At 55.0% G+C, this 140,369-nt stretch overlaps 1 protein-coding gene across 10 annotated transcripts; it reads left to right on the forward strand.

Moving 5' to 3' along the window:
- Nucleotides 1-1,445: 1,445 nt before the first annotated feature.
- On the forward strand, nucleotides 1,446-117,264 carry ZFPM1 (zinc finger protein, FOG family member 1). 10 transcript variants are annotated; one of them, XM_037877737.2, is made up of 11 exons: nucleotides 1,447-1,762; nucleotides 6,068-6,172; nucleotides 47,765-47,896; nucleotides 52,931-53,026; nucleotides 96,604-96,737; nucleotides 107,571-107,673; nucleotides 109,270-109,479; nucleotides 110,351-110,575; nucleotides 111,455-111,550; nucleotides 112,037-112,186; nucleotides 113,149-117,264. In XM_037877737.2, the coding sequence occupies exons 3-11, from the start codon at nucleotides 47,779-47,781 to the stop codon at nucleotides 115,602-115,604; spliced, it is 3,588 nt and encodes a 1,195-aa protein (XP_037733665.1). In that variant the 5' UTR covers nucleotides 1,447-1,762; nucleotides 6,068-6,172; nucleotides 47,765-47,778; the 3' UTR covers nucleotides 115,605-117,264. The 10 variants fall into 10 exon arrangements, with proteins under 10 accessions (XP_037733663.1, XP_037733665.1, XP_037733660.1 ...); XM_037877732.2 differs by lacking the exon at nucleotides 6,068-6,172 and adding an exon at nucleotides 7,562-7,678; XM_037877734.2 differs by lacking the exon at nucleotides 6,068-6,172 and adding an exon at nucleotides 7,595-7,678.
- Nucleotides 117,265-140,369: the final 23,105 nt, after the last annotated feature.

Here is a 140,369-nt window from a genome sequence, read left to right on the forward strand (position 1 = left end):
GCATTGGTTGGATGCTCTGTCCAGTTCCTCACTCCAGGAGCCAAAGGGGTAAAAGGCCAAAGAGCAAAGGATGACTCCATTAGCTACAACGAGGTGACTTCCTCCCTTTCTACTCCTCAATGGATGGCTCTGAAGTGCTCTTGACTGGCCATTTCTCTAGGCCTGTGGGTCTAAACCCCATCTGAATTTATAGCAACCTGTGCTAGGAAAACAAGGGACAAAGCTACATCCTGGGAGGGGTAGAGGAGATAGATGATGTATGTATGTTGTAACCAGAGAGGTAGCAAAAGAGAAAGTATTGAGTGGTGCATAGGCCATAATGATGAAATCAAGGGATTAGGTCCAAGAAGCGTTGCCGGCTTCCCATATCAGAACCACAGGTTCTCTGATACTCCCCTTTTGACTTCCCTTTTCCTCTGTTGGAATGCTGGACTAAGCAAAACGGGTGCAGTTCTCCATCACTATAACCTGTTAGCAGCCCACGCCTGAGTGCAGCACCCTTTAGTCTTGTTTTGGTTCTCACTTTACAGTATAAGCAGAAAAGGTGGGGTCCAGTGGACCGGGATCCAAGAACTGCTGCGTTCTTATCCCAGCGTTGACCCTGACTTTCTCTATGGGCTTGGGCAAACCACTTCACTTTTCTATGCCTCAGTTTCCCCGCTGGTGAAAAACGATACGGACCTACCTCATGGCAGGGTTATTAGGTTTGTCGTGAAGTGCTCTAGAGGTGAAAAGCTAAGCAAATAATTATTTTATGCAGCCCACCGGAGTGCTAGGTGCATCAGAGAGGACAAAGATAGACATAGGTGTAAATAGCTTCTGGGTTCTGGGCCTATCTCCCGTTGATGTAAATGGAATCTGGGCCACAGGACTTACTGCAAAGAATTGACAATCCAAATATTAGATGAGGGACGAGGATGAGCCCGGGAGAGGGGACAGGGAGAGAGGAGAGGGGTTATAACAAGATGGGGGGATTTATTTATTCTTTTGTGTACAGAAATAAAGAAACTCACTCAGCTGGTGCCAATTACTTCAGCCATCCCAGACTACCTCACCCTGGCTGTTAAACTCCCCTGTCATTGATGAGGGGGGAACACCCCGAAACTCCCCTCCCCAGCCCCCCAACATTCCCCTGCCGGGGGCTCCCGCGGCTTCCTAGCCTAGGAACCCAACCCGCTTTCTCGCAGGGCTCAGACTTGCCCTGCTCCGCCACCCCTCCGCCCGTTTCTCCCGGCTCCGCTCCGCTGGAGCATCCCCTCAGCTCCGGCCCCAGGACGCCCCCTTTGCCTCGCCCCAGAGCCCGCCCCCGCCGCGCCGCGCCGTGTCCGCCTCATCCGGTGGGCGCGGCCAGCGGGAGGGCGGCGGCCTATGGGCGGCCGCCGTTCCGAGCGGCCGGGGAAAGCCCCGCCCCGAATGGAACGTTCAGCGGGTTTGATACATTTCAGGTTCCATTGAGAAAAATCCGAGTCGGACCCTAGTGGCCGCCGGCGGGAGCCCGGGTCCCCCCCCTCCCCCGCCCTCCCAGCCCGCGGGACGGTGCCGCGCCACAAGCTGGGAGCCCGGGGCCCGTCTCCCCGCGCCGGGGCTCCGAACCCTCCCTCCCCAGCCCTGGGAGCGCCTGGCGGGCATGAGAGCCGGGTGCCTGCCGCCCTCCCGAGTTGCCATCGACCTGCCGCCGCCCGAGCAGCCGGAGCAGGGACCGGGCGCGCTGACTGCCGAGCAATGTCCAGGAGGAAACAGAGCAACCCCAGGCAGATCAAACGTGAGTGCCAAACTTTGCGCCCTCCCCTCCGCAGGGAGAGGGAGCCTGAGTCCCAGCGCCCTGCCCCCGCCCGCCCGCCCGGCTTGTGCCCCTGGGTCGCCCCTTCCCCTCCCGCCCAGTCACCAGCTGTTAGTGTCCCTGGGTCGCCCCTCCCCCCAGTCACCAGCTGTCAATACACCCGGATCCTTCCCAATCCCTGGGAAAGGGAATCCTAGTCCAGAGTCGGGCCCCCCCCCCGCCGCCACTCCTAGCACCAGCTGTTACTGCCCGTGGATCTCTCTTCCCACCGCTGGTCTGTTTCCCAGCTACAGTCAGTCCAGACTCTCTCCCTCCTACCCGGACAGTGCCCCTGATCCGCTTCCCTGGGCAAAGGGAGCCTGTCCTCCTCCTGCCCCGTGCAGAGCGGGTGGGGGCTGTGTTTGGGGTCGTTAAACCACGAGATTTCCAAGCCTCTGACAGGCGGAGCGCCTACAGCCCGGACAGTCAGGAGGCGAATTTAGGAGAGGCAGCTCCGGGGTGGCTGGTCCCTAGTGCGTCTCGCAGGCAGCTGCTCGGGTCTTGTGTTTGTCACTTTCCTCCCCTCCCCTGGTGCATTTTCTGGGCGTCCTGCGTTCTCCACATCACCTCTTGCCTCCCCTCCGTGGGTTCTGTTGGGGTGCTGCGGGGCTGGCTGCTTGCACAGGGACCTGTAATCTAATATCCACACAGGGCAGAGCTGGTGTGTGTGTGTGTGTGTGTGTGCGCGCGCGCGCGTGTGCTGGCACTGCACGGTCCAATTAGGCTGCTCAGGATTTCTGCATGTGGCTGCAGAAGTTTGTGTCCGGCTTGCCTATTTATTTTCTTTCAGTGCTCCCCCCCCCCCCCCTTCTCCTTCCCCTCTCTCTCCTTCCACAGAGATGTTTCAGCCTGATACAGCCTCCTCCGATCAGAGCTGAGATAAAGCTTTAACATATTCCATTCAGCAAGTCCCATCCTGATAAGATCGCTCTGTCGGGACGGTCTGAAATTGTGATCTTATCTATGTTTGACTCCCATCCATGGCATTAAAAAAGCCTCATCCAGGGGGACTTTTGAAAAACGTGATGCAAAGTGTTTGGAGATCTTTCAGTGGGATCATCTTATCGCAGATCTGCTCACTCTGCTGTGCATATTGCTTTTTAAAAACTCCTTTGCAGACCTTGTAACCAAAATGTGCCCTGGTTATTCCCCCCCCCCCCCCCCGTCCCTTTTATTGTGGGGAGCTCCTGTCCATCCCACCTCACTCTGCAAGCACACTAAGATTTGGGAGAACTGATAAAGTGTTGTGATAAAAGCCCGGTAGAGACTGCCATTGGATTACTTTGTTTTTCTGGCTCTGTCCAAGTTTCCCCTGGCTGATGCTAATGCCTCTGGATTATCATTCTTTCCGTGATCCCAATTGATCAACCAAGGAAAATCTGATTTCAGGTCTGGCAAAGATGAAAGAGATTATTGTTGCGTATTCTTGGGAAGTTCTGTAGACTGCTGGAACTCTTCCAGTGACTGGTTTAGCAACGTTTTTCTTTTCTCCTGATCTCAACTGGTGATAAAGCAGAGATGTTGGGGATAAAATTGGCCACCATGCGATAATAGTGCTTTATCTTGCTTTTGAAATAATTGCAATACTGCGTTGCATCTACCTGTTTGCCTGCCTGGGGTGATTCTGCTGATAAAGCTGAACCAGACCTTTACAGCTTGGGAAGTTAAAAATAGTTACTTTCAACTTCTGTCTGCCTTTTACAAAAAAGTTTCATCCAACTTCTGCTGCTTTCTTTTTGCAGTGTCATGGCAAACATTGCTGGTCAAGAAATATCACCTTCTTGGTGGCACTGAGCAAATGGCTGGGCTCCTATGTAACCGTCCCATCTTAATTAGCTGAAGTGACTATAGAAGCTGGTGGCAGCATCTCTGCATTGAACACTCAGCTGCTGAAATAACAATGCTGATCTTTTTCTTGATAAGTATTTCAGTGTGTGGGATCCGCACTCGTTTGTGACAGGAAGTGAGTGCCCTTCAGGTCTGCCAAGGCTCCACTGAGGAGGGTACATATTAATAGCACGCAAATTTGTCCTCCAGCATAGATCTGTTGCCAGACTTTATTTTAAACTTTCCATCCAGTTTGTCTGCATGAGTTGTTAGGTCTCGGTGAACCACTGTTGTGCATTTGTTCTCAGCTCCTTCCTTGTCACCTCTGCAAGACGTACTCTGCTTAATGAAGGAGTAAAAGGTGATCTTGAGATGGATTGTGATGTTTGCCAGGATGGGCAGCATTCTGAATGCATTAGCTGTACTGAAGGCTGCTCTATCTCCTTCCTCTTCTGCTTTCTTCAGAGATATGAAGAAATGATAAAGTGGGAGGCTGATCTCAGGCTGATGGTGATGGCCAAAACTGATTAAAAGCTGAAAGCTTGGAACCCTTCCTGTATGTGTCAACATGAAAACAGTCATTAGAGATATATAGTGCTGTGAGAGCGGCTTTCTGCTGTCTGTACTGCACTCTCCTGAGAAGGGAAAAGTGGGCATGAATCAGGGGTCTGGTAACTATACTCCTATAATGTACAAACGGGACCTGTTTCCATAAAGTCTATACTTACATCGTCTCAGCTGAAGCATTAAAACCTCCCCAGATTCTTATCTGCTTATTTTATTTTTCTTCTGTGCTTCTCTGTTCTGCTTTTTTCAGCTTGATGTGAAATGCAGATAGCTCAGAAGGGAGATCTCGGGGAGCGCATGTGATTGCCAAAAGTGATAAGACAAAGATCAGATGCTGGACTATATTTAACCAACTGTTGTTTTTTTTTTAATGCTGAATGCTTTTTAATTTAACAAGCTCCTTAAATCCTAAAATGCAAACAACTGGGCCCTGGGCCTGCCAGTCCAGAGTTGACAGGAAGGGCCAAAATACTACAACCCCTTGGCTTGCAGCAGAACGTTTTGGGAAGGGCGAGCTAGTGGCATGCACCCTGTGAAGCATCAGTTAGAATTGCTCTACAAGGGGCATTAGAGAAAGGTGCTAGCAATGTCTGCTTTCGTTATTCCCCATGGTAGTTTTGGCCTGGCTTATGCTTAGCCTTTTTTAATGCCTTAACTCCACATGTCATCTGATTGTAACTAGGCACTGATGGTCGTTCAGATAGTGGATGACAATGCCCGGTGCATTATATATTTAATTTGATAGAGAATCCTTCTGTTGAGTGCTGCTTGAGTTGCTGGCCCTCTGTGCCTGTCACTGCTCGATTTTGGGGTGGGTGGCAACAGATCAGGTAATTAATCTGATTCCATTAGTGATGAAGGCTGTATTTGTCTCCCTCCCCCGCCATCAGTATTTATCAAAGGCTATGAAAATACAGCAAGCTCAGATGCAGCTGCCTGCTCGCTCTTTTCTGTGTGTCTTTTGTTCTGCTGTTAGATAGATGTGAATGGCTGATAAGAAGCAGGGAGCTGATCTCAAGCCTAGATAGCCTGTTACATTTATTAACTTCAAACATGGGAGTGTGGGCACATGTATAAAATGAGTGAACCTTTTGGCAGCTGCATGTTCATGTAGTTACAGTTCTGGCTTTTGAGATGAGGGAAATTGATAAACAAGGAGATTGATCTCATGTTGCTGATGTGGCTGTGTGTGTCTTTTTATTATATATAATTTTTTACATTAACTTGAAGTGAAAATTCTCACAGTCGTTGCATGGGCCTGCCTGTTTTTTCCCTTTCTGGGTTTGCTCTCAGCTACGGTAGATCTGAATTCCTGATAAGTTCTGGGGCCTGATCTCCATACTGATAAAGATTGCCAAGTGAGATAAGGGCTTCTTATCTCTACCAACCAGACTGGAGCAGGATTCGCTACAATAACAAACACTGAAAAGAGAAGGCGAAAGGGCTCCAACAATTTGTTCCATTGCAAATATGATTAAGGCAGGCCTTTTAATTATCTGATTGGAGTGGGGGAGGGAGGGCGGCCTGCATTTACACTTATTTTTTTCCACACAAGCACTCCATAAAATAAGTTTAATTTAGAAGATTTCTCTTTGGTGTCTTTTATAAGTTACAGATGTTGCATGAGTTTGAAGAAGGCTGACTTACTTTTTCTTTTTGATCACTATCTCCTAGGCTGCTACGTGTAGCTAAAATGTTAAAAGGGAAAAAAATAGAGCACAATCATATATATTTTTGTGGATATTCTTTAATTGCTAATAGATGGTGCCAGATAGCAAGTGTGCTCTACATTGTTTAGACTGAGCCTGTTCTGGGCTGAGTGTTTTGTGTGTGTGTTTCATTTGTTTGGCCTAGATATCTTTATAATTCATGAGCCTGATTCTGCAGACCCTTACGCAAGTAAGGAACGATGCAAGTAGCTCTACTGACTTCAGTGGGATACGAATAAGAGCTCGACCGGTGAGTAAAGCTTGTGGAATTGGGCCCCGATCAGAACTCTATTAGTGGTGGAAAGTGGTGTGATCTGGTGGGGTTTTTTTATTTGATGGGGCAGCATTGGTGTACGGAGAATAAGGGCCTTCTTTACTCAGAAGGGTCCCTGTGGCCTCAGACAAGTTACCCTGCTGAAGTGGGTATGATTACTGGAACAGGAGTGGGCTCTTACACACAATAGCCTTGACAGTAGTCCTTCACTTGCATGGGGAAAGATTTCTCATAGACTATTAAGGATTACTCCTGTGAGCAAGGTTTTATAGGATTGGGCCTTCCCCAATAAACACATTCACATGTATTATAGCTAGTTCTGGAAAATGGAAGCGAACTGCTTGTAATGGTCACAGTAGCCAGACTGGAGTCTAATTTTAGTTCCACTGCTTTAACCCCATGGCTTTTGATCCTCCCGCCCGCCTCTCTTACTCTGTCTGTTTGTTTTCTGACTGAGCTAGTGTGTTCAGTAATATGCAAGTGGCTAATGCCCCCAGTTCTTGTGCTTCTCTGACGCTTTGACACTTCTAAGCCATTCTGGTAGCCCCAATTAGCAAGGCATTGTGTGACTAATGCAGGGGACACCTGGGTTCTTTCCCCCACTCTGCCCCGGTTCGCTGTATGATCTTGGGTAAATTGCTTTTCCTCTGTGCCTCGTTTTCCCCTGTTTACAAATGGGGCAAATCAAACCCAATCGCCCTGGCGGCTTTTGTGAGGCTTACTGAATGCTTGCAAAGCATTCTGGGACCCTCTGCTGGGTATTATGTAAGTAGCATTACTTTGTTTACAGTGTGTAACTGAGTGTAAAGGCTAAAAATGGCCACTGGCGTAAATGAAAACTGTCCTCCGTGAATTCTTTGATTACTCTTAGGTAATGGAAGCCCCCCTCCCATCTTGTTTTCTTTGTCTCCCCATCAAATAACTCTGGGCCAGGACTTCAGTTGGTGTGAATCAGCATCACACCGCTGAAGTCAATGACGCTGAGCTGATCTATACCAGCTGAGGCGTGTGCAGGAGGTGCTAGGGCCCTTGTCTGTGAAACAGCAATACTCTGCCCTCTCCTGTAACTCCTCTTCTCCAGGGACCTTGAGGCTTTGTTTGTGCCACTTGCTTCATGGCTGCCGGGGGAGGTGAGTAGGCCGTGGTGTGATGTGTGACCTGGAACACCGCAAGTCAGAGGCACCATTGCTAACAGAACCCAGGCGCCTTGCCGTTGCCACGAGACCTCCATGCCATGCTGTGCCTGTAATCCCTGCCTTCCCTTGAGATTGCGCACCCGTCCCTGCCAGTCTGTCCAAAATGCAGCCATGAAAACGTTCTCCTAAGCCTGGCAGTCCCGCAATCGCTGCCTCCCTTTCTCTGCAGCGTCGAAGTTCACTCTTCGCCCTCCTCCCTCAGACCCATCTGAACCCCTCTGTTGTTCCATCGCTCTGAGCTGCCTCTGCTTCCCGGTGATGCCAGCCCCATGGACTGCTCCCACAGGTGGGTCTCCCCCTTCTTTCATGCCGGCCCCGCCCCCCGTGTGTCAATCCCTTTTGTGCCCCTGCAGGAAGTGACCCAATAGCCGGTGGGGAGGGATTTTCCAGAGGCGCTCAGCGCTGGCCTCGCTCGGCTCCTCGTGTGGGTAAAACCCCGGCTGGCTGCAGTGGGAGCGGCATGAGGCGATGCGCGCTCCTGGAAAATCCCACCCCTGCTGGCTTCGAGTAAAGACAACGCACATGACAGAACCTCTTGTCTTGCCTGCGCCTGAACGGGGAACTCCATAGCTCCCATTGCTGTTCCTCTTGCCCGCCAGTCGTCCCCCTGTGCCTGCAACTTGGGCTGTTCGTGTACAGAGCAGAGGCTGCCTCTGTAATGCGGCCTGTAGCACCCTCCATCTAATCGCTCTTCTCTCCACATGCAACTTGGTGCCTCTCAGTGCAGATCGTCCCTTCACCGTCTCCCCCCCGGGCCTTGTTGCCGCCTGGGGAAGAGGGTGGTAAAAAGAGGTTTAAAGGGGAGGAAGGCCTGGACCGGATCGCCATGTCCTTGACTACACAACTAACCTGCCATTTCTGTGGCAGCAAGACGGTCCCAGTGCCGTTGATGGCACCTGTCAGACCCCTGAACGCTACGACCCATCTGCCCCGGAAAAGAATCGTCCTTGTGAAAACCATCGGTGGCTATTTCCTGCCGATGAATCTGTTACACCTCATTCTTTTCTCACCCTGTCTCCAGGCGGTACCCTCTGCCTGCATGCCCCCTCCATCCTAGAGTACCAAGTGCCAGCACATGCTCTTCTCTCAAATTCCCCCCCCTCGTGTCTTCCGCAGGAACTCGCCACCCTTGGTAACCTGCCGTTGCCCATTTGTGATAATAAAAGGCATGAGGGAGGGTGGCCATGTGGTTAAGCTAGTGGACTGGGACTTGAGGGGTCTGGATTCAAATTCCCTGTTCTGCCACAGATTCCTTGTGTGATGTTGAGCAAATCTTTAGTCTCCCTGCACATCCCTTCTCCATCTATAATAGGGGGGATGCTAATCCAGCCTTCGATTGCAAACTCTCCAGAGCAAGGACTGTGTATGTGCGTATGTATACCCATAGTGTCCAGCATCAGCGGGCTTTGATTTCTCTTTGAACCCTTTAGGTGCTGTAAAACAAACCCACCAATGACAGGGAGCATTTCCCGCCACGTTTCTTGGAGTGTTTTATGTTCATCTGCCCAGATTATCTACTCCTCTAGCCAGGTGGTATCTTTCCATCTCCGACAGCTCGTGTGCTGCAGATCACACTGATCCATCAGAACATGTCCCCCTAGTCTCCTTGCTGGGTTGCTCCACCTCCACGTTTTATGAATGGATTTTTTTCTAGGGCTCTCAAGCGATTACAAAAATTTTAAATAATAATAGAATACCATTTGTTTAAATATTTTTTTTGTTTTCCACATTTTCAAATATATGGATTTCAGTTACAACATGGAATACAAGGTGTACAGTGCTCACTCTATATTTATTTTTATTACAAATATTTGCACTGTAAAAAACAAAAGAAATTGTATTTTTCAATTCACCTAATACAAGTACTGTAGTGCAATCTTTTTATCATGAAAGTTGAACTTACAAATGTAGAATTTTGTACAAAAAATGACGGCATTCAAAAATAAAACAATGTAAAACTTTAGAGCCTGCAAGTCCACTCAGTCCTACTTCTTGTTCAGCCAATCGCTCAGACAAACAAATTTGTTTACATTTGCAGGAAATAATGCTGCCCGCTTCTTGTTCACAAGGTCACCTGAAAGTGAGAACAGGTGTTATCATGGCACTGTTGTAGCTGATGTCGCAAGATATTTACATGCCAGTTGCATTAAAGATTCATATGGCCCTTCAACCACCATTCCAGGGTACATGCGTCCATGCTGATGACGGGTTCTGCTTGATAACAATCCAAAGCAGAGATGACTGACGCATGTTCATTTTTATTATCTGAGTCAAATGCCACCAGCAGAAGGTTGATTTTCTTTTTTGGTGGTTTGGGTTCTGGAGTTTCTGCATCGGAGTGTTGCTCTTTTAAGGCTTCTGAAAGCATGCTCCATACCTCGTCCCTCTCAGATTTTGGAAGGCGTTTCAGATTCTTAAACCTTGGGTTGGCTGCTGTAGCTATCTTTAGAAATCTCATATTGGTACCACCTTTGTGTTTTGTCAAATCTGCAGCGAAAGTGTTCTTAAAATGAACAACGTGCTGGGTCATCATCCGAGACTGCTATAACATGAAATACATGGCAGAATGTGGGTAAAACAGACCAGGGGACATATAATTCTCCCCCAAGGAGTTCAGTCACAAATTTAGTTAACACATTAATTTTTAACTAGCGTCATCAGCATGGAAGCATGTCCTCTGGAATGGTGGCCAAAGCATGAAGGTGCATACGAATATTTAGCATATCTGGCACGTAAATAAATACCTTGTAATGCTGGCTACAAAAGTCCCATGCAAATGCCTGTTCTCACTTTCTGGTGACATAAATAAGAAGAGGGCAGCATTTTCTCCTGTAAATCGGCTGAACGTGAAGTAGGACTGAGTGGACTTGTGGGCTCTAAAGTTTTATTGTTTTGTTTTTGAGTGCAGTTATGTAACCCAAAATGTACATTTGTAAGTTACACTTTCATGATAAAGAGATGACACTAGAATATTTGTATGAGGTGAATCGAAAAATACTTCTTCTTTTATCATTTTTACAGTGCAAATATTTATCATCAAAAATAATATAAACTGAGCACTGTACACTTTTTATTCTGTGTTGTAACTGAAATCCGTATATTTGAAAATGTAGAAAAACATCCAAAAATATTTAATAAATTTCAATTGGTATTCTATTGTTTAACTGTGCGATTGAAACTGCCATTAATCGTGGTTAATTTTCATGTGTTAATCAAGTGATTAACTGCGATTAATCGACAGCCCTAATTTTTTCCCATTGGCACCAATGCAAGTTCGCAGCCTGTGTTGGGCCTTTTGGTTTTACGCACTGCCCCGCTCATGGTGCTCGGCACGGCCTGTCCGGGATGTCTCTGTCTGAAGAGGAAATATTCTCCTCCGCTTGAACAAATTAATAAAATTGGCAATGGCTTAGTTCGGCCTAAGAAGCCACTAGAGTAACTCGGGAGCATTGCAGACCAGGTGTTGGACTCTCCTCCTCTCTTAACTTCACCGTTATATCAGTGATGTGCCTCTATTATGCCCATCCGGTCTTTACTTAGTTACACTGAAACGGGAAGAAAGTGACTGCAATTGGGCACAGCCCATTTCTTCATGCAGGGTTTTGGCCGTGCGGTGCCGGTGGCAGAACCTGTTTTATGGAATGCCAAAGCACGTGTCCTTTTTTGTTCCGTGGCAGGAGCTCTGCAGGGACGATACAGGAGAGGTGGCATTTCATATAATTTGGCGAGTTAGAGCAGCAGATCTGGCATTTGGCGGCTTCCAGGGCCCATTGGGAGGACGTCTGAACTCCCCTGATGATCACCAGAGGGGTTCTCAAACTATACTCTAACTCCGCCCTACTGCACTGTGCAGCCTTCCACCTCCAGGCCGGCGGAAGGAGGCCTCTCATTCTCTCACCTGCCCCCTATATCTTTCACGTCCCATAAAGAATTTCTCACTTACTTGTCTTGCATCTAAAGCAGGGGGCCTAAGTGGTGCGACACTGTTAGCAGCTTGCTGGGAGACCGAGAGCTGCGGTGGACTTGCACCTACAAACACACCCGGTGGGGCTTTCCCTCTTAAACCAAATGCCCACAGTCGTAATAGTTGCTTGTCGTTTTCTCCCTTGAGAGATCAAGAGAAATCCCTTGTCATTGAGCTCACCAGCCATTGGCAAGGAGCAATAGTCGGCTTGTGCTCTGGGCGGTTAGACCCCTTAGTCGTGGCAGACGGCCCTCGGGATGAACTAGAGGGCCGCTGCGGGCCAAAATTAAAGGTTCTGTTGCCCCAGATCCAAAGCCCATTGGCATTGCTGGATGAGGCCTTGGTGATATTTCCCCCCAGGACGTTGCAGTCCTGATTATGCAGAGAAGGTAACTTGATGATACAGGCTATCCTTGCTCTCTGCAAAGAGGGCATGAATGGATTAATTCTCCTAACACCCCTGTGAGGTCAGGAATTATAATCCCCATTTGGCACATAGGGACTTGCCCCGTTCCATGAAGGCAGTTACTTGCAGAGCTGGGAACAGACCAGAGCTCCCCAGCCTGATGCCTGAGTGCACAGAAGCTAGGCTTGACAAAAATCGAAGCACTAAAATAAGCAAGGGACGAGGGAAATCTGATCCAATTCAGACTGCGTCCGTGCAGGTGGCAGGCAGCCTCTGTTTCGCAGAGCCCCAGCAGCTTGTGTATGTGATCCCTGATTGCAAACAAGAACACCATTTAATCACAACTTTGTTTTCTGATTAAATGAACCTTCTGGAGTGGGAGGGGCTCGCAGATAGTCTGGAAGGATAAAACTTCCAGAACCTCAAAAATGGGACTAAATTGGCTAACAAACCTCACTGGAAGAATCAGACTGCTCCTTTTTCTACGTGTTGAATGAGGCACTGTTGGGTCAATTTTGGCTTAAAACGTAAGCTTTTTTTAAGCTACAAAATGAAATATAAACATTATCTACCTGTTGAAAATTTAGGCCCCTTTTAGGCATCATGAATTGGGTACACGAAGTGACTCGTCGCTTCTGAAAACCTTCGTCCTTGGGAAGCTTTGTTTAAAGCTTTTCTACCATGTATGAGAGCCAAATATTACAGCCTGGGGGCTAGTGCCTCAGACTTTGAAACTGAAATTGACTCAAAACTGATGAGTCTGTCTGAATTGTCTATGAGAGGAGAACTGAAAAAGGAAGCAAACAGCATAGATAATGAAAAACAGCAATTTAATGGGGAAACAACATTAGTAGGGAAACTTTGTTGGTTCTCTTCACTTGCCTGATTTAAAACCAAATCAAACTGTTGTCCTTCCCCTGCCCCCACCCCCGCTGCCGCCTTTAAAAAAAAAAAGAAAACTGTAAAATTTATTGTTTCTTGGAGCTGTTTTCCAAGGGCTTTCCTCTGTGTTGAGGTGTTTTTAGTTAACCAGGCTGCGTGGGAGACCTTGACTCCGAAACCAGTGTTGCCAACTCTCATGATATTTGGTGTGTCATCTTGAAGCCCCAGCTCCTGGAATCCTGTGATCATACAAGCCTCGTAGCTTTCGCTTACAAGTTTCTCACCCTTGTGGTGGTGGAGGAAAACTTGAAAATGTGCCCTGGGTGTAACCTGAAGACTCCAAAACCAAGAGGCAATTAAAAAAGACCCCCACGTTTATCATTGTTTTAAAAACAAATGTACTGTACTTATGGTTTTTGAACACTGGAGACTGACAAGAGAGACCTCCTGATTTATATTTCTCTTGAGTTCAAGTGTTTCCGTGGTAATGAAGTTCCGCCTTTGGCTCACTGCAGCAGTAAAGACTCCTCGTTGTTCCTGTAGCAACATGTTTTTTTGGACGGGATGAAATGCTGAAAGGAATGTAACTGTTGACCTTGGGCTGGAATAGGGTTAAGGAGTGTATATGTGAGTCACTTCAGATAACAGCCTTCCCCTGCTTTTTTTTCCTCCAAAATAATTCGTTATCTCCTCGCTCTCACATCAACATATTTCTGTGGCATCTCCCATTCGCCAGTGCATAAAGGAAATGTTTCTCTCATTTGTTAATCTGATACGTTATTTTTTTAATCTTGCATGGCCAGTCCATCGATTGTTTTTTTTTTTTTTAATTAAAAAGAAATGGGTCATCATTCCCCCCCCCCCCCCCCCCCAAGTGAGAATTGCTTTGAGTTATGAATCAAAATTCCTGTAACAAACTGGCTAACGGGTACACGTAGCACTGCCTGTGACTGGCTGGAATGAGAGCTGGGTCATATACCCCGTACTGCGAATAGAGGTTTTCCTTCACCTTGTGTGGCATGGGAATGTGTTACTGGAGCAAAAAATTCAGAGCTCTGTCCCCACAGCGGTGACGTTGTTGAGGGTAGCAACAGCCACCAAGATTTATTTATTTATTTATTTATTATTATTAATTGATTATAACCATGGATTTGCTGAGACCGCAAGTTGCGGGGAACCTGGCTACAGAGAAACCCTGTCAGCAGGCAGCTTCCTGGATCATCTTGACGCCTTGTGGCATGTGCGCTACCTTTTAGTGGGGAGGTGGGCGGTTAATTCTAAATAAGGGCAGCTTTTCTGCACTGTTTTGGATCTTCAGATCTCTCTTCAGCCAGCTTCTTGCGGTGCACGTTCGGTTCTGATGGCTGGCCAGTGGGCCTGTGTGCCATGGATTTGGTCTTGGTTCAGTTCCCAGTGAGCAAGTTCCTCTCGTAATTCTGCCAACCGCAGCTGAAGCTGCTAACAAGGGGCCCAGTTCAACATCAAGTGGGGGATGTAGGATTGGATGAGTCTCGGGGGCTGAACTCCCCCCTCATCCCAGAGGAGGTCAAAGTTGAGACATGCCGTTGGGGCCTGGAGGAAGGAAGCTCCTGCCCATGCTGTACTTGTCTAATGGGTAAACAGAGCAGGATTGTAAATCTGGCATCTTTCACCGACACAGAGACCTTAAATTTTCACTCGGGAGGAGAGGTGTTGATGGGGGCCAGTGCAAGCATCCGGGTGGAGTGGTGGCCTGGCACGCACACGCAGTGTTGTCACTCGTGGGTGCTGTTTTGGTGAGTGTACAATCACAAATGGCATGCAGGGATTCCCAGCGAAATCTCCAGCTCATGGCTTGGATGTTTCCCATGCAGGGTGCAATTTTGAGTCACCATTTGAGCCAAGAAGGCCTCTGGTGATGTGTGCACCTGGAATGAATTCACACTTCTCTCTCTTTCTTTCTGTCCCACCCCTTTACAAATGTTTGTGGAAGTCAGTTTTCATAGGAACCTCTGAGGAAGTCAGGCCCGCCAGTGCTTACACCTGTCCTGTCCTTCTCTTACCCTAGTCTCACTTCTCTCTGTCCCAGGTTCCCAACCTGACTGCTTCCCTCCCTGCCAAGGGCCAGTGAGAACAGCCACGCATTTGGTGACCTCTCCCATCCTTCCGTCCCTTATTCTTTTCTCTTTCAGCGGCAGTTCCCTTCTACTCTTCAGGCTGTAACTCTGCTCTGCTTTATGGCAGCCCTGCTCCATCCTGTTAGGTGCCGTGCAAACACGCAGCACCAAAGTGGTCCCTGCCCCGCGGTCTAACGCTGGTCAACAGATCTTGGGCTCTGATGTCAGCCAGGGCTCAGGAGGGCTGTCAAATTGTAGCCCCGTTAGAAAGAAGCTTCCCGTTGCTCTCCTGCCTGTGTGACGCTGCCACATGCCGAGGGCCTGCCACTTGGTTAGGCACCTCTGCTCAAGCTGGCTTGCATGAGTTATTAGCTGTCTGACCAGGGTGGACTTCAGATGGAGTCTTTCAGATCTCTCCTTCCAGAAACCAAACCCACACAATCGTGTCTTGCTCACCCGGGCTTGGCTTCCTTGCCCAGTTTACATGGTCTGGTCTGCCTGTAGCCTTTCAACCTGCTCCTCTTTAATTCTGCTTTTGAATTGATTCATCTGCCTTTTTCTTCCCTCCCTCCAGCTCCCCCCTCCCCCCCCCCCCCCAGCTCCCTCCCCCGCTTTTAAAATGTGGAGTTCAGCCGCTTACTCACTTTTCTGTCTCCCAGCTGAGGCCTCTCATGCAGGTTTCAGCTCCTATGATAATGCGGAAAGTTGAACTGGCCCCATTACTGCGTTGAGATGGTTGAATTGATAACAGCTTGATAATGGTGGAGATAGCCCACACTCAGTAGCCAATAGCTCTCCCTCTTCTCCCATTAACATTCCCCACCACGGATCGGCTGGGAGCTGCCTATCTGCTCTCCATTTCCACTCCTCCACTAGATAAGAATGGAAATACTGACTTCATAGCTCACTGATTAAAGTGTCTGGATTTCTTGATAATACACAGATAAATTATGTTTTTCAAAAAGAAGGTAGGGAAGGGAGTGCGAGGGGAGGGGAGGGAAAACCGTTCAGTCCATTTTTATTTTTTCTCTTTCTCACTGTGCCCCATGGTTTCTGCTGTGGAAAGCTCCAGCCCTTCCGGAATAGGGGTTTTTCCTGCTAGAATGCATCCCGCCCATCAAAGATTTGCATTTGTGTTTAGATTCCGATGCCATTTGAACACTGGTGCTGTGAAGGGAGGGGAAAGCGGATACTAGTTGGCACCTTTTATTGAGGGGAAAGACGAGCTCTAGATGCCAGTTTCGCGTGGGTGAGATGGGAAGCCAGGGGCTGATCGTTCTCAAACTGTACAAGGGAACCATTCATACCCCAGGCTCTGTTTGCCACGCAGCCCAGGCAGGACGCTCTGTGTATATTAAATTGTAACTTGAATATGCCTTAGCTATGGCACCTGGGGTCAGGAGCCACTTAAAACCAAGCAACGCACTAAATGCTGGTGGACAGCACAAATAATTCCCTCTGCCCTGACACCACAACTCCCGTTCAGAAGCCTCCCAAGTAGTGACCCATGCTAGGACGAACGTGGGCGCAGGAGGAGGTGCCTACGGTCAAGATCCGAACCTCAGCGTTAACCCCATTGTCAGCTGTAATGTTTTGGGCCGTTGCTGCTGTATATTTTTTATACTGTAAGGGCATTGTCAGTCGGTCAGTAACCTGACCCTGGTGGCCTGCTTGTGTAAGCAACGCTGCGTGAATAGTGACTATGCAATGTGCGTGTAATATAGATCTTCCGCAGCCCCTGCTGGGTGTGCATGACTCTGGTGAATCTAGGCCATTTCCAGCAGGGATTTGTCAAGCCAGAGCTTTGAAGATTTCAAAGCTTTCTGATTCTCTCCTCCGCCCCAATTTCAATGTAGTCTCTGACCCATCAAGATTCCCCATCAGGGGGGTTTGCCTTTGTAAAGAGATTTTCTTTTTCGTGCACATGGTGTGGGGTGGGGGGAGCGGAAAGAGGAGCTGTCAAGCAGGGAGAATCTCATGAGAAGAATAAGTTGATTTGCCAGCTAAATCCCTGCCCCTTTACCCAGTGGCAATCAAACCTACTTCTGTAGCCATCAAGCTTTCATCCTGGGATCTGGTGGCAGAAAGCGCTTCCCCCAACTTGCTGCTAAGCTGTGCCATCCCCTTCTCCTTCCAAGGGTGGAAGGGAACTTCCCCGCAGGGAACGAGCATAGGATTCACAGGGAGTCCTTGTCTATGGCTGGCTCTGGGGCTTCCCAGTAGGATCTTCCTCTGTGCCATGTTTAAGATGTGCCCAGCAGTGCTACTGGACAGGAAGTGGAAAGCACAGGATCCAAGTGAAATATCCGAACTGGAATTTGTCTAGAATGCTGGAGCTACCACTACGGGGTGGCAGAGGGTTAGGAATTGTCATGGCCAGTGATAACTGGTTGGAAAGCCTGTGTTTTAGGTGTCATCCGAAATCAGACCCACCAGTAGATGCAGAAGGGGACTGCACGTGCAGAGGCGTTGGTGGCCCAGGGACAGGACACCTGAGTGGAAGCTGTTGTTTCACTATGACCTTGGGAAAATCCCTTAACCCCTCGGTGTCTATCTGAATAGGGATAAGCCTTACAGACCTCTTGCAAAGCACGTTGCAGTCAGCAGATGAAGCATTACGTGAGTATAAAAAACACCCACGTGGACTCAGGAGATAGAGTGACCCATTCTGAAACTCCATCAGTACTTCCTGCTGTACCTTGGGCTTTCCTTCAGGGTTTCCCATGTAGGTCTGCATCAAGCCAACCCTGCCTAGTTTCTAAGGTCTGTTGGAATCACAGCTCATGGTTCTGTGGCTGCAGGTCATAACACTGATGCAAAGGTGCTTGGTGGAGAACTGAACTGGAATGGGCAAATTTAGGTTTAAAAACCCCATTCCTGTACTGATAGCTTTTTAACTTGCTGCCTATTCCCAAGTCACAGCATTGTCTAGTGGTTAGAGCTGAGAGACAGGTCAGGAGGTCTTGATCCTAGCACTGCTTTTGACGCTGACGCCCTGTGTGATCTTGGGCAGCGTGCTACTCCGCCTCAGTTTCCTGATTTGTAAATGCGGCTAACAATTAATACCGGCCTCCTGGAAGGGTTGAGGCTTAGTCTGTTAGTGGCTGTCCAAGGCTCTGAGACTTTCACATGAAAGTAGGTTTACAGATGCCAAGTATTAATATGATATCAATGCCTCTCTTACCCCCTTTGTTATGAAGTGACTGGCTGTCCTGTTGTTTACTTGTCGTAGAGTAGTGCTAGAGACCCTGGCTGAGATCAGGGCCCTGAGAGATGCCTAGTGAGAGACCATCCCTGCCTCAAAGGGCTTAGGCCATGTCTACGCTACAAAACTGAGTCGGCCTAACTTACATCAGCACACAGCCGCTGCAGTGGTTACATTGCTTGAGCGCGTCTACACTTTGCTCGTTGTGTCGGCGGTGTGTGTCCTCACCAGGAGCGCTTGTATCAATTGTACTCTTAGCGTGGGGCATTGTGGGAAGGCTCCTCAAAGCCAGTAACAGCTGACGTAAGCAATGCCGCATCTCTACTGATGCTACATTGACCGTGACTCTACGCCACTCGTGGAGGGGGCGTTATTAAGTCGGTGTAGCGGGACAGTGACGTTGGTGCGAGTGACGTTTAAGTGTAGGCTCTTTTTTTCATAGATAGGTTGACGTAAGCTACCTTGTGTTGACTGAACTATGTAGTATTGACCAGGCCGTAGTCTGAACAGGCCAAGTGTAGGAGACGAAACAGGTAGAGCGAGATGAAGGGATTTGCCCAGGATCACATGGCAGATCTGTGGCAGAGGTGGGATTAGAACGCATTTGTCCTGAGTCGCACTCCAGTCCAAGCACTGGACCCCGCTGCCCCTCCTTTCAAGTGCTCTGTGTCCCACTGAAGGAAAGCTTTTCCTTTCCAGCCTTGAGGACGATGCAGTCTGATCCCAACAAAAGCCGCTGCAGGAAAAATACTCTGTTTCCCCCGAGGGAGTATTATCTCAGCAAGTGTATTCGGAGCTTGACTGATTTGTTAATGCCATCAGGGTTTGTATTGTTTGCATCACACCACCCTACAGTGGCATCTGCCACAGCAGTGTATATGTTCTGAACAGGGCCCGACCAAATTCACGGTCCATTTTGGTCAATTTCATGGTCATAGGATTTTTAAAATTGTAAATTTCCCGGTTTCAGATATTGAAATCTGAAGTTTCATGATATTGAAACCATGGGGGTCCTGACCGATGTGGGGGAGGGGGGATTGCAAGGCTATTGTATGGGGGGGCTGGGGTATTGCCACCCTTACTTTTGCACGGCTGCTGGCCGCAGCGCTGGGTGGCCGGAGAGCAGCGGCTGCTGGACGGGGGCCCAGCTCTGAAGGCAGAGCCGCCACCACCAGCAGCGCAGACGTGAGGCTGGCATGGTCTGGGGTGGGTTGTCACTTTCGGGGCAAGGGGACAGGGCCAGCCTTACAGGTGAGCAATCACCCAGGATGCCGCGATCACCCCGTATACACCCAGCCAGCCCAACGCTCCTTTAGCCCCCAAGTGTTGGGCTTGGAGCCGGAGAGGGCAGGGCTGGGAGAACCCCAGCCAAGGGCTCCTATTGTTCACCGAGCTCCGTGCTCCCGTCTCCAGCAACCTCTGCCAGCTGCGGCAGCGCAGCCGTAAAGGTGGCAATACCAGACCGTGCCAGCCTCACGTCTGTGCTGCGGCTGGCGGCCGCGCTGCTTTCAGAGCTGGGCTCTTGGCCAGCAGCCACTGCTCTCCGGCCGCCCAGCTCCGAAGGCAGCGCGGCCGCCAGCCGCAGCGCAGAAGTAAGTGTGGCAGTCCTAATTACTCGTTCCTGCCTATTTGGCATTTTCTTAGAAAAATTTGTTGGATAATGACCAGAATTAAAATGGAAGCTCTTAAAAAAATGTATACGCAGAGCTTAATTTATCATGAACTTTCCTTATCTTGCAACCGAATTTATTTCCAAGTGTCTTTGCTGTGTCCATGACAGCATAGTCATTTTCCACCCACAATATCCAGATTTCACGGGGAGACCAGATTTCACGATCCGTGATGCTTTTTTCAAGACTGAATTTGGTAGGGCCCTAGTTATCCACTTCCCAGCAGGGAGCACTGCTTACAGATATATGGATGTGGCAGGTCAACCCCAGATTTACCTCCCCTTTCTGCTCACGCCTGTCTGTAAAAAATCTCTGATCAAACCTGTTCCATCTTCACTTTCACACTGAAGTCCCAATAGCTTGCCGCTGGGGAGCCACCCTTCGCTAACTGCTCTATGCAGCCTGCCTGAAGCTGGCAACCCTGCGATGCCTAACCAAGAAATCTGTTTCCAGCTTTCACACAGAGGTCACGAACAACAGTGTGCTTGGAACGCCGAGTGCCAAGAGCAGATGCCCGTGGTAACCCAGGTGAAGGTCTGGACTCTGTTTTGAGCCAAAGGTGGGGCTGGATATCTATCAATTGTAACCTTTCATTTTCCTCGCTAACGTTCCCTCCGCACCTCTGAGCGGTGATCCTGGTTTTTAGTTTGTACCGCCACTGTTGACTGCATTCACTGCACTGTCAGGAGCCAAGCTCACCATCTCTCTTAGGTACTTGCCTGGCACCAATCCCTGTAGGGTCTGAGCGGCTTACCATCTTTACTGCATTTATCCTCACTGCACCCCTATGAGGCTGGGCAGTGCTGTGATCCCCATTGTACGTATGTGGGAACTGACCCCACAGAGAGACTAAGTGACTTACCCATGGTCCCAGGAGAAGTCTGTAGCAGAGCAGGGAATTGAAACCTGGCCTCCCAAGTCCTAGGCTTGTGGATTATCCTTTCTTCACACTGCCAAAATGTCCTAGAGCGGCTTCTTCCTTTGGCCTGTAGCTGAGTCTGGGGCAAGTTAAGGCAGCAAGTGGGGCACAGAGTCTGCGAACAGCTGCTTTTATGCAGAGCTGAGAGGTAGGTGAGTGAGCTTGAAGGGACTCTGGGTTCTGCACAACATAGTCTGCTAAATTCTGTGGTGCATAAAAACGCATGGCTTGGGTCTGGATCCTCTTTTATCTGACTCATATTCCACTCTGCTTCCCCTGAAGTTTCTGGGGATCCCACCCTGCCTGCACTTACTACAGATTGTAATGGTAGTTACCTGGACTTCCTGGTGGCTTGTTCCTTGAATTTTGTGGTAGCTACTGCAAGTAGTTCCGTTGACTTCACGATAGCAAGCACTGTTTCAGTCTGCCGGGCCGGAGCTGCTCATCACTTACAATGCCACATTTTTAGAGTAGTGATGAGACATGCTGTCATCACTGGCCAACCGATAATAAAAATAAAGACCCAAACTTTCTTGAACTTGGTTGCCGAAAGTTAGGCTCTTAAACCCATAATTGGGCACCTAGAATTGGGTCTCCCCCCGATCCCCCAGTGCAGAATGTACAAATCCTCAAAAAGCCAATAGGGCACATGCTCAGTACCGTTTGAAAATCAAGTCACTCTTAGGTTCTTAAATCTATATTTAGGCCACCTGCTTTTTGGTGTGAATGTGGAGAGGGAGCCTCTGGCTTCCAGACTTTCAGCTTCTTGCACTGGGAAGGTATCGACTGAAAATCTAAGTTTGCTTCATCTAAATATAAAACTAAAGAGCAAACAGTATAAAGTTCATTTTTAATGTGCTGCCCCATTCCGGTTGGGCTGTTTTCTTTTTTTCTTCTTTTTTTTTTTAAAGGAACTGTGATAAAAAGCAGCGATAAAGCCAGGACTGTTTTGTGTAGGAGTTGGTATCTGCGTTATCTATCTCCCTCTTTCACTCTCTGAGCAGATCTGTTGTTTTTTACTCTTATCTCGCTCCACCAAAATGCCAAGACCCAAAAAAAAAAAAAAAAAAAAGGCGGGCACACAAACTCCAGTGCCTCGATAGTTCATGGACCTGGTGATATAATGTTACAATTTTAATTTAAGGGTAGGTTTTATTTTCATTTTGCAAACGAAGTGAAAATGCAACAAGGCAGAGGTGCTGTACTCCCCAGAGCTCACCTCTCTTGCCATTCTCCCCTTCTTTCGTCACATCATAATCTGGGGTGATCTGAGCGGCTAGAGAGAGAGGCCTTGTTGTGTGCTTCGCTCTCTTTGCCCGGGGGTTGAAGCAGTGATTGCTGCCTCTGGCTGCACTAATTGGCTTCGGTGGAAGGTGAAAGCTGCTGCCACTTAAACTTGCAAGATCATTCCGTGCTTGTACCTAGGACTCTGCCCGTGCACAAAACTCCTGCAGCAAGCGTGGTACCTTGTGCTGCGCTCCGTAGCTCATGAGCAAAGCAAGACTGGGCCAGAACTCCCGGGTGCTGTAGGAAGTGGTGGCAGTGACTCACGAGGGGGCACCTTCCCTTTGGGTCAGCCCTGTCCCGGTGTGGGCTTACAGGGCAGGCTGTATTGCTGGAGGTGTGATCCTTAGGGTGAGCGTTAAAGGAGGGGCCATGACGTTCAGCTACCCTGTGGCGCTTTCTGTGAGGTGAGATAAGGTGTGTTTACGTCAGCATCCCACCTGTTCAACAGCTGCCACGTGCCCACCCAGAGGTGGCCGCATTTCAGCAATTATTTTTGCTGTTCGTAGCTCTGTCACAGCACCTTTAAGGCTCCCCTGACATTTGTAAAATGCTCTGAGGTCCTTTGGCCTAGCAGGGCCTAGTGTTTTACTGTTATGTTAACGCCTGTGACACTTTCGCTGGAAATAAGACCTTTTGAAAGAGCCTAGGAATTTCCCCCTGAGCGTTTCTGCGACGTTGTAAGCAAGAAGACAGCATTATGTAAATGAACTTGTCAGCTGCATGCTGATTGGCTGAGTTACCTGTGACATCACAACACCACCTCCACAGAGAACTGTTTCCTCTGTTTCTCTCCCTTTCTTGCTTTGCTCCCAGCATGTGCCACCGGCAGCCTCCGGGCTGAGCTGGAGGGAAAGAAGAGGGGGGCTCCTGCTTCCCTGCTCAGGATCGGTTTCCTGATCAGTGTGACTGGTTGCTTTAAATTCTTTACAAAATGAAGTTGCTGGGGAATCCTGGGTGTCCCAAACTTTGACTTGGCCCAGTTGACTTCTGCTGCTGCATCTGTTCCCAGGCTCTTTCTGGAAGTGACTGACTGATCTGGGGCCTGTTTCTTAGCTTCCCACTCCGAGTCCAGGGTGGGAGAGGCACCCAGACTCCCGCGGGGGGGAGGTGAGGGGGTGTGTGTGTCTGGCTTTGGAGTGGAAACCAGACAAGATGTTTGGTTTCCTATAAGTGTGTTTGATTCCTGGGTGGTTATTTTATTTGTATTCCAGTAGTGCCTAGACGTCCCCATCTGAGCTGAAGGCCTCATTGTGCTGGGTGCGGTACAGTCACAACCCTGAAACGCTGGTCACGACCCTGGAGTCCCAGCTGGCAACGCCGTTGTAATTGTGTGTGTGTCGTTCTTGGCGTGCTCTGTGCCAAGGCGTCGTCAGAATGCAACAGCTGTCCCGACTTATCTAAAACCTGTTTATAACCCGACTGAACGGAAACAGGTGCTGGCTACTATGTGGACACACACGTGTCTAGTTAGTGCCTGTGTATTTACCAAAGCAACTAAACTGAATAAGCCAGTCCTAAAGCCAAGTGGCTAGACACAAACCTACACTAGATCAGGTTAAACTGGTGCCAGGTTGCTTGTCCACCAGGCCTTGTGGTAAAGTGTTGCCCTTCCCCAGAGACTTGTGGTGGGGGAGAAGGCGATGGAGAAATGGGTTCCTGTGCCCCCCAGTGGCTGAGGGGGTGGGAATCATTTTGCACTCCCACTACTTCATGCCGGGGCCATGTGTGTTGCTCCAGCTGTGCCTTCCAAGCGAGGCTGTTGCCCACCGTGGTATCTAGATGAATACGTAACGCTGTATTTGGATACCTGCAGTCTATGGCAGGATCCTGCCTTGCTTTGCTTGGAAATCATTCTGGCTGTCGAATATTCGACTAGAACCCAGCCCCTCTTTGGCCCGAGGTTTCGGGTATCCTGGGAGACTCTGCGAAGCTGGGACCCATTGGGCATCGCTTGGCCATTCTGACTAGAAAGACTCAAGTAGCTCCTCCAGATATTGGAAGGCCTTGAGCTTTAGATTTCTGTAACACAGACCTGACAAACAGCTCTGTGTAAGCTTAAAAGCTTCTCTTTCTCACCAACTGAAGTTGGTCCAGTAAAAGGTATCACCTCGCCCACCTTGCCCCTCTAATATCCTGGGTCCAACGCAGCTACCATGACACTGCAACTATCTTTGGAGTAGTAATTTGTCCTAGATTAGCCAGACGGTCCTCCAATTTGACCTAAGACCTCAATATCCCCTGGTGTTGATGATCTCCTTGTGGGTAACAGGCTGGCACAAGGATCTAATGTCTTTATGGACTGGCTATTTCTCTCCAGTGATGAGGTGCCCTAAGGAAACTCTGGGCAGAACTCTTCTTTCTAGGCCTGATTTGATTTTTTTTTCTTTATTTAGAATCTTAGTGATATATTCCCCAAGGGCCGGTGTAGCTGGGTCCTCCCCTCCCACCCCACCCTAGCCTGCCCCTTTCCTTCTGTCTGAGCAAGACCCTACTGCCTTTGAAGGGAAAGTGGCAGGCACAGTTAGTAGTGCACCTGGGATGCGCCTCACTCATCAGCATCCAGTGTCTGGTCCCCCAAAGTTTGACCAGGAGGACGCATGACCTGCGTCCAGGTAAAGGACTCTCGAACCGACTAACCGGTTACCTAGGTGGCTCTCCTTGCTTCCCAGGCAGGGCCGGTGTCCGTCTCACATGCAGGAGCATTGGGAATATACAGGTGGTGGATCCTGACGACTCCTCCGTGAGCGGCGCAGGCCACGGGCAGTCGTTGGGCAGGCGCTCCTTGGCCATGACCTTTCTCCTGGACGTCTTTGCTCCAGCCTGGTGCGGCTTTGCAAAAGCGTTTTTGGAACAGGGCTCCCCTGGTGGGGACTTGCCAAAGCTTGGGTATGTGTCTTGGGCTGAAGGGGCTATTAGTTGGGCCTCAGCCTAGTAGCAATGGTGGGGAATGTGTAGGGGCGTCCAGAGTCTGAGACAGCGAGAGGCGAGCGGAAGTAGCTTCCCCTTTTGAAAAGCAACAGCTCAAATTCCAGAATAAGCTCAACCAAGTGGCCCTCACTCTGATTCTGAGGGAGGGTGTGTGTCAGCAGATCGCTGTCAGCACTCATCCTGGCTCTCCAGGTAGGAGCTTCAGGGTTTTCGAATGAGATCTCCAGCCCCTTGCAGCATGGCATCTCCTGACTGCTTAATCCTGCAGTGATGTCACCTTGTGGTAACTGACATCATCCCCTGTTGCTGCAGGAAGAGCTGTGATGTTAGCAAGTTTGGGTTATGGGGGGTCCCTTTGAGCCTGGCAACTGGCAGATTTAGAGCGTGTGTGTGCACGTGTGCAATAAATCTCTTCTGATCTTCTGGAATTTCTCCCCTTGTGTGAAAGTCCCTTTTCAAAATAACTTCCTTCCCCACTCCATGACCAGTCTGTATCTGGCTGTGTAATCATAAAGAAACACCTCTCTGCTTCACTGAGCCATAGCAAGGACAGTCCTGCGTAGTGGCTCCCTCTGCTGCAGTGGGACCCCAGACAGAGGAGGGGGGGAGGGAGAACCAAGGCATGTTCCAAGCAAGCTTTGCAAGCAGATCGCTAGCTGCAGCAGGGACGGAGGAGCTGCAGAGGAGAACTTGCAGAGATGACAAGGCTGGTGGAAGATGAAAGGAGAGTGTCTGAGGTCCTGCGGCTACTGCTGTATTGAGCATCCTTCCCCCTCACCCCCACCTTGAAAGTTGTGATCATCTTTTAAAAGTGACTCCCTCAGCCTCTCTGCCCCTCCTTCAGCCAGCTGAAGTCCCAGGTCCTGGTGACCCCTGCAGCTCTTTGCAGGGTAGCGAGGCTGGCAACCAGCTGGAAGAAATGATTGAACAGATCCTGTCACTCCAGTAGGGACAGAACTTTCCCCTCCCTTCCCGGCAGAAGTCTGTAAGTTCTGTGTGTCTCCTCGAGCCAAACCTGCAGGCAGGAAGCAGAGAGACTTGCTGAGCATCCCTGGAACTAAAACCCAGTGATCAGAACCTAAAGCCCAGTCAGCTTCTTTAATGAGCAGTCAGCTGCTTTTGCGGGGAATTCTTCCCAGCTGCTGTAATGGCAGGGAAGTGTTTACAATCTCTCTGGTGCCGCTTACATCATGTGTCGGGGGAAACGCCTGCATCTGGTCTGAGCTGCCACCTGAGGAAACCACAGAAGCCGTCTTCCAAGGAACAGACCCTTTCCTCTCCGCTGGAGACTCTGCGGGCAGGAGCCACGGTGCCTGCCCCACACGGTGCGAGCAGGCAGCCTTGGGGTTGGGCGGGGGGAGAAACTCCCACTGAAGGTATGGGAGCTTTTCTGAGCTCGGGCGATGGAGGGGCCCAATCATCTGGCCTTGTTCCTGCCTTCCATCCCCCCTCTCCATGTAAATCAAGAGTAACTCCATCAAAGTCCGGGGACATGGAATGTGAATCCAGAGCAGAATCTGCTTCTGTCTCCATTTCCCTCTCTCTGCTCCCCTGCCATGTGGGAGTGAAACTCCCTGTCCTCCCTCCTGTGCCAAGACGCCTGGCTTGGAGGCTGCTCTTAGTGGGAGAGGAGGCTCTGTGCCATCTCCAGCACACCTGAGGCTAGGCTGCATTGGGTCCATGCCTGCTCTGTTTAAAGAAAACCCTGGGAGATGGGCGGCTGCTGGACGCTGGGCAGGGCTGGTCTCTGCCAGTCCAGTGCTTGCTTTTTCCCACCGAGGATGGGGAAGGAGGGGATGGACCTACTATGGGCTCCGGTCGCCTGGGTGTAGTAGCACCGGAGGAGAGGCAGCTGCTTGCCCAGATGGATTTTTCTTGCCCACAAGTGAACAAAAGTGGCTTCTTTACACTCCCGCAGCAGCTGTGGCCTCAGACAAACCTGCCCTGGCTGGAGGGGAGAGAACATGGAGAGGCTGGATCCATGGGGACAGGGAAGGGGATAAAGACCTGTCCGGATCCCTTCCAACTTCCACCCTTACCCCCCACTCCGTTCTGGGTCCACCCTGCAGGCACCCCCAGCAACACTCCACTAACTGAGCGAACCCCTGCCCCAGGGGAATCCTGTGCCAAACGCAGTTGCTGTGCCCTGGCAGGGAAGTCCTGTAGTGTTCCTCAAACCTGCCCATCGCAGATCTCTCCCTCTGGTCCTCCCTGCCCTGCCAGAAGCTGGGGGAGCCGTTCCTAAGGGCTGCATCTGGTGAGCAAATATTTGCCGACTTATTCTAGCTTGGAAGAAAAAAGTAAAATCTCTCTGGCAGTAGAAACGTAGGAATCCCGATACGCAGGCAGCCAATGCTCCATCTTGTCTGTTATCCCTTCTCAGCCAGGATGCAATAACACTGGCTTCAGACGGAAGCGTAAATCCCCTGCAATGGACAATTGTGCACTGACTTTCCCAGAGGGGAAATTTCTTCCCAGCCTCTGGCAGTGAGTAGCTGACTCATGTCCTGAAGCATGAGGGTGTATATCCCTGAAGCTCTTTTTCTCCTAGTTAATGCGTGGTGGTAATATTCTGATGTTACTGGCTAGGGGGGAAGCTGCTTCCCTGCTGGGGCTGTATAGAGCCGTGGGACAGCAATCCTGCACCTTGTGTCCAAGCATCTCAAAGCGGTTTACACTCACTGAGAAAACCGCCCACCTTGCAGGGTTGAGGACTGAATGAGCCTCCTCTCTGATAGAAAAGCGGAGGCACGGGGTATGTTAAATGACTCGCTCGTGTGGGACACCGAGGTGGGAGTAAGACCCAGGTGTCCTGGCTCCTTTACCTTTTGCTCCAAGCCTCAAAATCACGTGACTTCCCGTTAAGCCACAAATAGGACTAAGTTGGCAGATTCCCAACTCCACAGGCACCCATCTCCCCTGCTGGTCCCAGAATCCTCCTCTGCCTTTGTCAGCGACACTCAGCAGCTGGTGTGTCAGAGATGCCAGCAAAGTAACTTTTCAAGAGTCCAAAGGTCTAAGGCTCCAGGTCTTACTGGATGCTGCCTGAGCCATTTGTTGCTTTGTTTTCCCCCTTGGATCTCCAGCTGTCTAGACTCCCTCTCCGTCATGGCGTGCTTGATGGAGGGAGTTAATAGCGTTCTAATGATGGAGTGGTCTAGAGTGCCACGGGAACCCTTCCTGAGACCTATACTCTCCAGGCCTCATTCTCTGCTCCATGTTGGTGTGTGCAATTGCATGAACGTTTACTGGAGTGATTTGCTCCCCTCCCCCCAGGCTGCAGAAGCAGCCGCTGATGGTCAATGGGCAGGCACAGCTGCTGCACCCATTTCCTTGCAGAGGCTTGGATCTGAATCTGCTCAGGTATCTATAAAACGGTGGACTTTGGGGGGCAGGAAGGGAACGGATCCTTCCAATTGCTCTGCTCTACATAGCTCCCAGCGAGCCAGTGGGTGGGGCGGCTCTGAGATCCTGATAGGAAGGCAGCGGGAGTGGGACTTTGCTAATGGATAAAGGAGTCGGTTCAGGGGGAACAGAGGTGGGCCTTGAGTTGCGTGGGGCTTGGCACAGAGACTGCCTCCTCCCTTCTCTCTACTGCCAGCCACGCTGGGTGTTCGAAAGTTCCATCTTTGGAGATGACCTGGAGCATCTGACTTCCCTGGGCATGTGAAACCATTTGAAGCATGACTCCCGACTCCCTGCTGTTGACGGACGACTGTGCCAGCATGCCAGCCCAGCACGCATACCCCAACATCCTCTTTACCCACCGCTGCTAACAGAGGCCCTGGGAGCTCTTACTCATTGCAGATCCCTTTTTGCAATAGGACCGATATCCTGGTCCATCCCACTCGGGATAACTACTGTGTGTTCTGCGTAAAACGTGTCAGTTGGAGGTGGTGGCTATTCACTTCCTGTCCTAAACGAGTGGCGGCGTGCACTGCTAAACTCAAAGCTGGCTGAAGAGACTCTGCAAAATATACATCCCCATGCCGGGCATAGCTTGTTTGTCCCGGGATTCTTCAGAGTGCAGAGAGCTGTAAGAACTGAAATCTCCTCCTTGGATTTAAAAGGGAAAACTTACCACTGGGTTAGACTTGTGCTATTCGTCTCCCGTTCGGCAGAGCCTCTGAGCGCGTGCTTACGTTCATCCTTCTTCAGCAAAGCACTTAACCATGTGCTTGACTTGAAGTACACGGTTCTGGCCCGTTACTTCAGCAGAACGTAAGTGCGTGCTGAATTTTGAGCACGTGCTTCTGTGCTTTGCTGGGTAGGGATGGGCTGTTGCAACAGGCCCTTAATGAGCCCATGCTTTTGGGGTGACTAAAAACCAGGAAGGGGTGAAAGCAGCTGTCTTTACATTAATATAGAATCGAGAGAGTGGGGTTTTATTTCTAGCCACGGCTGATTGCTTCCCCTTTGCCTCGGTTTCCCCATCTGAAAAGTGGCATGTTACTGTCCGAGCCTCTGGATGGAAGGTGCCCTGGAAGCCCAAACTCAAGCCAAAGCCCCTTTGTCTGGCCCAGTGTGGGTGTAATTTTAAACACTTTTCCCTTCCATTTACAGTTCCTCTCCCCCTCCCTCCTTCCTTCCTCCTCCTCTATCAGATGAAAAGCCAGGATTGCATTAAAAGTCGCATCCCCTTTTGTGAAGCAATCTGTTTCTATCCATCTGATGTGTCTGAGGGCTGGGGATGGCTCTATTAGAATCTTTCCTCCCTTAAAATCTATCAGTGCTTTATCGGCCCTATCTGAAACGTAAAGTCACTTCATTGCCATTGTTCCTGTATTTTCTTTCTCATTATTTTCCTCTTCCCCCTCCCCCACCGCAGCACCCCCCCGCCTCGTTGGCTGTTCGATATGATGTGGGCTCTCTTACTATTCCTATTAGTAATCCCGTCCCCTGAAGTGAAACAATCTCCTGTAATCTATCAGTGGTTTATCTGGCCTATCTGAGAGCTGAGAACGGCCGGGCCCTGCGATGGCGCCATGCTTGGGAGCTGATAAAGTTACAGAGTTCAGCCAGTGATGAATGTTAAGTAACTGCACCCCGGTTAGATAGGGTATGGACTTGGCAGAGGGAACAGCTCTGTCTGAAACCAATCTCTCTGATATCAGCAGGGCTGTTTTTTCTCAGGCTCTGGCTCTCCTTGTCTCTCTCTCTCTCTCACCCCCCCACCCCTTTTTGGGGCCGGAGCTGCAAAGTTCAGATCCAGCCTCCCCCAGAGCTTTTGAGGCTGAGCTGGGGGGCCCATTTCTGTTCTGGGGAGAAGACCTTCTGCTAGTAAAATGAGCAGGAAGCAGCAGCTGTTCACAGTGGGAGGACAGGGTTTGTTCCCTCTCTTTCCCCCACGTGCTGCTCCGAGTGTGGCTGATGTGGGGTGGGGGGGGCACTACACCTCCTGTGCCCTCTGCTGCCAGCCTGGCCCACTTCCCCCACCCTTGGTGTGTCCTGCCCAGGGGATTTCCTTTCCCAGGGCGAGGTGAGGCCGGGGGTGGCATCTTGCTGGGGCTAGCTGTTCGCACTGGGATGGGAGACCTCGGCTCTGAGGGTCTCTTTGCATGGTGCTGGCCCTCTGTGGCCAGGCTGGGAGAAGTCCTGCAGAGGGGGGGCCCCGGGGATAGTCTGTGATTTATGGGGCCTGTTTCCTCTAGGCTGCTAGCTCAAATCCAGGCCTGTAGTGATGGGAAGCTCCCATCCAGCAGGTGTTCGCATGGGGACAAACCAGGCTCACCAGAGAGACTCTCTGACTTGACAGGGTCTTGGGGACTTGGTTCCCTTTTCCGTCCCCCGCCCTTAGCTCAGGGCTGCGACTTGCTGGCCAGGCCCCGGGTCGGGGGACACCTCGCCTATAGTTGCCCGGCTATCGCTGCTCTCTTGCCGAAACGGAGCGCTTCCCGAGCGCCGCCCCGCACTGGCTCTGGCCAGCATCACATCGCAGCCCCCGCACGCCCCCCTGCCGGACCCCTGCCCCATGCACGGCTGTGCCCTGGCACAGAAAGTCGCTAAGCCCCGGCCCAGCGCCACGAACGAAGCTGCTCCAGCAGCAGGCAGGGGTGCCAGGCGGAGTGGGTCCCCCGCTTTTGGGAAAAGGCGGGTGGTGCAGGGGCCGCTGCTCTGGGCAGGGCGCGCGCGCGTTAGAAGGCGCATCTGCATCTGGAGGTGGGAGGGTGGAAACCAGCAGACGAGGAGGGGGCTGCGTCGCTACGTCAGCTGAACGGGCTGCTCAGGACACGAGCGGGACTCTGCGAGCAAGTGCCTGTGGGGCCGGCTTTGTGCATCACACTCGAGTCCAATCCTCCGCCTGCCAGAGCTGCCTGACTTATCGCCGCTCAGCATCTCCTCTCTCGGTCCCCGCCCCACTATCCCCCCCCCCCCGCCCCCGACTTAATGGGTTTAATCGTTAGGGGAGGGGCGGATAATGTGGAGAGGGCACCCGCGTTGCCATGGAGACCATCGGGAAAGGTCAGGCCGAGTTTATCTCGGTGTGATAGAGAAGGGCTCCTAATTAGCGATAGGTACCACTCCAGCGCGGGGCTGGGCCGGGCCCGGACGTGATCCGCTACCCGCACCGGACTGATGTAAACGTATCTGGGAAGAGCGGGGAGCCCAGCCCCTGAGATGCCCTTTATACCTGACGCTGGGCTGAGGGGGGCTGCCTTCTCCCTCTTCGCAGGGTTTCCCAGGTAGGAAAAGACCCAGTCGGCCCCTTCAGATGCATCCCCCTCGGTGGCTGGCTTGTCTCTTTTCAAACTGGTGTCGGCGTTGGCAGGGGCAAAGGTCAGAAGGACGCCATGGCTCCGTTTTGACTTGGGGAGCGCTTCCCAGGGACGTGGTGAGCGCAAGCCGGCCCCTGGGGCCGGATGCCCCTGAAGTTTGGGTCCGGCTCTGTGCTCTGTTCCTTGGGGGCGTTAGCGCTGGAGAGGGATGCGCTGGCAGAAACATCCAGCCGTCACCCCTAAGAGCCACTGCTGGGAAGAGACTCGCTTTCCATCAATCTTAAATCACAGCTCAGGGAAGTAAGTTACAAGGGCCTCTCTGCATTGGGAAGGAGATGCTCCTTTTCCCGCTTCATTGACTTCCCCCTTCCCCCCCCCCCGCCCCTCCAGATCCTGGGCAGGGGGAACCGATGCCCGCCAAAGGATTTCTGATCTGCAGGGGAACGGAGCGATCTCGGGGAGCCCTTCTCTCTGTGCTGTGCGTCTGGCCAAGAGCTGCCCTCCTCTTTTATAATAGCAGATTATCTCCCCAGCATCCTCTCCTGCGGTACCCGCAGTTATCAGCACGTTCACCCATCCTTTCTGGAGGAGATAGGCGTCTGAAAACAGCCGACGGCATTGCGTGCTTGCTTGTGCCCAGCCGCAGTCCCACTCTTGTAATGTCCCAGGCCTCGAGCGAGGTGGGTGAGCAAACTCTCTCCCCCACCCCTTTGGTCTGAGGACGTTTGTGTGGGCGAGGTCTGACTCAGGAGCTGGCTTCTCGTCTGGCTGAACCAGGCGGTGAGTCAGCCAGGGTGGCTGGAGAACGCTATGCATATCCCACTGGGCTCTCTGCCTTTCCCGAAGAGCAGAGCCGGGGCCTCGGATCAAAGAGGTGCTGAGGTGCTTCGATGATGGCGGTGGCTTTTCCTTGTGCCCCACTCGGAGCTTTAAACTGGGGAGCAGCAGCCACCAAAGCTGTGAAAAGGGTGTCTGACTGCTGAGACTGGCAATACCATGCCTGTGAGGCACAGATGCAAAACTTACGGCTTCTGATACAGTGTTAGCTTGGCCAGAACTCTGTGTGTCAGGATGGGGGTTGGGGTAGCTATTTAACTACCCATGGATAAGAAAGGAAAAATAGCCGAGTGGTCAGGGCCCTTGCCTGATACTTGCAAGACCTGTGTTCAAGTCACCACTCTGCCACAGTCTCTGTGGGTAGTCGTTTTAATGTCTGCCTCAGTTTCCCTTCTGTGCGATGGGGTAATAGCACTGCCCTGCCTCCCAGGGGTGTGTGAGGGTAAATGCTTTTGAGACAGAGGCGCCCAGAGACTGCGGTGACGAAGGGTGGGCATTACACATACCACAGGTGATAATACAGCAAGCTTCAGTCTAACAAAGAAAACGCCGGTGGCAAATGCTTCGTGCGGGCAGCTGTTTCAATCCCCTCACTTCTGGCCTCTCCTGACTCCTGAATCCTAATGCCTCACCCTGAAGGTTCGGCGGATGTTAGTGCGGGCGAAGTTGCTTCGGGGTTTTTTGCTCTTGTGAATACAAAGAGCAGCATTCCCCGGTGGCTGTACAACTTCTACATCTCTTTCACTAAGGCCCTGAGTCTACACGACTGAGACTGTAGCAGCCTATGGTGATGGAAGGGGGCTCTCTTTCTGTCGGGAGCTAGGTTGGTGGAAACCTACTTTGCTGTGTCTCCACCAGGGGTATCCCTGAGCCCTCTAGCTATCTCCACCTCCGTTTTAAGTATAGACCAGGCCTCAGAAAATGGGGTGGGAGGGAAGTAAAAACGAGGACAAAGAGGGAGCTCAAGTCCTTCTTCAAAATGCCTGTAGCGGTGGAGAGCAATGGGTTGCCCCGTCTGTGGCGCTGTGGCTTTCCACCCGCTTGCTCCCAACAACGGCTTCCTCTCTGCGGCGCTCTCTGGTGTAACAAGTCATCTGTTGATGCTGGCTACGGCAAGCGCGACTGTCCGGTCGATGGCTCTGGCAGATCACAATAGGAACCTCCCTGGAGTTCCTGTGCACTAGGGCAGTGCTATTAACCCCATTGTACAGATGGGGGAACTGAGGCCCAGAGAAGCTAAGCGAACTACCCATGGTCACACAGTAACTCTGTGGCGGAGCAGGGAATTGAACTCAGGTTTCCAAAGCTAGAGCCCTAGCCACTGGGCCATTCTTCCCCCACCGTGTTTGCATCCAGCTCCTAAAGGAGAGACCCTAACGAAGCTTCGTGAAGAGATGGGGGAAATGGAGGAGCCTGGATGATTGGCCAAATCTGTTATACACCCAGTGACTTGTCGGTCACGTGCAGGTGGGGAAGCTCCCATCTCAGGTGCGCCTGGTCCCTGCCCTCCGGGTATGGTGCTCGGAGACAAATGGTGAGGAGGCAAAAGGCTGTCCCGCATTCAGGGAAGGCAGCTCCCGGCTTGGCTTACTGAGCAGAGTTAGTTGCTTGTCCCCGCTCCCTTAGCTGAATCGCTGGTCGGATTGGTCCAGAGCAGGAAGGCCCTGGGGAGGGTGGGGAAGACTCTCTCCTGGGCTGGAGGAAGAGACTGGTACAGGGAAGCGTGGTAGCTAGAGTGAGGCCTTCGCCTGCCTTGGCACTCTTGGGGCCGAGTCAACAGGGGAGTTGGGAGTGTTTTCAAGCCCAGGTAATAACTGGTCTCCCTGCTTCCTAATTGCCAAGTGACTGGTGGACGTCATGCCCGTGTTTTACAAGCTGGCAGAGTCTCTTTCAGCTCCCTGGGGCCTGGTGGGAAGCATCTGTCTGCCGACTCCGGTCTCCGTTCTATATATTTCTTTTTAATTTGAAGATGAATTCAGGGTCAGCGACTGGATAAGAGCCTGAAGGACACTGCAGAGACAAAGAGCCATTATCTGCTTTCTATCAAGCTCGCTGACTTTGCAGGAGAACCTGGATTCACCCCCAGCTCCTTGTGCGTGGCCCTCTCATTCCAGCACGGTCACTCCTCCTGCTCTCCTCAGGGTCAAGTTCTCTCAGAGCCCGGCACTGCTTGCGTGTTAACGCTTTCCAGGAATGGCCAGCTCAAGGCATCTGGGCTGGCTCCCAGCAGATGCCATGTGTGCAGGGCCCTTCTCTGTGTGTGCGCACTCCTGTTATGACCTATCCAGTTGGCTAGCTTGGATCATCTCCTCTCTCCTGTTGAGGGAAAGCTTTGCTAGGGGTGGGCTTGCCAAGGGTCTCCCCAGACTTTGTGCTGTCCCCTGCAGAGGGAAGGTAAAGGCCACGGGAGAAGAAATTATCAGGAAGAATTGCGCATCCTGCCGTGTACTTCTCCTGTCCCCCGTCCCGTCCCCCCAGGCATTCTTGAATTGCCCAGCTGCTTGCAGCACCTCCACTCACATGCAGCGTGGCGGCTTTGGAAGTCACCCAGGGGGTGGTGATGTGAACGAACAGAGGCCAGCTCAAACCTTCCCATTGCTGAAAGCACAGAGCTGGCCCCAAAAGATGCCTCCAAATTCCTAACAAAGCATCAGCACCTCCGTCTAGTAATAGCTGAGCCTGGTGGAATGGACACCTGATCTAAGTTGGGAGGGGGCTGTGTGTGGCGGGGTATCTCTGGGGTGGCAGAGCCCCTGATTCGGGAGGGGTTTGGGAGACGATGGTGGGAGCTGGAGATGGTTCTTACAAGGCTTGGAAACCAACCCTTGCTCCTGCTTTTTGGCATCTTCCCCTCTAATTTTTTTATTTGCCACGGTGCTTTGCCTTTCCCAGCTTGGCTTGTGTTTCCTGTGTGTGCTCTCCAGGCTGTGCTGAGCAGCCTTGCAATGCTCCTGCTGTTCGGGGTCTCTGTCTGGAGCGATGCATCCTATTTACCTCTGTCCTGCTGGCCGGGGGACGATGCATCCTGTTGGGAGTACATAGGTGGCAGAGACCTTAGTTTGGGAGAGGGGTGGTGTTAACTTTGATTAGTCCCCAGATGTAGCTGTTGTGAGTGGGGAGGATTTATTAAAACCGGTGTCTGTCCAGAAGTTCTCTGAGGGTTTGTCTACACAGCAAAAGCTGTGCACCGGCTGGCCTACCTGAGCGAGCCTGAATCCAGCTGCTGTGGGTAACCGTGGCAGTGAAGGTGCCTGGGTTGTCTTCACGGCTATTGGTCCCTTGCGCTCGCTGGATTTGGTCTCACGCAGAGGTGAGTAGGCTAGCCTGGGCACGCGTTTTGCTATGTAGACATAGCCACGGGCACAGAATGCCTGTATTGATGTCACTGGGAGTTTATTGCCTGCCTGAGCGGGGTCGGGATTCCAGCCCGATGTGGCGCCATTGAAGTAACCAGTGTCTGAACAGACCCATTCTGTTCTCCAGACCCTGCCTCCTCAGCCGGGGTACCGGGGACCCAGACCCTGGGCGAGGGCACCTCACTACCTTAAAGCAAATGCATGCTTTTAGGGTGCACAATCAGGGGACCCTCAAACTCCTCTGGCGTCGTTAGGAGCCCTCTAAAACCAGGGCTTATTGGATGACCTGGTCTATGCCCAGCTGCTGGTATGGTGGTTCTGTTCCCTCCCGTGCATTCTGCAGGGCTGGGAGTGCCCTTGGGTTGCATGGGGAGCCCCAAGCATCTGGTCTGCCTAGGTGTGTGATCTGTGGTGGGAACGACCTCGGCTGCCTTCAGAGGAGCAGGAATTCTCCCTAGCGATGGGGGTTTATCTAGCTCTTCCGTGGGTGCCGATCTCCTCCTCCTATCTTTGTCCCCCTGTGTTCCTTACACAAACAGGGATTGCCAAGGGTGGGAGGACAGGGAAAGACTCCAGCTACATTATCCGGTCCCGGTCCTGTGAATCCCAACCCCTTTTGCTCCTCTTGTTAGGTGGGAGAGGAAGCAGCAAGCTCACCCGACACCAGCTGTGCGCTCCAGTGGATCTAGGGCTGGAAGGTGTGCAGCTGGAGGTAGAGGTGGCTCTTAAGGTCCTGGACAGAGCTGACGGGCAGAACTCAATACACTGCTTTAATTTGTATTGGTCTTACGGTAGCGCCTGGGGGCCCCCAATGCAATCAGGGCCTTATTGTGGTAGGTGCTGTACAGAGAAGGAGAGGGACAGTCTCTAACCCAAAGAGCTTATTGTCTGAATAGACGCGACAGGCAAAAGAGGGAGGTTGAGGGGACAATAACTTGCCCAACAGGCCCAAACTGTTGGTATGGAAGGAAAGATTTCACCCCATTTCTCTACTGACTTAGAGCCACTTCTGGATCACCCTTAAGTCCATGGCAGGCCTGTCGGCTGTCTGACTCACGCATGTGCCCGCCCTATGAGTTTGCATTCAGCATCTGCCTGTGTAGCATTTAAACTGTTCAGAACCTCTGTAAACCAGCGAAACCTCTCTATGGAGATGGCGTCGCCAGCTCGCCCGAGCCTGGAGAGTTGGTGGTTTTTTATCAGTGCCTCAGCCCCTGGAGTCCTTTGACTGCGTGAGAACCTGTCCTTTCATTTAAAAAAAAAAATAAAAATAATAAAGCGTGTGTCTAGCCCTGGCTGCTCCAGAGAGGAGCTTGGGAATATGGGCCCCAAGGCAGGTAAGGAGACCGCCAAACTGAAAATCTCATGATTGGTTTCATAAAAATCTAACTGGTTTTGCAGGGAGAAGAATAAATTTGTGGATTTTGTTATTTTTAAAGGCTCAGGGGTTGGCAACACTGGGGTCCCTACCCTGTGGCAGTGCAGAACTGTCCTGGAGGATCAAACATATTTTAGTTGAAGATATGAGCCTGTTTGTCTTGTCGTTGTCTCCCCTTCCCCTCACCCCCCCACATTGGGAGGGCGATGGACGGAGAACAGATTGTCATTTGCCCCGTGGAATCGCCTCCTCCCCTGATTTCCAAGCCGGTGGGAAAGTCTGAATCTGTTGCTATTTTCTATCTGTTATCAAGGCCTCTTATCGCTTCGCTCTTGTCTGCATGCCTGCTTTCGGATAGTCCAGGGTCTCTCTCTTGGCAGCCTGGAAACAAACTTTTTTTTTCTAAATTTGCTGGATAAATGAGAAGGATCAAGAAAAGGTTTATTGTTCAGATGCTGAAAGAAGTTTAATTGGAGTGAAATGATCAAATAATTACCTGTGTAGTGACAGCTTTGCTGACCCGCACCCTCTTTGCTTCCTGACTGTGAAAATTGCGTTGGTCTCTTGGTCTTAGCACTGATCAGAGGAAAGCACTTCATTTTGTCTAGTACCGTGTACACAAACTACAGTCTGGTATCTAGGAACTTAGTATGGCAAGCGGGGAGGAGGAGTGGCCAAACTATTGCTACACGACATTATACTTACTAAATGGATTTACCTTCCAGGGCCAAGTGAGCTGTAGAGAAGCGCCCCCTTATCTAGCCCCCCACCCCACTCTGATCTTCTGGTAATGAATGAGTGGCCTTCTTAGGTAGTAGTTAGACTTGTGGGGAGATGGATGTGCTTAATATCCCGACTCGACAGATGAAATGAAGCAACTTGCCTGCAATCAGCACAGGAAATCTGTCACTGGGCCAGGGACTGAACCTGGGTCTCTTCAGAATAGGACCTTTGCTCTTAGATCACCCTTCCTCCCCATATATTAATTTTTCAGGCCGCTTGCTAGGGCTGGAAAATAAAAACCTGTTTGCAAATAACTTGTTGTTGTTTACGTTTTCTAAGCGGCTCTGCTGTCTGCCGACTCAGGCAGACGTTGCTACGCGTATTGCGCTTGGTTTATGTGTTAAAGATTTTTCTTTGTGATTGGGGACGGTGGCTAGACATATTTATTTTGTTTTTAATGGAAGCATCAGAACCTGGAGTACAGCTGAGGAGTGACTCCCACAGACAGGAGGGAGGCCACAGCCCAGCTGGTAGAATCTTTAAGCGGCCATCGTCCTCCCTTATGCTTCTTACCACGGCTCTGCAAAGCCTTCTTTTGAGCATCCTCTTGGCATGTGGCAAACAAAGCTACGGGGTCACGAGGCAGCGTGGGGCAAGTCTGCAGAAGGGTTAAGAAACTGGGAGGGCAGTTTTGAAGTGAACCGGAACCAGGGAGCAGGAGGGCTGGGCGGGGTAAGTGGGGTGGAAGTGGTCCTGCTTCTTTGTATTCCTGGGGAGGCCGGAGGCAGCATCTTGAACCTGCTGGTGAGCTGATGCCTGGTGCTGCCACTGGATGTGCCATTTTCCCTTTCAAAGCTCAGCTCCTGTTTCTGCTCCTGCGCTGGTAGCTGCTAACTATCCTTATCCACCCCCTGCTGTAATCCTCCGGTAATGAACGAGTGGCCTTCCTAGGTAGTAATTAGGCTCTGCGGGGAGACTGATGGGCTAAATATGAACCTGTCGTCCTCCTCAAAGTGGGCATTTTAAGGACTCGTCAGGAGATTATCTCGGCTGTCCTGATCCTGAAAGGGATGACTGACAGCCCAGACAGCTTGGTTTGTCACTCACACTTTCTCTCGCGGTGTGTCTCCAAATAAAATGAAGTAAACCCAAAATACGGCCGCTCCAGCCCGCTGCCGTTGTTGCTGGAGAAGGGAGAGGGCCAGAGCCTGGCTCCGGCCTGGCGTCACGGTATTTCCAGCTGCTAGCAGGAGCCTTGCTGAGCCAATGGGGTCGGGTGCATCTAAGAAAGGGGGAGTAGAGGTGGAACTCTCCCTGCAGCAGCCCACATGGAGACCAGTGAGCAACTTCTAGCAGGAGGGTTGACACACAGGCCAAGATTTTCAGAAGCCGCTGGTGACTTTGGGCACCTCCATTATTGGGGTGCCCAACTTGACACCTAAAAGGGGCCTGATATTTTTTTTGGAAGGTGGGTGCTACATACTGTCTGGAAAACTGGCTCCTTTGGTGTGTGTCAGATTGGGACAGCCCTCCCCCCGATAAGTGACGCCCCAAATCGCCAGTCACTTCTGGAGTTGCTGGGTGTGTAAATGTATCCATGAATCCCTGGTCTGGTTAACACGGTGCTTCTGCCCAATCCCCTGACACGTAAGAGTCTTGTGTCTGAACTCAAATTCTAACCCACGCCGCTTCTCATCTCCAGCAGGCTTGGCAGTTAGCCCCTCACACATCCCCTGGGAAGCAGGGGTTATTGTCCCAGTCTCACAGACTGGGATCCTGAGGCTCAAAGAGAAGAGACTTGACCGAGGCCACAGTGTACCAGCAGAGGTTGGGGTTGGTGGGTGCTGATCCACGTGTGGCGGATACACGCTTTCTATGATCGCGTCTGGGAAAGAGAGCTGTCGATTAGCAACTTTCCCATGTCCCATTTGTAGGACAAGAGTGAGAGCCTGCATCCAACCCAGAGTTTGTGAAGGCACCACGCCTCCTAATCCCATGGGAGAGTGGAGCCCCTGGAATTCAGTGAGGAAATGAGCTGGAGCTTCAAACCTTAGGCCACCGATTGTGCAGCACTCTTGGGAACATCGGCTCAGAAGCCCTTATATGTAGAAGGGTGAAGAGTGGGGTAGCCCATCTTAATGATCAACTCCTGAAGGCCAGGGGGATGGTGCCTGGGAAGAGGTGGGGGAGACCTCACTCTGCTAAGTTCTTCCCAAAGATTGGGGGGGTTGCTTTGGGTGGGTGGGGAAATAAGCATTTGTTGGGGGGTTGCTGGTGGTGGAGAAACGTTGCCCTCAAAAATAAAACTCTCAAATTCTCCTGCCAATGCCTCTCTTGACATGCGAGTAGCTTTCGCTGCAAGGTGGGAATTGGTGGCAACTTAGTACATCTTGGAGTCACACACACGAGGGTTCATGAAACCCGTTACAAGGGCTCGAAGAAACAGTTTGGCAGGGGCGGATAGGAAGTTGACATGAAAGAGGGCTGTTCAAGCCCCTCGATCCTGCAGAGCTGTTTACCTGGGAAAGTTTCTTGCCAATTATACCAGTAAATTGATCTCATTACACTGGTATAGCCCCTTCCAAATAGACATAAACTAACCCCCCCCGCCCCCCGCAAAACTGTGCTTTTTATACCAGACAAAGTGTCCACATGAAGACCTGAACTAATAATTATACCAGTATGAATTCACACATTGGCTTATACCGGTGTAACTTCCCCCGTGTAGACAAGCCCTGAGCTTTTGTTAAAAGTATTGGTTTCTAATCCTTGTGGTTTGATGCAAGTCTTCCAGACCTGAACTGAGTGCACCACTGCACGGCAACGCTGCCGCAGCTGATCAGAGATCTAAGCTGCGGAAGAACAAAACCTGACTAGGCAGTTTTCATTGCTGCTTCCTAGGGAGCCCAGCCATGTGAAACTGACAACCCAGGTCAGTTTCTCGCTTGCAGCCTTGGAAAGAGCTGAGAACAAGGGTGATCCAGAGCTGCCCTCTGGGGAACGGGGACCCAAAAGAGAGCGAAGCAGGTGAGACCTCTGCACTCCAGCAGCGGCTGAGAAACTGATAGAGGGACAGAGGTGGCATGCCTAAGCAGGATTGAGGTACCTGGTGGGTATCCCAGCACCCTTTTGCCCTCCTGCTTCTCCAGTAACTACGTGGAGGCAGGTGGCTTCTCACTTGGCCATTGCCCCTGGATTGAGGAGCTTCTTGTCTTAGTTTAATATTGTGGCTATGAGGTTTCTGGTCATTTCAGACCCTTTGGGAGGAGGGGGCAGCAGGCAAAGGAACAATATTGGGATAAATTAAAGCAATGGAAGCAGTGTGTGTGGGGAGGGGGGCAAGGGGGATAAGTGTAAATAGGTTTTGGGAAAAGGGCAAAGACAAAAATGATCAGGAAAAAGGGGGTGGGTGTCTCTCTCTCTCACTCACTCATAGTCATGGAGGGAAAAAAAAACACACCATGATTTGTGATAGGAAAGAAAGGTATGAAAAAGTGGGGCAAGCAAGGAATGGAAAGACGATAAAACGACAAGAGAGGAGATGTACTAAGCTATACTGCCTACAATTTATTGAGTACAAGGCTGATGGTAGATGGCTACAGTGAACAACACACAATTGTTACATTCCTTTAAATTACAGGATGGGGGTATAGCTTGGGGGTGGGGGGAACACAGGTAATTGGGCTAATAGGTTTTTCCCAAGTCTTGTCTATGACCAGTCCTAGTATGCTGCCCCTTGCACCCTGAGATACGATGGTCTTGTTCTGTAGGATATTTGGTTTTCTGGAACTTTTAACTACCCCTTCCCATCCTGCCAAGCAAAAATTTTCTACCCTTTCTTCCCACCACCAGCCAAACCATATATTAATGGCCCTGATCTCATCTGGGGCCAGCCTTCACATGGTTAACTTTGTCACATCATCTCAGATTAATGCAAGTTTTTACAATCGCTGTAATTTAAAAAAGAAATCCTTCCTTGTTATCAAAAAAAAAAAAGAGAGAAGGAGGGAGGGGGATGGAGAATAGTTAATCGTCTAAGCGGAGTATCTTGGAATGGAGCATTTTTTGGCTCATCACCTCTCTGTAAAGCCAGCCTCAGTAATTCAGTTTTAAAGCATGAAAAAAGGGAGTTGATGAAATTCCACTATCAGCACTGAACCAATATGCAAAATATCTCGCCGAAAATCAAATAGCTATTATGTTTTCATTTCCATTTCAGCGTATTTGCTTAATGAAGAATAGACAGATCAGGCAAGCTGAGGGAGTCTGCGTGAGGTGATAACCATGCAAGGCTTCCAGCAATCCCAGAGAAATGACGCTCCACTCGCTGCTTCGTCTTTTAAAATATCCAGTAGCTCATTTAACCCGCGCAGCTGGGAACATTGTTGCTCCTGGCACATTGCAGCCAGAGCGAGGGGTGCAAAGTTGCCAGAGGATGTGGGGGGTGTTGGAGAGCGTATCTGCGAGCCAGATGGGGCACAATAGCTTGACCTTGTGTGCCAAGAATGGGGGGCTATGGTTGTGGCACCTTAAAGCATCATTGATGGAGATACAAAAATATTTTAGCTTCTGCCCCAGCCCCGCCTGGGCACAGCAGAGATTGGGAGTCACAGTTTTCCTTGAACACCTGCAAGTGCATTTTTTGGGTGCACAGGCCCCTGGATTGAACCCCGGGATCCTGAGCGCTAGCTACTGAGTGGATGACTTTACTGTCCCTGAAATGCGGCCGTGTCTTGGCCCGGCATAGGGACGCACTGCCGAGACACCCGTTGCGTTCCATGACGCTAGACGCAGCAGGGACTTCCGTTGTTAAAGTGCCGGGCTTCCCAAAACCGCTGCTGTGATCCTGGGTCCCGTTGTGCCAGATCTGAACTACTTAATGCTTGGCACCAATCCAAAAAAGCTTGGTGCATTGGTGTCTGAGAAGCACCTTTTCCACTGGAAGAGGATCTCATGAAGGAGAGAGATGGACCTAAAGTTCAACAAGACCAACACATGCGGGGGGCCCTCCACCCTACCCCCTTCCTTTGTAAGAGTGAATTTGGTGCGAATAGGTCCCAGATTGACTTCCCTGGAGACCGGGATCCATTTGTTCTCAGAGCAAACACGGTACATGCAACAACACTACAACCTACCTCCACACTGCCCCACTGATGAGCCCTAGAGATGGCCACTCTGGAGTTAGATGGAGATGTTCCATGGCTCAGTCGGTCTTTGGGGTCTCTCTTTAACCAGGGGCCTAGCTGTGGGGGTGAGGATGCACCTTACAATGTTGGTGTCCATCTCCTGGTGATGTGACTGGATGCCTAATCCTGATCTGGGGCCTGGCGGTGGAAGGGGCCTGGTCCCTTTTTTTCAATCTACCGAGCCATCTAGTTTTTGCCTCTCATCAGGATTAATGAGCCTGATTCAGAATAAGGAGTGGAAGGCCCCAGTATATTCCATCTGGCAAGAGGGGTTCAAGGAAGCCCCTGTCTGAATAGATTCCTGTTCTGTCAGGCTGGATTAAGATGATTTTGTATTATGGTAACGCCCAGAGGCCCAGGTCGAGATCAGGGCCGGGTTGCAAAAGGAGCTGTCAAAACCCCGAGTGACAGTCCGTCTAGGAGGGCGAGGATTCTCCGAACAGGATTCCTGCCTTTCGCTGGGGCCCAGAATTTCTGCCGTGTGACGTCTGAGGGCGAGGTTGGGTGGTCAGTGCTGAGTACGAGCAGCCCTGGCCTACCTTGGGCATGACAGTAACAGCTGAATAGACAGAGGCCAAGTGTGCGAGTGTCTACGTCTACGCTATGAGCTAGGGGTGTGATGTCCCTGCTCGTGTGTGCCTGCTCGTGCTAGCTCAATGGGTAGAAACAGCTGCGTAGCCTCAGTAGCAGAGAGCGGCTGACCCATGCAGAGTATGCACCCACTGGAGACCAGCTCAGCCGTGTTTCTGCTCCCCCTACCCGTGTTACTGCAGGTATGCTGCTATTTGTACTCGTGGTAGCTCGAAGAGAGCTAGCAGGAGTATGTGTCTGTGAGCAGGGGAACCACAATCCTAGCTTGTAGTGTGTACGTCGCTTGTGTCCCGTCCCCCCCTGCATCTGCTCTCCTCTGGTGAGGACTGGCCTTTCCTGCCCACAGAGCGGGGATGGAAGAGAGGGGAAGGAGGAGAGAATCGGGTTAACTTTATCAGACGCCCAAGAGCCGTGAAGGCGTGAAAGAAAAAATTAGCCTAACAATGTTTCATTTACCGCGAGAGAAACGATTTGTTAGCCGGCAATTGTTTCTGAATATTATCAGAGTCTTTTTAATTGTGCTGGAACTGAAATTAGCAGAATTAGAATAAATTGCCTTCCCTTCTCCAGCAGCCTCTTTATTCACGCTTATTGTTGTCTGCTTTGTATAGATTATGGGTCCTTTGTTCTCCCGGTGTAAATATACATGCCTGGAGTCACAGAGAGTGGCTGAGGTCTGGAGAAATGCGCTGTGCTGTTTTATCCCCCTTCCCCTTTTTGGCGGGAGCTGCTTGCCATATTTGGAGGCTGGAGGTTCCAGGCCTGGTTGGGCTTGGAGGATGTGATGGTCTGTTCCCAGGGAATCGGTTTGATCGTGTTTTTGTGTTTGATCTTTCTCTGTGCTGGAGAGCTCATTATCACAGCAGCATTCCCTTCGGCAGCTCCATCATTAGAAGCAGGGTTCTCTTTTTTTAAGTGACTACGGTTTTATTTCTGAACCTGGCTGATCAAATCTGCAGTCTGCAAGTAGTCTAACGGGTGGGTGACCTGCCAGGCAGCGCCTCCTTGGTATGGTGGGACTCATCCTGCTACTCCTGAGTACAATGGAAGTCCCCCTCTCAGCTGCATGGTGTGGGGAGGGGTTTCAATAGGACAGTGGTTTTCAACCTTTTTTCATTTGTGAACCCCCTTAAAAATTTTCAAATGGAGGTGCAGAACAGAACGGCCACACTGGGTCAGACCAAAGGTCCATCCCGTCCAGGATCCTGTCTTCCGACAGTGGCTAGTGCCAGGTGCCTCAGCGGGAATGGGAAAGGGAAAGGGGTGCCGACCCTTTTGGAAATCTTAAACTTTGTCTGTGGACCCCAGGCTGAAAGCCACTGCACTAGCACGTCCAAACCTCTCCATGTGGTCTCCAGGCTCCCGTGCCAGCTCTGCCATGAGCATTCTGGGTAACAGCATGCACATGAGTTGGCCAACAGTCCTATTCTGGAATTTGTCTCCAGTGCTCGCAGCGTTGGATTTGCCCTGAGTTAGACGTGCCTGTCGCAACCGCTCGACATGGGCCTGTCTGCTGTGAACCGGGTGCTTTTCGAGAGGAGGCCGACTAATCCCTGAGGGGTTGGTCCTGCTGGAGCTAGTCTACGTGGCATAGCCACATGGCTGCACAGGGGGGCTGAGGTTAGAAACACGACGCCACCCACACTCCAGTCTGGAGGCTGCAAGGGCAAAGCCTTCTCCAGCTCTGGGGTGAGCTTGGCGTGCGTGTGACCCACTGAGGTGTGTGCGTTCTGCGTCCCCTCTTGGCACCCGATCAGCAGAGGATGGGAGTTTACCACCCTAGCTAGAAAGGCCCCTGCTAGAAAGGCCCCAGGCTCCTGGCTCTGGAGGCCCCTGCTTCAAGCCCCAATCTGTGGCATCATTGCAGAGACACACGGCCCAGCCGTGTTAGACTCTGCTCCAAGGAATTCAGCCTGTCTTCGTTTATGATTGCACAGAAAATGAGGGCAGAGGATATCCGTCACACCTTGAGGAGCCCAGTCCCTTAAGGAGCCAGCGTTGTTCTCCCTTGATTTGCCATGCCATGGCTTAGCTGTCAGTCAAATGGGATGATGAAAATCCAGAGGAATGTTTCAAACCTGAATTCACTGATGTCTGTAAAGGGCTTTAAGGTCCTCCGGAAGACGCCATGGAAAAACATAATGTTTAGTAGTGGCTTCCAGAAGCTGGGAATGGGCGAAGGGACGGATCCCTTGATGATTCCCTGTTCTGTTCATTCCCTCTGGGGCACCGGGCACTGGCCACTGTCGGAAGACAGGACACGGGGCTGGATGGACCTTTGGTCTGACCCAGTCTGGCCGTTCTTACGTTCTTATGTGTTTGCGAACATTTCAGTAGTGCCCCATGCAGCCTGCAGCCTTGTCGGTAAGATAAAGGCAGCCTCACCCCAGAGTAACGTGAGTCGGGAAAGCTTCCTTCAACCCCTGCCCCATCCACTTCCCAAGGGGCATGTCAAAATGATCCTTTCTCTCCTCTGCCCCCCGTCCCCCTCCCCATGGGCCCCAGATGCCAGCGTGGGAATCAGTCCTACTGCTGCTCCTATCCCTACGGACATTGTGAAACATTGTGAAACAAGGGCTTTGTGAGTACCAAGAGAGGTCCGTTCCGTTGTCACGGTCCGCCTGGTGCCCAGCTGTGGGAGTTCTTGCCGTCTCATGGGTGGCTCGTTGGGATGTCTGTGAAACACGTGGAGAGGGTTTCAGCCCAGTTCCCTGCACTCCTTTAACGTGGCAAGAGACATCCTCACCGCTGGGCCCCGTGTCAGCAGTGTGAGACCAAAGCACTTGCCAGATGGGTAGGAGGCAAACCCCACACAGGTGAAGCCACGGTGCCCCTTGGACTTCTAACTCTGGATGGGCGGGGCTGGGGGGGGGGGAAGGGACCCCTCTCCTTTCTGTCCCACCGGGTAGGAAGTAGAATACCCCCCTGCCCAAGATAACTGAGCTCCCCGCCTCCAGGAGCGGATCGGTTCAAACAAGCCGTGTGATTGGGAGTAGAACCTAGAAGGAACTAAAAGCAGCTCCTATCTAGCCATGGCCTCGGCCCCTCTTCCTTTCCTGCCTTACTGGTGGTCGCATGTTTGGAGAGCACCGTTTACAAGGTGCAGAGACATTTGTAGCCTTAATATATTTCCTTCAATACCGTGTGACTGCAGCAGCCAGCAGAGCTTATAAAAGTGACAGTAAAACTAGCCTGGCTTTGTGTTGGCTGGCGCGAGGTGAGCCTGCTAGCCAGGATGGGGCAGAGAGCTCTGGAGGGGCTGGGGCTGAGCTGTACCCGGGTCCCTCAGTGAAGGAAACGGCCTTCACCCCGGCAGCTAAACGTGTTGAGTGCTGCCATGCGAGTGCCCTGGAGACCCGACCCTGGGCATCGTTCGTTTCATATTGGTCCCTTTCTGGGCGGCTGCTTGCGGACTCTGCCTACGGGTCAATGCTGCCAGTGCTCTGATCAGTGCTGGGGGTGGTGAGCAGGGAAAACACTGGAGTCTGCCCTGGGAAGCGCTTCTCAGTTGTTGAATTCCTTTTGCACGTAGAGCTGAGTGAATCCTAACTGGTATAAACCCTGCTCCTCCTCCCCCAGAAAAAATCCACCCTGGCACTCAGTGTCTCTCCCCCGGCCGTAGTAATGGACCGGTTCATGGGGAGGAAACGTGGCTAGTCTATCAGGACACCTTCAATGTTCTCTGTGATTGGAGTGTGTGTGGCTTTGAAATCCGTGTTCTTGCAGGTAGGGTTTTTGGAAGAACCCATTCCATCTGCCCAGAAGAGTGAGTGTGTGGGGGCTGGGAGTATCTAACATCTGGAGCGCAGCGTGTCACTGGAGCATCTTCCTTATTATGCTCCTAGCAGGAAGGAGAGGACAGAGGAACGTATCTCTTAGAAATTAGCATATGTCTGTCTGCTTCTTTCCCTGGAAGTGGAAGAGGTGGGAAACCTTGGGGGGGAACACTTTTTGGGGGGTGGCTCTCCAAGCCCTGATGAGAACAAAGCACTTTATCAGCCTTGTGTCATGAAATGACCCCTGTGGAGAGGGCTTCTTGACTATGGATGCTTCAGAGTTTGCAACAGGTAGCTTCCCATCTTCCCTCCCCAGCAAAGGAAGGATGAGAATCTGCCTGATTGGAATTGATAGCCGGGCCTTTCACTGTGCCGGGCGCCTGCCTGGACGTGTGGCCCGACGGCTCTGCCTTCTCATCACTTACCTGTCGGACTCCTCTTGTGTTTTGAAGGTCCCTTTGGAGAGATGGAGGAAGGTGATGATGCCCCGGCGGAGGAGAACAGCCAAGCTGAGACAGAGGGTGCCGCATCGGCCCAAAACGGATCCGCAGAGTGTGATGCCTCAAGCCCTCCTGGCAGTGAAGGTAAGTCCCGCTCTGGTGGCTCGTGGCTGTGGAGTTACTGCTCTGCTTGCATGGGCTCTCGTGTAAAGCCGCATATGGTGAGAGAAGCTTCCCGCCCAAGGGCGTCAGTAGCCTTCCACTTAAGGGGGGAGCAGGGAGCGGTAAGGCAAGCAGCAGAAGTGCAAGCCCACCAGGTCGCCCCCTGGCCAGTGTGCCTCAACTCTGTTCTGGAGACAATACCCGGATTGCTTATTCTCCAAGGCCTGTCCACTGCTTGGCCTCTAAGACCCCCTTCGAGGAAGCTAGTGAGTGTTGATTGTGATTATCCAGTGGGCACCTGAGCGGTGGCTTTCTAGGGCAGGGCATTAGGCAAATGGGGTGGAGTCACTCACAGGCAGCTCTGTCTTCGAGGAGCTGGGGTTCCTCTTGGCTCTCTAGTGGTTGAATCTCTGCCTTTGTTGGAGGGCTGGCCCCCCCGGCCTTTACCAGGCCACGGAAATGGTGTGGGAAAGAAGAGCATTGTGGTCTCGACATGTGCTGCTCCTGGACACCCTGTGGCTGAGGAGCGACCAGCCTGGCCTCTCGCTGGGGCTGTATCTAAGATCCCGCCTCCCCCTTTCCATCAGGTGTCTGGGGTGGGCTCCACTTCAGGGGGGTGCGAGAGGTTGTGGTGCATTGAAGAGCAGGTTAATGCTCGGCTTAGTTACTCATGGGGGCTTTTCCACGCTCAGCCCTCCCCAGGTGGGGAACAGCAGTCGAGCATGGGTAGCACAACCCATTCTGGTGTTACAAGACTGGCAGAATGATGCCATCAAAACTGTCATCTGCAGATCTGCGAGCGCCATGCTCAGCCCATCCCTGACCCGCTCCCCTCTGGCTCTGCATAAGGAGACTCCTCCCTGATGTCAGGAGAGCTGCTGGCTGGGCCTGGGGGACATCTGTCGTGGCTCATTGGCCACCTTCTCCCTCCAGGCCTCTGCCCTGCAGGGTTCACAACTCCACACAAACGCGGCGGGTGTTCGGCTCTCTGTTTGGCGATCAGCCTGCAACTTCCGTGGGGCCTGAGATCTGGCAAAAGGCACCCAGGCCTCCACCTCGAAATGCTTCCTAACCTGACCCTCCCATCAGAAGGTGCCCTGGCACGGTAATTCTGACTTTGGTCCAGCCGGTGCCCATTTGCCCCAACTTTCACCAGTGCAGCCAGTGGAAGGAGGAGATGGGCTCTTCCTGTGTTCACTGGAGGGCCGTTTCTTGACCCGTCTCTCTCTGGCAGGCCCTTTGCTGGACAGTCTGGTGGAGGCAACCTGAGCTTGTATGGGGGAGGGTACTGGGAGCCAGAAGCAGGAGCGTGGAAACTTGAGGTGTGATACTGACACCGAGCTGACTGCTAATTGGCCTCATGGCTGCATGTCCGTTTCAGCTCCTCTAACCGTCCCTGTGCAGTGATCTGAGGACAGCCTCCCCACGAGCGCTCGAGCCCAGAGTAGACATACGTCTCCAAGGGAGTGCGGGGGATGCAGGAGTGGGTGATCCGGCTAGTAGGTACAGGGCTGCATTGCACCTCTTTAAATGGGCCAGTGCAATCTGGTGACATTGGCTAGCAGGTACAAAGTGACCCATAAAGTGGAGCCAGCCTGCAGCCGCTAAGGATCGTGGAAGAGGGTCGTGGATAGCTGTCTCTCTCCCCAGTGGAAACGTGCACGTGATGTTGCACGGGTGTCATGGTGATGGCACTGGAGGAAGTTGCCCCGGTTAGGCATGGATCCAGTGGCGTGATGCTTGCTACCTGGTCATTTGCTTCCTGTCCAAACAATCATGCAGCATCCCTGGCTGGCACGCAGCAATAATCCGCAGCCACACTGCACCCCATCCTGGGAGGTGACTGCATTTCATGCCAGCGCAAAGCGATCCTAGCTATATTGGGGAGGGTGCGAAGTGTAATCCGTTAATGTTTGCAGTGCCCTTTGAGATCAATGGTGCCAGGGCAAAGCCAGGTGATCTTAATAAACCCAGTCGTGCCCAGGTGTGAGGGGTACCCGAGTCTTAGATCTGATGCACATTTTGAAGAGGGTTAGTTTCTTTCCCCTGCCTGGAGCTGAAACACCCTCTCATCCCGTGTGCGGTGCGGATCATAGACACACCCCTTCCTGGGCCGGACCCCACCAGGTGGCTCTTGCAGTCAGATTCCACAATCGCCGTGTGCTGGTGTTATTTCCTTGCAGGCACCCACCCTCCGTCAAAGTCCGAGACCTGCCATGATAGCAAAGTTTTCCAGAGATCGATGCCACCAGAAGATTCTGGCCTCTGACTTGGCAGTCAATAAACCCGAGCACTTGCCCCATAGATAAAGGGAAGGAAAGCTCCCCGGGGAGGAGGCCTTGAGCAAAGGGAGCAGAATGTTAAATCTCCTGATAATCTTCCCAGATAAGGGACAGCTAGCATGGTAGGAGAGCATGAGCTCCTCCAAGCCAGAGTCTTGTCCATGACCCTCTTCCCCTCGACCCCGTCCCTGCTGAATGTGGCCCTGAGTCATCCACCAAGCGCGATGGTGGTTGAGGTGGTCTTGGGGGGCGGGAGTGGGGTTGTTGAAGGAGGCTCCTTTTGAGGCAAAGTGGTTTGTTGCTGGCAGACTTTGCTCCCCGCTGGGCTGGGCTGACAGAGGAAGCGAGTGGCTCTTTATCTGATTGGGGAGCTCGGTGCAGTTCTGAGGTTGGGGGGTTAGGGAGCTGGAAATGCAGCCGGAGAGCTGCACCTGGCACTAGGCTGCTTTGATAAAAAGGTGATAATGCAGATACCGCCGAGCGGCACTAACGGCCGCGAGAGCTTTCAGCGAGATGGATAAAAATCAATATGCCAGGCACTTTGATTTATAGCCAAAAATAATAGGGCTTTTATGCCCAGGGATTGATTTATTTGATGTTAATCATCCCGCTTATCACCTGTATTAATATTGCCAATGCCGGTGACGTCACCCAGGGGCGTTCTTTATGGCGCCGATCGATTTGGGCTTTGCAGTGGTTATCCGCCCTGGACGTGAAGACAAACATGCACTTTGGGCGCTAATCTGTCGCACTGTCATATGCAGATAGGCTTATCGGCACCATCTTTAACAGCAGTTAATGGAGAAAATAATTGTTATCAAGTTGCTATGTAGATACCACAAAGAGAGCCATGCCGGGAGCTATATTTCAACAGGCTCCCTGACATGGGGCCCTTGGTGGGAGGAAAGGCAAGGAGGTTCCTTTCCACAGGTTCCCTCAGGCTTTTGAATGTTAATGAGAACTTCCAAGTCCATAGAGAAGGAGAGAGGGGTCTCTGCCTGGTTCTGAACTGGCAACTCCTGCTCTGGGAACTCGGGGGGAAGGTGCTGAAATCTGCACAGCCATCCATCCAGAGGCTCACCCACTCTTGGTTTGCTCTCGGGCGTATAGTGTCAGTCTCTCCTCTCTTTGCATGTGTCGCGTGCTTGAATGCTTCTCTGGCGTGATCAGGGTGGACGTGAAATTTACAAACACCGGCACGTCAGACAATCCCTCTCCTTTAGCTGAAGGCCTTGCTCCCACCTGGTTAGTGTTGTGCGATATCCCTCTGCTCGGGGCAGCTGGCAGGAGACCGAGGGTCAGGCGTTGGCCCCGTGCCGTTACACAGTTGCGTTACTGGGCAGTAGCTCGCTGGTTGCATGTGTGCAACTGATCGCCATTCCTGGAGCATGTTTTGCTAATGCAAGTCTAAAAATCTGCCCCGAGTTGCTCTTAAATCCACAAATGCCAATTCTTCCCGCCCTGCTGCGCCCCCCTGGCCACCACACCCATCCCGTCTCGCTTTCTCCCGTGTTGGCAATGCTCTTCTCTGGATCGACGGGGAAGTTCCCTTCCATGCGTGGATAATACGAGTCCATTCCAGGTCCTTTCCCATTCGATCGGCCGGTGCACATCAGTCCTGACCCCGCCCCCTACTGGTGCCCAACCCCCACTTGTTACTCTAATCCTATCTCCCAGGCTGCTGCTCACCACCCCGCTTTGCCAGTACTCCTCTGACCTGGGTCCAGCCCTCCGTTGTGTTCTAGTCACAAGGCCCCATTTCACTTGCCCCATACACGAGCATGCTGCTACGTCAGTGGATGCTGCCCTTGCAGGACTTTCCCGGAACACCTAAGTGTTGGCCTGGGGCACGTCCGCTGTTCAGGTGGTTGGCTGTGCCCGCAGCAGGAACTACCAGCCAAGTCGATTTGCACAGCAGTGGGGTTGCATATGGACTAATACCCGCTTAAGAAGGGTTTCAAGATGGCTGCTATTCCCTTGTTCACGGTTAGGAACCCAGGAGTCCCGGATGGAAAGGCTCCCTCCTGCTCGCTTGCACTGGGAACACCTGCAGAGTAGACAGGAAGGATTGGGGTTCCTGTCTTGGCATTTTATTAGTATTGGCGGTGTCTTAATGCCTAGGAGATCTCCATGGATCAGGCACTAGGTGCTTTACAAATGCAGAAGAAAGACAGTCCATGCCCAAGCAGCTTCCAATCCAAGTACAAGGCAAAAGGCGACCGATGGGGACGGACCAATGGGGGAGCACAAGGAAGCCAGAATGACAGTCTGTGGTCTCAGCGCACCAGCTGCTTAACCATTGTTGAGGTTTTTTGTAGGCTTCACTGCAGAGAGCAGAGGCTTGAGGAGAGATTTGAAGGGAGAGGATGAGGTGGCTTTGCAGGTGTTTACAGGAAGCCCTCCCCAGGCGCAGAGGGCAGCCTGGGAGAAAGGACGGAGGGGTTTGTTTGAGAAGGTAGCAACTGGGCGATGGAGGCTGGCGTCGTGGGCTGATCGGGATTGAGCTTGGAGGTTTGGGAAGTGAACGAGAGATGAGTAAGGTGGGGAAAGGCCGTGGAGTTCTACTCGGTGAAGAACATCCTCGGGCATCACTTGCTATTGTGTCCCGTTTTTGATGGCCCTTTTCCGCTGGGCTTTTGGGCTGGCTGAGGAGTCCCCAGCATGGTGGGAAGTTGTAGCTGACGTTCCTCTTGAGCTTGTGTGACATGGTAACAGGCCATTTCTTCCGTTCCAGAAGCAGAGTCCAGAGAAACCTCGGAAAGTCCCAAGGAGTCAAAAAAGCAGGAGCCTGGAGAAAATCTGCAGGAGCTGAATCCATGGAACGGGCCAGGTAAATCCCCCCCATCCCCTAAACATGTCCTCTGCCCCATCCTGAACCCTGCTGGGACACCCTGCACCCTCGTGCAGGGAGGGCTCAGCAGCGTGTAGTGCCACGTTTCGGCCCCTGTGCTCTCCCTGCGAGGAGCATGTCCTACGCCGTCTTCCAGCTGAACAGTGCTGTGGCTCGACCTCGGATGGAGGCAGCGGCCAGCCTGGCTTCCGGGTTTGATGGCTTTGACTTTTCTCTCATGCTGCTCATTGTCTCTGGGCTCTTCCTTGGTCGGCCAGTCATGTATGACCAGGCAGATACGAACGTCTTGAATGTCAGTGTCTTCCCGGGCCGCTTGCCTTTCAAAGGGCTCCGTGGAGGCGGCTGGGAGTAGCTCGGCCGGCGAGTGACCTTTTGAGAAGAATGGGCGCCAATGTCTCCGGAGGTCTGGTCACACAGTGACGCTGGGGTGACAGCTGGAGGGCGTGGGGAAGCGGGTGAGCAGTCTCCTGATGTCAACAAGGAAACCTGAATAATGCTCCATGGGGAGGAAACCCAACCCCTCCAGCCTCCTCCGACACTCACGGATTTAGCAATGAGCGGGGCAAGTTACAAACTACTTGAATGTGTGGCCCAAGAAATGGGGGCGTTGAGAGAAATACACCGTCAATGGTGTATTTAGCCATTGTAGGCAGCAGAGACTCGGGATCCGAGCACCACCAGACTTCCTGCATCTGAAGGAGGGGAGAGGGTTGGAATCTGAATTCCAAATCCGAATGCCACATTTGTCGTGGCCCCCCACCCCCTAATATTCCTAAATTCCAAGGTCAGAAGGGACCACTGTGATCAGATAGTCTGATCTCCTGCAGAACGCAGGCCAGAGAACAAAGGAAGCACAGCTGGTGGCCTAAACCTGGGATTGAAGCAGGAGCTGCATTCGCTCCCCTGTTCTGTACCTTCAACTCATCAGTGGTGTGGCTTGCAGGCTTTGTTGCCTCCAGCCTCAAAACAGGTGTCTTTGATCCTAAAAGAGGCTCAGAGCAGGGTAACAAAGGAGATCGGGGTCTGGTAGGACTTGTGCATGATTGAATATTACAAACCTCAGGATTTAGCCAGGAGAAAGGAAAGAGCCAGAGGGGACACAGGTCCTGGCCCTGTCGCTTAACAGAAGAGTATGGGGTCATTTGATCACACGGTGAAGGACAGTATATTTACCGCTAATAGGACTAGATGTAAACTTGCAGCCAACCTGTGGAACTCACTGTTGCAGGAGAGCAGAGTCAGATACTGTTGCAGGAGCCAATACTGCAGCTGGATTTCTTTTGAAAGGACTTGAATAGCTATTAATTGTTTATTTGTATTAATGTAGTGCCTGGGTTATAACTGCATGCTGATATCACGCTGAAGATGCTTCAGGGTGAGAGCTAGGTAGCATGTGGTATCAGGAAGGAGGAGTTGTCGATAGACAGCGTTGCACACGTGGCAAGGTGATCCAGGGATGATGTTTTTTTCCCTTCCTTTGGAAAAAATCACCCAGCGCTGACCGCTATGTGACTGGATTTGCGATACCAGCTATGGCCATTGGTCTACGTTCCTACACAGTCACAGTGGGGCTTTGATAGCATCATGGCAACCACAAGAAGAGAGCTAGAGTGGTTAGTGATGTTATCAAAACCCCAAGAAGTGTCTATAGCCGTATATCGCCGTCTTCCTGTCTTGTCATCTCTGTTTTTTGAGTCTGAATGTCTTTGCGTGATGGCTGTCAGACAGTACAGTGCTGTGCACGCTATCTGGGCCCTTGGTGGGCCTATCGCTGTGGTATCTAGAAACCAAGTGGAAGACACAGTCTCTTCCCAAGGAGCTTACGTTCTTGGCTTGGTAACGTTTGGCCATGGTGCCCAGGTGGAAGGTCCCCTCCCCCAAATCTGGGCGAGGATCGCTGTAGACCTGACACTTTAACAGACATGCAGTATGTGTGGATATCCTCCTTGCGACTGAGAGGACCATTGGGCTGTCCTCTTCGTAGGTGAAGATGCTCCAAACGTCCGTTTAGGTCTCCCTTATACTCCCCAGTGTGTCACGCTCCTATCTACTGGAGCTGCGTGGGATGGGATGGGGGTGGGGCGGGGGGGGAGAGCTGCGGAAAGAGAGATGTTAGGTTGGGTTTTTAAAAAAGAAGAACTGGTTTCCCTCCCCTCTCTGCTCGAGCCCTCGTTGCATGCTGGGAAGGGTTGACCTTGGGGCTCGATTGCTATCGGTTTGACTTTGGACCTCTGGGGAGAAGGGCCCGTGAAGCTCTCAGCTCTGTGGCTTTGCCTGCTTGTGCCTTATCAATCAGGCCCTTCCTCCCTTCCCTGGGTGCCACCCATGGCAAAGACCACCTGACGAAGGACTGGCCTCTGGCCCCTGCTTAGGGCTGCCTGGCTAAGGCGGGGCCTGTCGGTCACATTGGAGATTGTCCCGGCTCTGCTATTGAAGCAGCTGGGAAACGCCGAGTGCCAGGGCACATGTGCAGCTCCCATGACCCCGTCGCCAGCGGCTTTGCCTCATCTGGTGAAATACCCACTGGCAACAGGCCCCGTGGCACTGAGCAGGCCCCATGCCAGGGCCAGCCCTGCCTGTCCCTCCTAGGGGGCAGACGCTTCTCTTGGTGCAAAGCGACCAGGAGTGTAAGTGGTGGGGGGGCGCTGTGGCAAGTCTGGGGATCAGTCCTGCCACCTTCCCTATGGGGCCATGCCCATTGGGGATGGGAAGGGCCTGGCAGAGCGCTGAGCCCGTCCCTTGGCTGGGGCAGGAGAGTTAACCAGCCTCCTCCCCCCCATGAATCTCTCTGCTGTTTGCTGCTGATACTGTCAGTGGTCCCCTCCCTCCCCCCCTTCCCCCGTTTAAACTCATCAAGGAAGGGAAATGTGCTCCAGTTGATATCCCTGGCCCTTCCTGGATGCGTTGGCAGGAAGTATCTGTGCGGCTTCCACCTCGCCAATCTCCTCTTTATCGGCTCCCTCCCACCCCGGCCCTTTGCCCTAGTGACCACGGAGGGAGGCGGAGGAGAGGTGACGTGATGTGTTCTTTTTCTCCGATCTCTCATCCTCATTAGCCTAATTGCTAATAAGCAGCCTCAGCCCAGGCTGTTCTGCCTCTTCCTTTTGCAGCACTGCTTTCCAGCCAAGCAGCTTCCCCGCTTCCTATCCCCCATATTCGGATCCGCTCTCCTCTGGCTGACTGGTCACCTGGTGGAATGAATTGGACAGGGGAGGTCAAGGGGTTGTGGGGCGGGGGAAGCAGCATGATCAGGACCCCTCCAAGCCAGGGAATTAAAAGCTAGGTATTCCCACTCCACCCACATCCCAGCAGTTGGTAGTGCCAGGGGAGATAATTAAGGGGTTGGATACTTAATTTAATTGGGTTATTGTCATCGTATTTTCCACAATACCTTGAGCAGCTTTGTCTCACTGCTCAGCACCCCTTAGGAAGCTGGGAGGTCAAATCTCCCGTGTAATTTTCCTCCACAACATGCCCTGGGCAAGCTGGTCAGGTTCCCCGCGAGTGCCATCCTGGGAATGTTTTGCAACGAGGTTGCTGGCTGGTGCTGAGCCGCTCACCTTGGGTTTGTTTTTGTAGGGTTGCTTCTGAGTCCTGAGCAGAGTTTGGGGCTCAGCGGCGTGTGTGCACGCGCACGCTTGGCGTTAGGGGCTAGAGCGCTTGTCACTTTTAAGCTGGGAGAAGAATGATCCACAGTGTGATGGGGCTTCCTGTTCTGGCACGGGGCGGGCTGAATGACCCAGGAAATCCCTTCCGGTCCTATGTCCCTAATGACACTGCATACAAACGGATCTAAAAGGACTGGGGGAGAGAGTTCCACGCTTGGCCCCAGCATCCCTCTCCAGCTGCCCGAGAGGCCGAAGCAGCAGTGAAATAGGAGAGGCTCGGAGCCGCCCTGCATGTCGTCTTTCAGTCGGCTGAAGGTGTGCGTGGAAAGTGGCACCGCTTTCTCGTCTCCCTCCCCCGCCCTCGCCAGAGTGAGTTATTTGCATTCTTTATGTAAAAGAGATTTTATTATCACCTTCTCCCAGCCCATCTCTATTCTGGTAATTGGAGCGATATTAATTTCTGTGTGGCTGGGAGTTGATGGCAGTCCGGCGATGCTGGAGCGATAGGGTGTTCCTTTCGAGCTAACCGCCGCGATAGGCCGTCTATCAGCCTCCGTGCAGGCACTGCACTTATCAGGAATAGAACTGGCAAAAAGGGAAACTTTGAGCAGCCTGAATTTTCTTTTTATCTGGCAGGATCCGCCACATGTCAGCAATGGCAGCTGTGAAGATGCAGTGTGAGGGGGGAGCGGGGGAGCGGCTCTGCTCCCAGCCGCCTTTCTTTGTGCCTCTCTGGATCTCGCTTCTCATCTGCTCCGCTTGCACTTCCTCTGGGACTTGTGGGGCTTGGTGGGGGAGGGGAGAGGTGTCTCCCGGGATTGCCTCTTGCGCCAGGCTGAGCTGCGCCTGGGCACTTGCCGTAGCAGCATCACTTTCCCCTCTGGGTTTGTCAGGAAGGAGGGCGGCAAAGGGGCGAGGTAGCTCGCCCTCATGCCCCGCTTGCTGACCCCTCGGCCGCCTCTCTGTGACAGAGGAGAGGTTGCCTGCGATGCTAAGTCCTGGGGGACGGCCGGAGGATGAAGTTATTTTGAAGGAGGCCGCATAACGGAATGACTCCTTTAAAGGAGATGCTGGCGGGTGACTCCAAATTGCTGAATGCGACTGAGCTTCGCTCGGGAAGCCCCCTGAAGGACCTATTTCCAGGATTGTTCGAAACATACCAGTTCATGGCTTGTGTCGCTTGGGAGGGGGAAAGCAACATGTTTTTGTAGGGCCTACAGAAACGGCTTCCACTTTGCTCTGGACACAAACAGCTGGCTAATGAGGCGTCCACGTTTTAACCAGTGGCCCCCTTGCGTAGGGTCATGGAATCCTGCTGAGATGGGCCCCTGGGTGAGGGAAAGGGCTACTTCTGTGCCACAGACTGCGTGGCTATTAGTCTCTGATTGCGGAGAAGAGATGGCTTGGCCCTGCCGCAACCTTGTTGGGAGTGTCTCAACTCCACCCCCTAGGCTGGCTAGATCTTGCTGCCTCCATGCATGGGCAGAACTCCCCGTCTACCTGGGAGTGTTTCTCCTCCCACCCCTGTTGGCTTACAGATCTGGGCCTCTTGCATAGATGGCCACCAGCTGACAGCCCCATCCTCTCCCCTCTAACGTGCAACAAGGGCTTTTTGAGCAAAGGTGGGCTGCGAGCCTACATGTAAGGGCTATACTTGTAGCTGGACCCCTCCACCCCCATCTGCCTGGGCAGCTAATGTCACCTGTGAAACTGGTCACACCCCCATTCTGCGGGGGCCAGTCTTGCTAGAGATGCAAAGGTTTGGACCCCCACTTACTTGACTGGCACATGCCAAAGGGGGGCATGGTCCAGCTCAACTCAAATTTGGGAGTGAGTGTGAGTGTAAAACTTTGGCTGCAGAGTTGGGATCTGAACTCCCAGCATGCAGGGCAGATCGGATCTTTCACCTAAAGAGAGCAAGCATGGACACTTATCTGCATGCCCTTTACCCCCTTCTTCCCCCTTCCCGCCCATTTCTATGTAAAGTTTGCCCCTCGTTAGGAATTCACGATTGCCACTGCAGTAGCACCCAAGTTGCCCGAGGCGATACACAGACTTGTGAAGACATTATCAGTATCGCCATCCCCTAGCATTTAAAAGCGATCCCCTTAAAATCATGAGATGGGCTTTAAAATCAAGATCAGTTTTTTAAAGCGGGTTCCTTTGATCTCCCTTCTGATTTTGGTCCTTTGGGGTGCGCTTGAGGGACATTTTCAAGCTTCTCTATGAAACCATGAGACCTGGAAACTTGTCCTCTCTTTTAAATGAAAGCTGGGCTTGCCAGAGACATAGGAGTGGAAGGGACCTCCTGGGTCATGAAGTCCAGTCCCTGCTATCTCAGATAATCCTGTTCATAAACTTATCAAACTCCATCATCAAGCCAGGCCAGGGTTGTCTGGGAAGCTGTTCCAGAACCTCACTCCTCTGAGGGTTAGAAGCCTTCTAATTTCCTGCCTAAATTTATTCATGGCCAGTTTATCCCCATTTGTTCTTGTGCCAACATTGTCCTTTAGCTTCCAGGGTTGTTGTTCCTCCCTAGTGTTTACCCCCTGCTGTATTTATAGAGCACAATCCAATCCCCTTTCAGACTGTGTCTAGCTAGGCTAAACAAGCCAAGCTCTCTTAGCGTACGTCTAGGCCACAGGAAAACACCTGCAGCAAATGAGTCTCCGAGCCCGGGTCCACAGACTCAGGCTCGCACTAGAGCACAAAAAATGGTGGTTTCTGTATTCCTGCTTCGTCTCTGAAGCCCGGCGAGAGGGGTGGGTCTCCGAGCCCAAGCAGGAAGATCTAGCCAGCTATTTTTAGCACCGTAGCACGAGCCCCACAAGCCCGAGTCTGTAGACCTGGGCCCTGAGACTCGCTGCTGTGGGGTGTTTTTGCAGTGTCGACGTCCCCAAAGTCTCTTCCCGTAATATCGGCTCTCCGTTCCCCTGGTCACCCTAGCAGCCCTTCTCTGCACCTGCTCCAGTTTGTGTTCCCCTTTCCTGAACATGGCTGGCCAGATTAGTACCCATTTTCCACATGAGGGATGGATTTAAAGCCTTGGCGCTCGGAGAGACGTAAAACCCTAAATATCACAAATATTGTGAGAGAATCGCGAGAGTGGGCGACTCTGTTCTCCCAGCTTCATAAGGGTGGATTTTGCCCCACAGCTGTTCAGGTGTCCCGGAGATCCCATTTGAAGGGGCCGTGTCAATGCATTGGATCACACAGTTTGAAACACCCAGCGTGCCTTCCCCCTGTTGGTGTTTACGCTGTTTGTTTACCTCGCCTGTATCTCTTTGCTCCACACCTGGAGCCAGGCTGGTCAGTTTCACTTCCTGGTTCTGGTGCACTAGGCACAACTGTTTCCAGCCCTGCAGGGGTTAAGCTTGCTACTGTCCCTTTTAGCTTTTTCCCCTTCCCCCTCTGCCCACTGCTCATGTGGGTCCATTTTTGTTTATGAAGCAGAGCAGCTGCCAGCAGAGGGGAAGCTTGGCATCTGACCTGGTGCAGCTGCCTCTAAAGTCCATTGAAGTTCCCCATCTCACAGGATCAGGCCCATATATCCCCTTCCTCACGTGACCCAACAGGTTCGTTTCTTGCAGGCCTCCCTCCTGCTAGGGAGAAGGGGTCCCCCTCCCTCCCACAGCGCGCACACACTCTCAGCATTGGCTGGCGGGGGTGTAGACTTTTCCTTCCTGGAAGGCTGATCCAGGGCCCATTCCTCGGACTCAGGTGGCCATGCTCCATATGGTCAGTTTCCTATGGCTCTAGGGACCTGCGGCTCATCCATGAGCCTAGATCTTCCCTGTTCTTCATTCCTCTGTGTCTAGGCAGTGCCCCTCTCCCATGCCCCCATTTGGATTTCTCCCGTTCTGCTCCTCCCATCTTCTTTCTGGTGTTCCCCCCCACACCCCCCGTTTAATGTCTCTAACCCCGTAGCAGGTTGGATACCCCCCTCCCATCCACTTCCCCTGGGCTGATGGAACGCCTCGCACTGGGTTGTAGAGTTCCCTGTGCACTGGCGGGACCCCTTCCCATGTCTCCTTGGTAATCTCTCGCACGGGCTGTGTGACATGCTGACTGAACGTGAAAGGCAGGGGAGAAGGAATATTTTTATCTTTGAAATGACCTTGTTCACTGGAGGTGGCTGGCTGCTTAAAATTCTGATATGCAAATAGCTGATAGCTATAATCTATAACCCTCAACTGGGGAGCGTTTACAGAGGTACTGTGCCATTTCATTTTCCTCCTATTTTATAGGCTGGCTCTTGTGCTGACCCATAGTGCTCCCTACTCAAGTCCTGACTGGCCAGCCAGTTTGTTGCCCATTTCAAAAGGAGACCCTCCTCCTTCACGGTGGGAGGATTCTGCTAAGAGGAGTGGGGCAGGAAAGTAGCTCCTATCTGGGATGGGCAAGTGACTTCACAAATTGCTGCCTTCAATCGCTAAGGCTGAATCTCTAGTCTGACTTCGCTCCTTGTTAAAAATAGCTTCTAGCCAATCCTGGGAGAGAATAAGGTGCACGGGTCTGTTTTATGCTGATTTTCAGATTCAGTAGCCCCCTTCCAAAGGATCAGATGCTCTCACCCTACCCTACCCTTCCCTTCCCTTCCCTCCTACCCTGGTCCTCTGAGGCACCATGCCCAAGACTGCCCCCTTGCTGGTTTTTTAATTTCTTAATACCCCAGAAGGAGGCACCATTCAGAGATTTGAGGTGCTGGAGAGACAACCCCCATCTCTCAGGCTTTATCTGAGTTGTGTGTGTATATTTCAGCATGAACGCAGCAGGTTGGAGTTCCACTGGGGCTCGCCTAGTGGTTCAAGGATGGAGATGCAGTCCTCGTGCATCCATAGCTGTAGCTAGGTGCTAATCCAGGCACTGCATCCAGTTGGCCAGAACTTGAAACCCTTCTGGTTCTGGGAGATCCGGTGCAGTAATGATCAGATCCCAGAGCAGGCCGGCCCGTAAGCATCTCATCCCTTTCCTTGGTCCGTGAGCATGCAATATCACATTATGGAGCACCATTGGTGACCCCATAATCAGCGGTGGAGGTAGCTTTAGACCTCCATTCTCACTGCACCCAGCTTCCTTAAATCTTTAACTGTTCGTGATTGGCTAAGAATAGTGCATACTGGTGCTCATCGCTTGCACACCCTGCTTCTGTCACCCAGTTCTCTCCCGGCTTCTCGTCTTTTCATCTCCCCCTGTCGTCTTTTGTCTTCCAGACTCTTCTCTCTTTGGGGCTGGAGCTGCCACTTATTATGGGGGGGAGTCACTGAGTCTCGTCCCTCCCCCCTAAAGTCTGGTTAATCTGGGTTGTAATCTCATCTGAATTAGAGACTTGTCAGAAATGGCATTGTTCTGCCACAGAGCGCGGGTAGCTCTACCTCATTGTAACCAATGATACCAGGACTTAGTGTGAAAAACAAAGGCAGTTCCTCGACCAAACCTTTCAAGATCGGTGTAAATTCACATCCTTGATTACACCCAAAAGCCTCACTGGCAAATTGCTAGTAATTGCAGGGCATTCATGGTTTTTAAGTTGCCACAAACAGCCTTACTCTGACTCTGTAACGCCATCTGCCTCTTCCACCCTGTGTATAGCCGTTTTAATGACCCCAGATGACCTTCCCCTTCATCTTTTGATGTACACTGGGTACCACACGAGACTAACTACCCAATTCCCTTCCTGCAAGGATTCAGAAACTGCACTGTGAGGTGGCTTCTAGAACCAAACCTCCAGGTACCTTTCTCAGGGGAAGTGGGTGAGAGTTAAGGTTGTTTATGGAACTGGTTCAGGCATCAAGGTTGCGGAGGAGTCATAAGTTCTTCCCCTCATTCATCACCAGGCTAAGCTCTTTATTGGCAGTCTTGTGCAATCCAGGCTAGCTCGGTGTCCAAGTATGGTAGATTTACTGTAGCAATGGCTCTGCTGCCCCATTCAGGTCTGGTCTGTATCGACTGCACTAAAGACTGCGAAGACATAATAGTAATTTAGGGATGGTGAGTGTCTCGGTGATGGGAAGGGCTCCGTGCTCTATAATTCGCCTGAACAGCCGAGAGACGGCCGCGTACGATCCCTTGCTGCACTGGCACTTGGCTAAAAGGACGCTGTGGCCATGACAAGTCATACTGGGAGACCCCAAATTCATACTGGAGTTTCTGAAATGGCTTGAGACCACACTGATTAAACTGCCCAGACACACAGTTGCACACAGCCGTGCAATGGAAGTGTGTGCGTGGAATCACCAGAGACGCAGATGCAGCCTGGGTAGTTGCATGTCCAAAATGGCGGGGGAGCTACCTAATTGGCTCTTTGCGCACCTCGAGGACACATTCAGTCCCGGTAGCTCCTGTTTGCGCATGCAAATGAATTCACTTTTGAAACCCCGCCCCTTCATCTCTCGAAATCCTTCCACGTTTAACTTGGGCTTGCAAACTTTTTCTTTTTAAAATTTTTTGCAGGGCGCCCAGCTTGGGCAGTGGAACTAAGCTCCTTGCTGCTTGTGCCCTAGTTCATCGTGGGTGTGATGGGGACGACTTTCCCTGCCCCCCACGCTATCTCCCCTCCACTAGCCCCACGTTATTTTTAGTTCCACTTTTAAAATCTCAAATGCACTATTTGGGGAGGGAGGGGTTAACAAACCTTTTCCCTCCCCCCACCCTTTTTTTTAAGTGCTCTGAGTCTTAAATAGTTCGGTAGTGTCTCTTTAAGGGACTTAGCGCCCACCTCCACCCCTGGCAAGTTCTCTTGGCTGGGTGGTGAGTAATCTGGAAGGCAAGCTGGCCCCTCTGGGGAAGGGTGCACAGGGGAAGTGTGTCCAGCAGTGCAGATGAGAAATAGGGGAGGGAGATCTAAGTGTGCCAAGGTCCCAGGCCGCTGTCTCCCAGGTGTTGAGTGGGGTGGTCCCGTCAGCCCAGACTCTAGCTCGAAGTGTCTCCAGCAGCTGGACAGGGAGAGGCCTCTGGGAAGTGGAACCCTATGGCCTAATGCTCTGCCATCTTCGCTGGCTTCCTGAGTGCTGTGCACTCTTCCCTGTCTCCTTTGCTCCTTCCCCAGGTGTGGATGGGAGGAGAGGCCGGGACGGGCTCCTTCTGCCCTCTCCGCTGCAGAGGGGCCAGCCAGCAGCTAGGAAGGAATCTTCCTGGCTCAGCCCCCAGCAGAGCGTCTTCGGGCTTGAGAGGTGGCTGGAGGGTGGGAAGAGGGTGGAGACAGGTGGAGCAGGCAGGGGGGTGGGAGAAGAGGGAGGGGGAGCAGGTTGCCATAAGCTTGAGGCCTCTCCCAGGAAAGCCATGGCATGCCCCCTTTCCCTGCCCTGCCTGGGGTGTCCTCGCGGCCGCCAGCTGCTGCACGGGAGCAATTCATTTGAGGCTATTACGGGAATGTCTCCGATGCAGGGCCGATCAATACTCCATCCTTCCGCAGAATAATGGGTGCGCTCTGCAGATAGATCAAGGTACCTGCCCCATTCACATGCGCGCAGCCTCTGGCCCCTTCATCACGGCAGCCGCTCGAACCCCACAAATACCAATCAACCCTGTAAAAAGGGAGAAGTAATTGAAAATCTCAACCTCCCCTTCCGCCCCCCCCCCACCCCCGAGCTGTAACTCTCCCTATTCTTCATTGTCCCGCTTCCACTTTATGGGCTCTTGTCTTTCAGTTTGTTCCCCATCAAAGATTTAAGTATATCTGCAGCCTTTGGGCCTTTTAACGCTGGCTCATTTATTTGGTTTTATTTGCCTCTGTCCCCGGGTGCGCAGTAAAGATTATTCACTCTTAGTTAGAGAGAGTTGGGGTGGCGCATTCCCCAGTGCAGCTCCTTGGGAGTTGGTCAGCTAGGGGCCAGCCGGGGCGGCTCGTTTCCAGGTGCCAGAATTTATTTCTGCCTCCCAAAGGTTGACCTGGAATTAGCAGGTCTGTGTGTCTGAGAACTTTCAGGCAGAAGGTTGGAAATGCAGCCACTTCTGGGGTGGAACGCGGGAGCAATTTGAAAACGCACAGCGACACTGTGGAACAGTGCAGGACGGGAAGTGAAGGAGAAGATTGTATCAGACTGAACATGCAAGCAGACAGAGTGGGATTGGGGTGGAAAAGCAGGGTCTGTGAAAACTGCCACAATGGTAGGTAGTTATTTGTGGCTCAGTTTTAGATCTCACTTGGAAGCAAGCCCCTACCCCGCTGTGGTACTCCTCTTACCAAGCTAGGGCCTTTAGATCAGCATGGACACAGAGCGAGTTGCATGTTCCTTTCTCCCCCTTCCCCCAACCCACTCTGGGAATCAGGGCAGTTTCCTTCATCTCTTTGAAAGGCTCCCAGGGACCCAGCCTAACCCCAGTTAGCTTCTGTTCTCAGGCTGATCCCATCCTCACGTTTAGAGGAGGGTCTGTCCTTCGCAGTGCCAGCTTCTTGGCTAGGTGGGGAGCTAGTCCCCAGAGCCATCCCAATTCTGTGCCTGCCGGAAGCCCGTGTCTCTTGCCATCTGCCCACAGACTCAGGTGGCACGGAGCATGGCAGTGTCTGCCTCTGCCCGGCGGGGGTAAAAAAATCCCCTCTGGGCTGAGATGTTCTGACATCTCTGAGCAGCCCCAAAGCTGGTGGGGGTCCAGTGGCAGGGGTTGCCGGCTGCTCCCAGAAGAAGGGGGTTTGACTCTGCGTCGCCCAGGGGCTCTCAAAGCACAGGTCTGAATGGCAGCTGCTAGCCCAGAGCGGCCCATGGTTCGAGGAGCACCTGAGAACATGTGTCCGTCTGTGTCTCTCTGACTTTCATGCCCGTGGGAGGAGCAGGGCTATCCGCCCTCGAGAGCGAATGGTGCCCATGGAACCCGCCGGATTTGGATGGCTTTGTCCACCCCTTCAGCCTGCCCCGAAAGAGTTCAGGATCCCAGGCCTGTATGCTCCTTGGCATCTGAGGGGCTCTACACCCCAGAAGCTGTGCCCAGGCCAGCCCACCCCAGTTAGTTCTCGGCACATTCCCTGCATAGGCACTAAGTTCCCTCGCCCACGTTCCCCTGTCTTCGGTGCCCTTCGTTACCCACGCTCGCTGCATCGGGGCTGGCGCGGGTCGGCCAGCCCGGGCCCAGCTTGTGCTGTGTCCGCATCCCATCTGAGGCTGGGACAAGGCTCGCGCCATGGGGCTGAGGGAGGGGCACAAGCTGGGGAGTCGCCCAGCTCGCTCTGCAAAGGGCAGCCCTTGGCTGGCTGGTAGTTGCTGTGGGTGGTGATCGGCCTAGAGCCAGTGATCCTGAGCAGTCTCGCTGAAGCACTTTACCATAAAGCCCCCTGCCCCTGTAGTGTCCCGACCTCTCCTGCGGCCTTCCCTTTCCTATTGCTGCTGGCTGTGTTTACAGCGATGGCTCTCAGCTGCCCGCCACCACCTCCCCACCCCCGCTGGATTCATTCCTGCTGCCCTGAGCCCAGCCCCATGCAATACCAATCCCTCAGCCCTGCTACGTCACCTCTTTATCACAGGATCGCCAAGCCCTTGCCAGACGCTTCTGAGCCTCACCCCACCTGCCAGGGCATAATATCCTCCCATTGCAGGGACGGTAAATAAAATGAATCAACAGGTGCTGACTTGGTCAGCATCAGGGAGCAGGCGGGAAACCTTGCTAGGAATGGAACCCAGGAGTCCTGCCTGACTCCTAGCCCCCTGCTCTAACCCCTGAATCCCACTGCCTTCAGCACAGAGCAGAGGAAGTGTGTGTGTTGGGGGGCTGAGGGGGTGGAATAGCCATGTTCCCATTTACAGAACCCCTAAACATGGGAAGCTCTGACCCCTCCCTCCCCCAATGAAGCTTTCCAGTTTCCCATAGCCCCCTGGTCCCTCGCTGTGCGTGGAGGGTGGGGTCACTTGTCTCTAATTAAAACTGCAAACTCTTTTCCCCCCCCCTCCCCTTTTTCTCCACTCTCTTGTTCAGTTGTGTTTATCTGCACTGTGACTCCTGTCTGTATAATCTCTCTCAGCCTGGAGTCTGTGTGCAAACCTCAAGGTTTATTATCGGGCCGAGCAGGGCCCGGGGAGGCGGGACGGCCTGTGCTGACGGACAGGGCCGGGAGAGATCCTCCTGATTAGTGCGCTGTGTGTGTGTGTGTGTGTGTGTTTTCCCTTCCCTTTGGTATGTGTGGGTGGGAAAAATTATTCCAGCGATTTTTCTTTATCGCTTTCAGCTGAGTTTAACACCAACTCGTTCTATTTGTTTTAGATTAACTGGCTTTGGGGGTGGCGGGAGGCAGCACCTGATCATCTGGAACTCGCCTGGATCCAACAAGCACATGGGCCACATGCAGCCCTCCACCCGTGGCCTCTGGTGCTGCCCTGCTGGGTCCCCCGCACCCTTGATAACTCTGCTTGCTGCTCTGGCTCTGTGCTGGTGACTCAGTCGGGGGCACTCTTGTGTCTAGGGGGCGCTGTGCACTAGGGGGCACCAGGGGGGGCTGTGCAGCTGGAGGTGCGCTCCTTCATCTGAGTTCCCAGCCCTTGGGGGCTCGTGAAAGACTCATAAGACCCGTAACTCCCAAAGCGCATCGGTATTTGGCCCTATTAACCTGACTCAATCCCAGCCCTGGTTATTATATTCACCCTCCATGATCTGAGCCAGAGCTGCTAAACTTCCCTCTTGGCAGCATCCAGCCCCGAGCCGTTGTGTAGTCTGGCTGTGCTGTGTGAAGCAGCTGCCACGTTCCAATCCAGAGGTGGCTGCAAAGTGATGGTGGGTGAGATGGTTCTTCCCTGCTGTCTGGGTTTGTGGGGCACTTTGGAGGTGCTATGGGGGAATGGCAGCGGTGACTCAGGAGCTCTTAGTGGTTAGAACTGGGGCAGGGGTCACTATATGTGTCTGACTGTGGGGGGTGAACCAATAGACCTCTGCGTCGCATTCCCATGTGAAACCCAGGGACAGCGCGGGCAGATCCTGGGGGCAAAGGGGGAGAGACGTGAGATGGGGCAGGGTGCTGAGAGGACTGGCTAGGGGCTTCCCCTCCTGAGATTCCCCTGGCTGCTTGTGTGTTCTGGTAGCAGACCGAGGTCAAGTCCCCATGGTGCCTGGCGCTGCACAGACAAACAGTGGGAGAGGGAGTACCAGCCCCAGAGTGCTTCCAGTCTAAATAGACGAGACTGATAGATGGAGGGAGAGGAAACTGAGGCACAAAGCAATCATTTGTCTTGCCAAATGTCACCCAACGGGTCAGTGGTAGAGCCAGGAATAGAGCCCAGGTGTCCTGGCTCCCAGGTGTGGTGTGTTACCTACTGGACTGCACTGCCTCTTTGGTAATGCTTGCCGCTGGATATCTTTCTGCTACCCCTCTCCTGGAGTAGCCTGGGATAGGGAGGGCAGCTACGGAGCTTCCTTTGCCAGTTCCCTGCCCATCTATACCAAACAGGGAAGCTCTCGTCTCCCATTTTACCCTGCATAGCGGGTCACTGCCCCAGCACCCTCCCTGTCGGGGGTGGGGGAGTGCCCCAGCACAGCTGGAATGACCTTCCCTGCCCCCATGAAGGTATGTAGTGGCATTGTGGTGCCCCCTATGGGGCCAGCTGGGAGGGCCCAGACCAGGTTTTCACCACGTACCAGCGGGGATGTCGTTCAAGCTGCTGCCAAGATCCCAGGTGCCGGAGACCAGGGGAGGCCAAAGGGCTGTTGCCCCCCCCCCCCCCCCCGCGCACACACTTTTTAAAAGGGGAGGCCATGCCCCCCGCCCTTTTGAAAATCTGAACTCGGCAGCACTGGGGGGGCAGCCCCCCTTGGCCCCACCTGGAGCTGGGTGGCGAAAAGGCGGAGCCCCCTTCCCTGCTGGCATGACGGAGGAGCGGCTGGCCCCAAACATGGCCTGTTTGGGTTGCTTCCCCTGCTCCCGGTTCTGCAGTCCTTGCGATGCCAAGACACAATTGCACGCGGGTGCAAGGGGCTGGGGGGATTCGGTGCCAGTGTGCAGGGGCTGGCGATCGGTGCATCACAGCAGCTCTCTGTAGTGTTGTGCTGGGGGGAGTTGAGAGGTTGGCTGCAGGGCTCTATGGAGCCCCTGGAGAGCTGCACCAGCCCTCCTCCCTGCCCACGTGCCCTAAGGCCTGGCCCTGCCTGGCAGGAGCTGCCTTGGTGGCCCAGGGGAGATCGGTCTGGATCTGGTGGCCCACGTGCTTCTAGGGCTGCTGCTGAGACTACAAGGTGAGGGAGGAGGCGGACGCTCTGGCCTGGCCTGAGCCCTGCTCCGAGCTGCTGGGGTGGGGCGAGGGCACTGCAGCGAAGGCCTGGAGTCGTGCAGTGGGTGTAGGATGAAGCCGGCAGGGAGGGAGGGTTGTGGGGTGCCCCGGGTGGTCTGAGCTGGAGGCCCCTGTCTCCTCCACAGCATAGGCTGCCGCAGTCCTTTGTGACTGTCCTGACCCTGCAGGCACCTCCACCACCCCTCCGCTGGCCCCAGGCCCTGGGGGCTGAGTGGGCTCTGCTGCCCAGGGAGACAGACTCAGAGACTCGAAGGCCAGCAGGGACCATTGTGATGATCTAGTCTGAGCTCCTGCACCTTGCAGGCCACAGAACCTCCCCTGCCCACTCCTCTAATAGCCCCCTGGCTGAAGGCCTCAAATCATGGTTTCAAGACTTCAAGTGACAGAGAATCCACCATTTACACTAGTTCAAACCATCAGGTGACCCATGCCCCATGCTGCAGAGGAAGGAGAAACCCCCCCGAGGGTCTCTGCCCATCTGACCCAGATACGGCGATCAGTTAGACCCCGAGCATGAGGGCGAGACCCACCCTCCAGACCCTCCTTGCCCCTTAGCTGGTTTCTCCACCTTGGCCGTTTCCAGCCGTGAGAGCCCAGGCTTTGGGCCTGGCTCCCTGTTCCCAGCCAGCTCGGGGCTGTGAGTGCCCCACAGGCAGGATCTCTGTCATGCCCAGCGGCAGCTCGTGGCTCTCAACTCTGCTTCCTCCTCCTCCCCTCGCTTCCTGAGAATGGGCTCTGGCTCCCTGGCCCGGCTGCTGGGCTGCAACAGGGAGATCCCCCCGCAGCTCTGCCAGTGCCCGTCAGCCCTGACCCCCAGCCTCACCGGCTATTCCAGCCCTGGGCTTCCCTTTCCCCCCCGTCCCCCCATCAGCTCAGCTCTGCCTAGAATGGAGCGGGTCGCATGTTCTTTACTGGTTTCAGAGTAGCAGCCGTGTTAGTCTGTATCTGTAAAAAGAACAGGAATACTTGTGGCACCTTAGAGACTAACAAATTTATTTGAGCATAAGCTTTTGTGAGCTACAGCTCATTACTTTAACCCAAATACGGAGGCGTGGTGGGAGGACAGGGGCAGGTGCTTCAGCAGAGCAGGACAGCATGGCCCGTGGGAGCCGTCACACTACTGTTCAAGGCTTCTTCTGATGGCGTCAGTCTGTGTAGAAGTTGGGGACAGGCTGTGGGGGTCACCCTCCCCCCACCCACTCCCCAGAACGGCTGAGATAGACCCCTTGCCGTGGCTAGATCTCCTGCTCCGTCCACGGTTCCATCCCTCCAATGCAGCCACCTGGGCAGGGGGAGGCCGGCAGCTTCTGGGAGCCTTAAAGTTTCCTTCTTTCCGGGAAGGATTTTTCTAATTTATTTCTAATTTTTTTTTTTCTTAAAGCATTTCCCATTCAGCCGGCCCTGGCCAGCCGGCCCCGATACCATCACAGCGCGGGAGGTGGGACAAAGGGAAGGGTCTGATCATATCCTGGCTGGAAGGGCATACATTCAGGCCTGAAATGAACTGCGATGGTATCTCCCGCCAGGGTTATGGTTATTGTCTGCAATAAAAGGGTGGGCTCTTTTCTTCTCTTTGGAGCTACCCTTTTATCTTCTCCGACGCCAGCCCCGCGCTTTCCGCCAGCGTTCATTTCCCCGCCGGGGACGGGGAGGGCTGTGGGACCGGAGGGGAGAGCAGGGTCTAGGTGACGGCAGCTCCAGCTCTTCAACCAGGGTCCATCTACACTAGGAACGCTGCAGCGGCACGTAAGAGTGTGGACGCTGACGGCAGCGACGGGAGGGGTTCTTCTGATGATGTGGAAAATCCACCACTCCGAGAGGCCGTAGCTAGCTGGGCGGAAGAATTCTTCCAGCGACCTAGTACCGTCTACACCGGGGCTTTGGCTGGCTTAACGGCATCACCCGGGGCGTGGCGTTTTTCACAGCCCTGAGCGGCGGAGTTACACCGACCGAACTTTGTCGGGCCTAAGAAACCGAGGTGCCGGTGTGTACGGCGGACGCTTCTCCGACAGACAGCAGCCACCGCTGCCACAGCATCAGAGACCCCTTCTGTGCAAATCTCCCTCGGAGGAGTCGGAGTCGGCCAGGTGCTTATCTGTGCACATCCTGTGTGGGCAGGGAAGCCCTGGCAGGGGTGCTAAGGAGCACACCTGTCAGCTGAGTGCCAGCCAGGGCAGTGGGTGCCAAGACTGGGTGTAGCCAGCCGAGGTCGTGTTCTGCAGGATGGGGGTGAGGGGAGCCTGCACTGGAGATAGTGGGAGCAGAGATGGAGAAATCCTGCTGGAGCTTGGAGTCGATTCCTTCCTTCCCTCCCCCGCCCCCACTCCCATCCACAAGCAGCCAAGCGCAGGGCTGAATGCTCACCCCGACCCTCTGGGACAGACATAGAGCCTTGCAAACCCCAGTGGGACATGAAGGCAGCCATCAGGACAGTTCCCCTCCTTTGAGCCTCTGCGGGTTCTCCAGGATCTTCTTCCGGAGTCTGCCAGCCGTCGGTGTCACATGTTAACAGGGCAATCTCCGCGCTGGGTCCCTGGAGCAGGTGTTGTGCTGAGCTCCCCACGCCTGCTCCAGGGTGCTCTGCGGCTGTTTCATCCCCAGGCATCTGCTGGGGTGCCTGGGGCAGGAGGCCGAGATGGAGTCAAACCCTTTAATAAGCAAAGGGAAGAGAGACTGGGTCCGTTCTGCCACACTCTGTGTTGGGGATCTCTGCTGACACAGAACACCCGGTGCTGGGGAGTTCCAGAGGCCAGGCGCGTGAAGCCTATGGCTTTGTAAAGCCCTGAGGACGGGCGTGGACTCTGGATAGGAGCAGCATCTTCAGTGACCCCAGCTAGGCCCTTGTGTGCATGGGTTGGTTACACTGGTCCTAGCCATCAGCATACCCGTTGCATAGATGGGGAAACTTTTCTAAGCCACACTTGATGTCTAGGGCAGCCTAGCCTGGTTCCAAGCGGCCACACATTCCCTCTGTGAGGACAGTTTTTCCTAGCACCCCGAAGGCGCCGCACCAGTTCAGCCACATCAGCGGCTGCGTCCTTGGGGGGTGACAAAACGAGAGATACAATGACCAAGCTCTGGTGCATCAGGGCTGGAGCTGTACCCATGCAGTGCAGTACTCAGGAGCATCCGTGGCGGGACGCAGGCAGGCTGCCGGTCTGGTTGGAGCTATTGATCTCTGCAGAGCTGGATCCTATGACCCTGGGCACTGAAATGTTACCCTGCCCCTGCTATAAAATATGGGGTGTCCCCAGCTTGCCTAGTGCGGATTTCCCCCATGAGGGGTTGGGGGCAATGTTCCCTCTAATTTTTGACAGGCCGTGTGCGCAAAAAATTTCTTCTGTGCAAATTGTTGTGCTTCTGTGCAAAGTTTTATGCGCGCGGTGTTTCGCCGTGAGTGTGGGGTTTAGGATCTGTGTGCACACGCGCACGGCTTAGAGGGAACAGTGGTAGGGGGTGCTCAGCCCCGATCTGTGGCCGTGGAGTAACTGACAGGCCCTCTGATCTGGCAGTGGGGATATGCAGACTACACCTCCGTAAAATCACACCCGCTGCCTCTCTCCCCTCATCTCTTCCCGCCTGGGCTGGCTCAGTGCAGGATCAGCGCCGGCGAGGGGCTGGGAGCCAGGCCGGGCAGATTGGCCCATATTGCTATTCAGGGTAGGTAAGAGCTCCTCCATTAAGCGGGGTCAGGGTTCAGCACGATAAAGATTTGCTGTTGTACTGTGTCAAAAAATCAATAACTCCCAAGTGATGCTGGGAAGTGATAGCGAGGAGAAATCCCCCAAACCCGGCTCGTGGGGGAGGGGCTGTGTCTAGATTGGCTCCTGGCCGGAGGGGAAAGGGGGGCTCATCTTGAAAAGGGGGTCTGGGAAGCCCCTAAAGATGGGAGTGGGTGGGGGGGAGCAGAGGGGAGGGGACGTTTTCTCTTCCCCTGAGAGGATACCGCAGTCCCCATATCCAGCATTAAAGGGATATTTTCCTGCCAGGGTATGTGGTCTGCGAGGGGGGCAGAGAGGCACAGAGCCTGAAGAGGGGATCAGTGATGGGGAGGGGGTGATGGGGAGGGACTGGACAAGTCTCAGTGGCGGGGGGCGGGTCAGGGAGCTCAGAGACAGACCCCACAGTCGTGTGTGTCAAGACCCCTGGGCGGGAGGTGCCAGTCTGGCCCTGCCCGCTATCCAGTGGTGGAACGCTGTGCACCAACGGGGCCTGGGGGCTGAGACGGGGTCTGGGGGGCACCTTTCCCGGAGCCACCCTGTGTCCTGCCAGGGTCAGCCCCCGGCCCTCATCCTCTCCATTCGCCCTCCCTTCTCAGTGCAACGGCCCAGCTGCCTAGCTCTCCTTTGCTGCACTCTGTCCTCTGCTGCCCCTGTGCCTGCCTGAACCCGGATCTGCCCCAGCCCCGATCTAGCCAGCTGGCATGGCTGGGGGCCACCTGCGGGAGTGGGCTTGGAGAACCCACGGGGAGCAAACTGGGAGGCTGCAGGGCCCTCTGCTGGCTGCTGCTGGGAGCGCGCTCATTCTTCCTTCTCTGTGGCACCCCCCAGCCCTCCTTCCTTCCATGGGGGTGGGGGGTGGATGCGGGGGGGGTGCATTCCCAAGTGTTTCAGGAGATGGAGCAGCAGCCAATGCTGGCATGGGCCTGTGGATCTGAGATGTGCCAAAGGTCTTTGCCACCATACCCCCCCTTTCCACTGCAGATTCCTACTAAAACTTCTTCTTTGTGCTACCCGAGGCACCCCCATTCAGCACAACAGTGTGCCATAGTGGGGGGGAGGCAGCAGAGGGATTTTGGGGTCCCCTGGAAATATGGCAGAACAGCAGCCTGCCCCTGCCTCGAGCGCCCCCCACCCCTGTCGCCCGCTCTAATTGAAGGCCTGCTCACTCCTTTGTGTTCCCAAGGCCGCCCTGATTACTTGAGCACCCAGGACGGCAAAGCTGGGATAATCTCCTTAGCCCCTTTGGAGTGATTTCCTTTTGTGAGTGAAGGTGAAGAGCGAAGATGCTGCTTATATGTAGCTTAAGACTCTCCCAATCGCCTGCCTCCATCTTATCGGCCCGGCGCCATCGCCTCGCCTCGCTAGTAGAGTTGTCAGGATTTACTCTTTCCGTCTGCCGGGAGCGGCTGCTCGAAGCCCCAGGCTCTGGCGTGGGTCTCGCCCAGAGGCCTGCCGGAAGCCGGGGAGCTCGGCCTGGAGAACTGGGCACCTCCTGACAGCTGCCATCAAAAGTGCAGCTGTGCTGGACTGCAGGGCCCACCCCAGGGGCAGCTACTTGCAGGGGGGTACGGAGTGGGGAGATACGGGCTGGAATGAAGGGCATGGGGGTAGCGGTGGGGAAAAGGAGTGTTCCCCACGTTGGGTGTTCAGCCTCCGAGCCTGGGCTGTGGTGGCGGACGGAGCTGCAAGAATTGTAGCGATTCCTTGGTGCTTGCGGGTGCCGCATCTCGAGGGGCGGGAACATGCCGGGCGGCCAGGGTTCAAACGGCTCCTCAGTTGCAGCTGGGAACGGACAGTAACTAAGGGACCAGCTGGCTGTGGCTTGTGTTTTCCTGTTACTGGCCTGTGACATCATTCGTGACAAAGGCACCGACTGCTTGGAGACCCTGGGCCCTAGATTTTCCCAAGGGCCCGGCAGCTCCCACTGAGATCGATGGGGCCCAAGTCCCATTGAAAGCCACTGGGACAAGTGCTGCTAAGTCATGTGGGGCGAGGATTTCAAAAGGACCTAGGTGCCTATAGGGGAACTGAGTTGTCTGGAAAATTGAGTCCCAGCTGTGGTGCCCTTGGAAATCTGGCTGTGATGAGGATTAGCCCTCTGGTGAGTGGGCAAGGTGCACACGCTGCAAATGCAAGAGTTCTCTCCTACCTGGACTCTCTCAGAGAAGGAAAGAACTTCCCAGACATTGGGTAGGGGAGAATGGCCTAATGGTTAAGCATGGGGCCAGGGAGCAGAAGCCCTGGGCACTCTTTCTGGCCATGTTAGCAACTCCGTTTGTAACCACGGGGCAAGGCACCAAACCCTGTGCCCAGCTCCCAGGCTCTGAGTAGAGCAGGTTGACGTTTCCTGACCCCAAAAAACGTCCCCCATCAGCAAATGCGGCTTTGTCGCCATTTGAAATGTTCCCCCGTGAAAACATCACTTCCGCGGACGGCCTGGAATCGTCTCGGCAGGAAACTCGGAATGGAGCGTTTTGTGCTGAAATGTCCATTCAGAACTTTCAAAGCGAGTGTTCACCCCCGGGAAGCTTTTCAGAGTTCGACTTTTCGTTCTGATATTGTCCCCTCGCGCCCCCCACCCCCACCCCCCAAAAACTAATTGTGAAATGTTGCCTTTTCCTGCCAAAAGGAGAACTCGGTCTTTTGAACAGCGGAGGGTTGTTAATAACCAGCATGTGTACATTGCATTAAATCCTCAGAGTGACTTATAAGCATTTAACTGCCTCATCCTGCCAACCTCAGTGGATTAGGGCAGGAAGCACAGAGGCTGGGGTGCCCCTGATAGCAGTATTTATCCAGATGCTTTCTGAGAAGCTCCAAACACGCTAAAGTCTTCAAATAAAACCTACTGCATACGGGCAGATTTTTTTCATTATGCCATGTTTTATTAAGGGGTGGGGTCATGTGGAGGAAAAATCTCTCTCCTCTTCCCCCCCAGCAAGGTGGGATTTCCCAGCCTTCTGCTCTTATACAGACGGGGCACTGAAAGGTTGGGGAAGGGGGAAACTGCAGATGAAGAGGTGCCGCTCATGCTAAGAGCAGCGATCTGCTCCATGGGGGTCATAGTCTGTCGCCTCCCTGCAGCCTTTTGGGTCTGGGGTGGCCCCCCCCCCCTTTCCCCTGCCTTTGGACTTCGACTGTGTGTGTGAACGTCCAGAAATGCTCCCCTATTCACAGTGCTGTTCGGAGTGGGGAAATAAACAGGCTGGCTCCGGCTCCGGCCACCGCTGCCGGGATCAATGCGGATATGTCAGATATCCACCCCCCCTCTCCCGTGTTGCTACCACTTGAACCGGAAAGAATTTTCAAATCTCGTTCGTGTTTCCCCCGTTGGTGCTTGGCCCTGTGAATCTAGGCTGGACAGTTACTCTTTTTTGTTCGGTCAGTTTCACTTTCTCATGTTTCTGCCTCCTCCCAGCCCTCTCTGACGCTGCAGGGGAAAGTTAGCAGGTTTCTTTGATTGTGTTTGGGGTTTTTTTAAAGCCATGAAAGCATTTCCATTCGTACTTTTTGTGCAAATCCAATCTTGTAAAACCTGTTTGGGGCAAGCACGGTCTTCGTTCGAGGTTTGTACAACACCCAGGACAGTAGGTCCCCGAGAGGCATTCCTATGCGCAACCACAATATAAATAATCCTCAAACATTCTCACTTCTGCTTCCTGCTTTTTACAGCCCTACGGATTCCCACACTAGAGACTATTAACTGCAAGTACTTGGCACAGGAACCAAGATTTACACTTGGTTTTAGTTTTTCCCTCTCCCTGTGGTTGTAAGATCCTTTTTCGAAAGCTGGAAACTGAAAATGCCCTTTCCCCGGTAAGTTTTCCATTTGGGTAACTATTGGTATTTCCCACAGCCCTGCCCCTGTGTTCCTTATGGAGTTTGAACCTATCCAGCCCCTTTGATTCGCTTCTTTGTGCGCAGCAGCGTGGATAGCAGTGGGATAGTGGTTTTGGGGTATTGGACATACAAGAAGGAGCACTGGAGTATGGCAAGGTGTATGTTTTAAGGGTGAGAGCCCTGGATTTGACTGGAAGGCAGAGCTCTGGTTCAATTCCAGACTCAGCAGTTGCGTCACTTTGGTCTTGCCTGCACTGAGTTTACTCTTCAAAGTCCTCTGATGAAACTGCACCCCTGCTACAGCCATAGCAGGAGATGCTCTGTGTAGACACAGCCCATGGGCCAGTAGGTGTGTTGTGCCTCAGTTTCCCCTTATATAGAAGACGTTATATCCTTCCCCCATCCACCGGGGAATAGCGCGGCTTAATGGATGAATGCTTGAAAAGATTTTTGAAATCTTCTGATGAAAGGAGCTACGTACGTGTAAAACAGAGTAACATTTGTCTAGGTCCTACATAAACAATGTAGTATGGATATTTGCAAGCTGGAAGACTGGGGACTAGTTATTTGAAGGCAGGTGAAATCTTGCTCCGTTAAGTTGTAATTTGTGTTTGTAATTAACAGTGGGCGTGTCTGGGGCAGTGCTGGAGCTCTGAAAGCTTTCAGGTGAGCAGTCTGGCAATGAACTGAATTCTTACATGGGGGCTTACACAGTTTCCTATGTTTTGTATCTTTCCTTATCTGATCCTGGCTCAATCCCACTAGGGCACTGGTTTTATTTGTATGGCTTTGGGTGGCAATTGCATTCTTTAAAATGAATTTATCCGCCGAAAAATTACAGCGTTGTGACGATGAGATTCGGTTTTGCTCTCCATCTCCCACACAGGCTAATCCTTTGAAACTTTTGGCTGAAAAGTGCCAAGCATGTCACGTAGGTGGGTGAATATAGTGCTCCCTGTAGGGAAACTGAGGCAGGGAGACATGGAAATGATTGTACCGAGGTGTCAATGGCAGAGTTGCTGTTAGATGTCATGTGCCTCAGTGGCTCATCGTGTGCTGTAATCCCCACTCCATTTCAGGCAAGCTGTCTTTCGTACGTTCTCCACCTCCAGCCCCAAACTCTCTGAGACTTTAACGTTGCAGCCTGCTTGGGGTGAGATAAGAGGTTTGTGTACCCCTAAGAATAAAAAAGGAAAGTTCCAACCAGGGACATGGTTACATTTTAAAACCCCCTCTGCCTCCGACTGTCAGCCAGGAGCCTGAAATGGCCTCATCTTTACCCCTGTCAAAGAAATATGGCGGGGGGGGGAGCACACATCCCTGGTACACAATGGAGAAAAGCGATAAAGATTTTCAAGCTGCCGATTAATCAGTGCTAAAAACCCTGGGAGGATTGCCCTTGAACTAGTGTGTGTGTCTGTCACTGACACATGCTGGGTTTTTCAGAGATCCAAAATCTCTGGGTTTGGTTTTATTCAGGTCACTTTTTAATTGAATCCCCGCCACACACACCCCCCCCCACACACACACACATGCACTCACGCTCCTCCCAACCCCCGCCCACCCAAATACACACCATCCACACAACACGCCCGGCCAGAGGACACCTGGGTTCGGCCCCTTTCTGCAATGCGTGTATGCTCTGACTGCAGCCGTGCCGCGTAGGCTATGGCCTGGTGCGATCGCACCAGCTAAGAAGCCGTGTTGTCATGGGAGGCCCCCCGGATAGAAGCCTGGGTGCTGCAAAGCGTGGCGGTGTTGAGATTGTAGGGGGAGCTCTGCCCCTCGAGACGGTAACAAAGCAAGGCCCCACGGTGGCATTAGCAGGTGGCTTCTCGCGGCAGAAGACTCAGCAGAGCCATTGACTTGAATTTTCATGTAAGGAGTATTGGCCTCTGTCCTGGCTGATGCACCATATAGTCCCCATGGAGGCTGTTTACCGGCTTGGCTAGCAAGGTGATGCTGCAAGTTACAGCAAAAGCCCTGGAGATACCAGAGGCCCTGCAATCCCAACGCCCCAGTGTCTGCTCCCTCTTCGGCATTTTGCTTTCTGCTGTCTCCGAGTCGGGCCTGCCCATTCTCCTGCACCCTCCAGCCTGGTTTAGGGGGTGAACAGGGCACCAAGGCCTGCAGTGGCAGGAGGTACACGGGACGGATCCAACGGGCTACCCTGTGCTCTGTGGGGGGTGTGATGGATGAGGCATTGGGAGCCTTGACAATGTTGATTTTAAGCTTAGTTTGACTCCATAAATCCCCACTCCCACCCCCTTCCCCCAGGAACTCGCGCTGCTGCCTCGTCTAAGCAGGGCAGGCGCAACCGATGAAAAGGTGCTGGATGTGCCAACCCTCCTCCTTGCTGCCCACCGATATTTCCCCTTTCCCACGGTTCGCCCACGGCGGTGGTCCCCTGGGCAGCAGCGTGGCTCTCGGGGGGGAGGTGGCTGAGACCGTGATGGGGCATGGCAGTGCCAGTAGGGTTCCGATCCTCCCCACCCATCTCCGCTGCCGCGAAGTCGATGGGCTGTTATGTCAGAGGGCAGGGTGACAGACTTCCCCCGCTGGAGCAGGCAGGCTGGGAGGGGCGAGAGCCCTTCCTGAGTCATAGGTGTCTGCAGCGAGGGCAAAGGCAAAGGAGGGAGGGCCTGGCCATGGGCCTGCTTTTCAGAAGCCTTTTTCTGTTGTTGCCCTGGCGAGATCGGAGCTCGGAGGGGCTCCCGCTAGCCCCAGATGTTAAGGAACAATCTCCCAAACTCTAGCCCTTGGGGAGAGGCGGTGGTGGGGGCCCTGAGGCCATACCAGTGGAGGAGGTCCCTAGGCGTCGTGGGCCGCATTACAGCAGAGATGAGAGCTGCAGGTGCCTCGGCGTTAACAGTTTCTCCAGCCTGGGGCTGGAACCAGAATCTCAGGTGTGCGCCCAGGTGGTGGTGTCCTGCGGCAGTGCTGTAGCCTGTGTGTGTGACTATTGAAGTCCATGGGGCGCCAGCTCTGGGGCCTCTGTGCTTCCTCTCGCGTCCCCGCTGTGGCAGGTAGGGGTCTGTGTGCGCGGGAGGGGGCCTGGCTAACAAAGATCCCCATTGCTACAGCAAAAGGCGTTTTATCAAGAAGCCCGTCTGGGAAGCGGCTGCTGTCGGTCCGTGCCGGGAGCATGGGTCCCTCAGGGACAGAGCTCTCTGGTGCCCTTGCTGGTGCCAGTCAGCAGAACGAGTTTCCTGTTTTGCGCTGCTGCCCTTTTGCCAGGTTAATGTTTAACGCCCGTGTCGCTGGCTGGCTGAGGTCCGCGTGTGCTGTGTGGTATGCTGGCTGGAAGAGCCGGGAAGCCCCTGCCAGATGTTTATAGCCGGAGCTGAATGTGTGAGTGGCTGTGAAATGGCACATCCTCGTTTCCTGCCTTGCGCTAAAGGAAACGCAGGCAGCACTGAGTGCCAAAGGCCGCAATCGCCTCCCCCGGCTGAGTGCACGGCGACACTTGGCTCCGTTATCTCATCCGAGGTGGGCTGCGGCTGGAGCCGGCGTGGTCTGTTGTCTAGCTGGAGCGAGCCGGACGCAGAGAGAGCCCGGGGGGTCACGGGCACGCGGCGCGGAGTCAGCGGGTACAGTCTGCTAATCCGGCCTGTCCTCGGTGCGGAGCGCTCTGGAGGGAAAGGCGCTGGGGGGTTGGTGTGGCTGTAGCACCCCCGTGGGGAGCCGGCTATGTTACAGAAGCCGGGGAAGTTTCCCCTGCCGTATGCTGGCTGCGCTGGCCCCGTCACCTCCTGAAGCCTGGTATTGTACCTCCGCAGCTGCTGACAGCTGACCCTGCCAAGGGAGGGAGGATGTGATGTCCCTTGGGAGGAATGGGATGCTGTCCAGTGAGATAACAGCGTAGGCTGGTGCTGCTTCCAGGGAGATGCTTCGCCGGTTTCGTGGCCCTGTGCATTGCCTAAGCCAGGGTCCCATTTCCCTTTTGGTTCATGGTGAGTGAGCCAGGGCGCGCTGCGCTAGGCCTTCTTGCAAATGATGCAGACCCTCCACAGGAGAGCCTGGAACACACCTGGCCCACGGGGCTGTCTCTGTGCAGTCTTCCCCGCTCCTTGCTTGACACGTGCCAGGCTGAGCTCATCCCCCCCGGAGTCAGTTGTGCTTTCAGGGTCCCCACCTGTAACTGGCCTGTTGCAATTTCCCTGTTCCTCCTGGGGCCTCCCTGGCCTCCCAGAAGGGTTGTGAGCCACAGAGAGTCTGTTCTGTTGAAGGAGTGAGGGCACATGGGATTTCCTGCTCCCCCTCCCACTCCTCCAGGGGGCTGCTTTGGCAGGTGAAATTCAACGAGGCCAAACCTTGCTGACTGTCCGTTTTTTTTCTTTCTCCCCCCGCCCCTCCCCTAGCAGCCTTTTGTATTTTATTTTTTATCCAAAGCAAACAGCCCGATTTGGTTTATGATCCTGGAGATAGGAATTATTCCGATAATTTCCAGACCAGCTGGCTGGCGGGAGCCAATCGGATACCGACTTTGCCAGGAAACTGATGGAGATAAGATAAGTGGGAATTGTATTAACCTGCAGGGTGGTGAAACTGAGAGCCAGCGCCACAGATCCTGAGATTAGGGGCAGAGAGAGAGAGACGCGCACACACACACACAGGGAGAGAGAATGGACTTTGTCCCTTGCGATAATCAGAGAGATTGTTTTGGCTATTAGCTAGCAAGGTCCGGCTCTTAATGACATGCACGATTGTCCCTGACTTGATTTGTTTTCAGCTGCCGGGGTGCTTGTGCGTTTGGCCGGGGGACAGATGTGCCAGAGCCCATATTAACCTGAGGGATGGCATGGTGCTCACCATGTGAAATCCCTTCCACTCTCTGTTCTCTGCACTTTGCAGATTTCCTGAAACCTCGTGGCTTTGTTCTCTGGCTGGCGATTCTGCAGGTGTCTCTGAGCAGTAAAGCCCTCCACGGTGACGGTCTCCTTCCCAGCTACCCGGGATCTGTCTGGGATCCCCTGACACCTGTTAGCAGCCCGCCGGTCTCCCCAGTTGCAAACCCCTGCTCTATATGCAGCCACCCCCTATAGTGCCAAGGAGTCAGGATATTGCATAAATCATCATACGTAAGGCTAAGATTTAGTTGCGGGTGTTGTTAGTAAAAGGCATGGACAGGTCACGGGCAATACACAAAAATTCACAGTCTGTGACCTGTCCATGATGTTTACTACAAACACCCCTGACTAAATCTTTGCTGCCCTGGGGTCCCGCTGCTCTGGGGGGTCCCCGGGGCCAGCCCTACCGGCTGCTGCTCAGGCGGTCCCGGGAGCCAGCCGCACCAGCCACTGCTCCAGCCGCCCCCGGGACCGCTGCTCAGGCCCGGGGCCAATAAGCAGTGGCTGATGCGGCTGGCCCTGTGGCCGTGGCTGGCCCCGTGGCCACCTGCTGCACCTGCGGAATTTCACAGAGGTCGCGGAAAGTCATGGACTCCATGACTTCTGTGACCTCTGTGGCAGACTCACAGCGTTAATCAGAAGGCAACGTGCACTCCCCGTGCATCACTGAGGGGCCGGGGGAGATTCTGTGCAGGAGAGCTCTAAGGCTGCATGCACGTGGCCAGGTTGTGCATCCCTTGCCCACGCTGGTGAGCGGTTGCTCACGTGCATAATCCCTGTGAACGCTCAAGGGAGTGAGATGAGAGGATACTGTCCTGAAACCTGAGGGCTGGATGTCAGAAGCCATGGGACCTGTATCCTGATCTGGTAGGAAAGCTACTTCTCCCCTAGATTTGGCTACCCATGGACACATGCCGCACCCTACTCTGGAATAGCACCTTGACCTTTCTACAGCCAGGCTGGTTAGTTCTCCCAGCGCCTCGGCGGTGGGCTGTTGTCCCCATTTCACAGATGAGCAGGTGGGTCAAGCTGGTGCCAGGGCTGGGGTTTAGTGCTCAGGAGTTCCTAACGCCTGATCAGCTCTTTGCCAGCTCAACCCCAAGCGGCCTGGGTTTGCTGAGCCGTGCATACAACGCAGGGCAATCTTCCCACAGGGCCTTCGCTGCATGGCCGGCACTCAGATTGGCTAATGGACTTTGCACCCCCAGAATGGCATGCCTGGTTATTTGGAGATGTCGCCGAATCGGCTGTGATGCCCTCCGAGCGCAGAAGGGAGGGTGGGTGGGTTACACCTTGGTCGTGGTTTCCTTCTTTTACACACCTGAAGTGTATGTAGATACAAACCCACTTTCCCCTTTTTTTTGAAGGCTCTCTAGTGTTAGGCTGACGGCAGCCCCATCCAGCCGTCTCCCCCTCCTCTGGGAAGAACCTGAGCAGAACCTGGCTTTCCAGTCCCACTGCAAGTGCAGCTTGTGGTATTGTGACGTGGCAGAGCTGAGCAGAACTCTTGTTCCTTTCCATCCCCTCGTGCCTTACCAGGCCAGCAAACGAAATGTCCCCTCCATGAGGGACCTAATTTTCCATTTCCCAGCCTTGGCTGGTGCCTGTCATTAAAGAACAAGTGGCATCGTGCCCCTCTTGGTTTCACTTTTGCTAGTTGGTTGGCTCTGGGGTCGGATTAGGGGAGCCGCTTGCCTGGGAGGAGAAGCGTGTCCCAGCCCCGGAAGGGATACAGTGTAAAGTTCCCTCTATCTCTGGATTCCAGGAGGGAATTCATTAGCAGATTTCTTTTTGAGGCCTAAGAATATAAATACGCAGAATCTGAAAGGTCTTGTTTTTTCCTCTGCCGTGCTGGAGGGGAAGAAATGGAATCCCAGATGCAGCGTGTTCTGGAAGTAACGTAATACAGCATTGTTTGCCTGGGTTTTATGGATACTTCCTCCGGTGCTGTTTGCATAGCAGAGCTCAGGCAGCTGCAAAGCCGTGTGGTGTGAACGAGAGCCGTGGGGAAATGGCTCTTTGCAGAGGCCAGACATGTGCCTGTGAGTCTGACATGGCCAAGAAGGAGTGGGGATCCCAGCCATTCCGAAACACTAGAGGGGGGTGTGGTCTGAGCGCCGGCCTGGGAGTTCCCTGCCATTCACTGTGTGATCTTGGGAGGAGAGCTACTGCTTTTCCGTGCCTCAGTTTCCCCATCTCTGACATGGGGGTTGGTACTGCTCTGCCTCGCAGGAGGCTGGGAGGAGAAGTGAGCTAGTGTTTGGAAAGTGAAATGTTACCAGCCAAAAAACCTTTGTCACTAAACCAAGCCCAGGTTGCTAAGTGACCGCAGAGCAATTACCCGCCGCGTCACTTCTCAAACCCACGCACCTAACTGACTGAAGACAAAGCAAAATGCATCTGAATCCAGCTCAGCACCGGGCAAGCACCCTAGAATAGTCCTATAGACGCACGCTCTCCTTCCTATACTCACACCTAGAATGGATCCCCCCCGGTGATGGCTGACTCGTACCAGCAGGCCACAGTGGAAGAAGCTGGGGCATGCTGGGCACTGTTGTGCTGGGTTCCTGGCACTGCCAGGGCTTTTGTTGGCGAGGGACAAGTTGTGGCACAGTTCTGCTTCAAATCCCCGGAACTTTGTGGCTGCAACCTGAGATTCCTCCCACTGATCCAACCCTGAATTTGCAATAACTACAGACTAGAACAAAGCGATCAGAGCTGCTAATGACTTCGGAGGCACTAATCCCTCGTGTGCTGTTCCGGCACGACTGCACCTGGAATATTTCATTTGTTTCCAGCGGCTGCTCTGCCACGAGGATTCTGACAAACTGGCCAGAGCTCAGAGAAGCGCGATAAAAATGATCCTGCAGCTGGAGGGAGGGACTGCAGTGAAATCTGTACAGCCTGGCTCCAAGATGGCTAAAATGAGGGAGAGGCTAAGACCATTATTCAAATATTAGCAGGGTGGGGAGGCATTATTGAGTGGTGGATTGGGGTGGGGCTTGGGGATCGGGGGTGAGTCTGAGGCTTTGTCTTCACTGCCAAGAAAAGGCCTGGCTGCTATCTTTTGTACTCATCCGGCGCCCATCACCGTGGGATCTGAGTCTCACGATATTTCGTGGATTTATTCTCACCGCAGCCAAGGGGAGGCAGGGCAGTGCTGTTATCCCCCTTGTACAGATGGGGAACTGAGGGATGAAGTGACCCTGCCCTAGAGTCACACGGGAGAGCAAAGACTTGAAGATGGGTTTTCCAGGTAACCACTGGACCAGCCTTCCACGCCTTGTCTCTGCTAAGATTTTACCCAAGGGAGGTGATGGAAGGCCCATTCCTTAGACCACTCATAAACTAGGCACTGCGACCAAGTGGAGCAGAGCTGAGCTGGGGATCAGGAGAGTTGGGTTCTCATCCTGGCTCTGGCAGTGACCTTGGGCAAATCGTTTTGCCTCTGTTTCCCTTCCCACCTCCTGTCTGTTTGGATTGGCAGCTCTTTGGGGCAGGGACTGTCTCCTACCATGCCCACAACCCCCAGCATGCAGGGGCCCTGCTCTCTCTTAGGGCACTACCATAATACAAATAAACAGAGAGGGCCAACCACCCAGGGAATGCATGCTCAGAAGCAGGCCTGGCCTGGCGGGGGCATGGTGGAGATTCGAGCAGCTCGTTCCATCTCTGATTTACATGGTTCTTCTCTGTAGCTGCCTCCAGCCAAAAATCTTAAAGGTGACTTTTAATCCGCAATTAACTTTCCCGAGCCAGGTCTTCTGCAGGCCTCCGTGGCTGCGTCGCGTGAGAGCGCGGGAGCTGAGCATCTTTGCAGGTGCCGTTAAGGAGGCCTGCTTGACACGTGGCTTGGAGGCGAAGGCTGGGAACTTCTTGGCCTCGGACTCCGGGGAGAGGGCAGGCGAACTTTGTTTCAAGCTGCTCCCAAGTCTGTCGTCGTCTCTCCTTCCTTCCTTTCTCCTCTCTTCATGCTGCCTCCCACCTTTCTCGCGCCTCCTGCATTTCCACCCGCCACCCCATAAGGTGATCGAGACGCTCCGGTGAGCTGCTGCGGGATCTGGACAGCTGTGCCTTGCCCTGGCACTTCCGATGCCGGCCCGTCGCGCCCGGCCTTTCGGCTCTGTCAGCAGGGAGTGAGCGGGCCTGGATTTCTAGTCTCCACTCCACCCCGGCTCGCTGTGGGCAAGCTTAAAGCACGGCTTGACCTGAGCTAGGTGAGGGACAGCCCTTGAGTTCTCGCTCGAGCTAACGGTGCAGTGAAGAGAAGGCCACGGAGACGCTTGGATGGCGAGTCTTCCTTCCTCAGTGGTCGTCGTCGTCGTCGTCTCGGTTTTGCTGCTGGGACTTGCTGTGAATTTCAGCCACCCTTCGTCCTGGGTGCGTGAACCTGGCGCATGCGTTAGCAGTGTCGTTAACGCCCCCCCCCCCCCCCCCCCCCCGCTGCCCAGGCCGGGAATGCGCCTTGCCTGTGCAAACGGAGGGGCAGGCAGAGCTCGTAATGCACAGCGGTCAGTGGCCCAGAGCACATCGCTGGTCTCAGCCATATGCCCGCGTGGCCATCGCTCTGTGGCAACCAGCCACCACCCTGCAGGGAAGGAGCAGGACACGTGGGACCCACGGGCCGTGGGCAGTTGGGGATAATGGTTCCTGGTAGAGGGAAATATTGACCTGGCTGTGGCATGAACTCCAGCGTTCCTGCGTGCATCTCACACCACTTTGCTGCGGCCGTCAGCACGTCTGGCCTGCCCGCTTGCCCGCTAATTGGCGGGCTGCGTGCAGGGTCATCCGCTCGACCCCCCTGCACCCCCAGTTGCCATTGGCAAGGGCAGACGGTGCGCGGCCGGCTGGTGCAGGCTGCACTATTTTCGTCCCTTGTGTCTGGAACGGTTGCCTTTTATCAGTGGCCGTGTGTTTTCTCTGCTGGGGATTGATACACAGAAGATGGAGTGCTCTGACATGGAAAGTGTCAGGCCGGCGCTCTTATCTCAGAGACATGGTCTCCTGACCCAAACGCCACTGATTAGCCCGTGAGACGTGGGGACAGGGCGGGGGAAAAGAAGGAGAGAGGCTGGTGGGGGTGGGGGCCAAGGAGGGGAGGTGGCTGTTGGGCACCAAATCAGCTCCTTTTCCAAACTGGCCAGGAATGCTGCGTAACCCCCGGGCCCGTCCAAGCTGTCTAGGGTGTCACCGATTTCCCCTGAAGTTTCCTACAGGAGGAAGCTGCTCGAATGAGAAACGTACGCAAGGAACCAACTCCCCCCACCCCAGCCTGAAAAATACAGCGCCACCTTATCGCTGCAGGGATTCCTGTCTGCAGCTGGGCCAGCAAAAGGCAAGCTCCTTGGGCCAAACCATCGGGGCCGTACTGGCAGCCAGATCCCTGCACCCCAGAGCTCCTCAGCGGGGGTCCCTCCCACAGGAGGCCCCCTCCCAGCCTCCCTCCACAGCGTGTTGTTCCTTTGCTCCTGCCAGAAGCCCAAGGACTCTCTCCGGAGCTCAGGGGCAGGGGGCATGGCAGGAGCATGGCCTGAGTTAAAGACTCCAGGGTTTAAACCCGGGGGTATCTCTAATGAGCAGGGTAGCTGCTCTCTGGCTGGCCCCTGGGAGGTTGACTGGGGAAATGGGTTCACGGTCCTGTCGGGTGTCCTGACCCTGTATACAGCAGCTCCACTTGCTGGGATTTTTAACAGCTTCAGGCCTGGCCCTGGGGTTTGGATTTAGGCAGTATCAGGCTATTAACCCTTGTCTTTTGGACAAGTTCCTACAAGCCTGGGAAACGCAGGGCTCAGTGGGCATGCCAGCCCTTTCTGTACGAGTAGGGATTCACGGCAGTGCCAGGTGCTGTGTACTAGCTGTGGGCTAGCTTCTGTAACGTGTTGGGAATCATTTCAGGGGGAAGATGCCATACAAATGTGAGTCGTTCTTTGGGTAACAAAGTCCAAGGGCTGAAGTAAGCGGAAAGTCCAGATACCCGGCACTGGGCTCAGCCCTTGGTGATGCCTTCAGTGGAAGAGCCGAGCTAAATCTGCCGGGAGGCTCAGTGTATGTTCTCCATCGCCTTCAGTGCCGTGCTTTCCAGCTGCCGTCTCGGGCAGTGCCTAGTTTGGAGGGACCGCCAGGTCAGCCACCTGCTCTCTGAGCTGCAGACCTCACCCTTGGAACAGGGCCTCTGCCCCTCCAGAGCCAGGCAAGGTTGCGCTCTTGTTGCCCCGGGAATAGTCACGCGAGAGTGACGCTGTCCCTTTCCCAGAGCTAGGGGTGCTCTCTGGAGCACAGCCAGCCCTTCTGGAGCCCCGCAGCAGGGCCTGGGCCCCTCTTGGGCTGGCGCCTCCGTTCAGCACCCTGCCCCATAGCTCAAACGCTGCACGTCGCTGCAAAGATCCTCTTAACTCGGGGCTTGCGGCTGGCTCAGAGAATTCCCTGCGTAGCGGCAGGTCTCGTGCCGGGGCAGAGCGGGGAAGTCCCCTGCATGCACTTGGGCAGGCCCTTCCTGGGGGGGGGGGAGCGGGGGGGGGTTACTTTGTACGCTGGGAAATGGGAACTCTGAGCCCAGCTCTGTTGCTCCAGGGCAGTAACAGAAGCTGCTGGTGCAGCATCACTCTGTGCCCACGTGCCGCTGAGAAATGCAAATCTTGCCACCAAAGGGAAGTGGGGCTGGGGGCAGGGAGGCTGGCAGGGTGGGCTTGAACGCTCTCAGAGAGGACGTGAGGGAGAAAGGGGATGGGACTGATCGGAGGAAGGAGACACATGCTTGGCTGCTGTTTTCTGATCAGAGTCCATAAGGTTTAATGGTGGAGACCCTAGGGAAGGTGGCCATTGAGTAATCCCCAATCAGGCCCTGTTCTGCCCAGTTTTATAGGCAGTGTCCTGGCAGCGGGTTTCGTTTGGGAGCTGATAGGGTGTCTAACCCCCCCCCAACCACCCCTTTATTCCTCTCCCGTGGCTTTTCAGTTATCTCAGCATGACCTCTTCTCCCCCCCGGTGCTGGCTGCATTTTGCCCTCTCCATGGTGGTACTCAAAAGTCAAACTGGTCAGGAATTAGTCGACAACCCTTCCCCATCCACCCCCGGGGCTGAAAATATTGAGCCATCAAAACTGAAACATTTCCCAGGAATGTCTCTGTTGAGACTAAACTTTTGGTGGGAAGCTTTCTCACGTCCAGGTCAAAACGAGAGAGACCCCAGAACCGCGGAATAGTCTTGTGCTCTCGGGCCCAAGGAAAGTTTAGTTATTTATACAAAGCAGAACAGCTTGAAACTGAGAGTGCCGCTGAATCAGGCAGAGCAGGAATTGGAGCTTGGGTCTCTCCCACATCCCCTGCAAACGCCCTAACTGCCAGGCTGTCGGTGGGGCTCTTCCGTTGCCAGCCCTGGGGTGTTTCTCTGCTGCATACCTCTGAGCTGGTTCGACAGGTGCAGAAACTCTTCGCTTAGTCTGACCTTGGCACCCAAGCTCACTCCACTGATGTAAGAGGGGCTCTTTCTGGCCTGCCCAGAGCATGAGGGGACCAGTGCGCGGCTGGTGGTTCATCTCCAGTGAATCAAGGATACGGTGTGAGGAGCAGAAGCTCTGCCTTTAGGACAGCGTCGTAGGCAGGGATACTGCACCTTTCACCCTGTGCATTTTCCTCTGCTGGGAAACTTGTAGAAGGTCTGCCCTGATGGGCCTGAGCCAGTGCTGTGTCCCTCCCCCACCCCGTGCACTCCAAGTCTTTTCTTCAAGGGGGAACATGTTCACATTTGCTTCTCTGGATGCGAGCCCTGCCCCTGCTTTCTGGCCGGGATTGGATCAGCGAAGGGAAGGGTCCTGGCTCTGCCAGACCGGGTTCGCTGTGTTTCCAGATGGCAGAAATCTTGTGAGACCATCCGATTCCCCTCCACCCCCCGAGATTTCCACCGCGTGGGGTCTACAGCACAGGGGTTTCAGTCCTGCCAACCCCTAGGTATGATTCTGGCTGGAACCCGAGCCCCAGCCCTTAGCCTGATCCAAATGGGTTCAGAGTCTTCCCCGCCCCCCCCCCCCCCCGCCCCGCTCCTTGGCCCATCTCTGATTGGAAGGGACAATGGATTCGGTTGCTTTTCCCTCCTTGTTCCTGCTGGGTTTTGTTCCCTTTTCTCAGTACCCCTGAGGGGGAGAAGGGTATGTGGGGGGAGTAGCTCCCAATGTACAAAGCATCTGCCCTTCAGAGTCCTTCATGCTCCTCTGGGAGCCAGGGATTAGATGGGCGGGTGGCTGCCGCCTCCGCCCTTCTCACCTTCAAGAGCGGGGAAATAAAGCAGGGTTTGTGTCAAAGCAGCAAATCCAATTGAGCTCTTCAAAGGCTCATTAAAAGCAAGGGGTCCCATGTGGCTGGTGGCTCCCCGGGGGAGGAGAGGCCAGGAGATCTGCTTCCTCTGCTCTCTCCCCTTGTCCTTCTGCCTCTTCTTACCAGAGAGATGTGGCCTTGTTCTGTCCCCCCCTAATCCTCTTGTCCCAGAGTGAGGCTGGTTTGTAATGGTACCTAAGGAGGCCCAGTGTGCAGGGACATGCTAATGGGACATGGGACGGGCAGCACCATCACTGTGTTAATTTCCAAAGTCAGGATAAAGCCTAAGATACAAATGTAGCCTGAGTCCCTTTGGTTTCTAGGAGGATAATGTTTGAAAGAAGCATTAGCTAGTCGTGCACAGAACAGAGTCAGGAGCTGAAGCAATGGACCGTCCTGCACTGAACTATGGAGGAAACAAGCGAGGGTCTGGCTTAGGACCTGTCTGGCGTCTCTGCTGACATCACCTCTTCTGCCAACGGCTTGCGGGTAGAGGGTGTTCGGCTCGCGCCTTCTGGGCTGATCCCATGCTTCAGAGGGAGAGAGATCTCTCGGATCAGAGCCACCCTCAGGGAGAAAAGTGGAGAGAGCAGACCTAGAAGGTTCTCTGACAGCTACAGGAAAGATGCTTCTGACCCCCCAGCCCCACCCCAAAAGAGGAGCCAATCAGCCAGTCACCCCCATGCTGGAGGCTATATTTAACCCCACCTCCAGAAAGCAAAGTCACACCCAGCCATAAAGCATCTGAAGAGGGGCTTCCTTCTGCTAAAGCTCACTCCTCGTCATCGGTCAGAGCAGAAGGGAGCAGGGGTGGGGTGATTTAGGGAGGTAGCCCCACATGGACTGGGGGCTCCGAAATAGAACTGGGGGTGGTTTTCTTGTCACAGGCTCCAGTGGCCGGCCAGGAAGGCAGCTTTGGGCTGATTTAATCCATGGGAGCCCAAGCCCACAAGCCAAAGGGCCAGCCTAGGCACCAGGGACCTCACCGAGCAATCACGTTGAAAGGACACACTAGTGGTGATGGCATGGGAGCTGCCTGGTGGCTGCTGCTGCCCTTGAGGCCTGGAGGAGCGGGATCCCAAAGACCCTGCACCATGGGAGGCGCTGAACCACTTTCCCATACAGTGGGGATGGTGATACCACCCTCCCAGCAGCGCTGTGTGCGAGGCTCTCGGACACCACAATGGTTAGAGCCTGGGTAGTCCCCAGGCGGAAACAGCACCTCTGCTCTTTTGCAAGGTTTGTAGATCATAGAGATGAAACCTAGAAGGAGGCAGCTGAGTCTGGTGTGGACCGAGGACCAGCTGAGGTTAATCAGCCCCTCCTAGCCAGGCATTTCCTCATGGATGATGCCCCGTGCTGCCATAATTCTCCTGAAATAACCCCAGCACTGAGGATACAGACATTGAGCTGCCAACACCCTGAGTGCAGAGAGGCCCGCTGGGTAATAAACCCCTCGTCAGGCTCTGAGCTGTCCAGCCGGCATATTATTTTTGCCTCATGCTGTTTCTAATTCTAAAGCAACTTGCTTTCAGACAAGCACTGCCTCCTCCCCTTGGCCTGCCAGATCCCATGGCTGGGCTGAATTTCCAGTAGGGCGGATGATGCCATCAAAAGACATGATAGATTGGAGAGGCAGAGCCAGGCAGGAAAAGGAGCTGGAGGGTAACGGAGACCTCCCCAACACTGAGTGTCTTTTAATAGCTGAGAGGGAGCGCAGACAAATCTCGGTCCAGAATGTTTCAACATTCAACTCTGCATTAGGCCGATCCAGGGCCAGAACACCAAGGCCAGGTTGTGGGAGCTGGGCATACAAACACCTGACGTGGGTTTATAAGTGGCTCTGAGTGTGTGTGTTAGTGTTGTATTTGCATATGCAAATTAGGTATGCATAAATGTATGTATAATTGCGAGTCCCTAACTTTGAAAATCCGGCCAACGTGGTCTGTGGAGTCTCTGTGATTTTTTTTTTTTCCCGCCTGGGGTTTATTCCAATTGGAAAGTCCCTCTTTACTGAGTGTAAAGCCCGTTTTAGGAAAGCACAGGCCTTTGCCTCCCTCTGAGGCTGGCTCATTGTAGGAGGTGAAGAGTACATTACTGCTAGCCATGACTGGAGTTGCTCCCTTAGCTCAAACAATGCAGGCTTAGATTTTCATCTCTGAAGATCAGAGGTTTCAAACCCAGCTGAGGGCCCAGCCATGAAGAGGGGGCCGGGATCAGTCTAAATAAATGATAAATCGTGGGAAGATTCCTGGTAGCAGCGAGGAATACGAATTTCTCTGCATTGTGCACACCGTGATGCTACCCTCCCAGAAAGATGACCTTATTGTTCTGTTCTCTTTGGTGGGCGCTCAGCTTTGGGTATCTTATTCAGGCCGTCCTGATCCCACGGACAATATAGCAGAACTGTTCTGTATCTCTCCTGACATAGTAAGTGTTCAGAGGCCGGAATCACTGCCTTTCGTCCCACCACCTCCTGGATAACGTGCCTGGGTGTTCAGAGCGAAATGAGCTATTTGATTTCATTGACAGTCACCATCCCATGTCACGTACAGGCCAGGCTGGGCTGCAGCCAGGTCAGCTTCACGAGAGGGCAGCCTGCATGTACAGCAGTCTTTTCAATAAGGCTTGGGACACCGGGGACGTTTCTGAAGAAAGCAAAAGTTGTGCCAATGTTTAAAAAGAGTAAACAGGATGCCCCGGGTAATTATAGGCCTGTCAGCCCAACATTGATCCGTGCAAGATAATGGAGCAGCTGATATGGGACTCAATTCATAAAGAATTAAAGGAAGGAATGCCAATCAACATGGGTTTGGGGAAAATAGATCCTGTCCAACTAACTGGATATCTTTTTTTTGAAGAGATTACAAGTATGATTGATAAAGACAGTAGTGGTGATGTAATGTACTTAGAGTTCTGTAAGGCGTTTGACTTGGTACCCAGGACATTTTGAAAAAAAGGGAACGATCTGAAATTAACATGGCATAGATTAAATAGATTAAAAACTGGCTAACTGATAGGTCTCGAAGTGTAATTATAAACAAGGAAATATCGAGAACGGGTGTGTTGCTAGTGGAGTCCTGCAGGGATTGGTGCTTGGCTACTTAACATTTTTATCAGTCACCTGGAAGAAAACAAAAATCATCACTTAATAAAGTTTGCAGTGGTAAATAACGAAGAGGACAGGCCACTGATGAAGAGCGATTTGGATCGCTTGCTAAGCTGGGCTCAGGCAAACAATAGGTGTTTTAATACGGGTAAATGTCAATGTCCACATCTAGGAACAAAGGGTGTTGGCCATACTTACGGGATTGGGGACTTTATCCTGGGAAGCAGTGACTCCAAAAAAGAGCTGGAAGTCATAGTGAATAATCTGCTGAATGTGTGGTGCTATGGCCAAAAGAGCGAATGCGATCCTTGAAGGTATAAACAGGAGAATCTCGAGAAGGAGCAGAGAGGTTATGTTACCGCTCTATTGGGCACTGGTGCAACTGCTGCTGGAACACTCTGTCCAGTTCTGGTGCTCACCATTCAAGAAGGACGTTGCTAAATTGGAGAGGGTTCAGAGAAGAGCCACAAGAATGATTACAGGAGTTAGCTTAACAAAGAGAAGGTGAAGGGGTGACTTGATGACCGTCTGTAAGTACCTACGTAGGGAACAAATATATGATAATAGGCTCTTCAGTCTAGCAGAGAAAGGTCTAACAGGCTCCAACTGTTGGAAGTTGAAGCCAGACAAATTCAGACTGGAAATAAGGTTTACATTTTTAACAGTGAAAGTAACTAGTCTTTGGAACAACTTACCAAGAGTCGTGGTGGATTCTCCATTGCTGGCCATTTTTAAAACCAGATGGGCTGTTTTTCTAAAAGCTCGGCTCTGGGAATTATTTTGGGGAGGTTCTGTGGCCTGTGCTTGGCAGGAAGTCAGACTAGATGATCACAATGGTCCCTTCTGGCCTTGGACTCTATGAATCTCTCTCTGGTTCTCTCTGCAGGTTTTCTGGGGATGCAGTAGCTGTCTCCTTTCCATTGACGTCTTCACTTTAACCCTGCTGAGTGGGGTGATGGGGCCTCCATTTAGTACACATTTGAGTGTTGGTTCGCTGCCATCTTATCTGCACTTGGAAAGACAAAAGTGCAGTTAAAACATTTTAGAGCAGCCTTCATAGTGTATTTACATGTTATCTAACGCATTAAACCTAGAAGCTTATCAGATCATCAAGGCCATTAAGCCCTGAAGCTGCCTCGACTTAGGGTTCCCGGAAGTGAAGTGGCTCCTACAGCCTTCCTTGTGATGGAATGCCGGCGCGTGATGGAAGAGGCTTTTCACCCCGTGCTCTGCCATGGATGCAGAGACATGAGCACCTGGGCATAGCCTCTTTCATGGTGAGAGGCATCGACTTGGTGCAAATCAATGTGCTCTGTGGAGTTAGATTTGAAAGATGCCGTCGAAAAACAGGCCGATAGGAGAGACTGAGTCCCACCAAGAACCATGACCCTGTAGGGTACGCTTTCCTGACCCTAGCAGGAGATCCCTGCTGAGAGGTCCAGAGGAAGGCGTAAAGCAAAGCAAACCCACGCTCTCTGGTAATGTGCCCCAGGTGGAAATGATTTCATAGAATCAGAAAAAATGTCGGGCTGGAAGGGGCCTAGAGAGGTCATCAAGTCCAGCCCCCTGCTTTGAGGCAGGACCAAGTAAACTTAGACCATCCCTGGCAGGTGTCTGTCCAACCAGTTCTTAAAAACCTCCAACGACGGGGATTCCCCAGCCTCCCTTGGAAGCCTGTTCCAGAGTTTAACTCCCCTTAGAGTTAGAAAGGTTTTCCTGATATGTAACCTAAATCTCCCTTACTGCAAATTAAGCCCATTACTTCTTGCCCTGCCTTCCGTGGACCCGGGGAACAACTGGTCCCTGTCCACTGCATAACAGCCCTTATGGTATTTGGAGACTGTTCTCAGGTCCCCACTCCGTCTTCTTTTCCCGAGACTAAACTTGCCCAGTTTTTTAAACCTTTCTTCAGAGGTGCTCAGGGTTTCCAAATCTTTTGTTATTTTTGTTGCTCTCCTCTGGACTCTCCAATTTGTCCACATCTTTGCTCAAGTCAGGCACCCAGAACTGGCCACAGGACTCCAGCTGAGGCCTCCCCAGTGCCGAGTAGAGCAGGACCATCACCTCCCATGTCTTACATACAACATGCCTGTTAATACACCCCAGAATGATAGTAGCCTTTTTTCACAACGGCATCACCTTGTTGACTGGTATTCAATTTGTAATTCACTGTAACCCCCAGATCCTTTCCAGCAGTATTCCTGCCTGGCCAGTTAGCCCCCATTTTGTTGGAGTGCGTTTGATTTTTTTCCTTCCTAAGTGAAGTACTTTGCACTTTTCTGTAGTACGTTTCATCCGGTTGATTTTGGACCAATTCTCTTATTTGTCCAGGTCATTTTGAACTCTAATCCGGTCCTCCGAAGTGCTAGCAACCCCTCCCACCTTGGTGTCAGCTGCAGATTTGATAAGTTGTATTCTCCACTCTGTTATCGAAGGCATGGATGACAATACTGAATAGTACCAGACCCAGGACTGAGCCCTGCAGGACCCCAACCCCAAATATGTACTGATCAGTCTGATCCGCTGCATGTAAGCGTGAGTCCCTGCGTTTACACATATAATCCCTCCCTAGAGCCTGGGCTGCTTCCTGAATTTAAAGCAGTTCCCTGCTGTTGCCCCGAGTGGAAAGACGTTTCTGGTTCTCTTCTTCCTGCCGCTCACTGGCTGGAGCAGCGGTGGAAGCTCTCGGGAAGAGGCCTGGCTATATAGCACTGTTTGCCTTGGGCTGGTACTAGACTGAGAATTATTGCAGCTCTGCCATTATTGTGCTAGCAAAGATGGGGGCACTGCCGTAGACTGGCCTCAGGTGTCCTTACCCCCGGGTAACGTCGTCCTGCTCACGTCTGCACGCCACAGTGGTTAAAAATGCCAATCGCCCGTCTGCACTAGGGGCCACCCTGGCTAGCGCCAACTGGCTCAAAAGTCGCACGGTCGACCAGGCCTTTCGGACCTGACCTTGCCTGATGCTTTGTGCCCCGGCAGCAGCACCGGGCTGAGCTGTGCACACCTGGTGCTGCCGCTGACGAGACAACGAAACTACTTCTTCAAGAGTCTTGACTTCTGCAGCGACGCACCTTCCGCTGTTGCCCACCACTACGCCCCCAGCTCCTATCCTACAGTGCTGCCGCGTATCTGCGTCCACCCCTGCTCATCTCGTTGTGCCTGCCTGTGTGCGTTCAGCCTTCGCTTGAATCCCTTGGTTTCAGCTCCACCCTCCCCGTGTGTGTGCGATCTCTCCCTCTTCCAAAGTCATCCTGGTCCCTGTGACCAACCCAGTCCCCTCCGCTCCAGCTGCTGAATTGCAAAGGGCAGTTTGCCTTGGACCCAGAGGATATTTCTGTCCCCGTCTGCCCCCAGCTGTGCAGAACGCAAGCACTGTTGGGTTTTGTGCATTTCTATTTGTAGCAGCTGCGTATCCACGTTACACTCGTTGCACGTTACACTCTGCCCCTCAGCCACACCTAGTTAGTCCCGAGACCTTTCCAGAGGGAATTGATATGTCGCTCAGATTGAAAGAGTACGCAGTGCCTGGTAAACAGGAAGTGCGGCTGGGTCCGTGCTGCAAAGCACCCAGAAGTTGATCCTTCTCTGAACCAGCAGAGAATCTCTTGACTCCACCAAACTGACCTGGAAATCTCCTGCAAACAGGCTCTGATGCTCACCGGCTTCCTGATGGGCTGCAGATCCCATGAGAAGTCGGTTACTTGTGTGTATTTAAATCACCGAGCAAAGGTCTGACTTTGTTCCTGTTTAACTGGGACCATTTGTAGTCTGGAAGGCGTGCAGTGCTCTTAGGTTGGGCTTGGCTTTGACGGGTTACTGCCGTGCCCTTTGAATGCTGCCGGCTGTCGTGGGGCAGCAGGGTGAATCCAGGCCCCTCGTTCACCCTCCTCTTGTCCTCTCTCTCCCTAGATGAGCTGGAGCTGGTCGTGCTGGAGGGGGAGAGCAGAGTGCGTGCTAGGCGGAGCCTGCCGGAGGGATTGTCCTGGGGGCCGTACGCAGGGAATATCCACAGCGAGCCGGCTTCTCTGGGGCAGAGCGAGACGGTAAGAACCACTCTGTGCTCCCATTGTTTGGGCCCCATGCAGCCAGTTTGGGCGAGGTCTTCCAGGGCCTCTGTCCCTACCAAGAAGGACTAGCTCTGTCTCCTCCATGGAAGAACCACCCCTCGCGGCCCTACAGCAGCACTCCGGGGGTTTCCTTGGTGTGGCGTCTCCAGACCAACTAGGGGATGATGGTACTTTGCCTGGTGCCATCGCTGTCAGTTTTTTATTCCTTCATAAGATGCATGCGAGGGGTCCGTCCTTGTTAAGGCTGACGGCTCAGAGATTTTATGCAAATGACTTGTGGCCCTGATTTACATAGTTGCAGATGCGTTGCCTTATTTACATATCAGCAAATGCCCTGGTTACCAGCACTTAAGCCTGACAAGGCTGCACCAGGGAATGAGCTGGAGGAGCGCAGACACTGTCGTGCTCCTGGCTGGCTGTGGTATCTCTGGGGTTTGCATCCAGGTAATGGTGGTGGCTCCTGGAATGGTCCTAGCCATAGAGATGCAGCCTGGAATGTCTCATTCAGGAGGTTGAAGCTCCTAGGCAAGAACGGTGCAGAGAGCAGCGACAAACAGGCCCCAGCGGAGACTGGCTGGTCAGGGTGGGGGATCCCTCTGCCTGTCCACAGAGACCCCCGGAGGGCTCTTCACAACCCCGAGAGTGGGGCAGCTGGGGCACCAAGATCCGCCAGAGTTGGGCTTGGCCTGCAAGGGGCGGCACTGACCCAAAGTTTTCAAACCAACCCTCTTTTCATTTAAAAAAGGGCTTTTTCCCCCCTTCCCCAAACAAAAAATCCCGTGAAACATTGTCTTACCCATGAACAGTCTCTGCATGGCTATAGTCAATCTCACATGCTGTAACCCCGGGTTTCAGCCAATGGGAACTTTCAATCATTGTTTTAATTTTTTTTTTTAATCAAACACTTTTCCCCACCAAGAAATCTAGGAAAAGCCAGCTCTGCCCAGGAGCTCCTGGCAGCTACCCATTCTGCATGCAGTCCGCTAGACCTCTCTAGGGAGAGGCCATTGTAACTGTCAATACGCCGTCAGCTAAGGGGTGCCAGCGAATTCTCTCCTGTTTGCTTATTTAAAATGGTGGTGGAAATGGGATATAATTGGGATGTAAATCTCTTCCAAAGAGGAGGGGTCGGAAGGGAAAAGAGTGAGAGTTACAGGCAGGAGGAGTTAGTTGGCTCCAGATCTAGACTCTGGCAGGAATTTCCCTCCCTACCACAATTTATGCACTGGGGATGTGATGTTCCTCAGTGACTGACTCCGCCGGTATCTCCCTCCGCTCACACGCGCACACCCATCCCCTGGAGAAGCAACGTGGCTGATTTGCGCTTCAGTCTTCTGTGGTGATGGACAGTGCCTGGAAGATGTCTTCTTGTGGGGCATCGGTCGCCTCTTTGGAAGCCTTTCTTGCAAGGTTTGGTGCTAGCTGGGGCTGGCCAGCAATGTGGCCGTGGCAATGAGATTACTTGTCGCTCACTTTGGCAGGCTCTTGAGAATTGCTCTGTCCTTCTGTGAGTGACCTAAAGGGGTTAACTTCTCACGCACACACCCCCCTTGAGAAAAGGCCTGGCCCAGTGCACAGGTCCGGTCAAGATGATGGATGGGGTGCGTTTGTTCTTGCTGATAAACCGTTACCACAAAGCCCTCTTGGTTCCGACCCCAAGCTGCAGTTTGGCACAAGGCCTAAGGTTTGCTTTTCCCACCGCACCGGCTGTCTCCCAGGCTTGTGCCTGCCTAAATCCCTTTTCCCCCAGTCCCTTCCAAACATCTTGGTGTAATTATAACACAAAGCCAAGGCCCCAGTTCCCTGGTGCCGAAATGTGGCCGTCCATGTGTGGGACGCGAGCTGCCATCTCTCCTGTTCCGTTCATCTCATTAATGCAGGGCTATATCACAGCAGCACCAGGCTTTAGAAGTGCGTTGATTAACAGACCTGTGATCTCTTTTGAAATCCCAGCTGGAGCTTCCTACCTGCTGGGCTTAATTTCCGAATCCACCACTGTCAGTTGTACAGAGACCCAAGCCAAGCTTGCTCCGCCCTGTTGTCTCTCACTGTTGTCCCCCCCACCCATTTTACTAACCCTCATCACAGATGTACTGTGGGGGAGCATTTCTTCTCTCTGCCCTTTGCTCTGCAGTACTCTTGGTCGGACGAGTGACGCTGTGATCATCCTGGCCAATTCCATAGGATTGTAGCTCTTCCAGCCACGGCACAAACTTTTAGTAGTCTGCTTGGAAGCTCTGTCCGCACCTGCAGAATATGCCAAAGGCTTCCTTTAGGGTCTTGGGGACATCAGGGAAGGAGTGGCCCCAGGATCAGAGCAGCGCCCCTGGGATTCGCCAGCTCCTGCAGATGACCACTATCCGTTGTTGCCTCCCATTCTTCAGCACGGGTCCAGATTCTGCAGGTGCCCTTGGCGCGTCGTAGGCTGGCAAACCTACAGATCCCTGCCCCCAGGAACCTACGCCTGTCTAGACCTGGGGGAATGTTGCAGAAGTGGGTCCCCAGCGCTCATTTACCTTTTCAAGGGCTGTGGCTGTCTCGGCCCCTGGTGCTCTCGCTCTCCGAGAGTAGCCACTGGTAGGCGTGTGCGCTGCCTTCTCACACCAGGCTGCCACAGACGCAGGGAGAGGGGGGACCAGCCGGGAGGGACACACCGGGGAACGTATCTGGCATTGGTGTGTGCTCGGAGGGAGCCAGGGGACCGGTGGGCGGGAGCTTCCTCTGCAGGTTTTCCCCTCCTGCTCTTTTAAAATGCCCCGGGCAAAGCTGCACAACAGGGCAAGCCACCCAGAATTCCCAAAGGGCTCGGTGATGGGCACACAGCTCCCAGTGAGGGTGCCACGGTGCGTCCCCGCAGCAGGCCTATCAGCGGCACACGGCCCAGTCACCGTGTCGGGCCTCTCTGCACACTTGGGCGCATCGGCCACCCCAGCCCTGCAAATACACAATTGCGAGGTACTCGAAGTTCCGTTCATCCAATCAGGAAACTGAAACAGTGCCATGTGGCCTACGGCCGGGCGGAACTGTTCCCATTTCAAACAGCGACTGCTGGATCCTCGCAGTGAAGTTTGTGAGACAATGTGGTTTTTCCATTGGACACGTGTCCAGTAGCTGCCAGTGAAGCTCATGGGAGCTGAGCCAGGCAATTCACACAAAAAATGGAGGGCCAAAGTCAACAAAGAGATTGCCCCGTTCTGCCCAGGGGAGGGTAGGAGCAGCAGGGATGACTGTAGGAGAACCTGGGAAGCTTTGGTAACATACTCTTCTTGTCTCGTATATGGAATCTCGTGGTCCATATTTTCAAGCAAATGCATGCATAACTGCCGGTTGAAGTTGCACGTCCACCTACTGTTATTGTGTGTGCATTGTCGTGGTGCACGTCTCTGACAGTGCAGGGCTTCTCTTCCCATCTGACGGAGCCAAGAGAGCCAGTGTTGAAAGGTTACTGGGGAGAGGGATGATCCTAATAAAGACTGCGGGCGCTACACAAAGATCAGTCTAAACTGCAAACAGTGTTTCTGCGCAGAACTAGCACACACACAGAGTTTGGAACCCAGTTACCGCTGGAAAATAAAGGAGCCAGACGCACGACAGTGATGCCTTTCAGGAGGGCAGTCGTGGTGTCTCAGTTCCCAGGGGGCTGAAGGGACACGGGCCTTTGGGCTCGGGCTTGGTGTCCTACCTGAGAGGGTGCAGGGATGCAGAGCAGCTTCACGCACTCTGTGGGTGTGGGCTGCAAATTCTAATCCTGACCCTGCCACTGACTCAGAGGGTGACCTCGGTTATGTCACTTCTCTGCCTCAGTTTCCCCAGGACTAATATTGAGATGATGCCCTTGACCTGCCCCCATCAGAGTGCAATGTCTGAAGCTTTATGTATAGCTCCATGGATGGACGGTGCAACGAGTGGTGTAAGGTATCATAAATACACATGGTGTGTGAGATGCAGGGGAGGGCGAGAGAGTCTCTGTAGCAGTTACCTGCTTTAATTAACCAAGCCAGGCTCCCTGGCTGTTAGTTACGAGGCTGAGCTGGGGAGCCTGTGGCTGTCGCGGTCCCCGTGATACTCGTGTGCCCGGCCAGACTCTGCCCACTGTAGTGCACTGGCAGAGCCACCTGCCCAGCTCGCACAGTACTAGAGGTGCCTTTCTGCTGTGGGGGGGGTGATTCTGGTAGCCCCGGGAGAGCCGAGCCCTGCACTGGGCACATGGTGAGGAGCAGCACAGAACCGCCGATGGGGGGCGGGTAGGAGCATCCCAGTGAGTCACAGGCGGCTGCATCAACCAGTCGGGGGCAGCACTGGTGACTCCAAGGGGGCCGTGTTCCCCTCTCCTCTCTGGAAGATGCATCTGCAGCTTTGGCCATTAGGCCGGGAAAGGCTGGTGATTGGGAGACACAAATGGGAGCAGATTGGCAGACCTGGCATAAAGCCAGTGCCTCCAGGCCCCTGTCCCGAGTGTGCTCCATTCAGCCACTCATTATTTTGCCTGCATGGTGCCCACCGTCTGCCAGGAGCTTACAGGCTCTGGGGGCTGGCAGCCTAAGAAGTATCGGCCTTTCTCCATGGACTGGGAGGACCAGGGGACAAGCCAGCTTGGAAGTGGGGTGCACAGTGGTGGATAAGCTAGCAGGGATGGCTTTGCTTTCCCCCACCCCAGCCTCCTCTGACCCAGACAAGCTGCTGTGACGAGATACCCTTGCTGCAGGGTTGGGAGCCTGCTCCCAAGCCCGGGTGAAACCTGCCCAGCGAGCCTCCTGGGAGTGCCGTCTGTGTCCCTCACTGCCCAGCCTGGCTCACTGGCAGCTCAGCCACTCCTCCGCGGGGAGGCGGATTCCCAGCTTACAGAGACAGCGCCATCTCCAGCAGGATGGGCTGAGGCGACAGCTGTGCCCTCGATGGATTTCCCTCCCAGCCCTGGCCCGATGCTGCGGGGGCTTGGCCAGGCCCCAGCTGAACTTGTAGCCCGACTATATCTTCAGAAGCTGGGAGGAGGCAGCGGGATCGTCCAGAACTTTAAGGTTCTTGCAAGAAATATTGGGACAAAGCGTCTTGGCTGTGTCTCTCTCTCTCTCTCTCTCTCTCTCTCTCTCTCTTTTTTTTTTAGCTCAGGCCCTGTTTATCTTTGCTGAATTAAATCCTTGATTAACCCTTATCTCTCCATTTCAGCGGCTATCTCTCCTTTGGCGCCGTATGTCCAGACACCCGGTACAGGATGATTGATTCCTTAAAGATACGCACGGCTTTTCGGATACTTCATTTATTGTCTAAATATTTTTGCTCCCATTTCAGCAGCTCCCTTATCGAGCCGTGTTGATGATTTCCAGCCCTGCTTTTCTCTGCCGCTCGCCTCCCTTCCTATCTCTGCCCAGAGAACTGAGGAAGGAATCGCAGCTCCATCCCTGATAGCAACTATCGCCCTTCAGTCACTTTTCCTTTGTTGTTTTTGAGGAGGGGGGAGGAAGACCAAGGCACGGCCTCCCCGGAGCGTCTGGTTACAGGCTGCCATCCTGCCCGGGGACAAGCCGCGGGGCCTGGCTTGTCTGTTGGGCTCTGATTGTTGTGCCCGACCTGCGGGACGGCTGCTGGGATGACATCACCAAGGGGCGCCTTTGCTGGAGTGCACTTCCACAGGTTTCTTTGTCCGATCTGCCTGGGGAACTCCAGGCCAGCCACGTTTCTGGGGCAGCCTGCGCTGATGCTTGAAGTGACATCCAAACAGCAAGCGCTCTTCAGAGGGACTCCCTGCTCCCCTCACCTTGCTGTTGTAGGTGCACCACAAGCCATCTCCACCGGCACCATCGCTGGCCAGGACCGTCCGCTCAAGCTGTGCAAAGTGCAGCCTGGGCCAGCCCAACTTTCCACCTAATAATACGAACACCGAGCTGTGCTACGGACACGGGGCTTTTTGCCTGTCGATCTCCAGCCGCTGTACAAAGGAAGTCAGCGTCAGCTGTAAAATGGGGAAACTGAGGCACAGAACAGGGCAGTGACTTCTCCAGAATCGGCCGGTGGCAGTGCTGGGACTAGAACCCAGTTCCCCGGAGTCCCAGGCCAGTGCTCGATCCACTAGGTGACACTGCCTCCCCTCCGGCGCAAACGGGGCAGGGCTCTCCCTTAGCAGGGCAAAGTGAAGTCCTGTGCCTTGTCATTGCCAAGTAACCAGCCTGCCCCACAGCCCCCCTGGAGAGGAACCCAGCTAGGGAGGGGTGGCCCGCTACCCCCATAGATAAAAGCCCTGGCATGTCTCCACTGCTGGAGTTATTCCTCTGCCTGGAGGCACAAGGAATCCAGGTGTCCCACACTGCTTATGACCCCTGTGCAGCAGCCCTGCTGGGCCGGCTCATGGGCCACCTCCATTCAGGCAAGAGGTCTGCATCGCGGTGCCACCCAGCCGTCTGAGTCTGGCAGGGGGTTGGATCTAAGCCTGGGCTCTGCTCCCCCACCAGGCAATGGGGGCACGGACTCCCAGGGACCCCCGAGAATGTTGCTGGCCCTATTGGGCACAGGGGTGTCGTGACTATTGCCTGGACCAGTGCCCGTGAACCACAGAGCTGCCCAGCCCAGCTCTGGGGGCTCACCGGGCTGCTTGCTGTAACAGGGCCTGGGCCGGTCTCGCCTGCATCTTTATTCTCCTCTTCCTCCCCCACCCAGCTGCCTCCGTGCCCCAAAGCCCTGGGCAGCCTCCACCCAAAGTTAATTGCTAACTGGCGGGGCCGGTCCCTGCCCCCGGGGTGCCTGCTGGTGTCTGAGTGGCGGAGCAAGGGGTCGGTGCTGCCCCAGATAAAGCTCTGCGAGCGGATGCAGCGGAGATAGGGTTTCTGATGGTTATCGGGGCCGGTTCAGAATCTAGACACTGATCTCATTGTTAAGAGAAAAACAAGGAGGGTTGTGAGAGCCACTGGGCAGCTGGGGGGGGACCGAGACACAGCATGGCGCTGTGACGGGGGTAGGGTGACCAGATGTCCCGATTTTATAGGGACAGTCCCAATATTTGGGGCTTTTTCTTATCTAGGTGCCTATTACTCCCACCCCCTGTCCTGATTATTCACCCTTGCTATCTGGTCACCCTAGACGGGGGCATGTGAAGGGGGAGCCATGCCAGGTGGCCAGCGCTCATCAGTCAGAGGGGACTTGGGCCTCGCTCCTCCCCGAGCCCTCCCCAGCATTGTGCCAGGACATAAAGGGAGACCGGGCCTGGGTTGAGCCCTGCTGAATTTGGGGGGATGGGGGTGCAGGAAGGGGATGAGCCATTGCATTTGGCTGCAGTTCGACCAAACCAGTGTAAATGTGGGGGCGGAGGGGATTTCTCACAGGCAGGGGCCGCTCCTTGAACTAGCCCGTTCCCCTCGGTTCTGTATGTGCATGGCTGGTGCTTGGTCCCTCGGCAGCGGGGGTCACTTTGTGTGGGAGCATGGGGAGTAGTTCATTATTGTAGGGTTACTCGGGAGCCGGGGTAGGAGGCTTACTGGGCTGGGCCACAGGGGTAGGTTTGGGGTCACTGGGCCGGGCTGTAGGGGACGGTTTGGGGTCAGAGGGTCACGAAGCCAGTTTGGGGAGGAAGGTGGCCCAGGCCACGGGGGCCGGAGGGGGGCCGGGCTGGGTCCCGGGGGCCAGTTTGGGGTTGCTGGGCTGGGCTTCAGGGGTCAGTTTGCGGTTGAAGGGTTGCTGGGCCGGGCCACAGGGGCTGGTTTGGGGTCGCTGGGCTGGGCCACGGGCTGGTTTGGGGTTGGATGGTCGCTGGGCCGGGCCGAGGGTGCTGGTTTGGGTCAGAGGGTTCCTGGGCTGGGCCGTGGGGGCCGGTTTGGGATCGGAGGGTCGCTGAGCCATGCTCTGGGGTCCCAAGTGGGGTCAGAGAGATAGCTCAGTGGTTTGAGCATTGGCCTGCTAAACCCAGGGTTGTGAGTTCAATCCTTGAGGGGGCCGTGTAGGGATCTGGGGCAAAAATTGGGGATTGGTCCTGCTTTGAGCAGAGGGTTGGACTAGTGACCTCCTGAGGTCCCTTCCAACCCTGAGATTCTATGAGTCCGTTGCCCAATACTGGGGGTGACCCCCCCCATTTCCATACCCCGTCCCGCCTCTCTGACCTTGGATTGCTCCAGGCATTACTTCTTTTTTTTTTTTTGAAAAAATATATGCAAAAAATTAGGATCCTTTCTGCACCATCAGCAAAAACCGTGTGTGCGTGTCTGTGTGTGTGTGTTTTTATCACGCTAGGAGCACCCTGCTCCTTGCGGTGATAAGGCCCAAACCGACCCAGCCTGTCAGTCGGAGTGTGAGGGTTTAGAAATATTGGGACGAATAATTAGATTTCATATCGTTACCGCAGCAGCCATCGAAGGATCAGGCAGATTTATTTTTTTCCCCCTCCTCTGCTTATTAATATTCATTAGAGACGCATGAAGGCAGAGCTGGTCTGAGGCCAGACCCGAGCGGGGAGTGGGAGGCGGATACTGCTGTAGCCCTGACACTTCTCCAGAGAGGGTGCACCCCAGGTGCTCGGGCCTCTTTCTTTCCCCTTCCAGAGGAGCTCCCCTTCTCTTTGTAAGCCCCCCGCCCTTCCCCAAGGGACACGACTCTTGCGGTGTGTGTTCGTGCTCTTCCCCTCCTGCACTGTCCTGGTGCTCACGCCGCCGGTGGCCCAGCCTGGGGGCCAGCCAACCGGGTCCGGGACGATGCCATGAACCGGTCACCTGGGAGGAGCTGGTGTGTAACTGGTGGGGTGAATAAAGCTGGACTGGAAACTTGTGGGTCACTGGAGATGGGGCATCCCTGTGTCCCTCTGCCCATGCCTGACCCTGCTTTAACCCCACTGTCATGGGTGGGAGGGCGCTCCTTGGAACGCTGCCAACTAGCTCTGGGGGTAGGGGTCCCACGTGTCCTGTTGGGCCTTGTTTCTGTGCACAGAGGTGGTGTCTTGGGCATGTTTAATCAGCGAGGGGTCAGTGTGACCCAACCACGTCTCCCCCGTGCCCGTGATGGCAGGGGGCAGGTTCTACAAGGCAGACGGCTGCCCCCCTGTCACGGCAGAGGGGCGGCATCGGCCCCGGTGCTTCATGGTCTGCTGTTGCCACCACGTGGTCTGTGCAAACGTTATCTCTCCCCCGTCGGATTTACAAGGCCGCGGCACTGCGTGGCATGTGAACCCGGTGCCCGTCGCTGTCTCCGCAGGGATGCGGCGTTCTCTGTGCTGCCCACCCCTGCTAGCATCCTGCTCACACCAGGACAAGCGAAGACAATCCCTCCCTTCTCCGTTCCCCTTCCTCCCTGCCCCCGTCACTGGCACTCCGCCGAGGCCAGGGGTGATGCGAGTGTTTCCTGCACAGGGGGCATGCGGGATTGTTAGACCCCAAGTTAAGCAGGAGAGGAAATAACATGCTTGTCAGCGCGAGTGCAGAGCACGCCAGCAGCGCGTGGGGCCCGAGGGGCGGCTGGCCAGCGGCCTGGCCGGCACACCACCGTATTGCTGATGCCCTAATGGCAATGGGCCAGGGGGAGGGGTTGATGTGTATCCATGTGCAGCACAGCTGGGTCATGCACGGACATATGTGAAGAGCTTTGAGGCCCCGGGCTCACCTCGTGGGACAATCAGCAGGGCTGGCTCTGGGGAACGGAGCTGAGGTCGACCAAAGGGGAGGGGTTCCCCAGCCGCTCTGTGGGGAGGGCGCTGCTGGGAGCTGAGCCAGGAGAGCGGGGCCGAGAGGAGCCTGCTGACCGAGTGGAACGAGGGCGCAGGTGAGGGACTCGGGGTGGGGGCTCCACCCTTCAGTGCTGGGGCTGTCCTGATCCAATGCTCTGAGGCTCCTGCAACATGAGAGGACCTTAAGGACTCTCAGGCCCCGCACGTGTCCCTGTGTGATGCTGCGGCAGCGACTGGCCGATGCAAATGCTGCGCCGTTGCTGAGTGGTGACCTGGGCTGGTGCCTGGCTGCATCTTCCGTACCCAGAATGGCTTCAGACCCAGCTACTCGAGGCAGGGCGGGGTGGGGATCCCAAAGGTCTGGAGATCGGAGGGGCCTGGGTCAGGAGTGACTCTCGGGGATCGGTGCCATTCGGCCCCCAGACGAGATGAGCTCAGTGGGGGGCAGCGTGCGTGCGACAGCCCATCCTAGGGCTGACTTCTGCAGCAAGTGGCGCGTCCACGGGGCACGCGGGGGTGTCTCACATGTACATGCGTGCGTGTATCCAAGCATGCCCATACCCTACCGTAAATACTCTTGTAGACCCTAAAATGTTTGATGCAAACAAGTCCAATTTTGAGTGGGTCAGCTGGGCAAGTCAGTGCCCCCTCCCGACCGTCTCCTGCCCCAGCCTGTCTCCTCTTTACCCACCCCCAAGGCGTGGCCTTGTCCTGCTGCTCCGCACCCCCAGCTGCCTGGGGCTGAGCTTCCCTGGGGGTGTTACAGTGATGCTGGCAGGTCTCTGCATGCAGAGCTCTCCAGCTCCCTATGCTGGCCTGGCCAGTAGCTCTTTCTCCCCCACATCGATCTCCACAGAGCTCCTGAGTGCCTCTTCCCACGCCTAGGCACCCCAGGAGGACTTGTGACAGCAGCTTCCACGTACAGCCTTGCAGTGCCCAGATCCTGCCAATCTCAACACGAGACCTATGCTCCGCTCCTGGGGCCCTTCCCTCCTTCCGTGTGTCCCCCACCCCCAGGACCCCCGTGGCTGGGCTCTTACCACTGGGGCACAGGCGAGTGGGTACCCCACAGAGGTAGCAGGGTCAGGGCTTGTTTTGCTCCGTGCTGGGATGGATCAGCGACAGCCCTGCATTCATTCACGTCTTCTGTCCTGTGTTTCCACTGTTGACAGAGTCCACTCGTGACACTGATGCTGGAAGACAAGCGCTGCTGGCTGTCCAGGCTGCCCCTGGTGTCTGGAGAAGCCGACGCCAACTCGGTGATCTACAGGAAGGGTTGGTATTATATTCGCTGGGTAGCAAGCCACCTGGCCTCTTCTCGCACCTACCACTCCTGTCCACTGCGGACCTTTGGCGTTTAAAGGGCCAGCATCACCCTGAAAATCATATTCCCCCCACAAACACAGTCCTTCAGGCCAGACTGCAGGAAGTAATTTGGGCTACTGCTAATCACGTCCTGCCCATGGCTTGGCTCAGGCAGGCAAAGGAGCCCCCGTCAGTTTCACGCTCTGGTTCTGGTCAGTTTCACTGGCTGGTTCCCTGCTCCAGTCCACTCTCTGTGTGCCAGGTTCCGGCTGGCTGCAGGAGGCCGTCAGCGGCAGAAAGCTGGCTGAGAGTGGAACTACTGATCCGTGCTATCGCAGCCCTGCTCACCAGGCTGTGCCAGCAGTAGCCCAGCCCGGGCTCTGAGCGGCCCCAGTGCAGCATCGAGCGTGGGCAGAGAGCAGGGCTCAGCTGTGCCCAGGGCGGCTGTGTGTGGTGCCAGCCACATGGCCACCGTCCTCTTTTATAGAGCCAAGGAGTTCGCTGACACGTGGCCTGAGCGCGGCTGGGAGGGAAGGCTCCTGGGATGAGAGGCGGCTCGTCTGTACAAGTTAGGGAGGGGACAGAGCTATTAGCTCCCATCTAGTCACCGTCCCATCTCTCCCCCATGCCCTGCATCAGTCTCCCCCACCGTCTGTATTCTCCACTCCACGGCTAGAAGTCCTGGGGCAACTGTTCCCCAGCCTCCTGGCGTCCGGGCAACTGTTCCCCTGGAGAGAGCCCTTCCTGATGGCTCCCTTGCATTAATGCCACCCCCGGGTCTGCAGGCTCCAGCCCGGGCCGTCAGCCCATTAGAGGCTGGGCAGGGAGAAGTTCCGTCTAAAGTGTGAATAGGCCACTAACATCAGCTCAGCCTCAGCACGTGCTGACACTGCCACCTCCAGGCAATTGTGGGTATTACGAGCTACTGTACAAAGGCCGCCGAAACCCTTGGTGTCGGTGAACTCACCTCTCAGCGCTCGGCAATTTGTCTTGTGCGGACGGGATCAGAGGGTAGAACTGTTTTTCCAGAGTCCGTGCTATATGCTGGGGAGGCAGCTGTTTTGCGCCTTTAAAACAATCTGGCGTTCCTCATTTGCACGTCGTTATCCAGAGGGCTTTGCAGCCCCTGGCTCCTGCTTCATGGGCTCGCTGGCACTGGAGCTCTGAGCACACAGAGCCGGAGCAGCTTTGGGGGTGCCCACTCTGTCGGGGTCAGGCAGCCCCTGCAGTCACACTTGCTCAAAGAAGCTTGTTGGGGGCATCCATCCTCATGCTTCAGGGTATAAGTAGATCATCAGGTGGAGTCAGGAAGGAGTGTCCTCTCCTTGCACAGTGCTACACAGTAAGGTGCTATATGTGCTGGATTTACCCTTTCCTCTGGGGCATCCATTGTGTGCTACATTGGCCAGGCTCTCACAGTCATTGCACCATTGATCTGTCCCTAGGTGGAGAGGTTTTCTCTGTGCTCGTCTCAAAAGCGCACATCCCTTCCCGGCACTGAGGCAGAGGGCACTGGGGCGGGGCGATGATGCTCAGTGCCCCTGTAACCAAAGCTTTGCCTTCTAGGTGAATTGATCTGGTGCAAAACCACCCAGGCCATTGAGGAGAAGGAGCTGCTGAGCACCTTCGTTATGGCCGAGCCGCAGGGCCTGCCGAACCACACAGTGAAATCAGAACCCGGGGACTCCACCTACCCAGCCACGCTGCATTCGGACATACAGCTTCTGCCCCAGCAGGCAGGCATGGCAGCCATCCTGGCCACAGCTGTTGTTAACAGTAAGTCAGCAGCTGCCACCAGGCAACCCTGCGGGAAACGATCGGTCCTCGGCCTGGCTCCCGGCAGACGCCCGTCTGCATCACAGAATTCACCACCCCTGGAAAGGGGCTATGGAGGGAGAAGGCCAGCAATACGGAGAAAAACAGATCATCCCCCAGCTTCATGCCATGAGCAGGGTCTGCTCTGGGTGCTGTTCCTAGCTCTGCCCTGGGCGATGCTTCCCCTAACACATGCTCAGGGTTTAGCTGATTGCCATATTTGGGGTCGGGAAGGAATTTTCCTCCAGGGCAGATTGGCAGAGGCCCTGGAGGTTTTTCGCCTTCCTCTGCAGTGTGGGGCACAGGTCACTTGCTGGAGGATTCTCTGCACCTTGAAGTCTTTAAACCACGATTTGAGGACTTCGATAGCTCAAACCTAGGTTAGGGGTTTGTTACAGGAGTCGGTGGGTGAGATTCTGTGGCCTGCGTTGTGCAGGTCAGACTGGACGATCATAATGGTCCCTTCTGACCTTAAAGTCTATGACTCTAACTGGGCCTCAGTTTCCCTCTCTCTAAAACTGGGTGACACCTACCTCCCAGGGTCAGGGGTTGAATAGGGTCTGGGCAGGGCTCTGAGGCTGGGGGAGACTAGAGAAGTGCCTGCTCGTGTGAAGTAGCATTTATTTAACCCTTTCCACTAACTCCCATCGGAAGGAGCGTGTCCCAGGGAGACGCACAGCCAGCCCTGACGCTGGGCTGTTCCCTAGGCAGGCTGCTCCATGACCCTGCGGGGCCCACCATGGCCAGGATCTGCCCTGGGCTCAGGGGAGGGGACTAGTGATCACCCCTGCCCTGCTCCCCTGCTTTGTGATAACGCGGTTTCCCCTGGCAGAGGACGTCTTCCCCTGCAAGGACTGCGGCATCTGGTACCGGAGCGAGCGGAACCTGCAGGCCCACCTCATGTACTACTGCGCCAGCCGCCAGAACCCCAGCTCGCCCTCGGTGGACGAGAAGCCCAAGGAGGCGTACCCCAACGAGCGCGTCTGCCCCTTCCCGCAGTGCAAGAAGAGCTGCCCCAGCGCCAGCTCCCTGGAGATCCACATGCGCAGTCACAGCGGTAAGGGCACCCCCTGGCAAGGGAGATGGGAGCTTCAATCCAGGGTGGGGGGCCGGCTGGCTCGGGGGGCTGTGAGGCTATGGAAAGCCTTTAGCCTCCGGATCGTTGCGGGCAGGATCAAAGCGCAGGTCTGCGGGCCGTGAATTCTCCTGTTCCGCCTCCTGCTTTGTTCCTAGCAGGGAGAGAGAGAGACCCATGTCAACCCATCGCAGCCCGTGCTGTCACTCATCCTCCCAGCCGTCCACTGGCGGTGGCTCTAGCCGTTCCCAGCCCTGGCTGGGCGTGAGGGGTGGGCAGAGCCCTCCCGCCGGGGGGAAGAGGTGCCATGCCAGCGTCGCATGCCAAGCGTGCCGGAGCCCCGTGGGGCTGGGTGGAGACCAGTCATCCCCGTTCGCAGAGGATTATGCTGAGATTTGGAAATTCTCTGCAAGCCAGAATTGTCCTTTCCCACCCACCCCCGGCTGTGTGACGGCAGCCTCTGGCCAGGGGTGAGGGCAGCCAGCCCGTGACCCCTCTGCGCCCACAGTGACAGCTTCCAGGGCTTGGCTCCCACATGGAGCCAAATGAGCAGCGAACCCATCGCATCTTCCAGGGGCAGGGTGGGGCGGCCCCACTGGGGAGCTGTCAATCATCTCTCTGGAGATGCCCCACCACTGCGCTGCTGTGTGTCCATCTTTAAGACTGGGACCTCCCAGTCGTCCCCCTCAAAGCCCTGAGACCCGCACGCCCGCAGTCCCCCTGCTCCCATTCTCTCCCTGGCCGAGCAGGCTGCACTGCATTGCAGCTCCCCGCTGGGCTGGGTTCTCGGTGCTCAGGCTCCGGCTCTGATGGGGGCAGGGGGGCAGCGCCTGGTCTCACGCCCGTCCCTCTGCCTTTCAGGGGAGAGGCCGTTCGTGTGCCTGATCTGCCTTTCCGCCTTCACCACGAAAGCCAACTGCGAGCGTCACCTGAAGGTGCACACGGACACTCTGAACGGTGGGTCCCTCGGCCGGGCTCCGGGGCGCGGTGTCCCCAGTGGCCGGCTCGCCGCGGCTCCGTCACCATGCAGCAGGGAGCGGCACGCTGAGGCTCTGCTTACCCACGGGCTGGGGAGGGAGCCCAGCTTGGTGGGAGCAGGGTGTCTCCCGTTCAGACCGGGACTCTCCCCAGCTGGAAAGACGGACAGTGCGGTTCCCCTGCCCCGGGGCTCGAGCCATGCTGAGTGCCAGTGGGAATGTCGACCCTGCAGACAGACCCCAGCTAGCAGGGAGCCCGGGTCCGTGCTCGAGCGGCTCGCTTAGGCTGCAGTGCAGGCGGCTGTGCCTTCGGAGCGAGCTCGCCCCAAGCTAGCAGGCACGCTGCCATCACGCCCCCTAGCTGCAGCACGGCCAGACCCCCGGGCACGCTCGCGGCTGCTGTGAAGCTCGCTGGCAGCAATCGCCTTCACAGCTCTTCCTCTCGCTGTCGTTCCGGTGACTGCAGGCATCTGCCACAGCTGCGGCTTTATCTCCACCACCCGGGACATCCTGTACAGCCACTTGGTAACCAACCACATGATCTGCCAGCCAGGCTCCAAGGGCGAGGTGTACTCCCCTGGGCCCGGGCTCCCAGCTGCCAAGCCACTGACACCAGGTGAGTCCCCCCGGGCTGTGTCACCCCTCTTGTGCCGGGCCCTGGCATGCCCAAGGGTGGCAGAGCTGGCCTTAGTCTGCCAGGGATGGGGAGCCCAGAGGCATTGACGGGCATCATTGCCGATGTTAAACTGCCTGGCCCCTAGCCAGCCTCTTCTCCAGCTCTTCCCCAACTCTCTGGGAGTAAGGCTGCTGGGTTGTGTCAGTTGTACCCAGGGCCGCTGGAGCTTCTGGCTTGGGCTGGGGTTCCCAGGCTGGAATTGCCTCGTTTGCCCCATGCCAGTGGGGACAAAGGGCTGGCCCCAAACTTGATTGAAAGTGCATCTGTGATCACCCCAGATGGCGGGGGTTGTTTGTGCAGAACCCTTCTGAAACTGAAACTGACTAGCGAAGCAAACGATCCACACAGGTGGCCCTGGGAAATGGCCCCTGCCCTGCCCTGCCCTGGTGATTCCCTACAGAGGCTTCCAGGGGACAGGAGATCTGGGACTGGTGTCTCAGCTGCCAGGCGCATTTAACCGCAGGGCTGACACAGACTCACAGGGCTCGAGTCACCTACTGCTGGCACGGGGTCATTTGCCCCTGCCCCACCCCCCCAGGTCCATGGAAACTCTGGCACCCTGAGGCAGAGCTGGCCCTGGGTCAGGGCAGACGTTTGCCATCCAGACAGGCGCGTCCCACAGGCCCCCTGCTTGTGCCCCTTGCCAGGCAGAGCTGTCCGCTCCAGGCCCCCGGCAGGTAGGGCTGGGTCACTGAGCACCGGGCACTCGCTCCAGATGGGATCCGGCAGGGTGGGAGGGAAAGGGGTGAGGGAGGAGACTCTCCTGGCCCTAAGAAACGCTGCTGTGTGGGCTGGGCCTGTGGTTCCTGCCCGCTGAGGGGGCTTGGGCAGGGCATGGGGCCTGTTCTGCCTGGCCAGGCCCGTTGACCACACTGATCCCCCCATTCCCTCCCCGCTGACAGGTCCAAGCCAGCCGAGCGGGACCCCCATCCTGAAGTGCAGCCTCTGCGGCTCCGTGGCCGACAGCCTGGCCAGCCTCCGGCAGCACATGGTCCTGCATGGCCCCCTGCCCGCTGTCCTGGGAGGGGCAGAGCCCACGCCGGCCCTGGCACAGCCGGAGTCCCCTGCCAACGCCCCGGCGGCAAAGCCGTGCCCGGCGGACAAGCTGGAGAACGGCGAGGCCAGGCCCCCGCACACAGAAGGCTGCCCCTCAGCCTTGTCTTCCTCGGGCGAGGTGGCACCACCCCTCAGGATCAAGGAGGAGCCCACGGACAGCCCCGGAGGGGAGGCGGAGGCGGCCAAAGGCAACCCCCTGGCAGAGCCGGCTGCCAGTCCCAGGTCGGAGCCAGAAGCCTCCTCTAGGGCCTCGTCCCCGCACAGCCTGCCCTCGGTGAAGGTGAAGTCGGAGATCGCCAGCCCCACGCCAGGGTCTAGCCCGGTGCCCGGCGAGCCAGGGGTGGGCACAGCCGGCGGCAACGTCTTCCTGCCCCAGTACATGTTCGGCCACGAGGCCACAGTCGTGCCCCAGGCCTCCGAGATCCTGGCCAAGATGTCCGAGCTGGTGCACAGCCGGCTCAAGCAGGGCCACGGCACGGCGCCCCCGGCCCTGTACCCCAGCACCCCGCTGCCCAAGGGCGCCACCTGCTTCGAGTGCGAGATCACCTTCAACAACGTCAACAACTACTACGTACACAAGCGGCTCTACTGCTCCAGCCGCCACGTGGCCGAGGACAGCCCGCCCGGCGCCCGCAAGGCCAAAGCCGCGCCCGCCACCCCCAAGGGCCCGGCCGCGCCCGGGGCTCTGCTCTCGGCCCAGCCCCCCGCTGCCGTCGAAGGCCCGGGGCCGGCCCCCCAGGAAGGGGAGGCCGAGAGGGACGCCAGCCCGCCTGCCCCTGCCGCGGAGGCCAAGCCGGAGATCCAGGTGGAGGAGGGCAGCGCCAAGGCGGGCTCCCCCGAGGCGGATGGGGCAGGCCGGGCCAGCGAGGGCAGCCAGAGCCCCAGCAGCTCGGTGGACGACGCGGACGACGACCCCAGCAAGACGGTGTGCGAGGCGTGCAACATCCGCTTCAGCCGTCACGAGACCTACATGGTGCACAAGCGCTTCTACTGCGCCTCGCGCCACGACCCCCCCCTGCGCCGGCCCAGCGCCCCCAAGGCGCCCTTCCTGCCCCAGCCCGTCCGCACCCGCAAGCGCCGCAAGCTCTACGAAATCCACGGCGCCGCCAGCCCTGCCCTGGGACCGGCCCACCCCCTGGCTGAGCAGCTGGCAGGGGGCCTGCCCGGCGCCACGGACCCGCTGGCGGGGGGCACCCGGCCCGAGGTCCCGCCCATGCTGTCCGCTCTCATCTCTGTGGCTAAGGTCCACGGCGCTGCCCCCTCCCCCAGCTCCAGCCCCGATGCCGACGGCCCCATTGACTTGAGCAAGAAGCCACGGCTGCACGGCGAGGTGCTGCCCGCCTCGCTGCTGCCCCTAGCGGACTACCACGAGTGCACAGCCTGCCGCATCAGCTTCAACAGCCTGGACAGCTACCTGGCCCACAAGAAATACTACTGCCCCGCCATGCCCCTCCAGGCCGGCACCCTGGAGCAGCTGCACAAGATCAAGGGGGCCGTGCCACCCCCCTTGAAAGGCCGGGGCAGTGGTGCCCCTGAGAATCCGGACCTGCCGGGCGAGGAGCCCGACGGGGTGCGGGTCAAGGTGGAGAAGGCGGTGTCGTCGGTGAGCCCCGGGGTCCTGGTGGCCAAACCGCTGGCCCTGCCGGCCACGTACCCCTGTGCCTCCGGCGTGGACTCCCTGCAGCGCTACGCCAGCGCCAAAGCCCTCCACCTCTCGGGGGCCAAGGTCCCGTTGGCCGTCTGCCCCTACTGCCCGCTCAATGGGGCCGTCAAGGGAGACCTGATCGAGCACTTCCGTAACGCCCACGGGCTCTTTGGAGCCAAGCCAGGGGCAGGCCCCGGACTGCCAGAGGCCGTGGCCCAAGCTGCCGCCAGGACACAGGCCGGCTGCGCTCCAGAGAGCAGCCTGCCGCCTCTGCCCACGGCCTCCCCGCCCCAGCCCCTCGCCAGGCTCCGCAAGGACAGCTTCAACGGCAAGGAGCCCACCGCTTCCTCGGCCTCCAACGGCAGCCCCCGGCCCGCAGGCTCCCCCCGGCCCAGCCTGCCCCTCTCGCCCGCCGCCCCTTTGACCATGTCACCGGCGCCCGCGGCTCCGAGAGAGCCCGGGCCCACGCCCGCCGCCCCGCCCGGCTCCACGGACAAGAGCGTGCAGACCGCGCCCAGCAAGGCCCTGCCCAGCCCCAGCCCCAACGGCAACCACCGATACTGTCGCCTTTGCAACATCAAGTTCAGCAGCCTGTCCACCTTCATCGCCCACAAGAAGTATTACTGCTCCTCCCACGCTGCCGAGCACGTCAAGTGAGCCCTGCCCCAGCCCAGCTCGGCGGCCTGGCGGGACGCCCCGCGGCCGTCACCCGCCGCTCACGCCCCGCGGCCGCTGGCTGCGGCCCAGCGATGGGTTCGAAAGCGGGACTCGCCCCAAGCCAGGGCCCTGCAGGAGGCTGGAATGGGGAGGGGGGGTGATTGCACAATGGGTACAAGTCAGACGGCTCTTCTGAAAGTGTCCCCTGAGGCTGAGAGAGGGACACACCCGGCCTGCGCTGGACCCTTGCCCATGGCTACCTGCTGCCCCCCATATGTTACAGAAGCTGGAGGGAGGGAGTGTTCCCTGCTACCGTATTTTTGTGCTCTGGGTTGAATATGTCTAAAGGCAGCCCCCCCTCGCCCACCTTCTCCCCCACACACCCGCCCACAGCAGGGGTCTCGTTCTGGCTCGGTGCTGGTTCTGCAGCATGGGCTGCCTCCCTGCTCCCCAGCCCTGGTCGATGCAATTTTCTAGGTTTGGGGGCAAATTTGCAGAAATTCAATTCTCTCCTCTCCTCCCCCACCCCCAGCCCCAGGCCTTGCTCCAGCCTCTCACAATCAGCATCCAACAGGCGGTTTGGCACTTTGGTTTGGAGATGGGGAAACTGAGGCACAGATCCTCTCCCAAGGTCACGCAGGGAGCTTGTGGCACAGCCGGGAGGCAGCCCAGCTCCCCTGACTCCCAGCCCTGTGCTGAGACCTCCTGGCCAGTCCAGCTCGTAAATAGCCTGTTGGAATAGCAGGGGGTGTTGGGAGCACAGGGCAAGGGGGTTTGAGCAGAAAACCCTATGCCAGCTTGTGTCCCTCAGGCCCAGAAATCCTTATGGGGAGCACCAGCCTCATTCTCCCCTTTGCCAATCCCTTGGCCGCTGGCTGAGAGCCTTGCGCTGGCATGGGCAGCTCAGGGAGGCTGCCTGGCACCTTTAGAATAGCACTGGGCATCCCCAGGTGCCAACTTCTTCCACATCCACCTGAATGCCTCTACCGGTGCTCAGTTGCTCACCCACTCTGTGTGCAGCCTCGGTCCCCGGGCTGTGCCCCTGGGCATGGGGGCAGTTCTAGGGCACGTCCCCGTTGGCGGTGGAATCCTGCTCCCAGCTGCCCTTGGGGCCCCAGTGGAGTTGGTGGAAGTTTTGCCTGGGCAGAACTGAGGCCTAGGATGGGGCTGGAGGTATTGATGGCTCTTAGCGCCTGCTGGGGTGAGGGCAGGCTGGTGAGAGCGCTAGGCCGGTCTCTCAGAGCTAGCAGGAGAGAGCAGGAGTCTGGGCAAATATCCCCCTCCCCACCTGCCTGCAAACTCCCTCCCTTCTGTAAGGGGCTGCCCTGGCCAATGCCACCTGCACAGCACGGCCCAAGCAGTGGTGCCTGGATTCTCCTTTCCGGGAGCCCGGACAAAGCCATCCAAGGCTGGTGGCTCACAGATCCCTCCGGCCAGGCACAATTCCTCTTCGGATCCACCCTCTGGGTCTTTTCTCCAGAGCTCCCTGCATCGTGTGTGCGCCCCTCTCTCACCCCCCATCGAGCCTGGGCCCCGGGGGGCGTATGTCAAACCGACGGGGACTGGAACAAGAAACAAGACAGCACTGAAGTTGAGAATGAAGCCTACACATGGGAACTTGTGTGTATAAGCGTGTACATAAATAAATATGTCTAATGAACCCGTGTCCACCTGCGTGTGTCCAGAGGGGCTCGGAGAGCGTGCTCATGGATCACCTCCTGGGCCGTGCGCGTTGCCCGAATCCTTTGGTGTCTGAGCCAGAGCGACAGAGGTCAAAGCAGGGCTTGGCTCTTGTGTTTTTAGCTGGGGTAACCCCTGGTTCGGTCCCCGGTGTGTTGGCCAAGCGGGCAGCTGTCACACCTGCCTGTAGAAGTGCCCCGGGTGGTGTCCATACCTGGAGCAAGGCTGCCCTCAAACCCAGACGGGGGCTGTCTAACATGCCTGCTCTTTGCACATATATAGGTGGGGAGCATTGGTCATGTGACACTAACTCTTCACCATGTGAGCGGTGCTGGTTACCCCACAGCACTCGAACCAGGATGGAGGAGGGGGGAGCTTCAGAGCCCCAGTGAGTGGCTGCCACTGGGGAGGGAAGGGGCTGCAACATCAGCAGGGATGGGAGGGCAGAAAGCACCTACATCCCCAGCCTTCCTGCAGTTAAAGGAGGAGGCCCGATGGTTTAGATCCCTTTGAAAGGCATTTGATCACCGTTGCTGGGATGCTTCTGCCGGCTTAGCAGTAACGGGTAGAGCTGCTGGAAGGGGCAATTGTACACACTCCCCTCCAGTGCTGGAACGCCAAGGCATTGAATGAGGCGGGGTTGGGGGAACCAGGCAGCGATACTGACGTGAAACAGGCAGGATGAAACTGACTAGGGTAGCGTGGCTGGTCCAGATGCTAAATGGGGAGGACCTTAGAATCCTCAAAATGTGCCGGCAGAACCCCAAAGCTGGGCAGGCAAAGCGTCCTCCTCTGAGTCCAGATGGGATCTCCCTTCCTCCTCCAGCTGACTCTAGGGGTTATCTGCATCGCCAGCGAGAATGCGCTTTTTTCATTTTTGCAGCTACAGCCTGATTTGTTTGGCCCAGGGTCCCTTGTGCCGCACTGTCCGCCTTCAGGGCGTGTTTTATGGGGCGAGGGATTGCTGGGCTGGACGCCGCGCCTTCCAAACCAGCTCACGCCCCTGCACAGCCTGCCAGGACTGGGCCAGAAGCTGCCCTTGCTGGAACGTCCCTTCCACAAGCTCGCTCTGCTATGACCATGGCCAGGGATGTGCCCGCTCAAGCCATTGTGCCCAGTAGCAGTTCACGCTTCTGGCCACAGGGTGGCGGTTAAGTCATGCCAGCAGGAGGGCTGGGGGCATGCTGGCATGGTCGTAGCTGGGCCGCGTTTCCTTATCCCATCCAGCGTGCGCAGGCCCTGCAGGATGGTGCCTCAGGTGGGGCTCAGGCCCACTATGGCTCGCGTGCATAGGTAGGGCAGCATACGTGGCCTTAGCTAGACCTCGGCACTCTGCTGCAGCAGCCAGGAGAAGGGACGGCTGGCCACCCCCGCAGCCCATTGCCTCTTGAGATGCTGTCCCCTGCCAGGAGGAGGGCTTGGCCCTGGGCTGTCTTGGAGTCTGTGCTGCAAGCCCGGGTGCCAGGGCAGATGCAAGGCCCTGCAAGGAATGGGGCAGGGGTGACCTGCACACACGTGCTCCCGCCTTGCTCGCTGACCAAAGGGAGTCTTTTGGGCACAGCCTCCCACGAAGGGCGAGCGACAGGAGAGGGCAAATGCTGCTCAGGGCGCAGCTCAGATGGCTGGAGGAGAGGTGGCTGCAAGAGAAACAGGTGGCTCTTCTAGCTGGTGAGGCTGCGGGGACGCGGATGCTGGGGAGGGACAGAGAATCGGCCGGTGCAAGGGAGCTGAACAGAGACAATGGCTGGAGACTGGGGTCGTGCAAACCTAGCACACCTGCTCAGAGTGCAGCTCAGCGCCAAAGCAGGGAGGACTATGTTGGTGCCTCAGCCGTAACCAATCTCCTCCCTGGGCTGAGGGGAGCCTGTCGCCATAGCTCAGGGGTTAGAGCAGTGGTCTCGGAATTCAGGGGTCGCAGGTTTGAATCTTGCTGGGGCCACTGCATGAGTGCAGCCCTCTGGCAGGGCTGCAAAGAGGTGACGCTTGCCCAGCAGCTGTCCTGAAGGATTAGAGGGGTTCTCAAACAGGGGATTGCCCCCCTCAGGGGTCGTGAGGTGTTACATGGGAGGTCGCACTCAGGGCCTTGCTGTGTGAAAGGGGTCACCAATACAAAAAGTTGGAAAACCCCTGGATTAGACCCAGGGTGCCGCAGACCTGGGACTGCTAGAGGGAGCCGTGGGCTGGGATCTCGGAGAGCAGGAAGAGCTGGTTTTCCAGCGGGCAGGTGCTGAAGTGGGAGCTGCGCGCTCTTGACCATCTAACCCAAAGGATCCAGCCGAGTCCTCAGCCCACTGCATGGGCCTGCTCACAAGGGCCATTGCAACAGGCCTCTGGAGAGCAGCTGTGCCGCACGGTGAATCACCCCGGGGCTGATTAGCCAGCACTCGCTCTCCCCGTGAATAGGCTTTTGTGGTAAAGAGCAGGGCACCACAATGCACTTCCCCCTCACGCACACAGGCGGAGGGAGGGCTGAGTGGCAAAGGCGGGGGGGAGGGAGAGGAGCAGGGCAACTTGTGCAGGTGCTCTGGGTTCGTGCCCATCCGCCCGCACGGCCGCCAGAGAGGGGTTTGCATTTGGATGGTAATGGAGCACTAATCAAGGAGCGGGGAAGAGGCAGGGGAGATAAGAGGGGCTCAGCCCCAGAGGGAGGCGCAAAGGTCCACTGCGTGATCAGCACCGGTTACAATTCCCGTGTTTGTCCTTCCCTGCTCTGGGGCAGCCCATCTCTGCGTGGACTCGCTTTTGCCCCCCGCCGCCTGCCTCAGGAGGTGCTGCCCGCGAAGCGGTACCTGCTCCCAAGAGGTGCTGCTGGTTAGGGGCTCTCACCGGGGTTTTAGCCCCAGCCCCAGGTGGAGGGAATGAGTACCAGGGTCATGGCTGAGGGCACAGGAGATCAGGATCCAGGCCTGTTGGTGGAGACTGGGCAGCCAGGGGGAGGGAGACTAGATGTGGGCATGGGGCCGGGGGGTGTCTGTTAAAAAGTAGGGGACCAGCCAGGAAACAACAAGCGGCATGACCTGGCAAGGCCAGGCCATAGGATGAGCCCCTAGGAAGGGAAGTCAGGGCCGGCTGAGTCACAGGCCAGCTGGTCCCAGGGCTGGACGCAGGTAGGAGATGACGGGTGCAGGTTCCCCTTACGGCTACACCCTTGTGAGGTGGGGCAGTCACCCTGTCACCAGGGAAGGGCCTGGTTGGGGCCCAGAAGGGCTGGAAGCCAAACCCAGGAGAAGGGGTAAAGGGGCCATGAAATGAGGACAACCATTGCGGGGAGGGCTGTGCCTGGTGAGAGCCAGGGAGGAGAAGACTGGCCTTTCGGACTCTACCAATGCCAAGGCGTTTGCCAAAGGGCTCTTTGCCCTAACGATGCTGAGAGCTGGAGGGCCGCGGTGGAAGGGGAGCCAGTGAATTGACTGGGGGGAAACTGAGGCAGCAGATGGGCCCAAAGCCAGACCAGGCCGTTCCCCCCCACCCCACTACAGGGCCAAAAGCAAAACCTGCCACCATATTGTTCCACTCCGTGGCGTGGGTACAACAGCCGAGGGAAGGGCGTGGTGCTAAAACCCTCTCCCTTACGCTGCAATAACGCCCGTGGGCGGGGGGGCCTGGGGCGCTTGGGTCTTTGCCGGGGGTGGGGTGGGGGACAAGTAATTTGATTTAATGGCAATATTAAGTAGCAAGGCCATTGCCGGACCCAGGCAGGGGCGGCGACACCACCCGCGCGTGTCCTGTCCGTGGCTGGGTGGGCCAGGAGCCCAGTTCCAGGCCCAGGGTGGCAGGGCCGGCCCGCCCGCCCGTGGTGAGGGCTCAGGTATGCTAGCAGGGCAGCGCACGCGTCTCCCACCCCAGTGGAGCTGCCAGCGCACGACAAGGGTCGCACGACAGGGCAGGGGAGCAAAATCCCCCAAGCTGCGACTCGACCGGACAGCTCCACGCATCTGCTCGCAGGCAGAGCAGCCGAGGGTGGAACAGGGACGGGGCCAGCTTGGCAGCCAAGGTAAGTGGCCAAGAGCTGGTGAGCGCACCGGCCATCTTGTTGCATGGATTTAAGAAAATATTACACCTCTTTATTACAGTGGTGCCTACGGACACACACACACACACACACCCTGCTGCGTGAGACACTGTGTTTGTGCCATGCATTAGACAGCCCCTGCCTTCAAGAGCGGCCGATCCCAGCCCCCAGGGTGGGGAAAGGGGGCGTGCACGCCAGCAGCGTGAACCATGGGATGGCAGCCAAGCGTGTGGTCCCGCCATGAGCTTTGGGGGTGGGTTTCGGTGGGAGGGGCTGGCGAAATGGCGAGGAAAGTGAAGGGCGTGGGGACCGGGAAGGGACGAGGGCGAGGTTCGGAGGAGAGACGCTGGGACGGAGGGAGAGGGCTGGAGCAAGCTGCTGATCAGCCCCGGGCAGCGAAAGGGGAGTTTGCCGAGTGGCGGAAGGGCCCTGACGTACTGGATTACGGAGCCGTGGCAGCAGTGAATCGGAGGCGGCGTCGCTGCCGAATCGCCCTGCGTGCAGTCTGAGCGCTCAGTGGCCTAGGTGGCACCCGTGGTCTGTGCCGTGGCCCGTGGGGAAGCGCGGGGTCATTGCATCCACTGCCGCCTTACGGGGACAGGAGGCAAGGCCTGAATAGCACCACTTTCCCGACGCCAAACACACGGGCTGCCCCCCACATCCCATTGGGGTGCCTCGCTGGCTCCAGTTAGCAGGGGGATGAGCTGAGGCCAGAGGCCGGGGGCGGGAATATGCCCATGCAGGTCACTGACGGAGCTGGAGTAGACCCCAGGCTTCCTGAGCCGGTCCCCCACGCTAACCACTCGGAGAGCACTGGGCGGAGGCAGCCCGGCAGCTCCTGCCCATCGCTGTACCGGCGGGAGCCTTGGCCCCTGCTGGCCCGGGTGACAAGGCCCCTAGGCAGCCTGGGGCTGATGTCACAGGGCCCTGGTTCTAGAAGAGTGGGCCGGTGGGAGACACTGGCTGGACTGGGAGGGGAAGGAAGCCGCTCCCAGAGACTGGGGAAGGGCGGATGTTATAGGGACTGGATTGCCCCAAGACTAGCTGCTGTCACTGCCCCCCCTGGCGGGGGGGGGCGGGGCATGTGCTGGTAAGACCCAGCTGCTCCCATTTCCCAAGCCACAAACTCCCCTCCAGCCTGGAAGCGGGAGGGGAGTGAAGCAGGGGGGAGAAGGAGCCCCCAAGGGAGGCGTGGCTCTGGCTGGTCGCGCCTGGCTAGAGTTGGGGGTGGCTGGTTTAGGGGCTGCTCAGTCCCGTCCCCATTGCCCCAGGGAGATGGCGAGGCAGGAGCGCAAAGCCCAGCGGGCTCGAAGGGCAGAGGTTGGCGAAATGCACCAGGCGCCAATCTTCCTGCCCAGGGAGCGTCTGCCCCAGAACCCACATAAAACGCATCATCCGGTCACCGAGGGGCAACTGCACTGCCAGCACCTGCACCCGGAGCCAGGAATGGCTGCAAAGCATCGGGGGTGTCCTCGGGGCCGACTGGGATCCCTCTGTGGAGGAGGAAGGCTTGTGTACGGCAGGTTCTCTGACCCCAGCCCGCCAGCTTCTTGCAGGCTGGCCACACCACCCTCCCCAAACCCTCACTCTGCAGCAGCACCGCCCCCGCTCCACTGCCCAGGCCCCCGTCGCAGAGACGGGAGCAGCCCAACCCGGGCGCTTTCCACGGGGCTAGGTCCCCGCGCGCACTCCCACCGGGTGCTAATCTCTGTCCATGAGGGTGCATAGAGACTTGGAACACCCTGCTGCCGGCACTGGGTTCCCCTGTCCCCACCCTGCCCGTGGCAGGGAATCTCCCACTGCCAGCATCTGCTGCTTCCCAGCGGGGACCTGCCTGGCTGGAGTCCAACCCGACAGCCAAGGAAAGGTTTTCAGTTAGGGCTGAAGGCAGCTCCGTCTCATCAGCCCACGAACGCTCACCCTAGGCCTCTTAGGCCCTTAGAGAGCTGGTGGGTTTGACCTATCCCTCGGCGTTCGGGGCAGGCAAGGGGAGATGGGCCGTGAACCCGTGGGGCAGAGTGGATGATCCAGGGCCTCCCCGCTCAGTCTCTGTTCTGTTTCCTAGGGGTGAAACAGCGCCCCCATGGAGCAGAGCATCACAGCGAGGCTGGGCTGCGTTCAGGGCCAGATCCATGTGGCCAGGGCCAGGCTGAAAGCCAGCCACGAGCAGGCTCAAGTTGAGCTGGCAGCCGCGCAGGCCGAGCTGGTGACTGTCCTGAACAAGGTGAGTCCCTCAAAGGACCTGGGGGTGAAGGCCACGCGGGTTATGGTGAGGGAGAAGCAAAACCGGGGCGGCCTTGGGCCCAGCCAAGTGGCCAAATCCACAGACAAGCTCCAGGGCAAGGGGGTGAGGCTCCTACATGATGGCGCAGGCAAACCACAGCAGGACCAGGCCACGCCTGTGGAAGGTCCCCTGTGGGACCAGCTGCAGGCCCCACAGGAACAGCTGGAGGTTTGGGGCATGGCGGGTGGGGAGGCAAAGCCGCCCTGGGCCCCGAAGACCAAGAAGATTGGCTGGAAGACCAGGAAGCTGGGCTGGAAGACCAGCTAGTTGCCGAGGAAGGAAAAGAAGGGGCAGTGGGAGCATTGTAATGCTAGACACTATTAGAGAAGGAGCAGCCAGGTGCACAGGAAGGGCTACCAGGGACCGGGAGATAATATGACCAGCCGCTTGGACTCCTTACAAATAAACAAGCTGTTCAGATAGGCATCGCCGCCGACTGTCCAGGCTGGCTCCCTTCCATTTTCTTTCGAGTCTAGTGCTTGTTAATTGACTCTCTCTCCTCCTTTCTCCTGTGCTCAGCACCTCACTAGCTGAGCTCAAGAAGCAACTCTCATTTCAAGCTTCACAAGCCACTTTTTGTAAAAACCCAGCTCTCAATGCCTCCCCTGCTCTGCAGCATCTCCTGGCCCTCCCTTTGCTGTAAGGGGGCTGTTGTCCTGGGCACAGCAGCTTTCCCCTTGCCCCACTCTGGGGCACCTCCCGCCACCATGGCTACCGCCGGGGGCCGGGGCTGAGCCGAGGCTGTCTGTTTTTAATGCCAGTTTAGTTGCTTTTTAGAACCAGAGGCACTGAGACTGGAATTTCTGAAGAGCCCTGGAGTCTCCTCGCTGCCTGGCTCTCAGACCCGGGACGGACAGACCCCCCTACCCCCCGTTACGGGCTTGCTGCCATGCAAGTCTCGATTGCATTCCAAGGGAGCGTTGGGCCGAGTTTGCTGGCAGGGGCTCACCTGTCAGCGTGGCCAAGGACTAGCGCTCAGGATTGTCAGCACGTCCACCTTCCTGCCAGCAGCGCCGACCCCATAGTGGCTCTTGTCTGCGCTGTCGGCTAACTGCGCCCCTCCGATTGTGCATAACACAGTGACCCTCCCGATGCAGACCAACCCCCTCTGTGCAATTCCCAGGCACGGGCCATAAAACCCCAGCTGGTTCATTCTCCTCCTTCTCCCGGAGAGGTGGGGGGGGGGTTTGCCCCCAGACTCGAACAGACGCTGCTTAGCCAGAGGAAGGAAGTTAAGAAGTTAAGGAGCCTCACCCCCTCCATTTTCATTCTATTCTCTCTGCTAGGGGTGGAGAAAGGTTCCCTTAGGCCAGATCAGAGCCCCTGGGGACCAGAGCATCGGCGATCGCCTGGACCCTATTCAGGCCGAGGTGCAGCGACAAGCCAAGCTGAAGGCTGCTTGGGACGAGGTGAGGGCTGGCTGGGACGAGGTGCAGGCAGCGTGGGAAGAGGTGGTGACTGACACCCAGGTGAAGGCCACGGCGTGGGCCCCCGCCAGGTTTCTGCAGGCCCCAGCCAACACCACGCAGACCCTCTTCCATCTTCCGCAGATCCTCATGCACGTGGCCTGGCTCCAGGCCCGGTCTGCGCAGATCCAAGCCAGCGCCGCAGAAGCCCAGCTGAAGGCTTTGCAGGTCCAGGGAGAGGACTGGCCGAAGGATGCCCGCAAGCCGGCCCAAGCCCAGGTGGTGTCCGGGCCCTTCCTGAAGCAGGTGTATGAGCAAGTGGCTGCGGCTGTTCACCGTATCCTGGTGCTGGCCCTGCAGGGTCTGGAGAGGGCGAAGCAGGCCCAGAGGCTCCCCGTACTAAGCCAGCTGGCGAGGGCTGTGCATGCCCAGGTGGAAGTGGCTCTGCGGGGTATCCTAGCAAAGGCTGTGCGGGCGGTGGCAGCGGCCGATCGGGTCGAGCTGGCCGAGGCGCTGTGCAGCCAGGTGGAGAAGGCGGTGCAGGACGTCATTGTGAAGGCGGAGCGGGACTGGGGGAGGCCCAGGGGGGACGCGCCAGGAGGGAGCGAGGGCTGGGGTGGAGCCCAGCCAGGTGGAGAAGCCACGCTGTGACGGAAAAGGTGGGCGCTCAGGAGGGCTGGCCGGGGGAAGAAGGCTGCCTGGAGGAGGAGGAAAGCTCTGGTGGAGCAGAGGCAGGCGAGCCAAGGTGGGGCTGACACAGTCCCTGGCTGACACGGTTACTTGGGCTCCCTTAAACAAATCAATTCGCCAAATAAATCCAGCCACTTTCAGCCCCACCACTGCCCTCCGTGCTCCCCGCCCGCTTCCTGGCCCCTGCTGAGCTTCATTGTCATTCCTCCCACGTTCCTCCCTCCGGGAGCTCAGCGCCTCGGCAGGGAAACATCGACCGTGAATTCCCCCAAGAGCTAGTCGTGTTCTGAGCCTGCACTTGCCTCCTCCCCGCCTCCCGCTTCTGCTACACGGGGACTGCCGTCCTGGGCACAGTGACTTTCCCTTTGCCCTGCTCTGGGTCCCCTCCCGCCAACGCGGCCGGGTCTGGCCTTCGGCCGATTGCTGTTGTTTGATTATCGTAACCCAGCTGCGATGAGTCGGGAATCCCGGGGAGATCCTGGCATCCCCTTTCCTCCCGACTAGCCCCTCTTTGCTTGGCAGTCACAGCTCCCACGAGCTCGGGTGCTCCCAGTTAGAGCCAGCAAACCCTGGGAGCACGGAAGAGTGCAGACTCCTTGATTTGGCTCAGGGTCGGGGAGCAGGGAATGGGTTGGCCTAGGGCTCAGACAGCCAATGGTGCAGAGGTGCATTGGCAGAGATGGGGAGGAAGCAGCGAGAGAGGCAGGATGGGAGTAGCGGGGGGTGCTGGGCAGAGCGGCATGGTGGACAGCAGGCACAGACCCCCGAGAATGCTGCATGTCCCTCACTTCCATGAGTCTTCAAGCGGGACAAGGTGCAGAGAGGGTTGCGTGGGAAGCAGAGCACAGGGCCTCAAGGCTGGCTTCCCTGGCAGAGCGGACAGGGCAGGGGGTGGCGCAACAAGAAACCATGGCAGAGCTCTGTGGGGCTTGGAAAGTGTGGATTCCTCCACTCCTCCCTCCTGCTGGTACCGAAGAGCTAGAACCCGGGCACTGGGGGGAACCCTTTCAAAAGGGAGTTCAGCGCTTTGACTTTCAGTGGGACTCCAGCGCCCAAGTCACTTGGGTGTTGAGCTGCCCATGCCCGGAGCTGGAGGAGCAGCGGGTCGCCCGGGTCAGCTGATCCCAGCCCGTGTCACTCCAGACGCTCCGTTCATTCACGGCAATGCCTAATCCGCCACTTAACCTGCAGCCACCGCCTCAGGGAGGCCCTGAGCCGCAGACCGGTTACCGCGAGGGGTTTGCAGTGCCTGGAAGGTGCTCAGGTACCGTGGTGATGGGCACAGTATAAGCACCGGAATAGAAGAGAGGAGGGAACGCTCTCGCACGGGTACGTGCGTCCTGCCCGCCTCGGCCTCCCCATCAGACGCGGGGGAAGGTGCGCAAGACGCATCCGTAACCTACGGTTTCAAAATAGCCGTGGTGCTGGCAGCAGATCGGCGGGGAGCCGGTTTTGTGCTAAATCCGCTCGCTCGCGCGACCAATGAGCCACCAACCAGCTGGCAGCAGCTGAGGGAGAGGAGAGAACTTTGGCAGGCTGGCAAAATACCGTCAGCTCCGCAGCTTCTCTGCCAGCTGGGCACAGGCAGCTCACGGGAACAGCCTGGCAGGCCAGAGACTTCACACGGCTCGGCTTGTGCTCGGCCGGCACAGCCCATGGTGCACCTGCCACCGCGACCCCTGGGCCGCCTCTGGCTCCGGCTCCCCCCTGCTGGGGGTCCAGGCTGTCCCTTCGTGAGCAGCTCAGACGTGGGAGCCACTGGAGGAAACAGCAGATCCAAGGCGCGTCCCAGGAAAACACGTGCTCCTCGCCATGTGATGGCCGCCCTCTTAGCCACCAGCGGGGATTGAATCTGGGCCGGCCAGAGCGGGAAACGTGAGCCTCTGGAGCGGCCTGTGGGCAGAGGTCGTGGCCACTGAGTTCTCGGCCTGTGACAGAGGGGAGAGCCACACCATGCGCTCTCATGGGGACTTGACCTTTGTTCTTTCTTAAAGCTGTCTTTAAGCTACAAATCTGGCAGAGTGGGGCTCTGGGGCTGTTCTCTGTTTATGGAGCGACATAGCAGGCTGGCTGGTTGGTACTGCACGGTGGGGTGCTGGAGGCTGAAGCTAAGTCTGGGATGAGACCCCAGGACCAAGGAAGTTCAGAGACAGCTAGGCCCAGGAATGGAGGCTTGTCCCCCTTCTCCAGTCCGGCTCCCCATAGCATGAATGGAAGCTCTGCGCAGGCAGCATGAGTAGGAACCCGTAACAGCGCCCAGAACAAGGAGCTGGGCCTAAATTACCAACCTCCACCACCTCTTTGTACAACTACCCTGGCACAGGGCACCGACTGCCCCCCACCTGCCTTTCACAGGCCCACAGCTGGCTGAGCGCATACATCAGGCAGCGGGCTCGAGGCTACGAGCCAAATGGGGGCCTGTCCCCTTCTTGGGGTGGGTGCAGCTGTGGGTGCAAAAGAGGGTGCAAGCCATAGAGGCCAGGCAGGGTCTGGCTGAAGATCTGGCCCTTAGGTTATAACAAGTGTCCACCTGGCAAACCAAATGAGGGACTCAGCCCCCTCCCCCCCCCCTCTCCCATTAGCCTCTTCTCTTCCCTAATGGTTATCCATGGGCTGCAGTAACCAGAGGGTGTTTTAAAAGGCTCAGCAGAGACAGAGAGCCCAGCAGGAAATGAAAGTAACCCCTTAAACGCTCCCCGTTCTCTAAGCTAACATTTCACTGGCTCTGGTTAAATACTCCAAAGATGACCATATATATTTCATCTTGCTTTTCATTTTCCCCTGCTAACCATTTCTCCCTGGGGTGGGCCAGTCAGCTAATCAGTGCTGGCCTTGTTCCCCAGCTGGTGGTTCCTTCTGAATTGGACCAGACCAGGGGGAAATGCAGCCAGGTCAACGTTCAGGGACAGCCACTCTGGGACTGGATGCGCCTGTCAGAGCCTTTTGAAGCCAAGAAAGATGAGCCCAGCAGGGGGTCTATAGTGATTACTCTGAAACCTACTGACCTCAATTGAGAATTCTCTTCATTCTCCCCAGTTTTCAAAGCACTCTACAGCCGCCCACACCACGACAGCACAAGTCCCCCCGCTCAAGCGAACTTCACCAGCCCCTCACCCCTCCTGATCTTTTTTGATTCACAGTCCACAAAATGGCTGAAACCTTGTCCTGTGACCCAAGCCCACTGTCCTTTGCACCCACCAAGGCTTGTGGGAAGGGGTCGGCTGAAGGAGGACGTTCCGCCCAGGGTGGGGGCGTGAGCTAAAAAGAGGGTGACACTCCTTGCAGTAAGGGGATCCTTCCGGTGGGGTTTGGACCACCCTGTAGAACTATAATGGGGGCGGTCTCGTTTCCGGGAGCTGTTTAACTAAACACCCCTCAGCCCGTTCTGCTTCTCGCTCGGGAATCTGGCAGGGCGGTTTCTTTTCCAAACAGCAGCACGTCCACGGTTTGTTATTTCATTTGTTCATGCGCACGGAGCCTCTTGGAGCATGCAAAGCGCTGCCCACGTACTACACAGAGCGACCCCAGCTGTTCTGCTGCAGGCAGGCAGGCCTCCTAGACCCGGCCTTAGCCAGGCGGGCGTCCACGCACAGACGCTCCCCAACAAGACCCTGGGTGGTGAAAAGCCCGCAGGCCCTTCCTTTCCAGTGAACAATGGGAGGCCGCGGGAGCCCTGCTGACCTCAATTATTTTCAATGACATTGTTGCGACTGATGCACCAGCCGTCTCCGGGATGCTCTGATTGCATATTAATTGCCTGGCTAATGAACAGCTCCGGAAGAACTCCCGTTTCAGGAGAGCTGCATTGAGTGCTGCCGGGCCGGTAGCCAGGCCCCAGGCTGCCGCTCCCCGAGGGGGTTAGCAGCTGGGCTCTGATTTAGCCTAGCAATTGGAATTGCACAGTCCTCTTCCCTGGCAGGAGTACGCCAGCAGAACAAGGACGGGGTTAAAACCTTCTCTGAGCCGCCCTGAGGCTTGACACTCCGCGACCCCTTCCACCTGCTTCCCTGAGCCTCGTGTTGTGCGGTAGGGCAAAGCCAGGCGCCATCTCATCGCGTGCCCACAGCCAAGCATCTGCTCAATACTGGGGCCAAACCTCGGCCCCCCAGCTCCAAGGCCCCCCACCCACCGACACGTTGGAGAGGATCTGCCCTGAATCCAGGCCTTGCCAGGAGAGGCACCTGCCCAGATACGGCTGCTCTACAGCCCCTTGCCCACTCCATGGCGGGAGGGCACTCGGTGACCGCATTGCTGGGCCTTCGCTCCCTTTTCGTTGCGGTGCGCCCTTGCCGGCTACGTGCCGCGAGGAGCCCAGGCTGGCCGACGGAAGGTGCAGCGTGCTGAGGGGCTGAGGGCTGGATGGGGAACCCTTCCCCGGGCTGGGGAGCAGTTCCTGGCCCGTGACGCTAGCCAGGAGCTATGGGAGCGAGCAGCTGCTCCCCGGAGCGAGCAGCTGCTCCCCAGTGCGAGCAAAGGGGTCCTAGGCTGCCCCCGAACCAGGGAATCGCTGATCAGGTCTGGCTGACAGAGTGTGCGTGGGCCCCTCCAGAGCGATCTCATTCCTGGGAGGAGGCTGCACCCCCAGCTAGCCCAGGGCTGGCCTCCCAAGGGCGTGACACCTTTCTACTGCACAGGGCTGCTTTTCTCTTCCCTTCTTCCCAGTCAGGTGCATTCAGCTGGAGGATTGTGACTCATGACAGGGCCGGGGGAGGCTGGGAATTGCAGCAGACGAGCACTGGAGCAAGGGTCAAGCGGAGGCTGCGATCACTTGGTGCAGCTCCAGCGGGTTCGGCCTCGTCTGGAAGAGCTGCTATGAAAACGCTCCTGGGTTCCTGGCCTGCCGCAAGGGCCCATCCCAGAAATACGCTTGATCCTGCGTGGTGCTGAGCTACCCCTGGAGGTGCTGAGCGGCTGTTCCTAGTGTTGCTAGGGCCCCATTGGGGCAGGATCGGGGCGGGTGTCATCGTTCCAGCAGAAGTGGTCTTGACAGCGTGGTGTTGGGAGTAGCAGCCCTGGGGCTTGTGAGTAATGGTGATCGGGTACCGTGATTCACAGCGCCCCCTAAGGGCAGAGCTTATTTAACAGGCAGCTACGAAACAAGGAAAGCAACATACCCTCAGCTGGCCAGCATCTAAGCAAATCTGGCTTGTCCCGGGGGCTTGGTTCACCTGATTGCCGCCCTGCTACACACATGCAATCAGTTATCCCCGACAAGCCTGCCAACCGGGGCAAGCTGCTCTAGCGCACAGAGCTGAATTCTCCTTGGGCTTCTGAAATGTATCTTCTGCTGGCCCCTAGGCAGCCTGGCAACAAAGAGTTTAATCCCGGGGAACAAGAAAGTCACAGCCTGTCATTGCCCCTCCTGGCTCTGGAAGCTGAAGGGGCAAATGCCCCAGCCTGTCTGGCTCTTAGGTGTAAGCAGTATTGCTTCTTCCCAATGCTGGAGCTCCGCTCAAGGGACATACTGGCCTGGAAGTGGTGTGGAGAGGATGCTGTGCCAAAGCCAGAGGAAGAGAAGCTCCGTGGAAGCGGCCAGGAGAGGTAAGTCAGTTACTCTGCACGGCCCGGAGTGGACGGGGGAGGTTGCTGGTTCATATCTGAAGTGGGGTCCAGGGTGACGTGGGGTCCGTGCTTCCTGCTGTCCTGGGGAGACTCTTCCAAAGATCAAAAGCTGGGGGTGCTGAGCTGTTACCATTTCAAGCCCCTCTCCCCAAAATGGAGGAGGAGAGAGGGATTATGAAACTAGGGTCTTATGCTGACCTGGCCCTGTGGTGTCCGAGTGACGTTCACGTGGTGCTTCTCCCCTCACTGGTCTGTAAGATGGGCCGGGCGGGGTTACAGAAAACATGTGGTGGTCCTCCTGCCCCACTCCAGCCCAGCCCAGCCCCACCCTGCCCCATGGCTGTTTGCCTGGCTTTGTCTAGTCTGAACACTGCAGGAAGCAAGCTCAATAGTGCTGCTATGTACTGGATGAGAGCAAAGTGGCTTGACCCCATAGTGTGATAAAACCCTTGAGAGGAAAGGGCGTGACCTGTTAAGCACTTGCCCTGCCCTCTTTATGGGAGGCAGCATGGCCTAATGGGAGTTGGGAGACCTGGGTGCTAGTCCTACCTCTGACACTGTCTCCTTGTGAGGGTGTAGCCTCTCTGTGCCTCAGTTTCCCATCTGTAAAACAGTCATATTAATGCTGACCTGCCTAAATACCTAACTTGCAGGGCTGCTGATGTGAATGTCATTTTGAACTCTTGCTCCTGGAGCCAAAGCTTCCTTTAAATCACACACACACACACACACACACACCTACCTCCTCCACCACAAATAATCTGATTGAGGTCTCACAGCATCTGCCAGCTGAGCCTGCGTGCCTGCCTGACATATGGATGGGGAAACTGAGGCCCAGAGAGGCTCAGGGACTCACTCAGTGGTAGACTTGGAACTTCAGAACCCAGCTGTCCTGACTCCCTGTCCCGTGGCCCACCCCTCCTGGATACCCGAAGCAGTTGAAAGCAGTGTCAGCACTGACATTAGAGATGGGCCCAACCTCAAACCCTTTCTCCAGACACTGAACGCAGGGGGAGGTGAGAGGTGAAATCTGGATCTGGCCCAGGCCTAAGTCTGTCGCTTGGCAGCTAGATGTGGCGGGAGATGTGGCACTTTGGGCACACGTCTAAACCCACGTGAGCGGCAGCGTGTGGCAGAAGGGGCAGGGGGAACAGCCAGTGCGGACTGAGGGGCGTTGTAGGAAGAAACGCAGGACTGTAAGAGCAAAAGAGGTGCCGCAGGCTGATTGAGATGCATCAGCAGAGCTGGTCCATGCTGTGCTAGCCGGCCCTATTATCCGTGCCCTCTCTTGACTGCTGTACTTCACCTAACGACGCGCAGGTGGGGGGCATGGGTAGAGCCTGGGCGTGCTTGAAATGAGTGGCTGCTCCTGAAGTGGTGATGCTGAGCCTAAGGCAGAAGAGGCAGCCCGCGCTGCTGGAGTCCTCACTTGGGGTGACTGTCGGACCCCAGGGCTCATCCTGTGTGATTAGAAGGTGGAGAGGGGCACACGGAGGGTCCTGTGTATTTATGCCCAAGGCCCGACTGCTGAGCAGCGTGCTGAACGGATAAGTCCTGCTCTGAGCAACGTCAATGCCGAAGGGCTCGCGCCCAGCGGTAGGAGAGGGAGGGAGTGCATTTAATTTCACTGGACTTCATTTCCACGTGCATTTGTATCAGTTAGATTTATATAAACAACCACAAAAGATCCCAGGGCCCGGGCACCTTTGCCATCACTTAAAAACCGTTCCAAGCTAAAAGACCAGCACTTTCCCCTCTGCACCTCCAGCATGTGCAACCACTAAGCAGCAAATCAAGATGAAGCCAGTCAAAATCCCCCTGGCTCCTGGAGGCTGCTCAAAGAGATGAATTTTTTCAGCATGCCCTGCAAGCCAATATGTCTGGGCCAATTAGGTCCATGGGGAGTGAATTCCAAAGCTGAGGGCTCATCCTCATGGAGAGCTCTGTGCCCCCAAATTCTGGATTTAGAGCAAAGTTTGAGCCGCTCCAAGTGTCTGCCTTTTGCAAAAAGCAATCTCTGAACCGCTGCCTGGCTCTTACTTTGCAGAGCCAGAGGCTGAGCAAAAACGTCTTTTAAGTGAGAATTTTTGTTTGTATGGCAACAGCTTCCTTAGAGCATCCATCTGCTGTAGGAGATCAAGTGGATTTCCCTTCCTTCCTGAACCATGGGGAGAGCAGAATTGCCTGCAATGCTCTCAGTCTGCTTCATAACTCTTGCAACTCTGCATTAAGACAATGACTGTAACCAAATCTCATGCGCAGGTAGGTTCCGCCCCACCCCCAAGGCACAATTGGCCAGATGTATTCTAGGGCGCTTTTTGTTTTCACCTTCCTCTGGCGCATCTGAGATTCTACACAGCTGTAGACAGGACACTGAATGAGGTGAACCAGTCTCGGGGGTGGAACAGAAAATCTTCTTTCTAAAAAGCCGGTGATATGTCTTGCTGGCATGCTAACTGATCACCAGATTTGGGGTCAGGAAGGAATTTTCCCCCAGGTTAGATTAGCAGGGATCATGTGGGTGGGGGGGGGTTACCTTTCTCGGCAGCATGAAGTGTGGATCGGCTGCTGGGCTCATGTAGGCATGTCTCACCTACTCAATCAATGGCAGGGCTTTCCAGGGGTCTCTCCTGTTCTTTGCCTGTGGCACAGAACGGTTTTGTCTGCTGAGGACCAAAATGCTTTAGCCTAGCTGAAGTCATTGGACTCAACAAAGCAGTAACTGGGCGAGATGTGATGGCCTGTTCTATAGAGGAGGTCACACCAGTTCGTCCTTTCTCGCCCTAAACTCTATGAAATCTAAATATATCAAATCTATTTCCCTCCTGTAGATCAGGCTGCAAGAAGCATGTGCTTGCTGAGGCCACGGCCAGCAAAGGCAGCCTCTCCCCACCATAGATCGCTCCCACTGAGGCAGCCCCTGGAAGCCAAGCCCCCGGAGAGAGAGTGGGACAGAGAATGTAGGGCAATGCTCAATGATTTGGGGCACAGATGATGGTTAGTGCACTGAAGATAGATGGAGACATATATGGAGAGTTTGTTACCTTTCCCTTAAAAAAGGGAGTGTAACTAAGGGGAAGAGGGGATTATTTCACAACTCCAAACTTGATTATAATTACTTTTCTGTAGCACTGCAAGCACCAAGAAATCCTCGCCCCGCATTTCTTCTGTGTCTGTATTTGGAATGGTTTTTTTATCCATTCGATTCCCAACCCAGCCGTGCCCCGTCTCTCTCTCTCTCTCCTCGTACTCCACATTGCAGGCCTTCCTCCCACACATCCGCGCCCCGGTATTCAGATCGGTGGGGAAGCTTTACACTGTAGCGACTAGCTCAATTTTCCATTTACTGATGGTTTCTGCTGTGCAGCCTCCAAATGCAAAATCTTCGACACCCACTGATGCCTCATGGGAAAGCTTAAAAAGCATTCTACTTAAAGACAATTCAGCCTCACTGTCATGTTAACTCATTTTGTTTTCCTGCTTTCATTCGTGTTCTTCTTCTTATTAGGGATAAATGCATAAAAGATGTGTCAGGGCACATTTTCAAAAGGCCCCCAACCCGGTCTCTAATTTTACATTGCAATTGCATGCCCATCCATAGATGTGTGCAGTTCTGAGCACTCCCAGCTCATGGTGGAAACGGCACACCCAAATGGAATTTTCATGAGGTTGGCAAATAAAGCGGGTAATCTTGATTTTTTTATTGCCACGTGCAAATTTGTGCATGCAAAAATTCAAGTGTGTGTGCATGCTTCTTTTGCATATGCCACTAGCCAGCGAGCTGTGTTACGGGTTGTTTGGATGCACAAGTACTGTGATTGCACACATCATTTAAATATGCAGGTATTTAGCTGCAAAGAGTTATCAAAATCTGGCTACATGGGCCAGTTCTGTGCGTTGGGGGCAAATGGCTGTTTATGCAGAAAAGCATGTGTGTGCATGTTTACACACGTGTGCAAAAATAGAGGCCATGTTTTAAAAAAAGAATATATAAAGGCCATCCGTTCTTGCTGCTTCACCTGAGTTTATTGCACCAAACAAAGATCTTGTTTTAGCGAATGATCTTTGCTAACTGGGGAAAGACGGGACAATGGCAAATGTTGAAGCAGCGCAGTCTCCAAACTGCAGGGGCTTTAAAGTGTCAGTGGCCCATTAAGGATCAAGAAGCAACCTCTACCAGCAGCTATCACCAAACAAGCCCCTCTGATCCATCCAACAAGACCAGGTGATTACAGCATTCGCAGGCCTTTGGAAGCCACTTTACAGGAGGACGGATGTGCTGTAGTTGGGAAGAGGAAAGCCCACCCTAGGAATGTTCCCCATCATTGTACGGCTGGTGATGAATCGAGACTGGGGGGTGGCAGATGGGTTTGATGATGGAATTGTCACCAGGTTCTGCTACGGAAATAGCTCGTCAGTTTCCAGGAGCTGGAGAATTTGAGGAGAAACTCATCTTGAGGGCACGATTGCTTCGTCAGATAAACCTCCAGAAAGTTCCGCGCTCACTTACCCACTTCTCCCTCCCCCTCTAGGCTGGCTTAATCACAGTGCTGCTGGATGGCCTTGATAGAACTGAAACGTAGCTCGCTTTTGTCTTCTCTGGAGAGGTCAACGTCACCAGCGACAGCCGCCGCCTTGCGTCATGCGTGACTGCGGCTGTGTTTTTAAACCCGCCAACAAGTAAGGTGGAGGCTGATGGCATTTTCAAATGACTTTTTGTACTAGGGCATGTACACTTTTAATCAAAGACCTGTTGGAAGCAAAAGCAATTCTGCTTGATTTGTTTGGCTAGGTTGGCATCGTTATTAACCTTAGCAGAGGAGCTATTGCTCCTGACAACGCCAGCTCTCCAGGGCTTTAATTCGATTCGGTCTCTTTGCCGCAAGTGAGGGAAAAGGCGGGTTCTTTGCCTGAGAGTTCTCTGGGCTCCGTTTGCACGTGGTTGATAGTGGCTCCCGAAGAAATAAGAACCTGGATTTAAGGAAGTTAGTAGAGTTCGCCACAATTTAAGCTGTAGTGGAGTCAGAGGGTGGAGATGGAGGAAGGAGAGAGATAACTAGATCATTACCTGTTAGGTTCACTTCCTCTGGGGCACTTGGCATTGGTCACTGTCGGCAGACAGGACACTGGGCTGGATAGACCTTTGGTCTGACCCAGTATGGCCATTCTTATGTTCTTAGTGCGTCATCTGCGTCATGCCTTTGCAAGGGGCATCTCCAGGTGCCACCTCATCCCACTGGAGCAGTGGTTCTCCACCTCCTCCTTACTGGGCCCATTTGGCTGGGGACTCACTCGGATCCTCATCCCAGTTAGCCATACAGGAGAAGAGGGGTTGTGACCCCAAGACACCTATTCATGACATTCCAGGATGTTGCAATTCCTGTTTCAAAGTGGGGTAGCTCAAAGTGCAGTAGGGAACTTTTAGTGTATGACAGCAGGGTCCACACTAGCGTGCGGCAGGCTTGTGAGTGGTAGGCTTACACCCCAGCTTGCTGCGACCTAAGTGTTCATACAGACAAGCCCTGTCTGCCCAGAAGAGACCGTTCACTTGCTGTCCACTCCCACGCCCCTCCCCAAATACTCATGGGAAGCATCAATAAAATAAAAAACAGATTGTGAAAGATGTGAAGCAGCTAAACTGTTCTCTTTGAGCCCCATGGAAGCACACTGGCTTCAGATAGCTCCTAAAGTAGCTACGTGCTGCAGACACTCCTCGGCACGGTGTGATGGATTACAGGTCCCCGTCTGCCCCAGCTGAAATTGGCATGCTTTTATTCTCACTTCCCCTGGGAAGACTCTTCACAGAGAGGGGGCTGACTGCAATGCGGACGTGGATCTTTCCAACCTTTGGATGCAAAGGGCTGCACTGCTGTAGCACTTCCGTGAAGAAGCTCTGCGCCGAGAGGAGCGAGCGCTCCCGTCGGGATAGTTCCTCCACCCCTGCCAGAGCAGATAGGTGCAGCGGCAGGAGAAGCTGCCCCAGCTCTGTCCACAGTGGGGGTTGGGTCGCTGTATCGGTGTCACTCGGGGCGTGGGGTTTTCACACCCGTGAGTGACCTCGTTATACCAAAGTAATTCCGCAGCGTAGACCTGCCCCAGGCCATATTTCTTCAGGCTCTAATTCTTGATGTGTTGCTCAGCCGTCACTCCTGGGCCACGTCCAGCCTTGGAAATCAGCTGCGTTTCAAAGCTTGTTAGCCAACGCCTTTTAACCAACACGATTGTGCCTCGCGCTGGGGCATTGTACCAACTGTTGACAGCGGAAGTCCCGTTTAAACACCTGTTAGCTGGTCCCGGTTAACCCCAGGGGACTTTGTCTACATTTGGTGCTAAGTGATGGCTGACAAGCTAAGCAACCCGTTGCTAATGTGACGCATTACCTCAGGATAGACAGCGCCTCTGCCAAGCTCTGTGTAGCCAAACTTCCAGATCAGCCCCCGATCGTTTCTGTCATTGGCACACCTGGAGCCAAGCCCAGAATTATTGCATTATTCCGGGTGCGGCTGCAAGACACCACGGCAGGGCTGTGTGCTTACAGCCAGATTGCTAGGCTGGCCCAGTGTCTGGATTACTTATAATGATGTATCGGTCTCTCTCTTCGAGGCACCGTGGATCGCAGCAGGGGCTGTGCCAACAGGGTCGTGCAGGCCTCCATTAATTTCCCATTGCTCCTTTAATACCTTCTTCAGATTCTGGCGCCAGTTAGAAAGAAGTGGCAAAAATTACAGGCACCCTTCTATAATCATTTGGAGACAGTCAGGGCCTGTTCCCAAACAGCCCATACAGCACCAGACACCCCCCACCCCCCCACAGCCCTTAATGAAGACAAACTTGCTTTGCCTGCCTCTTCCCTGCTCATCAGGTGCCAGATCTCAGAAGGTTAATTGGCAGAGCGTCTGAAGAGCAGCCAGGCAGGGGCAGCAGGATCCTGTGCTGGGGAGAGGCAAACCCTGTTCCTGGACTCTTGGGAAGTTCCTGGGTTGAGGAAGAGCCTGAAGACAGAGCTGTAGTCGCCCGAGGGAGGCTGTTAAACTGGTCTGTGACATCCAGGACCAACTGCTGTATCTTCTGGCTAGCCGGTGCCACGGTTACAGGGCACCTCCACTCCTTCTGGGTACGTCCACACAGCAAGACCAAACCCGTGGCCCCGAGTCACAGAGCCCAGGTCAGTTGACTCAGACTCATGGGCTCTGAGACCCTCCTTCCTCACGCACTCTCCCAGCCTGGGACTCAGCCTGAGTCGGGTGACCAGATGTCCCGTTTTTAAAGGGACAGTCCCGTTTTGGGGGCCTTTTTCTGATATAGGCGCCTATTACCCCTCACCCCCCTGTCCCGATTATTCACAGCTGCTGTCTGGTCACCCTCAACCTGGGCCCGAACATCCACACTGCAATTTTTAGCTCCGCAGGGCACAGCCTGAACCTGTGAGCCCAACTCGGCAGCCCATGTCCCGGGCCTTTTATTGCAGTGTAGATGGACCTTGAGTGTCAGGGCTCAGGTCTTCCCCCCGCTTGGGGGGACATCCCATGACTCTCCCACTCATAGGCTGGGCCTGGGCTACAGCACCCTGTGTGTCAGCTTTACCCAGCTGCTCCAACTGGGTTTGACACCTGCCTGGGTTCTCCCCTTTGCGGGTCTGGGACCAGTGGGGAATACCACGGCCGGCCAGCCGGCCTGCTGTTAAAGCAAAGTGTCACTTGTTTGAACAATAAGAATAAAGCCGTTAGAGAAAAAGTATTTTAAAACCACAGTATACGTGCATGTCTATCTTACCTAAAGCCCTGTCTAGCTCCCCAACAACTAACCCCTCTTGGGAGATTGCATGGCCAGGAGGAGAAACGTCCAACCCCCTAAAGATGAGGATGATGGCACGTGGAAGAGGGAAAATGATTGAGCAGAGCCCCATGCTCTGGGTGTCCCTAAACCTCTGACTGCCAGAAGCTGGAACTGGACGACAGGGGACGGATCACGCGATAATTGCCCTGTTCTGTTCTTTCCCTCTGAAGCACCTGGCATTGGCCACTGTCGGAAGAAAAGATTCTGGGCTGGATAGACCACTGGGTCTGACCCAGTATGGCCGGTCGCATGTCCTTTGCAGGAAGAGATGGGGAGCAGTAATGCAGCCTGCCCATTTTGGCCTCAGCTTGACCAGGGCTGGGAAACCATTCAAATCCACTCATCTCTTCCCGTCCCGAAGTGGGAGAGGAAATTCGGTGCTTCATAAAACATGCAGCCGATATGATTGTTGCCTACTGTAATAGCTGGGCTCTCTGTTTATCGAGCATGACGTGGCCTCCCCAACCCACACGTCACAGCAAAAACAGACCGGCAGAAGGATGCTGCTCCCTTGGCGGGTGGGGGAGGTAGCACATCATCAACCGGGAGCAGGATCACAGCAGCTGTCCAAATCCTTGCCAAAAGGCCACCCTTTCTGTCTGTCTCAGTGAAGGATTTGCACTGCACGTGTGCCCGCGGCTGCTGGCCTGTCATTTCTAGATACGCCTCTTCTGCAGCGAGAACGAGGGTTTCCCTAAGCCGGCAGCCTGCTCTGCTGTTATCCCCGCCTGCCACCGGCTCTGTGCCCATCAGCAGTTGTCCTGGTGGCCAGAGATTAAGCCAGCGCCCTTCACTTGTATTGTGGCTCATTGATTTACTGGGGCAACACATCGCGTTGCTGGGATGATTAATTAGGATTAACTAGTTAATGTTTGCACTGAGCTTTGACTACGTAAACTATGCTGTTCTCATCCCATGCTTCCTGGCTAACTCCTTTCAGCTGTCAGGGGAGGAACCTTGTTCACAGATTCCCTTTTTTTATGGTTGGATAGGAGTGTCTGGTCTGGTCTGGCCTGTTTAGGCGGTGGGTGACTGCCATAAGAAAAAGCCTATAGAACTTAATACAGCATGCTCAACTGCATACTGAATTTTTAAACCAGCCTTTAGAATACTACGGCAGGGATATTCTATTTATTATTATCAAGATAAGTGCAAAGTTCTGCACTAAGGAAGTTAAAATCAAATCCACCCCTACAGAATGGGGAATAACTGCCCAGGCGGTAGTACCGCTGAAAAGAATCTGCGGGTTAGCCTGGATCACAAATCAAATATGAGTCGTCAGTGTGATGTGGTTG

The sequence above is a fragment of the Chelonia mydas genome, chromosome 12 (genome assembly GCF_015237465.2).
Source record: "Chelonia mydas isolate rCheMyd1 chromosome 12, rCheMyd1.pri.v2, whole genome shotgun sequence".
NCBI classification, from domain to species: Eukaryota; Metazoa; Chordata; order Testudines; family Cheloniidae; genus Chelonia; species Chelonia mydas.

Excerpts from the sequence above, each read along its gene's own strand:
- ZFPM1 (XM_037877732.2), top strand. The coding sequence starts at position 1,723 with ATGTCCAGGAGGAAACAGAGCAACCCCAGGCAGATCAAAC. Across the intron at positions 1,763-7,561 it reads CAACCCCAGGCAGATCAAAC|CGTCGAAGTTCACTCTTCGC; the intron begins GTGAGTGCCAAA and ends CTTTCTCTGCAG. Across the intron at positions 47,897-52,930 it reads AAGCCCTCCTGGCAGTGAAG|AAGCAGAGTCCAGAGAAACC; the intron begins GTAAGTCCCGCT and ends CTTCCGTTCCAG.